Source organism: Pantherophis guttatus, chromosome 5 (assembly GCF_059756535.1).
Source record: "Pantherophis guttatus breed Tessera chromosome 5, ASM5975653v1, whole genome shotgun sequence".
NCBI lineage: Eukaryota > Metazoa > Chordata > Lepidosauria > Squamata > Colubridae > Pantherophis > Pantherophis guttatus.
The window spans coordinates 1,386,518-1,528,803 of record NC_142067.1 but is presented as its reverse complement, the minus strand read 5'-3'; the positions used below and the strand labels follow the sequence as shown (position 1 = coordinate 1,528,803).

The 142,286-nt window shown below is 47.9% G+C and overlaps 1 protein-coding gene across 13 annotated transcripts; it reads right to left on the bottom strand.

Annotated features, from left to right (window-relative positions):
- Window positions 1-38,397: 38,397 nt before the first annotated feature.
- On the bottom strand, window positions 38,398-141,775 carry ARAP1 (ArfGAP with RhoGAP domain, ankyrin repeat and PH domain 1). 13 transcript variants are annotated; one of them, XM_087895683.1, is made up of 34 exons: window positions 141,718-141,775; window positions 107,451-108,222; window positions 84,411-84,553; window positions 83,281-83,351; window positions 79,620-79,717; window positions 76,662-76,832; window positions 76,417-76,486; window positions 75,050-75,170; window positions 73,067-73,272; window positions 71,982-72,088; window positions 71,111-71,310; window positions 69,056-69,141; window positions 67,684-67,866; window positions 65,458-65,632; window positions 62,734-62,868; window positions 61,594-61,729; window positions 59,843-59,945; window positions 58,215-58,410; window positions 56,909-56,948; window positions 55,863-56,026; window positions 54,089-54,316; window positions 52,501-52,606; window positions 51,345-51,492; window positions 50,587-50,673; window positions 48,335-48,403; window positions 47,320-47,437; window positions 46,301-46,414; window positions 45,566-45,708; window positions 44,793-44,875; window positions 43,425-43,475; window positions 41,517-41,580; window positions 40,827-40,982; window positions 40,126-40,163; window positions 38,398-39,359 (listed from the first exon to the last, which is right to left on the bottom strand). In XM_087895683.1, the coding sequence occupies exons 2-33, from the start codon at window positions 108,122-108,124 to the stop codon at window positions 40,146-40,148; spliced, it is 4,464 nt and encodes a 1,487-aa protein (XP_087751809.1). In that variant the 5' UTR covers window positions 108,125-108,222; window positions 141,718-141,775; the 3' UTR covers window positions 38,398-39,359; window positions 40,126-40,145. The 13 variants fall into 13 exon arrangements, with proteins under 13 accessions (XP_087751809.1, XP_087751812.1, XP_087751813.1 ...); XM_087895686.1 differs by having other exon boundaries at window positions 54,104-54,316; XM_087895687.1 differs by lacking the exon at window positions 141,718-141,775 and adding an exon at window positions 136,516-137,258 and having other exon boundaries at window positions 54,104-54,316.
- Window positions 141,776-142,286: the final 511 nt, after the last annotated feature.

Sequence of the window (142,286 nt, the reverse complement as noted above, 5' to 3'; positions counted from 1 at the left end):
CCACCTTCTGAGCAGCAAAATCCATGGGGGGAAACCAGATTCCCATGAACAACCGCACGATTCATTTAACAAGATAAGATTGTAAAATAGGGCAAGCTCCCTTAACCACTGTCTCGCTTAACAACAGAAATTTTGGGCTCAGTTGTGTTCGCAAATCGAGGACTACCTGTAACACCAACCTGGGAGATCACCTACGGTTCAAACAGTTGCCAGCCCCCGAAACAAAAGATGCAAGGCAAATTTTAATTGCAATTCTTCATTGTTGTGCATTTGACCGGGTTGTATATTACTTTTTAGTTCCCATGATCTATTTATTAATCTAATTATTTTTAGTAAGGTTGTTATTCTTAACCCTAACTCTCTCTGCCCATAAAGGAGTCAACCGTGATTAATACATGGTAGCCTATTGTTCTTTTGCAGGGGAAGAACATACTCTAAAAGGCAGGCTATAAATATTTTAAAGAAATCAATATATTTTCCTTTCTTTGTCATAAGTCTTTACTTGAAAATAGTTTCAGCTGAGCTCGCACCATCACCGTAAATCCTACGGGCACCATAGCAACATATTTCCACATGCAGGACGTATGCCAGCTTCAACCTGGGCATTTTATCGCCAGCAGCAGACTCTAAAATGCAGCAAGGAAAAGGGGAATTTTCTTGCAAGTGAGTTTGGCCTGTGGATTACTTTCCCTTTTCCCTGCCAGTTCCTGAGCAATTCCTTTCTTTCTTTCTTCCCTCTCTCCTTTTCATAGGCGAAACCGTGAGGATTATGCATTTCACGCTCGCAAAACTGCAGTGCAATTATCTTTTGAAATACCTCGGAAAGACGCCTAATATCAAATTGCTCACCTTTAAGTGTGCGGCACCTAAAAAGGTGCACCGTGTTCCTGTACTGCCGTGGCTCTTAAAAAAAAAAAGTGATTAAATTCATTTCCCTGCCTTGAGTGAGAATAATATCAGCATGTTTTTGGAAAGCCACATTCTGACATCCTACGTCTGCAATTTTCAACTTTAATGGCTCCGTTTGAATGACTTGGGACTTGATTTAAATATGTTCTTTTAAAAAATCAGGCTTTTAACTCCATCTCTTCCCGAAACGAACATGGTTTTCAAATTCTGCTTCTCTTAGTTTGCAGAGGGATTGTCCCCTTCGCCTTCAGCAATAAAAATAATAGCACCTCGTAAACAACAGAAACGCGATCCAATTATGGACGTGATACACAGCAGCCGGATGTTGTAATAAATTAACGAGCTGTCTAAAACATCTTTCCAATTACTAGATACAGAGGTGAGGGCCATCTTGGGGCTCGGAAGCAGCTCCCTATGCTTCAGATACGCGACAAATTTGTGCGTTCGCTTTTGTGAAATTTCCCATCAGTCCAGCAGCAGCCGTGGGCATATAAGGCCATAAGAAGAAATGCAGTCGGTCAAACAAGAGACCGAAATGGGCAGAATGGGGCAGGGTTCCTGAAAGACAGAAGTTACCTTGTTCCGTTTTACCAACAGAAAAGAATATTTGCAGCTCAAGAGGTTGAACTGTGGGGTGCTTGGTGTTCTCTGAGCTTGGTTGTTTTCTTGCAGAGATGAGTATGGTTTTTGTTAGTTCCTTTGATTGTTTGACTGGGGTTAATCCCTGCTTATCTGGGTGCTAGATTGTTGGAGAAGAAATATTCTGGTCCAGTCTCATCAAGCAACTGCCAAGAAGTAAGCAGCATTTTCCTACTCACACCCTACCCAAGGAATATAAATATAGATATATATAAAGAGAGTGCAAACCCCTCTCCCTTCTGGTGCTGATGATATTCCCTAGTTGGGTCATGAAATGTTTGCAAGAAAACCGCCAACCTGAGAGAGCTCCAAGCACCCCACAGTCATCTTCATCGTCCTCCTCTTCCTCCCCCTTTCTCTTTCTACATAAACCCCACTCCCTTCTAGCACTGATGATGTTACTTACTTGGGTCATGAAATGTCTGCAACCAAGCAAAAAGCGTACCAAGGACCCCCACAGTCTTCCTCCTCCTCCTCCTCCTCCTCTTCCTCCTCCCTGCAAACCCCACTGCCTTCTAACTCTGATGACATTATCTAGAATAGAATAGAATAACAGAGTTGGAAGGGACATTGGAGGTCTTCTAGTCCAACCCCCTGCTTAGCCAAGTTGTCTAATCTCTTCTTAAAAACTTCCAGTGTTGGAGCAGTTACAGCTTCTGGAGGCAAGTTGTTCCACCGATTAATTGTTCTCACTGCCAGGGAATTTCTCCTTAGTTTTAAGTTGCTTCTCTCCTTGATTAGTTCCCACATCTAGTTGGGTCATGAAATATCTGCAAGAAAACTACTCAGAGCTCAGAGGCCACCAAGGACCCCCCACTGTTCTATCTTGATAACAGTATCAGAGGCTAAACAGTCACGAGAGCTATTAATGACCTCCAGTTATCAGAAAAAGCACCCAGAGCCACTACCAATTCCTGGGATGTGTGAAGAGCATAATTTTCCTGAGGTGTGTCCAGTTTCTGAATTTCCCAGAACGTAAGAACATCTGTGCTGGTTCAGCCCTTTGTCCACCTTCTAGAGCAGTGTTTCTCAACCTTGGAAGCTTGAAGATGGGTGGACTTCAACTCCCAGAATTCCCTAGCCCAGTGTTTCTCAACCTTGGAAGCTTGAAGATGGGTGGACTTCAACTCCCAGAATCCCCCAGCCCAGTGTTTCTCAACCTTGGAAGCTTGAAGATGGGTGGACTTCAACTCCCAGAATTCCCTAGCCCAGTGTTTCTCAACCTTGGAAGCTTGAAGATGGGTGGACTTCAACTCCCAGAATTCCTTAGCCCAGTGTTTCTCAACCTTGGAAGCTTGAAGATGGGTGGACTTCAACTCCCAGAATTCCCTAGCCCAGTGTTTCTCAACCTCGGAAGCTTGAAGATGGGTGGACTTCCACTCCCAGAATTCCCTAGCCCACTGTTTCTCAAACTTGGAAGCTTGAAGATGGGTGGACTTCAACTCCCAGAATTCCCTAGCCCAGTGTTTCTCAACCTTGGAAGCTTGAAGATGGGTGGACTTCAACTCCCAGAATTCCCTAGCCCAGTGTTTCTCAACCTTGGAAGCTTGAAGATGGGTGGACTTCAACTCCCAGAATTCCCTAGCCCAGTGTTTCTCAACCTTGGAAGCTTGAAGATGGGTGGACTTCAACTCCCAGAATTCCCTAGCCCAGTGTTTCTCAACCTCGGAAGCTTGAAGATGGGTGGACTTCCACTCCCAGAATTCCCTAGCCCACTGTTTCTCAACCTTGGAAGCTTGAAGATGGGTGGACTTCAACTCCCAGAATTCCCTAGCCCAGTGTTTCTCAACCTCGGAAGCTTGAAGATGGGTGGACTTCCACTCCCAGAATTCCCCAGCCCACTGTTTCTCAACCTTGGAAGCTTGAAGATGGGTGGACTTCAACTCCCAGAATCCCCCAGCCCACTGTTTCTCAACCTTGGAAGCTTGAAGATGGGTGGACTTCAACTCCCAGAATTCCCCAGCCCACTGTTTCTCAACCTTGGAAGCTTGAAGATGGGTGGACTTCAACTCCCAGAATTCCCTAGCCCAGTGTTTCTCAACCTTGGAAGCTTGAAGATGGGTGGACTTCAACTCCCAGAATTCCTTAGCCCAGTGTTTCTCAACCTTGGTGGCTTGAAGATGGGTGGACTTCCACTCCCAGAATTCCCTAGCCCAGTGTTTCTCAACCTTGGAAGCTTGAAGATGGGTGGACTTCAACTCCCAGAATTCCCTAGCCCACTGTTTCTCAACCTTGGAAGCTTGAAGATGGGTGGACTTCCACTCCCAGAATTCCCTAGCCCAGTGTTTCTCAACCTTGGAAGCTTGAAGATGGGTGGACTTCAACTCCCAGAATCCCCCAGCCCACTGTTTCTCAACCTTGGAAGCTTGAAGATGGGTGGACTTCAACTCCCAGAATTCCCCAGCCCACTGTTTCTCAACCTTGGAAGCTTGAAGATGGGTGGACTTCAACTCCCAGAATTCCCCAGCCCACTGTTTCTCAACCTTGGAAGCTTGAAGATGGGTGGACTTCAACTCCCAGAATTCCCTAGCCCAGTGTTTCTCAACCTTGGAAGCTTGAAGATGGGTGGACTTCAACTCCCAGAATCCCCCAGCCCACTGTTTCTCAACCTTGGAAGCTTGAAGATGGGTGGACTTCAACTCCCAGAATCCCCCAGCCCACTGTTTCTCAACCTTGGAAGCTTGAAGATGGGTGGACTTCAACTCCCAGAATTCCCCAGCCCACTGTTTCTCAACCTTGGAAGCTTGAAGATGGGTGGACTTCAACTCCCAGAATTCCCTAGCCCAGTGTTTCTCAACCTTGGAAGCTTGAAGATGGGTGGACTTCAACTCCCAGAATTCCTTAGCCCAGTGTTTCTCAACCTTGGTGGCTTGAAGATGGGTGGACTTCCACTCCCAGAATTCCCTAGCCCACTGTTTCTCAACCTTGGAGGCTTGAAGATGGGTGGACTTCAACTCCCAGAATCCCCTAGCCCAGTGTTTCTCAACCTTGGAAGCTTGAAGATGGGTAGACTTCCACTCCCAGAATCCCCCAGCCCACTGTTTCTCAACCTTGGAAGCTTGAAGATGGGTGGACTTCCACTCCCAGAATTCCCTAGCCCAGTGTTTCTCAACCTTGGAAGCTTGAAGATGGGTGGACTTCAACTCCCAGAATCCCCCAGCCCACTGTTTCTCAACCTTGGAAGCTTGAAGATGGGTGGACTTCAACTCCCAGAATTCCCTAGCCCAGTGTTTCTCAACCTTGGAAGCTTGAAGATGGGTGGACTTCAACTCCCAGAATTCCCTAGCCCAGTGTTTCTCAACCTTGGAAGCTTGAAGATGGGTGGACTTCAACTCCCAGAATTCCCTAGCCCAGTGTTCCTCAACCTTGGAAGCTTGAAGATGGGTGGACTTCAACTCCCAGAATTCCTTAGCCCAGTGTTTCTCAACGTCGGAAGCTTGAAGATGGGTGGACTTCCACTCCCAGAATTCCCTAGCCCACTGTTTCTCAACCTTGGAAGCTTGAAGTTGGGTGGACTTCCACTCCCAGAATTCCCTAGCCCAGTGTTTCTCAACCTTGGAAGCTTGAAGATGGGTGGACTTCAACTCCCAGAATCCCCCAGCCCACTGTTTCTCAACCTTGGAAGCTTGAAGATGGGTGGACTTCAACTCCCAGAATTCCCCAGCCCACTGTTTCTCAACCTTGGAAGCTTGAAGATGGGTGGACTTCAACTCCCAGAATTCCCTAGCCCAGTGTTTCTCAACCTTGGAAGCTTGAAGATGGGTGGACTTCAACTCCCAGAATTCCTTAGCCCAGTGTTTCTCAACCTTGGTGGCTTGAAGATGGGTGGACTTCCACTCCCAGAATTCCCTAGCCCACTGTTTCTCAACCTTGGAAGCTTGAAGATGGGTGGACTTCAACTCCCAGAATCCCCTAGCCCAGTGTTTCTCAACCTTGGAAGCTTGAAGATGGGTGGACTTCAACTCCCAGAATTCCCTAGCCCAGTGTTTCTCAACCTTGGAAGCTTGAAGATGGGTGGACTTCAACTCCCAGAATTCCCTAGCCCAGTGTTTCTCAACCTTGGAAGCTTGAAGATGGGTGGACTTCAACTCCCAGAATCCCCCAGCCCAGTGTTTCTCAACCTTGGAAGCTTGAAGATGGGTGGACTTCAACTCCCAGAATTCCTTAGCCCAGTGTTTCTCAACCTTGGTGGCTTGAAGATGGGTGGACTTCAACTCCCAGAATTCCCTAGCCCAGTGTTTCTCAACCTTGGAAGCTTGAAGATGGGTGGACTTCAACTCCCAGAATTCCCTAGCCCAGTGTTCCTCAACCTTGGAAGCTTGAAGATGGGTGGACTTCAACTCCCAGAATTCCTTAGCCCAGTGTTTCTCAACCTCGGAAGCTTGAAGATGGGTGGACTTCCACTCCCAGAATTCCCTAGCCCACTGTTTCTCAACCTTGGAAGCTTGAAGATGGGTGGACTTCCACTCCCAGAATTCCCTAGCCCAGTGTTTCTCAACCTTGGAAGCTTGAAGATGGGTGGACTTCAACTCCCAGAATCCCCCAGCCCACTGTTTCTCAACCTTGGAAGCTTGAAGATGGGTGGACTTCAACTCCCAGAATTCCCTAGCCCAGTGTTTCTCAACCTTGGAAGCTTGAAGATGGGTGGACTTCAACTCCCAGAATTCCTTAGCCCAGTGTTTCTCAACCTTGGTGGCTTGAAGATGGGTGGACTTCCACTCCCAGAATTCCCTAGCCCACTGTTTCTCAACCTTGGAAGCTTGAAGATGGGTGGACTTCAACTCCCAGAATCCCCTAGCCCAGTGTTTCTCAACCTTGGAAGCTTGAAGATGGGTGGACTTCAACTCCCAGAATTCCCTAGCCCAGTGTTCCTCAACCTTGGAAGCTTGAAGATGGGTGGACTTCAACTCCCAGAATTCCTTAGCCCAGTGTTTCTCAACCTCGGAAGCTTGAAGATGGGTGGACTTCCACTCCCAGAATTCCCTAGCCCACTGTTTCTCAACCTTGGAAGCTTGAAGATGGGTGGACTTCCACTCCCAGAATTCCCTAGCCCAGTGTTTCTCAACCTTGGAAGCTTGAAGATGGGTGGACTTCAACTCCCAGAATTCCTTAGCCCAGTGTTTCTCAACCTTGGAAGCTTGAAGATGGGTGGACTTCAACTCCCAGAATTCCCTAGCCCACTGTTTCTCAACCTTGGAAGCTTGAAGATGGGTGGACTTCCACTCCCAGAATTCCCTAGCCCACTGTTTCTCAACCTTGGAAGCTTGAAGATGGGTGGACTTCAACTCCCAGAATTCCCTAGCCCACTGTTTCTCAACCTCGGAAGCTTGAAGATGGGTGGACTTCCACTCCCAGAATTCCCTAGCCCAGTGTTTCTCAACCTTGGAAGCTTGAAGATGGGTGGACTTCAACTCCCAGAATTCCTTAGCCCAGTGTTTCTCAACCTTGGAAGCTTGAAGATGGGTGGACTTCAACTCCCAGAATTCCTTAGCCCAGTGTTTCTCAACCTCGGAAGCTTGAAGATGGGTGGACTTCCACTCCCAGAATTCCCTAGCCCACTGTTTCTCAACCTTGGAAGCTTGAAGATGGGTGGACTTCCACTCCCAGAATTCCCTAGCCCAGTGTTTCTCAACCTTGGAAGCTTGAAGATGGGTGGACTTCAACTCCCAGAATTCCTTAGCCCAGTGTTCCTCAACCTTGGAAGCTTGAAGATGGGTGGACTTCCACTCCCAGAATTCCTTAGCCCAGTGTTTCTCAACCTTGGAAGCTTGAAGATGGGTGGACTTCAACTCCCAGAATTCCCTAGCCCACTGTTTCTCAACCTTGGAAGCTTGAAGATGGGTGGACTTCCACTCCCAGAATTCCCTAGCCCAGTGTTTCTCAACCTTGGAAGCTTGAAGATGGGTGGACTTCCACTCCCAGAATTCCCTAGCCCAGTGTTTCTCAACCTTGGAAGCTTGAAGATGGGTGGACTTCAACTCCCAGAATTCCCTAGCCCAGTGTTTCTCAACCTTGGAAGCTTGAAGATGGGTGGACTTCAACTCCCAGAATTCCCTAGCCCAGTGTTCCTCAACCTTGGAAGCTTGAAGATGGGTGGACTTCAACTCCCAGAATTCCTTAGCCCAGTGTTTCTCAACCTCGGAAGCTTGAAGATGGGTGGACTTCCACTCCCAGAATTCCCTAGCCCACTGTTTCTCAACCTTGGAAGCTTGAAGATGGGTGGACTTCCACTCCCAGAATTCCCTAGCCCAGTGTTTCTCAACCTTGGAAGCTTGAAGATGGGTGGACTTCAACTCCCAGAATCCCCCAGCCCACTGTTTCTCAACCTTGGAAGCTTGAAGATGGGTGGACTTCAACTCCCAGAATTCCCCAGCCCACTGTTTCTCAACCTTGGAAGCTTGAAGATGGGTGGACTTCAACTCCCAGAATTCCCTAGCCCAGTGTTTCTCAACCTTGGAAGCTTGAAGATGGGTGGACTTCAACTCCCAGAATTCCTTAGCCCAGTGTTTCTCAACCTTGGTGGCTTGAAGATGGGTGGACTTCCACTCCCAGAATTCCCTAGCCCAGTGTTTCTCAACCTTGGAAGCTTGAAGATGGGTGGACTTCAACTCCCAGAATTCCCTAGCCCAGTGTTTCTCAACCTTGGAAGCTTGAAGATGGGTGGACTTCAACTCCCAGAATCCCCCAGCCAGTCCACCCATCTTCAAGCTTCCAAGATTGAGAAACACTGTTCTAGAGGCTGGAGGCTTTGAGGGAGTCCACCGATCTGTTAATCCACTCCCACATGCTGGCTGGGGGATTCTGGGAGTTGAAGTCCATGCATTTTAAAGTTGCTGAGATTGCAAAAAGGCCGCAAACATTTCGACTCCTTTCCTTCTCCGCTCTTAAAAGCTGAGAGGCACAAGACTTTTACCTTTGCAGAAGCCTGATTCTCGATTCCTTCCCCACCAGGCTCATCCTTAGACCTGTTTGCTTATTCTCCCTTTAATCATATTTCAAATTTTTCCCCTAGAACAGGGGTTAAGGTAACAATTTGAGCTCCTGTGTAGCTCTTTCCCGATGCTGCAAAACGGACGCACGTATTAAAGAAAAGGTTTGATGCTTTTGTGGAAAAAAAACAAAGTATTTCATACTGAAGTTCCGTAAGACCTTTTAGCTGGTTAGCCTCCTCCTGACCCATGGATTTGTCTGTTGTTGTTTTTTATTTGGTGATCTCGGTTTAACATTTTATCCATTTTTGCCTCTGTTGGCGTCAATTTGTCCGACACGTCTTCCCACAACAAGCCAGCTCAAACACAGGGTCTGCCTTAACATCTTAGCAGTGAATTCCTCTTAGACACTCAGAAGCACAAACGTGGCATCAGAGGTGTTTGTTGCTAAAACAGGGGGCAAATCCTCCCGAGCGCATGAAACCGAGCGGCATCAATGCGCAAAACAGAAAGAAGTACAACGATTTGAACATGTGGGGACCTTGGTTCTCTCTGAGTTTGGTTGTTTTCTTGCAGACATTTCATTATCCAAATAGGTAACATCATCAGTGCTAGAGATGAGGAGGAGGAGGAAGAGGGAGGGGGAGGGGGGAGGGGGAGGAAGACTGTGGGGTTTTTGGTGCTCTCTGAGCTGACTGGTTTTCTTGCAGATGTTTCATGACCCAACTGGGTAACATCATCAGTACTAGAAGGGAACGGAGTTCATTCTTTTTTTTTTATTATTTATTTATATGCCGCCCTTCTCCGGAGACTCAGGGCGGCTTATAATGTGCTCAGCAATAGCCTTCATCCTTTTTGTATATTTATACAAAGTCAGTTTATTGCCCCCACAATCTGGGTCCTGTTGTGAGGGCAATAATAATAATATATATTCTGTTTACATATAAATCTGTTGCCCTGAAGTGTTGGTGGAAGTGTAGTAGTTTTGTCCTTGCTTGCTCCTTGATTGGGTGCTGTTTTCTGCTAAATTGTTTGTCTGGTGTCAATCCCTGCTTATCTGGGTGTTTCACACTGGTACTGATGATGTTACCCTAGCTGGGTCATGGGTCATGAAATGCCTAAATCTGTCCTCCCTATAACATTTCAGACAAGTGACTGTCCAATCTCTATTCCAACCCCCTGCCCAAGCAGGAGAGCCTATACCATTTCAGACAAGTGGCTGTCCAGTCTCTTCTTAAAAATCTCCAATGATGGAGCTCCCTCAACTTCTGGTGGCAAGTTGTTCCACTGGTTAATTGTCCTCACTGTTAGGAAGTTTCTCCTCAATTCTTCTTGATTAGTTTCCATCCATTGCTACTTCTCCTGACCTCAGGTGCTTTGGAGAATAGACTGAAACCCCCCCCTTCTTTGTGGCAGCCCCTCAAATACTGGATTGACTGCTATCATGTCCGTCCCCCGTTCCCCCCTGGGTCCTTCTTTTCATTAAAGTGGACATACTCAATTTGTCCTTCGTATGTTCTAGTCTCCAGGCCTTTGATCTATGGCAGTGGTAGGTTTCAAAAATTATTACTACCGGTTCTGTGGGCGTGGCTTGCTGGGCGTGGCATGGCATGGCTTGGTGGGCGTGGCAGGGGAAGGATACTGCAAAATCCCCATTTCCTCCCAATCAGCTGGGACTCGGGAGGCAGAGAATAGATGGGGGGACGGGGCCAGTCAGAATTTTTACTACCGGTTCTCCAAACTATTCAACTATTGCCCCCTTTTGACAAGCGAAGTCCATAGGGAAGCTGGATTCACTTAACAACCGTGTGACTAATTTAACAACTGCAATGGTTCACTTAACAGCTGTGCGAAAGAAAAGTCTTAAAATGGGGCAAAACTCACTTAACAAACGTTTCACTTAGCAACATCAAATTCTATTGTTTCAGAGGCTGGCAACTAAACTTTCTTGATTTCTTCTTCTTTTTTTTTCCCCCCCCCTTTGGAAAACGTTTCGCTTCTCCTCCAAAAAAAGCTTCTTCGTTTCTAACTGACCCGGTGGGGGAAACGGAAGCATTTTTATTCCTTGCAGTTTTTCCTCTTCCTTTTCTTCGAAGAATTTGGTCAGGGGGGGGGGGGGGGGAGAAGGCCTGCCTTGGATGATCCTTTTTTTTTAAAAAAAAAATCATCTTTCTTTCCAACAAATCTGTTCATTTGACGAGATCACCATGCAATGCTGGGATCGGGGGGGACAAACGGCTCTCCGGTTAAGCAGATCAAAACTCACATGGACCATAATCCAAAAGGCTAAACAACTCTTTGTCACATAAGGGCCAGCCTCCGTGAACCTCCGAAAACAAATAAATAAATAAGCAGACAAACAGACAAACAGACAAACGAATAAATAGCCCAACCAAATACATGCAATTATTTTGCATCTGGTGGAAGGGATTTTGGGGAAAGTAAATGCGTTATCTGGAGGGAGGCTGCATCTGGAGGGAGTCACCCGTTAAGGCTATTAAAAGAGTCTTAAATCGCCATTTCAATTCCAGGCTGCCTCTGAGAGGGTGCCAGCAAGCTGTGTTCAAACCAGCAAGTTGTAAAGCGTTCATTGCCGCCTCCAGAGTTGTGAGTGTTGCGGCCATTCAAACCTGCGAGGAAAAGGAAGATTTGGGGAACCCGTCAAAATAGAAACGGGAGAATTTCTGCAGCCTCAGCCTCTGAAAAGTCTCATTTCTGGAACCAAGGGCCCTTCCGTTATTGTTCCTAGGAGGTGAAAGAAAAAGAAAAATATAAAATACGATGGGTTTTTTTGGGGGAAGGAAACCTGCAACATCTGCCACGTACAACCGAAACATCTTTTCTCGCTGCTCCTGTCGAGAGGGAAGCTGTGATATTTTTCCACCCCTTGGCAAATGAGGAAATTGGCACTGGGACATTTTTACATGTTTCCACCCTCCCTGGCACGGGGCAAACAAATCTCCTGCCAGATGGTTGGCATTTAAATAGCCACATTTTTCAGGGTGATCTTTGAGATCTAAACTGCAGCCGTCGCACACGGCAGCCTGGATGTTTATTTTATTTTTTACTGGTGTTTTTATTTTTATTTATTTTATTTTATTTTATTGAATATTTATACTGCCCTTCTCCTGCTGGACTCAGGACGGTGAACAGCCAAGAATAAAAAAAACATCCGATACAAAATTTAAAATTATTAAAAGAATTAAACAAATTTTGGCCCAGATTTAAAACATCCCAACTAAAATCCATTACAATTAAAATATCTAAGTGGGGGGGAGGGTTACACCAGCCCAGCTTGGTGAAATAGAAAAGTTTTGAGGGCATGGTGAAAAGCACGGAGATCCGGTATCCTACGTATCTCCGTTTTAATTTTGCTGAATTGTTAGATGGAAGTCCCGTCTTTTATTCAGAAGGGCTACGTATGGGTGGTCCTCGGTTTACGACCAGGATTTCTGTGGCTATGATGTTAAGTGGATCAGGCCCGATTTTATCATTAACTTAACAAGCCACGCTTGTTAAGCGAATCACTTGCCGTTGTTAAGTGAACCAACGGTTGTTAAGCAAATCCAGCTTCCCCCGTTGACTTTGCTTGTCGGAAATTGCGATCACATGACCCCGGGATACTACAATTGTTGTAAATGCAGGTAGTCCTTGACTTATGGAAGTTCATTTAGTGACCATTCAAAGTTACTGTAAAAAGGCACTGTAAAAAGTGTCATGATCGTTTTTCACACTTACGACCGTCGCGGCGTCCCCATGGTCCCGTGATCAAAATTAGGATGTTTGGCAACTGACTTGTATTTAGGACAGTCACAATGTTCTGGGGTCACGTGATCCCCTCTTGCCCCCTTCTGACGAGCGAAGTCCATAGGGAAGCTGGATTCACTTAACAACCGTGTGACTAATTTAACAACTGCAATGGTTCACTTAACAACAGTGCCGAGAAAGGTCTTAAAATGGGGCAAAACTCACTTAACAAACGTTTCACTTAGCAACATCAATTCTGAGCTCAGTTGAGAAATAGCCCTGCAGCCTATACGCAGATAAGCAGGGATTAACACCAGACAAACAACAAAGCAGAAAACCAATGAAGGAACGACCAAAGAGAAAACCACAACCCAACCAACAATAACAGCAGAAGTCACTGCATATAAACAGGGGCAAACCTCATACTCATTACCATAGCACTGATGATATTCCCTAGTTGGGTCATGAAATGTCTGCAAGAAAACAACCAAGCTCAGAGAGCACCAGGGACCCCAGAGTCGTCGTCGTCCTCTTCCTCCTCCTCCTCCTCCTCCTCCTCCTCCTCCTCCTCCTCCTCCTCTTCCTCTTCCTCCTCCATCTACAAACCCCACTTCCTTCTAGCACTGATGACGTTCCCCAGTTGGGTCACGAAACGTCTGCAAGAACCATCACCACCACTCTCGGGGGGCACCCATCAATGCAAGAAATCCAGGCTACAAAACGTCACTATTTTTCAATGCCATTGTCATTTAGGACGGTCGCTAAACGAACTGTTGCAACTCAAGGGAGAGTGGGACGTGGGTTTTGTTGCTGTAGGCTGCAGCCTTTCAGATGTTTGCCAGCCAGTGTTTCCCTTCCCTTTTTCCCTTTTGTGGTTAATTAACACTTTGGGGACTTTTCTGGGAGATGAGAAGGCTTGTCGGTTTGCTACCCTCTTGGGGAGACGCTAACGATGCAACGATCCGTTGGGCATTTTGAGAAGAAGCCAGAATAGAATGGTAACCTGGGATGGTGGGTGGGGGATTCTGGGAGTTGAAATCCACGCAACTTCCAGTTCCCAAGGTGGAGAAACATTGGTTTAGGCTGCGAATGGAGCTGGACATGAGTTGGCCATTGTTCCCAGAAGCTAAGGAATCAGAAGAAGAGGACCACTGAGAAGCTCAAGCTGGTGGAGATGATGGTGGCCATGCCAGGAGTCGGATGTGAATTTTTTTTCTTGTTCTTCCTGTTTTCCCCTTCTTCCATCTTCGGCTTCTCCATGGCCCCAGATGTCTTCCATGGGATGGGACAAATAACCTTGGGCTAAGGTTGGTTCCAGCCTTTCTGAGCTACACCATCTCAAGATCTTGGGATTGGGGTTGGTGGCCATGCCAGAGAGGTGTGATGTGAATTTATTTCTGCTGTTTTTCCCTTCTTTCTTCCTCAACTGCTCCATGGCGCAAGATGTGATCCATAAAATGGGTCAAATAATCCTTGGGGAAGGTTGGATCCAGCCCTTCGGTGATCCACCATCTCAAGATCTGCAGGGATAAAGCACAAAGACCTCACGGCAACAGAAACATCCTCCTCATGGTCCCCTCCGCCTCTCTCTTTTCTGTGTCATAAAGTTTAAGCGCCGAATTTTCTCAGCAACTGTTCCGAGGTGTTTTTTCACAGTCGCTTTTTCCGTGTGGGAGGAGAGGCAGGTTTGAATAGCTTGTGTGGAATTACCTTGGAGACAGATTGGAAGTAGGAACCTTTGTCCTCTCCGTGCACAATCAGCCATTATTCGGCATTCTGAAAGGCGGTTTGAACCCCAACTCCTACGAGTAGCAGATTTACTCAGGCTACAATCTGCCCGTTTTTGCGATGCCCGTTGGAAGAGCAAAATTCACCGTTAGGACAGTGGTGGCCATTCCAGCTTTTTCTCCCCATTAGAGGCAACCCTTGATTTACGATCTCAACAGAGAATTTCTGTGGCTAAGCGAGACGGTTGTTAAGTGAGGCGTCCGTGCCAAATTTTGCCACAGTTGTTAAACGCATCCACTGCAGTCGAATCACGTGGTTGTGAAATGAATCACCTGGTTATTAAGTGAATCAGGCTTTCCCCATTCACTTTGTTTGTCGGAAGCCGGCTGGGAAGATCACATGATCCCGAGATCCTACAACCGCCGTAAATACAAACCTCGAAGTGGCCTCAATGACTCCCTAAAAGGATGCCAATGACCAGCTTCTGCAAGGAGTATAAATCCTTCCATTCTCCACCATTCAGTCAGAGCTGAAGAAGCTTCTTGGGAGGAGAAGTGAAACATCTTCACAGAAAAAAACAAGAAAATCCAGGTGCCTCTTGAAAAAAAGCATCTTTCGGATAACCATGGATGAGGGAGAATCTCTACAGAGGCGTGCCGCAATGCAGATTCGAGGTTTAGGCAACCCACAAACACACAACCCGCAAACAAGCCACGATCCAGGAAAGGTGCAAGGGGTTTGTTTGGTGGACGGAACGATGTTTGTTCTTGCAATCCTGGGTGAATGAGTCAGCTGCAGCTGGCCACAAAATCAGGAATCAAAGCAGTATCCAAAGGAAGTGATTAAAACACCAAGGAAGATAAAAACAGAGCCATTTTGCATCGGGAGCACAACTCCAATCTCCATCCAAGATGGGCTCCTGGGAATAGGCTACAGTTGTGATGGCGAACCGATGGCACGCTTGGCAGAGGTGGCATGCAAAGGCTTCTCCATGGGCACATGTGCCATCGCCAGCTGATCTTCTGGTTTCCGGCGTGCACATGCGCCCCGGCCAGCTGATCTTCATGAGTGCCAGAGCACCATGACTTCTGACAAGCAAAGTCAATGGACTCACTTAACGACCGGGATGCTAACTCATCAACTGCAGTGACTCACTTAACAACCATGGCCAGAAAGGCCGTACATTGGAGCAAAACTCACTGAACCAACGTCTCAAAGAGAAATTTTGGGCTCCGTTGTGGTCGTAAGCCGAGGACTACCTGTACGCAGAGTCAGTTACACGTGTTTGTGGATGCGTGCAGGAAGACACGTAAGCCCTCGCGTGCTCAGAAGTCTACGGGAAAGCAAATCTACTTTGGGGCGTTTCAGGATTTGAATCCAGGCCAGGATGGAGCTGGAAATGGTTTGGATTTCTCTCTAATGCAGTGTTTCTCAAGCTTGGAAGCTTGAAGATGGGTGGACTTCAACTCCCAGAATCCCCCAGCCAGCGCTGCTGGCTGGGGGATTCTGGGGGTTGAAGTCCACCCATCTTCAAGCTACCAAGGTTGAGAAACACTGCTTAATGGAATCCAGAAGTCGATGGAGGAGCTGCTGTTTGGTAGGAGTGAGTGACCTCGACGATGGCACCTCCTGCACCCACCTCCAGACAGGGGATCGTTGAAGGGCGTCACCCCGGACCACAAAAATTCTCCGACATTCTCAGCAGATAAGTGGACGTTCCAATTTTCCTCCTCCTTAATTTCAGAGAAAGTGCAGCTTTATTCTTTTACACCTTAGGTCGCAGCAGGATCTGAAATCAAACAGCAGGAAAGTACAGGCAGTCCTTTCGACTTACAACAATTCATTGAGTGACCATTTAGTGAAGTGAGGAGGAGGAAGAGAAGGAGGAGGAGGAGTGGAGGGTTGGACTAGATTGCCTACAAGGTCCCTTCCAACTCTGTTAATTTGTTGAATCTGTTGAATAAATAGATCTGTTGAATAAACAGAGCCTTGGTAGTACAGTGGTCTAAAGCACCCTGTTATTAAGACCAGCTGCCTGCAATTACTGCAGGTTCGAATCTTGCCAGGCTCAAGGTTGACTCAGCCTTCCATCCTTTCTAAGGTAGGTAAAATGAGGACCCAGTTTGTGGGGGCAATAAGCTGACTTTGTATAAATATACAAAAGAATGAAGGCTATTGCTTAACGCATTGTAAGCCGCCCTGAGTCGCCGGAGAAGGGCGGCATATAAATCAAATTAAAAAAAAAAATAACAACCCTGAGCTTCAAATATTCTCCTTTATTGGAATCTGACAGCAGAACAGAGAGGTGCTCCCCTCCCCACTTTTGCTGGAAAAGGGAGGGTGAGGAGCTACCCATCAGTCAAGCTTTGATTGATTGGACACCCTACCCCAGCAACGGGTTGAGCTGGATGACCTCAAGCAGCCATTCTCACTCCAGAGCTCCCACATTATGCTGATTGCTTTCATGCCCTTTCAGCATTTCATGCATGTGTGTGTGTGTCTGTTTTCTCCTTTCAAGTTGTGAACAGTGTGGGTGGCAAGCTTGTCAATGGTTACACAATTGTGCGTGAATTGGTGGGGGGGAGGCAAGGTGGAGACAGGAAGGGATGAGGGAGACAGCATCCTTGAAAAGACGTTCTCAGGAAGAAAAGTGAGATTTATTCCAGAAAATGGGATCCTAAATTGAAGCTGCAGGGAGGCTGTTTCCAACGGAATGAGAAATGAATGGAAAAGCTCCCCAACAGACGAGTGTGTCGTGTGTCGTTATTGAGGGAGGGAGGGAGGGAGGGGTCTCAGCCCTGTAAGGGAGTGGGGACCAGAAAGGGAAAGCCAGGCCTACTGTTATTGTAATGCTGAAGTCAGAGAATCTGGAAAGTCCAAAGTGCGCATTTTCCCCTCCTTCTCTTTACCTTTCGGGGAATTAGGGAAGAGACGCTGAAATGTTTTATTCAGATTACTTTCTCAGCCAGGGCTCATATGCCTTCCCTCTTCTGTTTTCCCTATAACAACAACCCTGCAAAGTGGGCTGGACTCATAGAGAGTGATTGGCCCAAAGTCACCAGACTAACTTTCATGCCTAAGGCAGGACTAGAACTCACCGCCTCCTGGTGATTGGCCCAAACTCACTCAGCTGGCTTTCATCCTTAAGGTGGGCCTAGAACTCACCGTCTCCTGGTGATTGGTGCAAAGTCACCCAGCTAATTTCAGGCCTAAGGCAGGACTAGAATTCCCCATCTCCTGGTGACTGGCCCACAGTCACCCACCAAGCTTTCATGAGTAAGGCAGGACTAGAATTCCCTTTCTCCTGGTGATTGGTGCAAAGTCACCCAGCTATCTTCAGGCCTAAGCCAGGACTAGAATTCCCCATCTCCTGGTAATTGGCCCAAAGTCACCCAGTTGACTTTCATGCCTAAGGCAGGACTAGAACTCACCGTCTCCTGGTTTCTAGACCGGCACCTTAACCAATACACCGAACTATCTCTCCAGTTTGTTAGCAAATACCCATCATCCTCTCCCTCCCTCCCACCCAGGTCTCCAGCCACCAATTGTGCTGGTGATTGCAGGCAGGGGAAAGCTTCCTGCCCCAAACCTTCCATTTTATTATTTATTTAACCGTAATTTTTATTATTTACTGCGCGCTGCATCGGGTGGGACTATCGATTCTCCCGGAAGACGGATAGTCCTGTCAGAAAATAATCAATATATATAGCCGAGCAGAGCAACGTCTTGTGCCAAACATCAGCCTGAGTGACTGGAAGTTTGTTTGTCTGTTTGTTTGTTTGTTTGCTGGTTTGTTTGTTTGTTTGTTTGTTTGTGACTTTCAGGTAACACCGATTTTCAACCCAGCCAGATGACTGACTTCTTTAGGGGTCTTGTAGAATAATCCAGACATAAAATATACCATAAAACTATGTTTTCCCTTCCTAAGTTCAGCATCCTTCAAGTATTAAAAGCTGATCTGGTAATACAAGCTGACAAAAAGTGATAAAAGAACCCATTTGATTCTTGTCTTAAAAATAAGGGGGGAAAACTTCCTGACAGTGAGGGCGATTAACTGGTGGAACAGCTTGCCACTAGAAGTTGTGGGTGCTTCATCACTGGAGGTTTTCAAGAAGAGACTGGACAGCCATTTTTTTTTTTTTAATTTGATTTGTATGCCGCCCTTCTCCGGAGACTCAGGGCTTACAGTGCGTTAAGCAATAGCCTTCATCCTTTTGTATATTTATACAAAGTCAGCTTATTGCCCCCACAAACTGGGTCCTCAGTTTACCTACCTTAGAAAGGATGGAAGGCTGAGTCAACCTTGAGCCTGGTGAGATTCGAACTTACTTTAATTGCAGACAGCTGGTGTTAAATTACAGTGCTTTAGTCTGCAGAGCTATCCAGGCTCTATTTGCCTGAAATGGGATAGATTCTCCTGCTTGAGCAGGGGGTTGGGCTAGATGACCTCCGAGATCCCTTCCAACTCTGCTATTCTGTTCACGGGGTGTGTGTGAACTGGGGCTGTTAGTGAGATTTGTATTTCCGGAGGTTTACTTCTGTAAGCTGCCTTGAGTCACTGCGAGTTCGGCAGCCGTACAAATGCTCTTAGTAAGTAAAATTTCTCTAATCCCCGTTGAAAGCCATGTGAGATATCAGCTGTCTCCACCGCCACATCATGAGAAGGTAAGAGCCAGATATCCCCTTTGCCATGATAAAGGCTTGTGTTGGGATTTAGAGATGAGTCATCCAGCCTTCCCTATTCTGGTGCTAATTTAGGGTTCCAACGTTGAAATCCAGGACATCTGGAGGGTATCAAGAAGAATATCTTGGATCTGTCCATTTTCATGAAAAGAAGGACTGGGGGGTGACATGATAGCAGTCTTCCAATATTTGAGGGGCTGCCACAAAGAAGAGGAGGGGGTCCATCTATTCTCCAAAGCACCGGAAGGCAGGACAAGAAGCAACGGATGGAAACTCATCAAGGAGAGAAGCAACCTGGAACGAAGGAGGAATTTCCTGACAGTGAGGACAATTAACCAGTGGAACAGCTGGCCACCAGACATTGTGAGTGCTCCATCACTGGAGGTTTTTAAGAAGACACTGGACAGCCATCTGTCCAGAATGGTATAGAGTTTCTCCTGCTTGAGCAGTGAGCTGGACTAGAAGACCTCCAAGGTCCCTTCCATCCCTCTTATGCTGTTTCCTAAGACCTCCATACATGTTGATTTTTTTTTTTTTTTTTTTTTTTGCTTTAATTTATATGCCACCCTTCTCCGGAGACTCAGGGCAGCTTACAGTGCGTTAAGCAATAGCCTTCATACTTTTATATATTTATACAAAGTCAGCTTATTGCCCCCACAATCTGGGTCCTCATTTCACCTACTTTAGAAAGGATGGAAGGCTGAGTCAGCCTTGAGCCTGGCGAGATTCGAACTTACAGTAATTGCAAGCAGCATATGTTAATAACAGTACTTTAGTCCACTGTGCTACCAAGGCTCTTTTAATTTCTCAACCAGGAAGGAAGCCATGACCGAGCCACCCTTCTTGGTTACCTGGCCCATGTCTTAAGACTGAACCCCCAAATAAAGCCCTGGGAAGAGACCCACACCCCCAAGGCCATCCTATTAAAGCCTTCTGTTTATCATGGCTTCCATCGGGTCCTTTAACCCTCACCAGCTGCCCATCAGGAAGGAATCCCTCTCCTTCCCTTCATTTCTTCATTTCAGCAGCTCGGTGGTCTTTAATTTTCTCAAATTTTTTATTGCCTTTGATCTCCTTTCATGCCCCAATTTCTTTGGAAAGTTCCAGCCGAGATGGCTGCACCCCCAACCACCACCCGGCCAAACGCAAGGCTGTGATTTATTTATTTATTTTCTTTCTATCCAAGGGGAAATCTTCCGAGCAATTAGTGTTGAAAGTTACACTGGGGCGAATTGATTGGTCTGAGGATCAATGAAGCCAGAGCCGGGCGCAGGGCAAGGCACTTATTTAATTTGGCAATTAGAGGCAGGAGAAAACGAGAGGGGCGGCATTCGCATTAGGGCCTTTCTCTGGAGAATCTGAGCTCATCTCGGCAGTCTGAGCAGGACTCGGGAAAATGTACTTAACCACGTTACGGAATTAACCTCCTTTTGGGAGTGGGCACAATGCACAGAGTCATCAACTCATCAAAGCCACCGGCGGCCTCTGTCCCACCCAACTCACAATCACAAAGCACGTTTTTATTTATTTTATTTATTACATTTTAATTTTATCTCCCCTACAAGGTGACTCTTACGGGTTTTAATCTGTAATACGTTGGGGGCGGGGGAAAACAAACAGTCATTTGATGATTAACCAACTGGAAGTCTCATATAGTGACTATTAGATGACTGATTTAGCAAACGTTCAAAGTTACAATGGCAGTGACGCTTAATAGCAATAGCCCTTAGACTTGTATACCGCTTCACAGTGCTTTCCAGCCCTCTCTAAGCGGTTTACAGAGTCAGAATATTGCCCCCAACAATCTGGGTCCTCATTTTACCCATCTTGGAAGGATGGAAGTCTGAGTCAACCTTGAGCCTTTAGTGAGATTCGAACTGTCAAACTGCAGACAGCAGAAGTAGCCTGCAGTACTGCACTCTAACCACTGCGCCACCAAGGCTTAATAATGACATAAAAAGGATTTTCACATTTGATTACCACCTTCTTAGAAACAAAAATCCCGCTCCCAATTGGGATTGTCAATGGAGGAGCCTCTACAGAGCTGTTGTATTAAGAGATGGCTGATGGGGATTGGAGCTAATAATGCAGTCCAGATGTTTTGTATTTTTCCAGGTTTGGGAAGGGAAAATCTTTTTTCGTCCTGTGCTTGTTGCCATTCTGTAGGTTGAGTTTTGCACATGTTTGGAAGGATAGATAAATTAGGGCTGAGATAATAAAAGTTCGTTTACTTTTGCAATGAAATGCAAACGTATCTACTTGCAAATCAATAAAAATGTTCTGATTCAAAATTCGTAATTCTCCAGGATTTTGTCATGCAATTTGCTGATTATGGATAAATCTGCAAAAATGTCCCATATGTCCATATGATAAATGAACAACAAATTCCCTTAGGGAAATTACTTTGCAAAAACCGTGTTGGGTTCGATTGTCTTCCAAGGGGTGCAGCCATGGGAACTTTAAGGGGTGTGGACTTCAACTCCCAGAATTCCCCAGTCAGCCATATTGACTGGCTGGAGAATTCTGGGAGTTGAAGTCCACACCTCTTAAAGTTCCCACGGTTGAGAAATATTGCGTTAGACAAAATAGTACTGCAAGATTCCCATGCTTGGAGTCGGTTGCATCGGCACGCATGAAAACATTACTCCTGCTTTACGAACTGTTCTCTGGTTCTACGAATTGGACAGATTCCCGAAAAACCAAGGAATGGAAAAGGCAGGGACTTGGTAACCGTCGCCATCTCTAATGCGTGCTGGAAAGTCCTCTGCCAAATGGGGTCTCCGGCCCACCAGTTAATTGTATCTGCCCAGGCATAAATCTCTTGGACGGTCCACTTGCCAAGAAGCTGACATGGCCATCCATCCTGGAGAGATCCCAGCGACAAATTCTGGGATGAATTCAAAGGTTCTTTGTCCTACATCTCATGTCCCAGTAACCCTGCATAAATATGCTTAACCTCTTCTCTTTCTTTCTTTCTTTCTTTCTCTTTCTCTCTCTTTTTTTCTCTTCTTTCTTTTTCTCCCCTTCTCTTTGTCACTCACTCCACTCTTATTTCCCTATCTCTCTCTTTCACTCTCACTGTCTCTTTCTCTGTCTTTCTTTTTCTCTTCCTCTCTTTCTTTCTCTCCCTTTCTTTCTTTTTCTCACTCACTCCCATCTTTATTTCCGTCTCACTCACTCTCACTCTCTTTCTCTTTCTTTTTCTCTTCCTCTCTTTCTTTCTCCCCTTATTTCTCTTTCTCACTCTCCTCTTTCTGTTTCCGTTTCTCTCTCTCTCTTTCTCTTCCTTTCTTTCTTTCTTTCTTTCTTTCTTTCTCTCCCTTTCTTTCTCTTTCTCACTCTCTCCCGTCTTTATTTCTATCTCTTTCACTCACTCACTCACTCTTTCTCTCTCTCCGTCTTTCTTTTTCTCTTCCTCGCTCTTTCTCTTTCTCCCCATTTCTCTTTCTCACTCTCCTCTTTCTGTTTCTGTTTCTCTCTCTCTTTTCCTTTCTTTCTCTCCCTTTCCTTCTCTTTCTCACTCTCTCCCGTCTTTATTTCTATCTCTTTCACTCACTCACTCACTCTTTCTCTCTCTCCGTCTTTCTTTTTCTCTTCCTCTCTCTTTCTCTTTCTCCCCATTTCTCTTTCTCACTCACTCCCCTTTCTATTTCCCCGTTTTTCTCTTTCGTTCTGTTGATCTCTCTTTTTTCTCTCTTCCTCTCTTTCTTTCTCTCCCTTTCTTTCTCACTCACTCCCATCTTTATTTCCCTGTCTCTCTCTTTCATTCTCTCTCTCTCTCTTTCTTTTTCTCTTCTTCTCTCTTGGGTCATGAAAGGTCTGCAAGAAAACAGCCAACCTCAGAGAGCACCAAGGAGCCCTGAGCTCCAGAGACTCCCTTCTACTGGAGGAGAAGAACCTCTGGGCCTCTTTCTCTGTTTGCTTCTCACCTGCAGTACGTCATCCCATCCAGGCTTAAGGGTGGGAGATGGTTTGGACCACGAATCTTTTCTTTCTCACCTCCTTCTGCTCGTGGGCTGGAAGATCTAAGTCAGGGGTCTCCAAATGTGACCACTTTAAGATTAGTGGACTTCCGCTCCCAGAATTCCCCAGCTACGGGCAATTCTGAGAGTTGAGGTGGCTGACTGGGGAATTCTGGGAGTTGAAGTCCACTAATCTTAAAGTGGTCACATTTGGAGACCCCTGACTTAGATCTTCCAGCCCACGAGCAGAAGGAGGTGAGAAAGAAAAGATTCGTGGTCCAAACCATCTCCCACCCTTAAGCGCTGCTGGCTGGGGGATTCTGGGAGTTGAAGTCCACCCATCTTCAAGCTTCCAAGGTTGAGAAACACTGGACTAGATTCAACCCAGCTGGGGGGCTATCAGGACAGAACAAGAAGCCCCCCAAATGGCTCGGCCACTGCTAGCCGATCTAAGAATATCATCACAACGTGATTTGAGATTTTTTTGCTTGCTGTCTGTTGGGGAAGCGAGGATAATTAGATAGCTGGGTGGGCACATGCTTTGCCAGTCAATTAGCAGGAAGGCACTTTGTGGCTCCGCATTGCAAGCGACCTCTGGAAGCCTTTTGTACTTGTGGCCTAATTACGTGGCAGCCAGAGGATGAATCAGCCACGCGGCCAAGCTCCGTCTCCCTCTTTCCGAGAAGCCGATGATCCCACCACTCCTACAGAGAGACGCAGGCCAGACTGGCACAGGGATTCAGGCAAAATTCACACGATGGTGACACAGCCCCACCCCAGTGGCACAAAACATAGCATTGAGGGGAAGACGGGTTCTGCTGCAGGCCCAAAAGTCCTCCGGGAAGGATTTGGATCATTCCTCAGCCTTGCGGGCCCAAAGTGTTTGCCTAAACAGGCTGGGGAATTTTGGGAGATGTCGTCTATCCTCTTAAATTGGCCACGATTCAAAAACATTAGAGAGTATTTTCCCTCAGTCTACAACAACTCCCAGAATTCCCCAGCCAGTATTGTTTTGGGGGACTTCAGCTCCCAGAAACCCCTAGCCAGCATTGTTGTTAGAGACTACAGCTCCCAGAATTCCCCAGACAGCATCATTTTGGAAACTACAACTCCCAGAAACCCCTAGCCAGCATTGTTGTTAGGGACTACAGCTCCCAGAATTCCCCAGACAGCATCATTTTGGAAACTACAACTCCCAGAAACCCCTAGCCAGCATTGTTGTTAGGGTCTACAGCTCCCAGAATTCCCCAGACAGCATCATTTTGGAAACTACAACTCCCAGAACTACAACCCCTAGCCAGCATTGTTGTTAGGGACTACAGCTCCCAGAATTCCCCAGACAGCATTGTTTTTGGGGACTACAACTCAGAATTCCCCAGACAGCATTATTTTGGGGACTTCAGCTCCCAGAATTCCCCAGGTGGCATGATCCAACCTCATTGCTGTATTGGCTTAAGCTCTTCCTTCTTGGAAGCTATGCAGATAACAGAATAACAGAGTTGGAAGGGACCTTGGAGGTCTTCTAGTCCAACCTCCTGCTCAAGCAGGAGACCCTGTACCCAGACCAATGGCTGTCCAATCTCTTTTTTTAAACCTCCATTGATGGAGCACCCACATCACTGGTGGCAAGTCGTTCCACTGGTTAATAGTTCTCACTGTCAGGAAATTCCTCCTCAGTTCCAGGTTGCTTCTCTCCTTGATGAGTTTCCATCTGTTGCTTCTTGTCCTGCCCTCAGGGGCTTTGGAGAACAGGTGGAGCCCCCCCTTGTCTTTGGGGCAGCCCCTCAAACACAGGCAGTTGGGTTGCCTTCAGCAGGGACCTCCTTTGTCAGTGGCACGGCCTTCAGCCTGCTTCCCTTAGGATCCCAGTGATAAGCCCCACTTCACCCCACCCAATTGGAGGGCTGGAGCTGAGAGGCAGAGGCCCAACGTCATTTGTCCAGCTTGGCATAAGGTCTCCTGCCTTGAGGAGGGGGTTGGACTAGAAGACCTCCAAGGTCCCTTCCAAGCCTAGGATTCTATGGTTGAGACAGACGGCTTCAGACACAAGCCCAGATCCTTAGATGACAACTAGGCTGAGGCCAATTGCCTTCTTCCCACGGCCACATTTCCCGGGTCTTCTTGCAATACGAGGGTTGTGTGAAAAGGTGTTGGGTTTGAAGAGCTGCTGAACAGAGAGGCTCAGCCAGTCTTTGTAAATGTTGAAGGTGTAAATGCTTCAGAAGTTGTGAATGCTCCAACACTGGAAGTTTTTAAGAAGAGATTGGATAACCATTTGTCTGAAATGGTGTAGGGTTTCCTGCCTAAGAAGGGGGTTGGACTAGAAGACCTCCAAAGTCCCTTCCAACTCTCTATTCTAATTCTAATTCTAATTCTAATTCTAATTCTATTCTCTTCTCTTCTCTTCTCTTCCCTTCCGTTCCATTCTATTCTATTCTATTCTATTCCATATTTCTATTCTATTCTATTCTATTCCATATTTCTATTCTATTCTATTCTATTCTATTCTATTCTATTCTATTCTATTCCATATTTCTATTCTATTCTATTCCATTCCATATTTTCTTTATTCTATTCTATTCTATTCCATATTTCTATTCTATTCTATTCCATTCCATATTTTCTTTATTCTATTCTATTCTATTCTATTCTATTCTATTCTATTCTATTCTATTCCATATTTCTATTCTATTCTATTCCATTCCATATTTTCTTTATTCTATTCTATTCTATTCCATATTTCTATTCTATTCTATTCCATTCCATATTTTCTTTATTCTATTCTATTCTATTCTATTCTATTCTATTCTATTCTATTCTATTCTATTCTATTCCATATTTCTATTCTATTCTGTTGTCTCCTCCATCATCTTTTCTCCTCCATCCCTGAGAGAATGAAGGTTCCCCAACCTTGGTTAAAAGGTGGGGCTCCTTTTGGGACCTGATTCCTTGAAACAGATTGTTTTGCCCATTTAGTGGGTCATAAACCAAGCCATGAAGAGACATTCTGTGTGCTGAGAGAGGAAAAAGATCAGCTCTTTAACACAAACATTATTGCTGGGTTTTTTTAAAAAAAAAGAAAAGGAAAAAAAAACTTCATTTAGCACCATTCGGGGCCCAGAGCACATTTTTTCTTACATATTTGTAAGGCCTGCTGTAAGTAAAAGAGTTAATTAAAAACTTCTTTTTAAAAAAGCTGTGTGAATTAGAAACAGGCGCGGGCGCCCTCTAGAGGTGGTCTGTGCAACTGCAGTTCAGAAGGTGGCTGAGATGCCAATCACTGGGATGATTGAAAGATCATTGTTTTCTGCGCAAAATTTCCCAGAAATCATGACTTTCAGCTTTCCCCCTCTCACCTATTGACATAGGTTGGACTACTGCTCCCATTATCCCCAGCCAGCTTAGGCCACTGCTCTTCCACCATGATTGAACTGTGGACCAACATATGAAGGAAACTGCATTTAGTTCTCTACTTATGACCATAACTGGGACACGAATTTCCATTGCTAAGCAGGGTGGTTGTTAAGTGAGTCACACCCAATTTTATGACCTCTTCTGCCACCTCTTCCCTTTTGTTAAGCGAAACACTGCAGTTATTAAGTGAATCATCAGGTCGTTAAACGAATCTTCTGGTCTTCTGTTCCTCTTTGGGGAGAGGGGAACCTCTTAAGGTCATTTTGGTAATTCTGGGAGAAAACCATAGAATGCCCTTCCATTGCCACCAAGAAAGAAATCAAGGACCTTGGGCTCCTCTCTAAATTTAATTTATTTCTAATTCGTCTGGCACAGAAAAGCCACATTGGCAGAAGGGCCTCCAAAATACTCAGGATAGTAAAATGCCAACTAGAGAACAAAAACTCAGGAGACTCCCAAAAGTGGTTCCTACCCAGGCAGCAAAACAAGAGGTGACATTTTTTAAAAAAGGAAAAAGAGCAAAGCTATTTCTTTTGTGCAAATTTTAGGAGCATCACTGGACACCCCTTTATCTAATTCACTTGTAAGTGGAGATTAGCAGGTTTTAATTCCCAAATTTGCATGCAGAAGCCATCACTGATTGCAGCTGGAACTAAACATAATAAGACAGCTGACCTGCGGCTTCCAGCCTGCCAGGAGAATTTTAACACCATCAAACATCCACATCTGCATCTCCCAGGTCCTTGGGAAGGACCGGAAGGGTGGATAAAAATGTCAAATACAGTCTAAACATCTGACTGATGTGTGGGACCAACCATAATAATGTAGAAAGTCAGCACCCACCCACCCTCCTAGAGAATGAAATATTTTAGGGGATATTAAAAAGGCGGGATAGACTATTTCCCCTAAAGGAGAAATGGGGGAAATATCTTAAGGGAGGCAGAAACCAGCCCCAGTCTCCCTGCCCCAAGCAGAAACTGAGGAGGCCAGCTTTTAGAAATGCAAATTTGACAATCCATTCAGAAAGACTGGGCCAAACAGAGACGCCAGAAAAGCAACACAATTAGGCAAGCCAAAGGTTGACAAGATTAGCTCAAACAAACACCTAGGATTTGCATTTCCCCTTTTGCCTATAGCACCGGCCATGACCCCTACATGACCCCATAGGGATCAAGAAAGGTATAAAAACCCACCCTACTCTTAACTCCATTTTGTTAGCTGTCCCAGAACTGCACACTTTGGTTCAGTTCATCGGTAAAGTTTCTTTCCAGTCAGCCTCCATTTTGCTTCCAGCACCTTTCACCTGGCTTGGATGTGGACCTGGATTTTTCTTCCAACAATAACATCTATTTGCTTAATTTATCTACCACCTTTCCCTGCAAATAAAAGCAGTATGAGATTTTCCATAACACTGAGCTAAAGAGATCAAAACAGAGCTATCCTAAGTTGGAACATAAAGCACAGGATCTATTGAACAGACTGGATGCAATCAAGGAGAATCTTTGTAGCTCAGGGTTGAAATCTTTGGGGCTCTCTGAACTGGGTGGGGGTTTTTGCAGACGTTTCATGACCCAACTAGGGAACAACATCAGTGCTGGAAAGGAGGGGAGTTTGTGGAGAGGAGGAGGAGAATTGTGGAGTCCTTGATGCTCTCTGAGCTTGGTGGTTTTCTTGCAGACGTTTCAAGACCCAACTAGGGAACATCATCAGTGCTACAGGACTAACAGTGATGATGTTACCAGGTTGGGTCATGAAACATCTGCAAAAAAAAAACCCCACCCAACTCAGAGAGCACCAAGGACCCCACAGTTCAACCCTAAGCTATAAATATCCTCCCTTTGTTGGTCCAAACACCCTCATCATCCTGCCGGAGGAACAATAATAATAAGTGTTGATGATCAGGGGGATAATAATTGGCAAAGTCAACAGGAAGGAGGGAAGTGAGAAAGGGCTGTGAAGAAAGGAGAGGAACAGGTTGCACTGCTACCTGGGGAGGCCGCTTGGGCCACAGGTGGCCCTCCTGGGATCTGAGAGACGAGCCACCAAGCTTCTCTTCCTTCCTGCAAAGCTTCCTCTCCGAAGGCAACGAAAGGCCTCTTAGTGCGAAGGTGCTGGGCGGCTATTATTATCTGAGTTATGAAACATGTGCTCAGCGCACATGGAGGCCCAGTGCCTCCCCCTCCCCATAGGCGCCCGGTTGCCAAGGTCTCCCAGGTAGCTATGGAAACCTCCCAACAGGATACGGCGTGGATGCCAGCCCCGTGCAAAGTGAGGCTGCCTGAGTGTGACTTTTCCCCCTCTCCGATTCTGCCTTGAGGAGGAGGAGGAGGAGAAGCAGAAGGAAAATAGGATAGAGCTGGAAGGGACCTTGGAGGTCTACTAGTCCAGCCCCCTGCTCTAGCAGGAGACTCTAGTCTATACCACTTCAGACAAGTGGCTGTCCAGTCTCTTGGTGCTCTCTGAGCCTGGTTTTCTTGAAAATGTTTCATGACATGTGGTGGCAGCCGAAAAAGCCAATGCAATCCTAAATTGCATTAACAGGGAGATACAATCAAGATCAAGGGAGGTACTAATACCACTCTACAAAGCCTTAGTAAGACCACACCTAGAGTGCTGCATCCAGTTTTAGTCACCAGACCTTAGAAAAGAGGTTGAGACTCTAGAAAAAAGTGCAGAGAAGATGATTAGGAGACCAGAGGCTAAAACAGACAATGAACGGTTGCAGGAGCTGGGCATGGCTAGTCTAGGAAAGAAAGAGAAGGACCAGTGGAGACATGATAGCATCTTCCAATATTTGAGGGGCTGCCACAGAGAAGAGGAAGGGGGTCAAGCTATTTTCCAAGGCACCCGAAGGCAGGACAAGAAACAATGAATGGAAATTAATCAAGGAGAGATTCAACCTGGAAATAAGGAGGAATTTTCTGACAGTGAGAACCATCAACCGATGGAAGAGAAGTTGCCTTCAGAAGTTGTGGGAGCTTCATCCCTGGAGGCTTCCAAGAAGAGACTGGACTGCCATCGGTCAGAAATGGTGTAGGGTCTCCTGCTTGGGCGGGGAGTTGGACTAGATGACCTCCAAGGTCCCTTCCAACTCTATTAAATCTGTTAAAGTATTTTAGTACTTTGTTGAGCTAAATCCATAGTACAACAGCACAGCACTCATGATGTTACCTGGCTGGATAATGGAAAACCTGCAAAGAGCACCAACAGGAATCAACACAAATTCCTTACTTGAAGAGAACTTTATTCTGCCTAGGGACAGCGTGGGAAATTCCTGTCCTTTCCCCCATTTTGCAAAACTTTGGGCTCTTCCGAGTTGCTTTGATTTCTCTTTCGAGATAACAGAACTTTTCTCTTTACAAATAGCCCCTTGCCAATATCTATCGGTAGAAGCAGAGGTGGGGGGGGGCTGTGATTACGCAAATGCCTGTAGAAACGAGACCCACGTGCTGGAAAAAAAGGGGGGAGCCACGTTTCCTCTGGCATCCTGAGTGATTCTGCCATTGTTCGAAATTTCAGGTTTCTTCTCTGGAATGTATTCTTCATCTTTAACTTAAGCCTCATTGGGTCGTCCTCGTCACACACCCACCCCCGTAGCCCCCTTTCAGGTTGTGGGGGGAGTGGAAACAGGCTGTAATTAAGGGCTGGCTCTCCTCTGCAGGCTACAATTTTCTCTGCAAGATTTATGACGGAAGGGAAGAAGGAAGGCTGGGGATTTGTAACTGCAACGGTGGGAATAAACTCTACCTGTTCTCACATGGCTTCAGCCCTGGTTTCCTCGCCTGGCAGCCAGGTGAGCCTGCCCCATCAAAGCAGAACAAGGTTTTTAAGATTCTTAAGGTTCAACCTTCCTTCCTTCCTTCCTTCCCTTCCTCCCTCCCTGCCTGTCTGCCTGCCTCTTTTTCTTTCTTTCTTTCTCTTTCTTTCTCTTTCTTTTTTTCTTTCTTTTTCTTTCTTTCTTTCTCTTTCTTTCTTTCTTTTTCTTTCTTTCTTTCTTTCTCTTTTTTTCTTTCTTTCTTTTTCTTTCTTTCTTTCTTTCTTTCTTTTTATCTTTCTTTCTTTTTCTTTCTTTCTTTCTATCTTTCTTTCTTTCTTTCTTTCTCTTTCTTTCTTTCTTTCTTTCTTTTTTTCTTTCTTTCTTTCTTCTGAAGGCTGCCTAGATGTTTCTACTCACACTTGGCCAATTATATGGGCCTATCCATGTTAATTTTAATGTACAGTGTATACAGCTCCCTTTCCAATTTCTATCTATCTATCTATCTATCTATCTATCTATCTATCTATGAATAGGTCTTTGGTTATTTGGGTCTTCTCCCACGTAAAATTGGAAGTGTCTTGGCGACGTTTTGACGAAGTCTCATTCGTCATCTTCAGGCTGCTGTTCTCGGCTTCATGCTTCCAGGAGCAATGTGAGATCGCGAAGCCGAGAACACCAGCCTGAAGATGACGAATGAGACTTCGTCGAAACGTCGCCAAGACACTTCCAATTTTACGTGGGAGAAGACCCGAATAACCAAAGACCTACATACAAACACCCGTGAAAACCTGAGAAAATATATATATATTCATTCAATATATATATAGTCTTTCATTCTGGTCACCACGATAGAAAAAGAGACGTTGAGACTCTAGAAAGAGTGCAGAGAAGAGCAACCAAGATGATTAGGGGACTGGAGGCTAAAACATACGAAGAACGGTTGAGGAAACTAGCTATCAAAGAGAAGGATTAGGGTGGACATAACTGTCTTCCAGTACATGAAGGGCCATCACAAAGTAGAGAGGATTGACTTATTCTCCAAAAAACCAGAAGGGTGGACAAGAAGCAAAGGGGGGAAACTCATCAAGGAGAGAAGCAACCTGGAACTAAGGAGAAATTTCCTGACACTGAGAACAATTAACCGGTAGAACAGAAGTTGCCTTCAGAAGTTGTGAATGCTCCAACACTGGAAGATTTAAAGAAGAGACTGAACCATTTGTCTGGAATGGTATAAGGTCTCCTGCTTGGGCAGGGGGTTGGACTAGAAGACCTCCAAGGCCCCTTCCAACTTTGTTATTCTGTATTCTACCCCTATGTTCTAAACTTCTAATCAAGGACGGAAGCCACCTAGAACTCAGGAGAACTTTCCTAATAGTGAGAACAATCAAACAGTGGAAGAGAAGTTGCCTCCGGAAGTTGTGGGTGCCTCCATCCCTGGAGGTTTTTAAGAAGAGACGGGACAGCCACTTTGTCTGGAATGGTAGAGAAGGTCTCTTGCTTGGACAGGGGGATGGACTAGAAGACCTCCGAGGAGCTCATTTCAATTCTGTTATTATGCTATTACACGGACTTCCTGCAAGCTGCCAATGGACCTCCTACCTTGTTGCTCTTCCCCCTTCATAGTGATGGAAGTGCCACTGTCTGCTGATCAGCCACAGCAGAGGTCTTCAAACTTGGCCTCTTTAAGGCTTGGGGACTTCAACTCCCAGAATTCTCCAGCCAGAATGGGTGGACTTCAACTCCCAGAATTCAACTCCCAGAACGTCAACTCCCAGAATTCCCCAGCCAGCCAGACCATTCTTGCAGAGGTCTTCAAACTTGGCAGCTTTAAGACTTGTGGACTTCAACTCCCAGAATTCTCCAGCCAGAATGGGTGGACTTCAACTCCCAGAATTCAACCCATTCTGGCTGGAGAATTCTGGGAGTTGAAGTCCACAAGTCTTAAAGCGTCCATGTTTGGGGACCCCTGATCCACAGGAAAGTGGGGGATCTTTCAGTGGTGGGGGAACCCACTTCTCTCCCCCCCCCCTTGGAGACTGTGCTCTCGACCTCCACAGGCCCTCTGAGCCACAGGGGGAAGATGCTCCGGTCCTTCCCCACTCCAAGGCGGCCACGGCCACCATCTCCACTTCTAACAAGCTCACCAGGGCTTTTTCTCAGCTCAGAGACGCAGCTCTGCCCTCCGTGTCTCCTCTCCGTCCGAGGCCACGTTCTCCACGCTTTCCCCATCTCCCCCGGCCTCCAACGGCTCCCTTTGAAGGTTGGCAGTTGTGGCAGGAGATGCCAAGTTGGATCAATGCCTCTCGTGGATGGTCCTCCAAACTTTGGCCCCAGGATTGGAATCTCGCATTCGTGTCCTCTATTCTTCGCCCTGATCTCCCCACCCCCACCCACTGGCGCCCAGAGTTGAGCTGGTGCAGCTGGTGCGCCATGCCCATTTTTTTTGAGGGGGGGGGAGAGACAGGCTGCCACCATGAGTTTCATGCTCCAGCTGTTCTGGACTGCCTGGCTGGTGCAAAAAGGGCAGGCCTTCAAACTGTGAAATATGATCAGCCATGGATGAAAACTAATGAAGGAGAGAAGCAACCTGGAACTAAGGAGGAATTTCCCAACAGTCAGAACAATAAACCAGTGGAACAGCTGGCCACCAGAAGTTGTGGGTGCTCCAACACTGGGGGTTTTCAAGAAGAGACTGGGCAGCCATTTGTCTTGGGTGGGTAATAACAGATTTACAGAGTTGAGAGAGACCTTGTAGGTCATCTAGTCCAACCCCCCGCTGCCCAAGCAGGAGACCCTACACCAGTGATGGCTACCCTTTTGGCCATCGCATGCCAAAAGTGGGGGGAGCGTGAGGGGTCACGCATGCACGTGCCCACACCCATAATTCTATGCGCCCCGCCCCCCGCACAAGCGTGTGCGACCCCCCCACGCTCCCCCCAGTTTTGGCACATGGCAGCCCAGTGGGCCCAGTAGGCCTGTTTTTTGCTCCCCCCCCAGGCTCCAGAGCCTCTCTAGGAGCTTGGGGAGGGCGAAAATGGCCTTCCCCACCTCCCGGAGGCTCTCTGGAGGCTAGAAACAGCCCGTTTGCCAACTTCCGGTGGAACCGGAAGGCCTGCTTTTTGCTCTCTCCAGCCTCCAGAGCCTCTCTAGGAGCCTGGGGAGGGCAAAAACGGCCTTCCCCACCATCACCTCAGGCCTTCCATAGGCAGGAAACAGCCTGTTTCCCTACTTCTGGGTGGCCCAGAAGGCCCAAAAATTAGCTGGTCAGCACCCATATGCACGCCGGAGTTGAGCTTGCGTGCCCACCGATATGGCTCCACGTGCCACCTGTGACACGCGTGCCATAAATTCGCCATCATTTCCAACAAATGGCAGTCCAATCTCTTCTTGAAAGCCTCCAGTGATGAAGCTCCCACAACTCCCGAAGGCAACTTCTGTTCCATGGGTTGATTGTTCTCCCTGTCAGAAAATATGATATATGATATCCTGCTTGAGCAAAGGGTTGGACTAGAAGACCTCCAAGGCCCCTTCCAACTCTGGTATTCTGTTATTCTGATTCAAAATGGCTGAAGCTGCAGGAAGTCCTACACCTCCTTAGACCAGGAATGCCCTCTGGCCAGAGGCCAGGAAGGATGATGACCAACAATGCTGCCCCCAGTGCCATCTTCTCACTGGGCATTGAGAGGCTCCTTTATCCATTCGGAGGCAAAAGGGAGCCAGTTGATATAGTGGTTAAGGCACCAGGCTGAGAACCAGGCGATGGCGAGTTCTAGTTCCGCCTTAGGCATCAAAGTCAGCTGGCTGACTTTGGGCCAGTCCCTCTCTCTCAGCCCAACCTACCTCACAGGATTGTTGTTGTTGTGGTGGGGAAATTAGGAGGTGGAAGGAGTTATTAGGCAGGTTTCCCATCTTGAGTTATTTATAAAAATAAGGAAGGGCACATAACAGAAAATAAAGTGAAATCAAATTATATAAAATAATAATAAAATTTCTTTCTCTGGTCCTTGCCCCACCCACTCTCTGTTTGTGTGTATGTGTGTTCTTCTCCATTCCCTGGAGAGCCCCTCATATATTTTTGTCTTGTACACAGAAGTTGAAATACGCCAAAGTCCCAAGAAAGGAACCCAATAACTCCAACTTCCAGCCCAACATGGAAAGTTTTCGTTCAGTTCCTCCCGTCTCCCCGAGCTGCCCCTGTTGCAATGCAGAGCCTTCCTTCACAACTCAGAGCCAGCCAAGGATTTTTCCCCTTTGTGTCTTTTTGAAGGATTTCTGCACACAATCAGCTCTGACAATGCACACCTGCCCACAGGCTGCATCCTTGCATTGATCTCCACCTGTCCATCTCCATTGGATCTATTCATGGCCTGGTCCCCCCCCCCCGCCCCACAGGCCCCTGACCAAGGCCCTTTCCAGAATAGAGACCCCCTCCGGCTTCTTCTTGTGGTTTTGTGTCTACACAAACACACAGTCAGCTGGGCACATCTCCTTCCCCGAGAACCTGAGAAGCAGCTGGCCGGGTAAATATCAAGCTGGCTAGCATTAAAGCCGAGGAATTGAGGATTCTCAAATGTCAAGGCTTTACGGGCAGAATTTGGGAATTAGGGGGTAGAAAAACAAGAGAGATAAACCCTTCGGGAGAATCGGGCAGGGAGGAGGGGGAGAGAAAGGAAAAAGGGGTTGGGGTGAAGGCAACAGCAAAGAAAGCAAAATCCTTGCTGCGTTTCCCACAGCTGGAGGAAGGAACTGTGCACAATGATCAGTACACAGTAAATCAGAAGAACAGAGCCGGAAGGGGCCTTGGAGGTCTTCTAGTCTGACCCTCTGCCCAGGCAGGAGGCCCTACTCCATTTCAGACAAATGGCTGCCCAGTCTCTTCTTGTGGGTTGGAGCTCCCACAATTTCCGGAGGGAAGCCGTTCCTGTGATTGCAGGGAGTCCTCCACATACAACAGTTCATTTAGTGACCGTTTGAAATGACGACAGCACTGAAAAAAAGTGATTTATGACCATTTATCATACTTACGACCATTGCAGCATCCCTCATGATTCAAAATTTGGACATTCGGCTCATATTTATGACGGTCCCAGTTTACCCAGGTCACGCGATCTCCTTTTGTGATCTTCTCAAGGGAGAAGCCAGATTCAGAATCAGAATCATCAGAATAGAGCTGGAAGGGACCTTGGAGATCATCTAGTCCAACCCCCAGCTCAAGCAGGAGGCCCTAGACCATTTCAGATAGGGGGCTGTCCAGTCTCTTCTTAAAAACCTCCAGTGATGTTGGGGCACCCACACCTTCTGGTGGCAAGCAGTTCCACTGGTTAATTGTCCTCATTCTTAGGAAGTTTCTCCTTAATTCCAGGTTGCTTCTCTCCTTGCTGAGTTTCCATCCGTCGCTTCCTGTCCGTGTTACTCACTTTAACAAGTGCAGCGATTCACTCAACAACGGTGGCGAGGAAGGTTGTAAAATGGGGCAAAGCTCGCTTAAGAACTGTCTCGCTTAACAATGGAAATGTTGGGCTCAACTGTGGTCGTAAGTCGAGGACTACCTGTAATTGTTCTCACTGTTAGGAAACCTCTCCTTAGTTCCAGATTGGCTCTCTCTTGGCGTTGCTTTCTCGGTTTTTTGAAATGCTTCCCCTCCCTCTGCTGGGTTGCCTGTCTTAATCGGAGCCCTAAATTCCCCCCCCCATCCTTTGCCCTCCTGCTAAGTGGGGAGGGGGCTACTTACCAAGGGACCCACCTACCCAGAGGACAGAGGGCCTCCCTTCCATTAGCTTCTCTGGCCTTTTTCCAAGCCGCCTTGAGATAAAAGCATCTGGGAGAAAGCGACTTCCCCACAAAGCCAAATCAGGAGCCTAGGAGACCCTTGGGGGAGGGGGCTGTGAGAGGAAGGGGCACCTCTGGACACCCCCCCTTCCAGATTTGCTTCTGGGGGGGTCAATTTGTTTTCCAAAGCCCCTGAAGGCAGGACAAGAAGCAACGGATGGAAACTGATCAAGGAAAGAAGCAACCCGGAATTAAGGAGAAACTTCCTGACAGTGAGGACGATTAACCAGAGGAACAGCTTGCCACCAGAAGTTGTGAATGCTCCAAACACTGGAGGTTTTTAAGAAGAGAATGGACAGCCACTTGTCTGAAATAGGAAAGGGGCTTCTGCTTGAAGAGGGCTGGACGAGAAGACCTCCAAGATCCCTTCCAACTTAGTTACTCTGTTATGCTGTTATCCATCCTTCCTTCCTTCCTTCTTCTCTTCTCCTTTCTTCTTTCCTTCTTCCCTCTCTCCCTCCTCTCCTTCTATCCTTCCTCTTCTTCTTCTTTCCTTTTCTTTCTTCTTTCCTTCTTCCCTCCCTCCTCTCCTTCTATCCTTCCTTCCTCTTCTCTTTCCTTTCCTTTCTTTCCTTCTTCCCTCCCTCCCTCCTCTCCTTCTATCCTTCCTTCCTCTTCCTTCTTTCTTCTTCCCTCCCTCCTCCTTCTATCCTTCCTTCCTCTTCTCCTTCTTTCCTTTTCTTTCTTCTTTCCTTCTTCCCTCCTCTCCTTCTATCCTTCCTTCCTCTTCTCCTTTTCTTTCTTTCTTTCTTCTCTCCCTCCCTCTCCTTCTATCCTTCCTTCCTCTTCTCCTTCCTTTTCTTTCTTCTTCCCTCCCTCCCTCCACTACTTCTATCCTTCCTTCCTCTTCTCCTTCCTTTTCTTTCTTTTTCTTTCTTTCTTTCTTTCTTCCCTCCCTCCCTCCTCTCCTTCTATCCTTCCTTCCTTCTCCATGACTGGAAGTTTTCAAGAAAAGACTAAGTCTGGAATGGCACATAAGGTCTCTCTTGCCTGAGCAGGGGGTTGGACTAGAAGACCTCTGAGGTCCTTTCAGCCCTAGGATTTACATTCAACCGAAGGGAGCCCACCGCTTCTCTTCACTGTTGGCTGCCTGGACAAATTGCTTTTTTTTTTTTTAATTTGATTTATATGCCGCCCTTCTCCGGAGACTCAGGGCTTACAGTGCGCTAAGCAATAGCCTTCATCCTTTTGTATATTTTATACAAAGTCAGCTTATTGCCCCCACAAACTGGGTCCTCATTTCACCCACCTTAGAAAGGATGGAAGGCTGAGTCAACCTTGAGCCTTGGAGAGATTCGAACCCTGCAGTCATTGCAGGCAGCTGGTCTTAATAACAGGGTGCTTTAGACCACTGTACTACCAAGGCTCTCTCCCTATTCCCTGGCATTGGCCTCTGGCTACCCGGAGAGCCTCATTCCGTGTCCTGCACTGCAGGAGGATCCCCAAATATCCGTTTGTCGTCTGATTGCTACCCCTGCAACTACGCGGTTTGGGAGAGAAAGGAAAAAAGTTTGCTTTGCTTCTTCTATTCTTTACGGGGAATATTTGCTGGGAGGCCCAAGTGGAGAAACAGATCAAGGATGAAACAACCTTCCAAGCAATAAAAAGATGATTTCAGCCCCAGCAGCAAGTGGGGGAAAAAACAGGCCAGGATGAAGATTGCGAACATAACCGCGAAAGAGGGCTCTTGAAACAAACAATTGTTCCCATGAGAACCGAGGATCAAAGCGGAACACGGCAGGAAGCAGCGGGAAAATATCTGGCTGGCCCCGGGCCAAGCGGGCGGTAAATCACGTGGATGGGAACTGTAGTACAGGGAGTCCTCGGCTTACGACCATTCGCTTAGTGACCGTTCAAAGTTACAACAGCCCTGAAAAGAGCGACTTATGGCCGTTTCTCACACTTACGACAGGGTCCCCACGGTCACGCGATCAAAACTCAAGGCGCTTGGCAACTGACTCATATTATGACGGTCCTGGGGTCACGGGGTCCCCTTTTGTGACCTCACAAGCAAAGTCAACGGGGAAGCCACTTAACAACCGTGATCCTAACTTAACCACAGCAGGCTGAAGAAATCTTGAAATTGTAGATCACTCTAGCTGGCTGGGGAATCCTGGGAATTGGGAGTCCTCCCTTGCTAACTGGGGAATCCTGGGAATCGTAGTCCTCCCTTGCTAACTCGGGAATTCTGGGAATTGTAGTCCTCCCTTGCTAGCTGGGGAATCCTGGGAATTGTAGTCCTCCCTTGCCAACTCGGGAATCCTGGGAATTGGAGTCCTCCCTTGCTAGCTGGGGAATCCTGGGAATCGGAGTCCTCCCTTGCTAGCTGGGGAATCCTGGGAATTGTAGTCCTCCCTTGCCAACTCGGGAATTCTGGGAATTGGAGTCCTCCCTTGCTAGCTGGGGAATCCTGGGAATCGTAGTCCTCCCTTGCTAACTGGGGAATCCTGGGAATCGTAGTCCTCCCTTGCTAACTGGGGAATCCTGGGAATCGTAGTCCTCCCTTGCTAACTGGGGAATCCTGGGAATCGTAGTCCTCCCTTGCTAACTGGGGAATCCTGGGAATCGGAGTCCTCCCTTGCTAACTGGGGAATCCTGGGAATCGGAGTCCTCCCTTGCTAACTCGGGAATCCTGGGAATTGTAGTCCTCCCTTGCTAGCTGGGGAATCCTGGGAGTTCCATACACCTTAAAAGTTGCCAACTTTGAAAAACTGGGGTCTAAAGCAACAGAGGAGCCCATCACCACCAGTAATGGGTAGAAGCCCTCCACCAACCTTCGCAAGCCCCCCACCAACTCCAATTCCTTCTGACAATTTTATTCTGATTACAAAAAGGAGACCAATAAAAATACATCGGCTGAAAACGATGGGCCCCGTCCCTTTTCCACAGCACCCGTGCAAAGCTGGGCTTTCTGTCCCTGGCCATCAGGAGGAGGAGGCGGCAGAGAGAAGCCCCCCCCCACCCTGCCAGCCGCAGTCTTGGTACCCTCTGCGGTGCTTGTACCGAGACGCCGCTGTCCGTGTTTCCTTCTTCCAGGTGGGCAGTTGCTGGCCAGAGAGCCCCGAGTCTGTAGAAGAGACGGGGGTGCAGAATTGGGGACCCCAAAAAGGAGGGACGAGCAGCCGGTCTTAGCCGCCGGCCACCCTGATGGATGCAGCTTCCCTCTTCTGCGCTCGGCGCCCCCTGATTTCAGGGGTTCAGAAAAAGGGACGGGAGCTGAAATGTTTGGGGTGGACAGCAGGTCCCTTCCGAGGGACCCCAAACCCCCCGCTGAGCAAAGGCTCCTCCGTGACCTTCCTCTCCTCCCAGCTCGGTCTGCTGGGGGAGCACGGGGGGGGAGGGGTCTCTTTGCACCCCAAAAATTCTTGTTTCCAAAAAACGTTCCAGCGCCTGGTAAAACCCAGGCTACACAACGTCCGTCAGAGATGGCGAAAGGGCAGGGGTGGTCTTGGCAACGATCCCCAGGAAGTCCAGGCTGCAGGCAAGGAAGCTGCCAAACTGTGGCGGGTGAGGGGGGGCAACCTCTGGTTCCTGGCACAGAAATGACCCTTTGGTGACCAGCTTCCAAGTCCAGGCTGTCTGCAAACCCCTCCCCCCACCCCCTTTTCTGGTTGGAGGCCTCGTTCTTGCTGCTTTCGGGTCTTCCGTGGACTCCCAAGAGTCTGTCCTGGATACTGGGCACCCCTCCCTCCCCCCCACCCTGCTGGAGCAGCCTCCAGTGGATGGACCGGCCTCGGCTGTGCTTGTCCTCCGTTGTCCAACCTACAAGAGAAAGAAAGAAAGAAAGAAAGAAAGAAAGAAAGAAAGAAAGAAAGAAAGAAAGAAAGAAAGGAAGGAAGGAAGGAAGGAAGGAAGGAAGGAAGGAAGGAAGGAAGGAAGGAAGGAAGGAAGGAAGGAAGGAAGGGAGGGGGAGGGAGGGAAGGAAGGGAAGGAAGGGAGAGAAAGAAAGAAAGAAGGAAGGGAGGAAGGGAGGGAAGGAAGGAAGGAAGAAAGCAGGAGGGAGGGAAGGAAGGAAGGAAGGAAAGGAAGGAAGGGAGAGAAAGGAAGGAAGAAAGCAGGAGGGAGGGAGGGAAGGAAGGAAGGAAAGTGAGGGAGAGAGAAAGAAGGAAAGAGAGAGAGAGAGGGAGGGAAGGAAGGGAAGGAAGGAAGGGAGAAAAAGAAAGAAAGAGGGAGGGAAGGAAAGAAGGAAAGTGAGGGAGAGAGAGAAAGAAAGAGAAAGAAAGAGAGAGAGAGAGAGAAAGAAAGAAAGAAAGAAAGAAAGAAAGAAAGAAAGAAAGAAAGAAAGAAAGAAAGAAAGAAAGAAAGAAAGAAGAAAAGAAAGAAAGAAAGAAAGAAAGAGTTGGGGAAGAATCTGGGTTGGGGGCAGTGTCCACAGGATTTGTCGAGATCTGGGCTATGGGAGCAGGGGAGCAGCTGGCCCCTTTAAAAGGCCAGTCCAGGATCTCCGCAAAGTCCAGGCATCCTCCCCCTCCCCCCCCAGGCAGAGGGCCAACTTCCCTGACCGCTGCAGGATGGCCGGTCAACTTACCTGGTGTGCCTCTGCCAGATTCACACATCCCGAAGGAGCTGCAGAGAGAAGGAGGCAAGGTCAGAAGAGACCCCGGGATTCCTGCCCAGGGTGGGTGGGGGGGTCCTCAGGCTGGACCCCTCTGGGCGCATGGAAGAGAGCCAGCTCCCACCAGGACCTCAGGGACCCCCAACCACCCAGGTCCAGGGGAAGACAAAGGGAGGAAGAAGAGCAGGGGAGGGGGAAAGAGGGAGGGGGGAGGGAGGACCTGGATTGTAGATGAATGAAAGATGAGAAAGAGAAAGCAAAGAGAAAAAGAAAGGAGGGAGGGAGGAAGGAAGGAGGAAGAAAGAACAAGAGAGAGAGAAAGGAAGAAAGAAAGAAAGAAAGAAAGAAAGAAAGAAAGAAAGAAAGAAAGAAAGAAAGAAAGATAGATAGATAGATAGATAGATAGATAGATAGATAGATAGATAGATCATCAGGGACCCCCAACCACCCAATGGGAGGGGAAGGGGAGGAGGGAGAGGAGGGGGCAGGGGGGAGGGAAGAAATGGATTATAGATGAGAGAAAGATAAGAAAGAGAAAACAGAAAAAGAAGAGAAGGAAGGAAGAGCAAGAGACAATAGAAAAAGAGCGAGAAAGAGAGTCAGGGAAGGGAAGAGAAGGGAAAGAGAGGGAGGAAGGAAGGAAGGGGAGGGGAGGGGGGAGGGCTCAGGCTCACCGTCAAGGGGTCAGCCACGAAAGCAGCCACGCTGTTCCGCATCTCATTCTCGCTGCCTCGCAGGGGGATCAGGGAGACGTTGCCCAGCCGGGAGTCTGGTGGCGCCTGGGGAAGCCGGACCTTGGACGACTCCGAAGGCCAGATGTTGCCTCCGTGCTGGGGGAGGGAGGGGTCGGGGTAAATGGGGGGGGGAGAGAAAGAGAGAGATTAAGGGCCTTGCATCCTTCTCCTTCGGGAAGCTCAATCCATCCAGAGCACAAACAGGGACCCCCCCCTGCCCCTTATCAGGGTCAGGGTCCCACCCCGGACCCTTCAGCAAGGCAGACAACCTCAGCCAGGAGCCTGCTCTGCGTGGCCAAAACGGAACAAGTTCCTAGTCCTCATGGCCAAAATCTCAGGAACTGCACTTGGGGGGAAGGGGGGGGCAGCGGGGAAGCTTCCTGCGTCAAATGGCAAGTGTGCAAACACAGCTGGCGGCACGAGGGACTGTGCCAATAGCACTTCCATCACCTAAGCAGGCCCCACCTTGCTTGCTCAGAGCAGGACCAACCCCAAGAGGGGTCCCAGGCTTGGGGCACGGGAAGGGCCTCAGTCCCGGGATGCAGGCATGGAAGACCAAGGAAGGAGACCCTCCCTGGAAAGCCTTCCCCACCCCCACCCCCGGCCCAGGTGGAGGCTGCCCTGCCTTACCTGCATGGAGAGGAAGTTGGCAAACCACGTTCGCATTTCCATCTGGGTGTCACAACAGAGGTACCTGCGGAGGAGAGGAGGGGAGGGGAGGGGGCAGGAGAGTGAGAAGGGGACGCCCATCCTGCCCCCCAGAAGAAGGGCTGCTGGCGCAGGGCCTTTTCTGCAGCGGCCCCTATTTTCGGGGACATCCTCTCCTTGGATATGAGAAGGGTTAGAGCAGTGTTTCTCAACCTTGGAAGCTTGAAGATGGGTGGACTTCAACTCCCAGAATTCCCTAGCCCAGTGTTTCTCAACCTTGGAAGCTTGAAGATGGGTGGACTTCAACTCCCAGAATTCCCTAGCCCAGTGTTTCTCAACCTTGGAAGCTTGAAGATGGGTGGACTTCAACTCCCAGAATCCCCCAGCCAGCGCTGCTGGCTGGGGGATTCTGGGAGTTGAAGTCCACCCATCTTCAAGCTTCCAAGGTTGAGAAACACTGCGTTAGAGGGTTAGGCCTTTGGCAAGGTTTTAAAACCCCTGGCTGAGCACCTGAGCCTGGGGCACTGAATGCGTCAAGAGCCCCCCGTTGCTTTGCTGCACAGGTAGTCCTCAACTTACGACCCCGAGGGAGCCCAAAATTTCCATGGCCGAGCAAGACCGTCGCTAAGAGAACGTCGCCCCATTTGGCAAGTTATTGCAGTTATTAAAAGAATCACAGCAGTCATTAAGTTAGCAACACGGTTGTTAAGCGAATCCAACTTCCCCATTGACTGGGCTTGTCAGTCAGTCGCAAAAGGGGATCACGTGACAGCCTGCCTCCCCCGGGACGCTGCGACCGTCATAAATATGAGTCCGTGGCCAAGCATCCAAATTTCGATCACGTGACCACAGGGATGCTGCAAAGGTCATAAGTGTAAAAAATGGTCATACTCTTAAGTCACTTTTTTCAGTGCCGCTGTAATTTCAAACGGTCACTAAACTAATTGTTGTAAGTTGAGGACTATCTGTATTGGTAACTGACTAAGTATCTCGGCTGCCGTGTATATTTATTTTATATGTTTTCAATGGTTTTTAAAATGCTTCTTATTGATTGCATTGTTTCATTGTTTTTACACTTTGGGAATTGTAAGCCACCCGGCGTCACTGATTGAGACAGTTTTAGACTCACCTGAGGCAGGAAAGCCGACTGGGTGACTCTGGGCCAATTGCTAGGAGACAGGGAGTTCCAGTTGCAATTTAAGCATGAAAACCGGCTAGGCGACTTTGAGCCCATCACAGGAGACAGGGAATTCTAGTCCTGCCTTAGGAATGAAAGCCGGCTGGGAGACTTTGGGCCAATCACCAGGAGACGGGGAGTTCTAGTCCCGCCTTAGGCAGGAAAACCAGCTGGGAGACACTATGAGCCAATCACCAGGAGACGGGGAGTTCTAGTCCCGCCTTAGGCAGGAAAACCAGCTGGGAGACACTATGAGCCAATCACCAGGAGACGGGGAGTTCTAGTCCTGCCTTAGGCAGGAAAACCAGCTGGGAGACACTATGAGCCAATCACCAGGAGACGGGGAGTTCTAGTCCCGCCTTAGGCAGGAAAACCAGCTGGGAGACACTATGAGCCCATCACAGGAGACAGGGAATTCTAGTCCCGCCTTAGGCACAAAAGCTGGCTGGGTGACCTTGAGCCCATCACTCCTTCTCAGCCCTAGGATGGAAGCAATGGCCAACCGCTTCTGAAAAACCTTGCCAAGAAGCTGCACGTCCAGAAAGTCTCTAAGCACTGGACACGATTGGACGGAAGAAATAAAATATTGGAACGGACTAAGGAGGGACGCCCTGGTGGGATCGAACCCCTGCCCTTTTAGCTATAGGACAGGATAAGCATCAAACCAAGGACCCCCCCCCACTCCCTCCAGCTGCCGGCCCCGGGCCCCTTACCACTGCTGCTTCTCCATCTTTTCGTTCTCAAAGAAGACAGTGAAGCCCCAGCTGGAAAAGAGAAACAAGGAGACCCTGTTGTGAGGTTGTGTGGATGTGTGCACAAATTCCCACCCTGCCTCCTGGGGCCCACCCAGCTTCACGCTTCCCTGGTCGGCAGCCTGCAGGGGGCGCCAGAGAGTATTCAAACCAGGCCATTGGAGAATGGGGTAGAGCCCAAAGTGCTTTTTCAAAAGGCACTTTTGTTTTTTCCTTGGTTTTTGTTTCCCTTTCCTTCCCCAGAACTGATGAAGCTTCTTGGATGAGAAGCGAAATGTCTTCATTGCAAAGAAGAAGAAAAAAGTCCAGTTGCCTTTTGAAAAAGCACCTTTGGGGACAAACTTGACCTGGATAACTGAGAATCTCCGTAGACATTGGAAGGGGGTCTTTCACGCAACAGGTTGAAGAGGCTGGAGGGGTTGGATAGGGGAGGAGGGGGCTTCCGGGCAGTCTCCCAACTGCAGCAGGAAGCCAGAACAGATGCCCAGACTATGAAAACTATGTAGAAATTGGAGCGAGTTTAAGATTTGAATTTTGCACCGACCAGCCGGTCTTCCAGTGACTCTGTGGGGTGATGGAGGGGTTGGGAGGCCGGTTCCTTGGATTAAGGCTCTGGGGTTTGACGCAAGGCAGCCTATCCTGTGCACTTTGGGGGCTGGCCCCACATCTCAACCCCACACACCCTACAAGGAGGGAGGAGATTTTCTTTTCCCCTGCAGCTCAAATTCTCTTTGGCCATCTGCAGCCAAAGGAACACCTTCCCCCCTTCCTTTGCCCACCTTGGGCACATCTAGAAGGTCATTTTACACCTTTAGAGATCACACCCCCTTGGCTGGTGGGTCAGGAGCTGGACAAGGCTTGTGTCCATGGAGCAAGGCTGCTCCCTGCTGGCCCAAAACAGGAATGGCTGCCTTATTATTATTATTATTTTTATTTGATATATATGCCGCCCTTCTCCAGAGACTCAGGGCGGCTTACAATGTGTTAAGCAATAGCCTTCATACTTTTGTATATTTATACAAAGTCAGCTTATTGCCCCCACAACTGGGTCCTCAATTTACCTATCTCAGAAAGGATGGAAGGCTGAGTCGACCTTGAGCCTGGTGAGAATTGAACTCGCAGTAATTGCAGGCAGCTGATGTTAATAACAGTGCTTTAGTCTGCTGCGCCACCAGAGCTCTTATCTCACTGACCATCCAGGGTCTTTTGAGGATCTTGCTCTACAAACACACCTTGTAGGGCAGGTTTAGCCCACCTGCACTGGGGTGGCTCCCCTTTGCAGGGACAACCATCAGGTGGGACTCACAGATGGGCATCTGCTCCACTTACCAAGTTGGTGGACGGACCTTCTTCTTAATTCCCAGGTAGATCTTCAGGTTCTTCACCAGCCATTCTTTCTCCGGTTTATGGCTCTGTGCGAGAGAAGGAGGGCCGGATGAATGTCAAAAAAAAGGGGGCTGCGTCCCCACAGCCCACAAAGAAGGGCCAGCTCAGGTCCCCACTAGGGGTGCCACATCCCACCTCCAAAAGCAGAGTGGCTGCCTTCAAAATCCACCACTAAAGGTGGGCATTAAAGGTGGACGTAAGGAGCCAGTTTGGTCTCCTTCACCATGAAAACCAGCTGGGTGACTTTGGGCCAATCACCAGGAGACAGTGAGTTCTAGTCCCACTGTAGGCATAAAAATTGGCTGAAGGCCTTTGGGCCAATCACCAGGAGATGGGGAGTTCTAGTCCCACCTTAGGTGTGAAAGTTGGCTGAGTGACTTTGGGCCAATCACCAGGAGACGGTGAGTTCTAGTCCCGCCTTAGCCATGAAAGCCAGCTGGGTGACTGGGCCATGGGGGGCTTTGTAGGTGACAACCAAGACCTTGAATTGGACCCAGAAGCAAATCGGCAGCCAATGCAGCCCCCGCAAGAGAAGCGTCTCGCGTGCAAACCGAGATTTGCAGGCTGCCACATTTTGACCCAATGGAAGTTTCTGGATACTCTTCAAGGACAGCCCCACGTTGGGCGCCTTGCAACAGTCAAGCCGAGAGGCGAGTCGGGCGTGGGTGGACCATGAGGATGGATTGCTGGTGCAAAGTCGGAGGAAGGGGACCTACCCGGACCTCCTTGTAAAGGCGGAGGGAGTGGTTGTTGAGGATGAAGTATCGGTCGTGGAATCCGGTGCTGAGCCCCACCCCAAGCACGTTCTTCTCCTCACGGAACTTCATCAAGCCGTGTTTGCTGTCGCCCACCTTGCTCGCTGTGGGGGGGGGAGGAAGAGGGGCTTGGAGGAAGCCATTTGGGGCAGGGACAGAGGGCCCCAGTTCTGAACGGTCTTTGGGGAAAACCAGGGGAGGAGAACTCGGGGGGGTTCCCAGGAGACCCCTCCTCCCTGTTGTCCCCACTCCATCCTGGGTGTCTTCTTGGCAGCAGTCAAGGGCCACAGGCAGGAGGGCAGGAAGGGGAGCAGCCCCACGGCCTCCCAATGATAGTTAGCATCCTTCGCTGCTTAAAGGGACACGGCTCCTCTACCCAGGGGGGCCCACCGGGCATGGCTCCCTCAACCCATCTTGTCCCCCCCAGCTGCTCTTGGGGCAATGCAAGTCACTGCCGAGGGGGGAAGAGGGGAGACTTCCCTTCCTCTCCTCTCTCCTCCCTTCTTTTCCCTCCTTCCTTCCTTCCCACTTTGTTCTCCTCCCTCCCTCCCCTCCCTTCCTTTCTTCCACCCTCCCTCCTTTCCTTCCTCAACCCTGCTCCTTTCTCCAGGCGACAGGGTGGACGGGGGCTGACCCCCCAGGAAGGGTCCCCCTCCCTCCCAGTCCCTGCCTGCCCCCTGCTGCTGCTCCACTTACCCAGGTAAAGCAGCATGTTCTCCATGGAGAGCTGCTTCTTCACCACCAGGTAGCTGTCCTTTCCCAGGCTGTGGACGATGGGGAGCACCTTCTCGCTGTAGTGCAGGGGGCGCTCTTCACCGGGAGGAGGAGGAGGAGAGAGAAGGCACAGAAAGGGAGGCCTAAATGGTGTGAAAGGGCCAAAGCCCCTGGAGGGTCTCCCCTCGGTTGCCAGAGGTTGTCAGAGCAGGTCAAGGGTCAGATGGTCTGAGCTCCCTTGCCACGCTCACTTCCTGCCCAGGAGGCCACCTGGACTCTCCAAGGCCACCTCTGGGGCTCTCTACACTTTGGGGTCCTCTTCAGCCCTCCAAGAGAGTCCAGGATGCCTTAACCTGGTTTGGAGAAAGTCTGACCACCCCCTTCCACATCAGGGTTTCAAACCCCACTTCCCTTCACCTCACCTCACCTCCCCCTCCTTCTCCCTCCTTCTTTCTTTCTTTCTTTCTTTCTTTCTTTTTCTTTCTCTCTTCCTTCCTTTCCTCTCTGTCATTCTTTCTTTTCTTTCTTTCTTTCATCTTCCTTCCCTTCTTCCCTTTCTCCTGACTACCTTTCCCTCCCTCCCTCTTTTTTTCTTTCTTTTTTCTTTCTTTTCCTTCCTTCCTTCCCTTCCTTCCTTCCTTTTCTTTCAGTTTCCTTTTCTTCTCTATTTCCTTCCTTCCTTTTTCTTGCCTTCTCTCTTTCTTTTTCTTTCTTTCAACTTCCTTCCCTTCCCTTTCTCCTACCTTTCTTTCCCTCCCTCTCTCCCCCTTTTTCTTTCCTTCCTTCCTTCTTTCCTCCTTCCTTTCTTTTTCCTTCCTTTCCTTTCATTCTCTTTCTTTTCCTTCTTCTTTATTTCCTTTCTTTCTTCCTTCCTTTTTCCTTCCTTCCTTTTCTTTCCTTTCCTTTCCATTCTTTCCTTTCCTTCTTCTTTCTTTCTTCCTTTCTTTTTCCTTCCTTCTTTCTTTTCCTTCCTCCCTTTTTTCAAAAGCTCCCCCACTGACCTGCCTCTTCTCGCTCATTGACTTCAAAGCAGCTCCAGAAGTCCTTCTCCTTGGTGGGGATTTTCCTCCGGTCCAAGATCGTGAAGGTCAGCTCTTCTGCCGTCATGGTGGCCGGGATCTGAGGGGAGAAGACACCCAGCTGAGCGGGAGGATCCCCCAGACTTTAGGCTAATTGCCAGGAGACAGTGAATTCTAGTTGTGCCTTATACATGAAAGCTGGCTGGGTGGTTTTGGGCCAATCACTAGGAAGCTGTGAGTTCTAGTCCCGCCTTAGGTACAAAAGCCAGCTGGTGATTTCTGGGAAGTGTAGTCCCAATGACTGCTTCAACACCTTCTGTGTTGGCTACAGTGGCTGGGATTTCTGGGAAGTGTAGTCTCAATCCACTGGGGGTTGCAAGGAGCTGGGGAAGACCAGGTAGCCTTCAAGGGCTGGTCCAAAATGCCAGTGTCAGATTTCAGTGTCGTCTTCAAATAAATTGCATTTCCAAACAAATAGTCTTTGATGAAATCTTTCATTTATTAAGCACGACAATCTGTCCCCGATTATGTCGTAGCCAACACTGACTTCCTGACCCCAAACCTTCCCTTTCCGTTCCCCAATTCTCTGTGTCTCATCTTCCAAATCACTCTCCCCATATCTACTACTTCAGCTCCCAGGAATGTCCGCCCTCCCATCTCATCTCCTAAGGGATATTATCTTCAGGGAAAATAAGTAGGTGAAAAGTCAAGCGTCCTCTTGCCAGCTGCCCCCTCTTCTCCTCCTTATGTCAGCACTGGAACGAATGTAGTTTGGAGTGCTGACAGCCAGCAGCTCACTTCTCCTTCCAGCACCATGGATCGTTCAGAAGCAGCCAGAGCCCCTTCCCTTGGCCTGGTTTCTCTCCCCCAGCCCAGCCCCACTTGGCCCCACCACAATTATCTTCCCCTAATCATGTGGCTTTCCTTGCCAGCTTCAGATCACCCCAACCCCATCCGCCACCGCCCCCACTGCTCCTTCTGACCTGGGCTGCCTCACCTTCACGTGCTGCTCGGCCTCCAGCTTCTTCTCCTCCAGATACACCGTGCAGATAAAGTCCCCAGCATGCTGAGAAGGGGGAAAGAAATAAAAGAAATAAAACAAGTTTAAAAATTAGCTCTCTCTTTGGGGCGGAGAAGCTCCGAGGGACATTTGCAGGCTGGGTGTCCAACTGTCCTGGAGGCCATCTTTTACTTTGGGTCTTCAGGGATGCCACCCTTGGTGGATGAGCTGTGGGAAACATGTGCAGCCACAACAACATTCTTTTCCCTGGGAGTCAAGGACGTTCAGCCTGCACCTGGAGAGGCCCGACTGGGAAGCAACACCAGTTGGGACGGGGACCTGATTGGACCATGCAATGGACATGTGGGTGCAGGGGAAGGGGCTTTGAGTTTGGTTTGGGTGAGGAAAACCCGGGGGCCTTTCAGATTCGGGTTTTTCCCAGATGTGCCAATAGGACATCTCTAATAAAATGGAACTTGGAGGGAGGCGCCCGCCTTGGAGTTTTACTTCTGCTGCGGGTGTTCCTTGGATCCCTGACATTGGGGGGCAGGGATCAGCCAGAGCTGGGGGTGCTATTAGAACCATTCCCACATCTGCCTATCATCCATCTGTCTGTCCATCCTTCTGTCTGTCTGTCATCTGTCTATCCATCCTCCCACCCTTCCTTCTTTTCTCTTTTTTTCTCTTCCTTCCTTCCTTTCTGTCTGTGTACATCTCTCTGTCTGTCAGTCCGTCCGTCTGTCTGTCATCTGTCTATCCATCCTCCCACTCTCTTTTTTCTTTCTTTCTTTCTTTTATCTATCTGTCTGTCATCTGTCTATCTATCCTCCCACTCTTCCTTCCTTCCTTTCTATTATCTATCTGTCTGTGTACATCTGTCTGTCTGTCTGTCATCTGTTTATCCATCTTCCCACTCTCCCTCCCTCTTTTTTCTTTCTTTCTTTCTTTCTTTCTTTCCTTCATCCATCCATCCATCCATCCATCCATCCATCCATCCATCCATCCATCTATCTATCTATCTATCTATCTATCTCTACATACCCACCTATTATCTATCATATATCTATCATCTATCAATCATCTATTATCTATCATCCATCCATTATCTATCTATTGATCTATCTATCTATCATGTCTATCTCCTATTTCTTTATTCTGTCTGTCTATTATCAGTCTGTCTATCTCTTATCTATCATCTGTCATCCATCCATTATATATCAGCCATCCACCCACCCACCCATCTATCTATCTATCTATCTATCTATCTATCTATCTATCTATCATCCATCCATCATCTATCTATCTATCTATCTATCTATCTATCTATCTATCTATCTATCTATCATGTCTATGTCCTATTTCTTTATTCTGTCTGTCTATTATCTGTCTGTTTGTCTATCTCTTATCTATCATCTGTCATCCATCCATCTATTATATATCATCCATCCACCTATCTATCTATCTATCTATCTATCTATCCATCCATCCATCCATCCATCCATCCCTATCTATCTGTCTATCTGTCTATCTTCTATCTATCTATCTATCTATCTATCTATCTATCCATCCATCCATCCATCCATCCATCCATCCATCCCTATCTATCTATCTATCTATCTATCTATCTATCTATCTATCCATCCATCCATCCATCCATCCATCCATCCCTATCTATCTGTCTATCTGTCTATCTTCTATCTATCCGTACTCTGTAAAGCACTGTGAAGTGGTCTGTAAATCCAAGTGCTTCTGGGGCTCCCCTCCAGCTTCCTGGACCCCTGGATTATGTTGGGCCTTGACTCCCTTGCTATAAAACTGCTGCTCCGGTCACAAGCTCCGCCTCCACCTCCAGACCCCCCCCCCAGCCTGCAGCCGAAGGGGTCTCTCGGCCAAACTCTCTGGCAAAAGGTGCATTCACATAGAACGTGATTCCCCCGGTTAATGAATGACTGGCCCATTTTCTCTGTGGGGAAACATCCAAGCCAACTTTTAACGGCCCAAACAAGCTCAGTGCTCTCAAATCCACCTGCTGGATGGCTACCTGTGTTGGTTAAGAGGGTTGTTTGAATTGCAGCCGCAGAGGCACCACGAGAGGCCAGGCACAGCACAGCCACACGGACCTCAGAGGACGCAAGCAACCCAACGCAAGCAAATAGGACAACTGCTTGTCTGAAATGGCCCAGGGTCTCCTGCCTGAGGAAGGGGTTGGACTAGAGGACCTCCAAGGTCCCTTGTGTGACTCAACTCACCTGCGTCCCGCTGGAGGTTCCCGCGATGCGCATCTTCAAGATGGCCTGGATTTCTTCCTGCTGCTTCCTCATCTCCTCCTCGTCCACCTGCCAGGCGGAAGAAGGGAGAGAGAGAGAGAGAGAGAGAGAGAGAGAGAGAGAGATGGGGCCCAAGGGGCGAAGGCAGCTGACCCCTTGACAGACTCCCCACCACCCTGAGCCTCCCCCCCCCATCTCCTGTTCCAGGGTCCGGGAGGAACCCAATCCTGCAGCCTCAGAGAACACGGGGATGATCCCCTGTGGGGAGCGCCTGTGCAGACAGTCCTCGACTTATGACTTAGGGTCACTTAGCAATCGTTTGAAGTTACAATGGGCCTACCAGAGTTGGGCATCCCTCCTCTGTGGTCACGTGACTACATTTGACCACTTTTGGGATGAAAACCGGCACTGATTTCCGGTTTTCAGCAAAACTGTGCCCTTAACGAACCCTACCGGTTTGTTTAATGACCATGTCAGTAGCTCAATGACGGCAGATTCGCTTAACGACTGCTGCAAGAAAGGTCGTAAGAACAGATCAGTCATGGGACAGAACTATTTTACACTGTCATGACTAATAACCATGAGAGGCAGGGTCCGTTACGGTCATAAGTCAAGGACCTCCTGTACAAGGATCCATTCCCTCTGGTTCTGATCGAGCTCCGATTCTGCAGGAGTGGGACATCAAAGCCCACCCGATACGGCCCTGCCCATTGGCCCACACCGTTCTTGGCCAAACCTACACTGAAGATCTCCATGTAGCATCTGATGAGGTCTTCCACCACTTGTCCAGCCTTGAAGTCCTTGCCGTCCGTCTGGAAGAGCGTTGGCCCAAAGACGATGGCCAGGTTGTGGGTAGTCATCTGGTTCTCGTCAGAAAAACATTGGATTCTGTGAAGGAGCCAATACAGAGCTGTGGAACATGGACCCCCATCCTTATGTGTCTGTCTAAGGAAGGGTCTACAGGAGGGGTGTCCAACCTTGGTCACTTGAAGACTTGTGGACCTCAGCTCCCCAAGTTCAACTCCACTTTAAGACTTGTGGGTTTAACTCAACAAATTCAACTCCACTTGTGGACTTCAACTCAAGAAGTTCAACTCCACTTTAAGACTTGTGGACTTCACAAGTTCAACTTCACTTTAAGATTTGTGGGCTTAACTCAACAAATTCAACTCCACTTGTGGACTTCAACTCAAGAAGTTCAACTTCACTTAAGACTTGTGGACTCCAACTCAAGAAGTCCAACTCCACTTTAAGACTTGTGGACTTCACAAGTTCAACTTCACTTTAAGATTTGTGGACTTCAACTCCCAGAATTCTTCAACCAGCATGGGCTGGCTGGGGAATTCTGGGAGTTGAAGTCCATAGGTCTTCAAGTGGTCAAGGTTGGACAACCCAGGTCTACAGGGAAGGTGGGGCCAGGAGAATACCCTTCCTTCCATCCCAGTCACAGAACCAACACAAAGGATGGTTCAAAGAGCTGAGTCTGTCTAGCCTAAGAAGAGAAGGCTGAAGGTGTCACATAGCAGTCTTCCGATTCTTGAAGGACCATCCCAGAGAAGAAGATATGGATTTATTCTCCATAATGCCCAAGGGTGGGACAAGAACCAACAGATGGAAGCTTTAAAAAAAGAGGTCCAAACTCAAAATAAGGAGGAATCTCCTAGAGCTACGAAGCAGTGGGACAACCTCCCTACTGAAGTTGCGGTGGCCCATCAAGAACTGGACAGGATGGTCTGAGGGTTCCTTCACCGGACAGGGGTTGGATGAGAAGACCTCTGAGGCCGTCCAGCCCTGGGAGTCTAACTTTCTGAGTCCAGAAGTAGGAGCCAAAAATCAAGGATTGTCCCACCCAAGAGAAACAGACTCTCCAGTTGCCCATCCCATGTCACCACTAACCGGTAGAGATGGTTGATTAGCACCTTCAGGGTGGCTTTGTTGACAACCGGAAGGCTGTTGAGAAGCCTACGATAACGGCTGATCCTTTCGGTGGGGTCTTCCAGAGCTGTCAAGAGGAGCACAAGGCGGAGTCACGAAAATCATCATCATCTTCTTTTAATGAACCCATAATCCCTTAGATCAGTGTTTCTCAACCTTGGAAGCTTGAAGATGGGTGGACTTCAACTCCCAGAATTCCCTAGCCCAGTGTTCCTCAACCTTGGAAGCTTGAAGATGGGTGGACTTCAACTCCCAGAATTCCCTAGCCCAGTGTTCCTCAACCTTGGAAGCTTGAAGATGGGTGGACTTCAACTCCCAGAATCCCCCAGCCAGCGCTGCTGGCTGGGGGTTTCTGGAAGTTGAAGTCCACCCATCTTCAAGCTACCAAGGTTGAGGAACACTGCCTTAGATTATAATGGAGCTGAGTGTTTACTGGCCGGATGCCTTTCCTGTTGCCAATGTGGAGTTTTGTTCAGCAGATCTATTCTCATTCTGCCCTAACTAGGATCGAACTCACAGCCTCCTGATTGTGAGGCGAGAGCTCCACCTCTAAGCCACCGCACCATTCAAGGGGAGGGTGTCATGAAAATGGCCCCATAAACTTCCTCCCACACCAGAGATACATTATGGGAGCCCACCTCACCGAAGTCCACATGGTCAGGAGAACCCAGCAGTTCCAGGCAAGGGAACAGCGCTTCCCTGCCAAAGGCCAAGAGAGCAAGGTGGACTGATATAGGTGCACTGATGGATGGGGCCTGGGTGCCCCACCATTACAGGTGGTCCTTATCTTACGACCAAAACGAAGTCTAACCTTTCCGTTGCTAAGCGAGACAGTTCCATGAATTTTACCCCCTTTTTACGACCTTTCTTGCCACAGCTGTTAAGGGAATCACTGCAGTTGTTAAGTGAGTAACACGGTTGTTAAGTGAATCTGACTTGACCGCAAAAGGGGAATCACATGACTGCAGGACACTGCAACCGTCATAAGTACACGCCAGTTGCTAAGAGTCTAAATTTCGGTCACGTGACCGTGGAGACGCTGCGACCGTCATAAGGGTGAAAGACGGGGGTAAGTCACTTTTTTCAGTGACGTTGCAACTTTGAACGGTCACTAAATGAACTGTCATAAATCAAGGGCTTCTTGTGTCTTATTTTTTTTCTTGAACAGCATTTTTCAGCTGTATGACACTGAACCAGCAGGGGGCGCAAGAGGGACATTTCAGGTATAGTCCTCAACTTACAACTACCAATGACTTCTGTCGCTAAGGAAGGCAGTCACTAAGCGAGTCGTGCCAGATTTTGCATCGCCGTTGTTAAGCGAATCACCGCAAGCGAATAAGTGAATCACCCAGTCGTTAAGCAAATCTCCACTGTTGTTGGAAGCCGCCTGGGAAGGCCGCAAACGGCGACCACGTAACCCGAGGACACGGCACAAGACCCTGGGGATGCTGCAACGGTCATAAGGGCGAGGACTGGTCGCAAGTCCAGGTTCCGCAGTGCCATTGTAACTTCAAGCGTTGGCTAAAGAAATAGTCGTAAGTCTACACACCCGCTCCCCCTTTACCGGGTACTTTGAGCCAGGCCTGGGCCGAGTCCTTGGTGAAGACCCCCTCCTGCAGGTCCCGGAAGAAGCGTTTGAGGGTGCTGGCCACGTCGTCCACCTGGTGGTCCTCTTCCTTCAGCCGGACCTTGCGGGCGTCTCTGCGGAGGGTCTCCAGCAGGCTGGTGGTCTTGGAGTTCTGCCCGCTCTTCCGGTAGATGCCCTCCGAGGTCAGTCCTGGGGGGAGGAGGAGGAGGAGGAGGAGGAGATGAAGATCCCGCAAAGGGTTTACCACCAACCAACTACAGGTTGCAACTCAAGGGCATTGAATTCTTCTGATTTGAAATTATTCCTAGATTTCTGGTTGTTTCGACTTTTTATTGCAAGGTAAGTTGGTAAATTGAATTTCTTTGGATAGCAAGGAAAGAAAGAAAGAAAGAAAGAAAGAAAGAAAGAAAGAAAGAAAGAAAGAAAGAAAGAAAGAAAGAAAGAAAGAAAGAAAGAAAGAAAGAAAGAAAGAAAGAAAGAAAAAGGAAGGAAGGAAGGAAGGAAGGAAGGAAGGAAGGAAGGAAGGAAGGAAGGAAGGAAGGAAATAAGAGGGTAAGAGACAAAGAGAGAGAAAGAGGGAGAGGAAAAGAGAGAAAGGGAAGGAAGGAAAGAAAAGACAAGGATGGAGGGAGGGAGGCGATGTGAGGGAGAAGGAAGGAAAATAAAAGGAAGGAAAGAAGGAAGGAAGGAAGGAAGGAAGGAAGGAAGAAAATGGAAGAAGGAAGGCAGGAAATAAGAGCGTAAGAAACAAAGAGAGAGAAAGAGGGAGAGGAAAAGAGAGAGGGAAGGAAGGAAAGAAAAGACAAGGATGGAGGGAGGGAGGAGATGTGAGGGAGAAGGAAGGAAGAAGGAAGGAAGGAAGGAAGGAAGGAAGGAAATGGAAGAAGGAAGGCAGGAAATAAGAGGGTAAGAGACAAAGAGAGAGAAAGAGGGAGAGGAAAAGAGAGAGGGAAGGAAGGAAAGAAAAGACAAGGATGGAGGGAGGGAGGGAGGAGATGTGAGGGAGAAGGAAGGAAAAAGAAAGGAAGGAAGGAAGGAAGGAAGGAAGAAAGAAAGAAAATGGAAGAGGGTAAGAGACAAAGAGAGAGAAAGAGGGAGAGGAAAAGAGAGAAAGGGAAGGAAGGAAGGAAAGAAAAGACAAGGATGGAGGGAGGGAGGGAGGAGATGTGAGGGAGAAGGAAGGAAAATAAAAGAAAGGAAGGAAGGAAAGAAAGAAAAAACAAGGAGGGAGGGAGGGAGATGTAAGGGAGAAGGAAGGAAGGAAAATAAAGAAAGGAAGGAAGGACTGAGAGGAAGGAAGGAAGAAAAGAGAGAAGGAAGGACGGAAGGAAAATAATTGGGGGCTCATATCCATATACTCATTTAATTAATCATCCATTTAAACTTTTAGCTCTCTCTCATATCTCTCGATATGAGTCATACTATCGGTAGTAGGAAATAAAAGGGAGTAAAGATGTAATTTTATGTAAATAAAATGTAATACTATATATTAAGGATTATAAAAGTAAGAAATCCTACGGGTAGTATCTTTAAACTAAGACAATGAACTAATACTATGTAAAGAACAATGTAAATATTATGAAGGTATATCTGTATATGTATATTGACGCCATGAAACCGGAAATGGTGGAATTGTAATATAATTCTTAAACAATAAAAATTCAAACAAAAAAAAAGAAAAGAATTGGGGGCATCCCTTCCTCCCTTCCCCCCAAGGCGACCCCCCCCTACTTACCGCACTGTGTGATATAATCGATGCACCTGTCCACAAGGATGGGCACATCCATTTCGGTGAGTTGTTGTTCCGACAAGGTGTCCCCGGAGCTGCCAGCTGCTCTCTGGATGGCCCCCACCCAGCCCAAGAAGGTCAGCCGTCTCTCGCCCTGGATGTACAGCGTTCTGGGAGGAGGAGGAGGAGGAGGAGGAGGAGGAGGAGGAGGAGGCAGGTCATGCCAAGGTGGGTTGGGTGGGATGTGGGAAACCCTTATTGGCAAGGCTGGAGAAATCACTTTTCCCTGCCACGCCAATCCTGGCAGCCCTCATCTGGTCCTTCCTTCCTTCCTTCCTTCCTTCCTTCCTTCCTTCCTTCCTTCCTTCCATCCCTCCCTCCCTCCCTCCTCCTTCCTTCATTTTCTGTCCCCATCATCTCCCTTCCTCCTTCCTTCCCTCCCTCTCTCCCTCATTCTTCCTTCCTTCCTTTTCTTCTTTCCTTCTTTTCTTCCTTCCTCCCTTCCTTCCATTATTTTCTGACCCCATCATCTCCCTCCCTCCCTCCCCCTCCCTCCTTCTTCCTTCCTTCCTTCTGAATAACATTGACTTAAAAAAAAGTGAAAAGGTAAAATAAAACCCTGACTATTTTAATTTTAATTTCCTTGAAAGGATAGCCATCTTTACAAGTAGTCCTCGACCAACCACCCCAATTAGGACTGGAACTTTGGTTGCTAAGCGAGGCAGTCATTAAGTGAGCCACATCCAAGTTTACAGCCTTTTTGCCCTGCTGGGTGACTCACTGCAGTGCATGGTCGTTAAGTGAATCCAGCTGACTTTGCTTGTCAGAAGCCAGGGGACCACTTGAACCCAGGACTCTGCCACCGTCATAAAGAGAGGTCAGCTGCCCAGGGCCCAAAGTTTTATCACGTGACCGCAGGGATGCGGCAACGGTCGCAAATGCGAGGACCGGTTGTAGGTCAATTTTTTTCAGCAGCATTGCAACTTTGAACCGTCGCTAAATGGACGGTTATAAGTTGAGGACTGCCTGTATTGTCCCTGAAAACTTCTTACCTTCTTCTTTCGACCAGCACAAGGACGTCATTTTCGAGGGCTGCAAAGCAAATATAAGAATTAATGGAGGGCGAGATCATTTGGCATGCCAGATCCCACAGATCTACTAGGATCCCACTGAGCTTAAAGAGGATCCATTCTCAGCTCTGTTTACAGCAGCCTCCCCCCTGTCAATTATGTGGGTCCCAAATCCCCCCTATGACAACTCTGAAATCTGCTTTATGGCTGTGATTGCAGGTCAGGATCCCCCAAAGTGGGCAGCTTTAAGGCTGGGGGACTTCAATTCCCAGGATGCCTCATTCTCTCCCCTCCTTCGCTCCCTCCCTCCTTTTCCTTCTTTTGAAGTTTTATCAATGTGGTCATTAACAATCAGGGGTGAAATGTAAAATTTGTTACTACCGGTTCTGTGGGCGTGGCTTGATGGGGGGGGGTAATGTGACTGGGTAGGCGTGACCAACTTTTTTTATTATTATTATTTTAACTTTTCAAAGCATTTTTTCTGCAAATGCAAAAAAATGCTTTGAAAAGCCTCTGCCGATCAGGCAACTCAGCTGGGATCGCCAAAGCTTTTAAAGGCATTTTTTTTTCTACAGCCTCTTCGGCTGAAGGGGTTGCAGAAAAAAATGCTTTGAAAAGCCTCTGACGATCCCAGCTGAGCCGCGCGATCATCAGAGGCTTTTTTTTTTTACTTTTAAAAGTATTTTTTCGTTGGAAGAGGTTGTAGAAAAAATGCTTTTAAAAGTTTTTTAAAAAAAGCCTCTGATGATCACGCGGCTCAGCTGGGCATGGTGGGGGGGGAGAGGGATTTTTGCCATCGGTTCTCCGAACCACCTGCCGCCATTGCGGATCGGGCAATCCGGTCCGAACCGGGAGCATTTCACCCCTGCTAACAATCAACAATAACTACTTCCCTTCCCTCCCTCCCTCTCTCCTTCCCTCCTGTATCCTTCCTTCCTTCCTTCCTTCTCTCCCTCTGGACACGGCAGGGTGAAATGTGCCGGGTGAGTTGAAATTCTGGTCTCAGAATGAGGGATTTTTGTCTGTCGTCCAACCTGGATCGAGGGTGGGGGGGGGGCTCCTCTGAGACCACCCGCCCGCCCGCCTTGGGCAGAAAGCGAGGCAGTCCTCCAGTTACGACCATCATGGAGGCTGCCCATTCCTCACGGTCGTGACTCATGCTGGATGTCAAAGGGCTCGGTCACGTGGCCGACCCGATTTTGCACCCTTTTCCCGGCGGTCGTTAAGTGAGCCGCCATGGCCGTTAAGTGAGCCAAGGCTTCCGAGCCGATTCAGCGGGTGGACTCACAGAGCTCCTGCAGCTTCCGCAGCTGGATGGCCTCCTCCTTGTCGCTGCCGTCCAGGAAGGCGTAGAGGGTGGAGCCCACCAGGGCGAACCAGCCCTCCTTGGCCTGCTCCAGGCTCAGGCCCCCCTTGTAGCGCAGACGCCCCAGGCGCTCAAAGTCCCCGGCCAGGAGCCCTTCGGCCGCCGGAGGGAGGAAGGCCTGCAGGGAGGGAGGGAGGGCTCAGGATGGGCAGCGCAGCCTCCCCACCAGGAGACCCCAGACCCTCCTTCCCATGGCCCCCTCTTTCGCCCTGGGTGGTAAAGGGAGACACCCCTTGCCCTTCCCTCTTCTGGAGCTCTACTGATGTGGTCACTAAGGGTCAGCTCCTTCCCTTCCCTCCATCCCTCCATCCCACCCTTCCTTCCTTCCTTCCTTCCCTCCCCTCTCCTTCCGTTCCTCCATTCTTTTCTTCCTCCCTCCTTCCCCTCCCTTCCCTTCCTCAATCTTTCTTCCTTTCTTCCCTCTCCCTTCCTCCTTCCCTCTCTCCCTCCTTCACTCCCCACTCCCTTCCCTTCCTCAATCTTTCTTTCCTCCCTTCCTTCCCTCCCTCCTTCCCACTCCCTCCCTTCCTTCCCTCCTCCCCTTCCTCAATCTTTCTTCCTTTCTTCCCTCTCCCTTCCTCCTTCCCTCTCTCCCTCCTTCATTCCCCACTCCCTTCCCTTCCTAATATTTCTTTCCTCCCTCCTCCCTTCCTTCCTTCCTCTCCTTTCCTTCCTTCTCTCCTCTCCTCTCCTTCCTTTTCTTTTCTCTTCCTTCCCATTCTCTCTCCTTCCTTCCTCCTCTCTTTTCCTTCCCTTCTTCCTCTCCTTTCCTTCCTTCTCTTTTCTCTCTTCCTTCCCATTCTCTCTCTTCTTCCTTCCTTCCCTCCCTCCTCCCTCCCTCCTTCCCTCTCTCCCTCCCTCCTCCCTCCCTCCTTCCTTCCTTCCTTCCTCCCTCCCTCCTTCCCTCTCCCTCCTTCACTCCCCACTCCCTTCCCTTCCTCAATCTTTCTTTCCTCCCTCCCTCCTTCCTTCCTTCCCTCCTCCCTCCTTCCTTCCTTCCCTCTTCCTTTCTTCTCTCCCTCCTTCCCTCTCTCCCTCCTTCACTCCCCACTCCCTTCCCTTCCTCAATCTTTCTTTCCTCCCTCCTTCCTTCCTTCCCTCCCTCCCCTCCTTCCCCTCCCTTCCCTTCCTCAATCTTTCTTCCTTTCTTCCCTCTCCCTTCCTCCTTCCCTCTTTCACTCCTTCACTCCCCATTCCCTTCCCTTCCTAATCTTTCTTTCCTCCCTCCTTCCTTCCTTCCCTCCTCCCTCCCTCCTTCCTTCCTTCCCTCTTCCCTCCTTCCCACTCCCTCCCTTCCTTTTCTTTTCTCTTCCTTCCCATTCTCTCTCCTTCCTTCCTTCCTTCCTCCTCTCCTTTCCTTCCTTCTCTTTTCTCTCTTCTTCCCATTCTCTCTCTCCCTCCTTCCCTCCCCACTCCCTTCCCTTCCTAATCTTTCTTTCCTCCCTCCTTCCCACTCACTCTGTCCTTCCCTCTCTCCCTCTTCCCTCCCTCCCTCCCTCGTCTCTCCCCATCTCTTTCGAACTGCAGGGGTCCCCAAGGCCGGCGCTGACCTTGGCCAGGCACTTGACCCACTCGCGGATGGCCTTGGCGTTGTCCAGGCCAAAGAGGTAGAGCCGCTCCGTCTCCGTGTACATCTCAAAAGTGTTGGCGTAGCTGGAAGGAGAGACCGGGAGAGTCAAGGCGGAAGGGGCCAAAGCAAGGAGGAGATCTGGGTCTGGGGTCTCCCTGAGCTTGCAGACGTTTCATGACCCAGCTAGGTAACACCATCAGTGCTAATGGGTGTGGTCTCATGAACCAGTTACCAACTGTTCCAAGATACTAAGGAAACTAAGGACGCTTCCTCTCCAGCAGCCAATACCCAGAGAAGCAGGGATTAACACCAGACAAACAACCGAGCCGAATCAAGGCCGCAGCTCCACTAACACAGGAAGGCAGAGGCCACAGTATGTAAACAGAGAGCGAACCTCACACTCCCTCGTGCTGAGGATGTTATCTAACTGGGTCATGAAACGTCTGCCAGAAAGCAATTGAGTTCAGAGAGCCCCAAGGTCCCCACGGCCCTCCTATCCCCCCCACCCACCCACTTCGAGCACTGATGATGTTCCCTAGTTGGATCCTGAAACGTCAGAAAACACTAAGGACCCCTCATGTCAACCCTGAGCTCTAGAGGTGGGGGTACCCCTATGCTCAGGTCAAGAGGCAGCCCTCCATCTCAAACCCCCCCAAAGGTCAGATCAAAAGTTCCCCGGCAAGAGAAGCCCCCTCCCCAGCTGCTTGACTCCAGCCCTGACCCCAACCCCTTAGCCCCCCCCTGTCTCTCCTCCAGAGCCAGCCACCCCCAGGGTGAAGGAGAGGAGAGCAGGGACCCTGCACCCCACTGGGCCACCCCCTCTTCTCCTGGCCTGTAGGACCCCTTTAGGGAAGAGCTGACTGGGGCCCCATTTCCCCATGGGGGGGCTTTTCAGGGGCCAAACTTCCAACTTGTCCCCCTAACAAACCATCAGCAAGACCTTCCAAGCCCCTCCCCCAGTAACAGCCCCCACCCCGAGAACTTTGGCCCTGCCCACCCCCTTCCTTCCCTTCCGTTCCATACGTCCTTTCCTTTTACCTATAAGTCAGTGTTTCTCAACCTTGGAAGCTTGAAGATGGGTGGACTTCAACTCCCAGAATCCCCCAGCCAGCGCTGCTGGCTGGGGGATTCTGGGAGTTGAAGTCCACCCATCTTCAAGCTTCCAAGGTTGAGAAACACTGACCTATAGGTAGTCCTCAACTTACAACAGTTCGTTTAGTGACCGTTTGAAGTTACAAAGGCACCAGAAAAAGTGACTTGTGACCATTTTTCACACTTATGACCGTCGCAGCATCTCCAGGGTCACGTGATCAAAATTCAGACACATGGCCGCTGACTCAAACTTATGACAGTCGCAGCGTCCCGGGGTCACGAGATCCCCTTTGGCGACCTTCTTGCCAAAAAAAGTCAACGGGGAAGCCAGATTCGCTTAACAACCGTGTGACTCACTGAACGGCGGCCGTGGTTCCCTTAACAACGGTGGCAAGAAAGGTCGTAAAACGGGGCAAAACTCCTTTAATAGGATAGAATAACAGAGTTGGAAGGGACCTCGGAGGTCTTCTAGTCCAACCCCCAACTTAACAACTGTCTCGCTTAGCCACGGGAATTTTGGGCTGGATCGCGGTCATAAGACGAGGACCACCTGTATTATGCAACACACGGCCCCTTTTTCTAGGCCAAAGACATCAGACTCCCTTCCCAGGGATGGAGGGGAGCAGCCGCCAGTCTCACCCGTGGGTGTCCGGAGGGTGAGTGGCCAGGCAGACGATTTCCTGCATCCGGATCTCTCCGTTGGGGACGGTGTGGGTGTTGGTCTCGTAGTAGTTGAAGACCCCCTCGTGCAGCTGGCACCAGCGGCGGCTGAACTCTGCACGGGGAGGGGAGGGGAGTCAGTGAAGGAGGAGGGGGCTTGTGGCTCTGACCCCGGGGGGAGGGGGGACGCTTGGGGACCCCGAAGGAAGGACGGAGCCCTTTCAGGTGAAGCCAAAATAAAGTTTCTGGACTGGGGAAAAGAGTTTCCCCCTGGCAGATGTTCTCGGGGCGGGGGGGGGGCAGGAAGGAATCAGCCCCGAAAGAAAATCTCTTCCCCTTCCAGGGTCCCTGCCGATGGGGGACCAAGCCCCCCCCTCACTCCGAACAGGCTTTGCAACAGGACAGAGTCAACTTTGCATGCACTACGAATGGGGAAATTAGAACAACAGAGGGGGGGAGGGGAGATAAAAGAAAAGAGAGAGAGAATGGGAAGGAAGAGAGAAAAGAGAAGGAAAGGAGAGGAGGGAGGGAGGGAGGAAGGAAGGAAGGAAGGAGAGAGAATGGGAAGGAAGAGAGAAAAGAGAAGGAAGGGAAGGAGAGAAGGAAGGAAAGGAGAGGAAGAAAGAAGGAAGCAAGAGAGAAAAGAGAAGGAAGGAAAGGAGAGAAGGAAGAAAAGGAGAGAATGGGAAGGAAGGAAGGGAAGGAGAGGAGAGGAGGAAGGAAGGAAGGAAGGAAGGAAGGAAGGAAGGAAGGAAGGAAGGAAGGAAGGAAAGAAGGAGAGAGAATGGGAAGGAAGAGAGAAAAGAGAAGGAAGGAAAAGAGAGAAGGAAGGAAAGAAGGAAAGAAAGGAGAGGAGGAAAGAAGGAAGGAAGCAAGAAAAGAGAAGGAAGGAAAGGAGAGAATGGGAAGGAAGGAAGGAAAGCAGAGGAGGAAAGAAGGAAGGAAGAGAGAAAAGAGAAGGAAGGAAAGGAGAGAATGGGAAGGAAGGAAGGAAAGGAGAGGAGAGGAGGAAGGAAGGGACTCTTCCCTTTCTTTTCCTGGGCTTTATTTTGTGCAAACACCCGGAGGGAAGCCCCACTGCTCCAGCCCCCTTCCCCCTCCCCGAGTGCTTCGCCTGACCTTCTCGGGACTTGCGTTCGAGAGCCAGCTTGGCCATGGAGGGCGTCTTGTAGAGGAAGCCATTGTGAGCCACGGAGAGCAAAATGACTGAGTAGCACCTGTCGGAGTTGGTGCCAGCGTCCAGCTGGGGGGTCTCTGAGGAGACAAGACACAGCAAAAGAGGGGCCAATGGATATTGGGCAGGGGGCCGAGGCTGCAGGAGGAAACTCAGCCACTTGTGGACTTCAACTCCCAGAATTCCCCAGCCAGCCATGAATGATAGAGTTGGAAGAAACCAGAAGGGTCCTCTAAGTCCTGTATTTCTCAACCTTGGGGACTTTCAGATGTGTGGACTTCAACTCCCAGAAATCCCCAGCCAGCTGGCTGGAGAATTCTGGGAATTGAAGTCCACAAGTTTCAAGTGGCCAAATTCGGAGACCCCTGCCTCAAATCATCAGATCCAGCTGTCAGATTGCTTCCCAGTCCACTAACTGGGCTGTTCCTGCTTTTATATCTTGCTAAGGCCGGGCAGCCAAATTCAACATCCCAAGCGGCTGGAAGGAGGGAGGGAAGGAGGGGAGAACAATGAAAACCAGATGTTCCACTAACAAAACAGCCCTCCAGGTTTCCCTCCTCCCCGAAAGCCCGTCTGGTTTTTCAGTCTGTCTCTTCTCCCATCAACAGTTGCCGCCCTTCTTCGGTTTGGAAGAGACCCCTTTAACCCTCCCAATCGCTCTGAAAATAAAAGGGGCGGGGGGGCTTCCCAACAGGCCAAGGGATGGGCCGATCTCCTGCAATGAACTGATGTTTTAATGCTTTTTATGGTTTTAAAGCCTTTTAACTGCTTTTATTATTGTCTTGAAGACTTTCATGGTAATGTGTGCTTGGAATGGTAAGCTGCCCAGAGTCGCAGGGGGTTGGACTAGATGACCTCCAAGGTCCCTTCCAACTCTGTTACTGTTCGCTGAGATGAGCAGACATAGAAATCAAATCAAACCCAGTCAATCAATCAATCAATCAATAAACAAATTATGGCCAGCTAGGAAGGATCAGTCCAGGAGTTTGACAGCTTCTCCAGGGATCCGAATTCCTGCTTTTGACCCAAAAGGGAGCAGAGGAGCCCAGAGGTCAGGGGGGGCGCTGGCTGCTTATTTGGGGATGGGGTCTTCTGCTCGAAAAGGAGGCCAACCCCCTTCCTTGCAAACATCCCTGCACAATTTTTTTAACTTCCTGATGAACCCCATGCCTTGCCAGGAAGCTGAAGGAACAGGGTAGTTGCATTTGAGTGACTCACAAAACACCCCACCACAACAGAGCTTTTTTTTCGCTGCTGGAAATTTCTCCCCGAAGGCCAGGAAAGGCCTACACACCCTGCATTCTTTCCTTTCCACGTTTCTGCGGTCGGAGATCCGTGCGGGAAAGGAGAGAAAGTGTCAGTTCTCAGAAAGAAGAGATAAGGATGGTCTCCAGTCCAGCTGGGAAGAGATTTTCCTCTGAACTTTTTTTCTGAGCTGGTTTTTCAAATTCGCAGGCAGGTCTATAGCCCTAGGATCTTCTGGTGGTCTCCCATCCATCAATTAACCAGGGTCAAGTCAATGAATCAATAAATCAGAATAGAGCTGGAAGGGACCTTGGAGGTCTTCTAGTCCAACCCCATGCTCAAGCAGGAGACCCTAGTCCATTTCAGACAAGTGACTCTTGTTTCTTCTTGAAAGCCTCCAGTGATGGAGCACCCACAATTTCTGGTGGCCAGCTGTCCCACTGGTTAATTGTCCTCACTGTTAGGAAGTTTCTCCTTAATTCCAGGTTGCTTCTCTCTTTGGTTAGTTTCCATCCGTTGTTTCTTGTCCTGCCCTTCAGGAGTTTTGGAGAATAGGTGGAACCCCCCCCCTCTTCTTTGGGGCAGCCCCTCTAATCCTGGAATTCTCCTCTCATGTCCCCCCTAATCCTTCTTTTCTCTAGACTGGTCAAATCGAAATCCTGCAAGGGCTCTTCCTATGTTTTTGTTTCCAGGCCTTTAATCCTCCTAGTTGCTCTTCTCTGCACTTTTTCCAAAGTCTCAACCTCTTTTTTTGTAATTTGTGGTGACCAAAACTGGATGCAGGATTTCCAGGTGTGGCCTTGTTAAGGCTTTATAAATTTATAAATCACGTGAAGTCTTTATAAATAAAGACTTTGATTCAATGCCTCTGTTTACACAACCAAGGATTGTATGACTTCGAAAATCACTCAATTGCAAAAGGCAGCTTTGCTTGGAACAGCTGACATCCTCTGAGGATATTTCACACCACCCAACCATCACATCTGCCCCTCCAAGGTCCTCGGGAAGGACTTGATAGGAGATGGATAAAAATGCCCCATCCAGCCTGAACATCTGGTTGACCAACCATAATAACGTGCCAAAGGCTCAGGATTTGCTTCGTTCTTCTCCATTCGCCTGAGAAGTCTCGAAAGGACCACCCAAAAGGCAGCAAATCACTCCTTGAGCCCCGAAAAGCCCACCATTGACCTCCCCCCACCTTCCAACTCCCTTCTGGGACCTGGCAGCCCATCCAGAGGCCAGGAAGACCCCATATTCCATCGGCTGCAACCTCTGGGCTTCAGGATGCCACGAGGTGAAGTCTTGGCCTGCCCTGAAGCCCCTCAAGGAGGGGTATTCACCCCCTCTTCCCTCCAGCCCCACTTCTTTTCCAATTTGCATCCCCCCCCCACACACACAGCCCTTACCACCCCCCACCCCCTTACCTGAGGTCTTGTTCTGCAGCAGGAACTCCATCTGCAACCTCTGGGCAGCCTGCTCCGCCAAGGCCAGGGGGGTGGGATAATCAGGGTCTCCGGAGTAGCAATTCACTTCAGCCCCGCAGAAGAGCAGAGAGAGGGTCTCGGCCAGGTCACTGGTGGTCACTGCCGTGCACAGGGCCTGCGGAGGGAGGGGGAGAAGAGCTCACGTTCAGACCGAGAACCTCAGATCTGGGATCCACTAGTGAAGCCGGGCAGCGCCAGGGGAGAGAATACAGAGTCGGAAGGGACCTTGGAGGTCTTCTAGTCCACCCCCGCTACCCGAGCAGGAGACCAGGACGGTGGTGAAGACGAAGGAGGAGACACAGAGAAGGAAGCAGGATGACTGGCTCCTGGATGAAAGTCCAGCGTCTCTGCACCGGCCAGCGGAGCAGAGGGTGGAGAGAGGCCGAAGGGCGAGGATCCGGCCAAGCCGGTCCCAGTTCTTTGGCTCTGCTGGAGCGCAGATGCTGACAACATCTGGAGGAGGCAGCCAAGAACCGCTCCCACCCCCAGATTGGCCGGCAGTCGGAAAACCCGGAGCCCAAGAGCCAAATTTTCTGGGCTGCAGCCGCCCTCGCCCCGGGGGACCTGAGGATGCCGTTGGAGAGAGAATTCTTCCGCCCAACCGGAGGTCAGCTGCCCTTCTGGATTGGGCCCTCCAGGGACCCCTGAGGGAGGGGAACACACCCACCATAAATAAGCCCCTTCCGGGGCTCTTCAGCACCAGCCTTCCCCCTCCCCCAGATGGGGCAGATGTCGTGAGTCAAAAACTTCCTCTCTCTTTCCGGATCCAGCTTCCTGTTGTTTTGCTAAGGCCCTGCCCGCCTTCAAGGTTCTAGTCCTCAGTTTCACAGCTGCTTTCTTAGCCACTGCAGCCTCCTGCCTCACCTATGGGTCGCTATTGACCCTAAGCACACCTTCCTTGCCTCTCTCTCCATCTGCCCCTTCTTGGGGGGGGTCCTGTCCCAGGGGAGCATTTTGCCACTCAGGGGGGTTCTGAGTTCGAGTTCTTCACCTGCTGCTTTCACCAAATCTGCCTTTCCGGCCCCTTCCAGGAAGGGCTAGAAGGGAATGGCAGGAGTTGAATCCCCTGCCGAAGGAGGAACCAGGTTATGGGGGAGGGGGAGGGCAGAGGGCCGATGGGTGGGGAGGCAGGTGTGGGGGGGGGTTTGGCTAGAGGGGGTTAATTTTCAGGCAGGCAATTCCTGCTCAGAGTTGCTGTTCTTGGCACCCTGAACAAAGGCTCTGCCCACAATCACAAAAATGGCTTTTTTCTTCCAATTTCCTGCAAAACCGGTTAGGTCAACAGAAAAAGGAGGAGAAGGAATTTGAGAAAAGGATGTTTTCTCTCCTCAAGAGCCTGAGGGGGGAGGGGGGTTTTTTTTCCACCCACCCCCTTCAGAAACCGGCCTCCTTTTTTCCTCTTTTGCAGGATCAGGTCTCCAACGTTGATGGAAATCAAGGAATAATAGAATCCTTCCTTCCTTCCTTCCTTTTCTCTTTCTCTCTCTTTCTTTCTTTCTCTCTTTTTCTCTCTCCTTTTTCTTCCTTCCTTCCTCTCCCTCCCCTCTCTCCTCCTCTTCTATCCATCCATCCTTTCTCTTTCTCTCTCCTTTTCTTCCTTCCTTCTTTCCTCCTTACTCTCCCTACCCCTCCCTCCCTTCCTTCCTCCCTCCCTCCTTTCTTTCCTTCCTTCCTTTTCTTTCTCTTTCTCTCTTTTTTCTTCCTTCCTCTCCCTCCCCTCCCCTTCCCCTTCCTCCCTCCTTCCTTTTCTCTTTCTCTCTCTTTCTTTCTCTCTCTCCTTTTCTTCCTTCCTTCTTTCCTCCTTACTCTCCCTATCCCTCCCTCCTCCTCCTTCCTTCCTTCCTTCCTCCCTTTCCTTCCTTTCCTTTTCTCTTTCTTTCTTTCTCTCTTTTTATTCCTTCCTCTCCCTCCACCTCCCCTTCCTTCCTTCCATCCATCCATCCATTCTTTCTCTTTCTCTCTCCTTTTCTTCATTCTTTCCTCCTTTCTCTCCCTACCCCTCCCTCCTCTTCTGTCCTTCCTTCCTTCTTTCTTTCCTTCCTTCTTTCCTTCCTTCCTTCCTTCCTTCCTTCCTTCCTTCCTTCCTTCCTTGCCCCAGATGTTGCAACCATCCTAAGTACATTCCAGTTTCCAATCGCCACGAATTCTGATCCTCCGGCCACCAACCTTGTTGAGTTCCTCCTGGTTGCCGAAAAGAGGGTGATACCGCCGGTATTTTCCCTCCCGGTATTTGGCGATGAGGAAATGCCTCCTTTCCTGGCTGTGGCTCTCGGGGGCGATGGTTTCGCTGGGGGGCACGTTGGCGGCCCAGAACTGGTTGGCAACCACGTTGCCAATCTGGAGGAAGAGCTGGGAAGGGGAGAAAGAGGAGGAGAGATTAAGGCCGTCAGGAGTCCAGGATCTCCATTCTTTGTGATTCTAACAGATGAACAGAGTTGGAAGGGATCTTGTAGGTCATCTAGTCCAACCCCCCACCCACGCAGGAAACCGTACACCATTTCTGGCAGACGGCAGTCCAGTCTCTTCTTGAAAGCTTCCAGCGATGAAGATTCCCACCCAGAGCCCCAACCTCGTCCTCTCCTTTTAGTACTTTACAACTTACAACAATTTGTTTAGTGACCATTCAAAGTTACAGCGGCACTGAAAAAAAGAGACTTATGACCTTAGGTTTTTTTTTCTCATTTAACGACCGTTGCAGCATCCCCCTGGTCAGGTGATAAAAATTTGGGCGCTAAGCAACTGGCATGTATTTAACAGAATAACAGAGTCGAAAGGGACCCTGGAGGTCTTCTAGTCCAACCCCCTGCTCAAGCAGGAGACCCTATACAGGGTAGTCATCAACGTACCGCCACAACTGAGTCCCAAATTTATGTTGTTAAGTGAGAAATTTGTTAAGTGAGTTTTGCTCCATTTTACGACCTTTCTTGCCACCGTTGTTAAGTGAAACACTGCAGTTGTTAAGTGAGTCACACGGTTGTTAAGTGAATCTGGCTTTGCTTGTCAGAAGGTCACCAAAAGGGATCACGTGACCCCGGGATGCTGTGACCGACCGTCATAAATGCAGTTTCCATCCATCCTGCTGTTTACACGGCAGTGTTTTGGGGAAAATGCTGCCCCCCTGTGGCTGCTTCTGTCCATTGCAAGGATGAAAAGCAGCCCCTTTTCTCAAAGAAGTAGAAACTTCAGTTTGCAGAGACAAATCTCCCTCCTCCAGTTTGCTCCATAATAACAACCCTGTGGGTAGAGAGAGAGGGACTGGCCCAAAGTTTCCCAGCCAGCTTTCATGCCTACGGCAGGACTAGAACTCACCGTCTCCCACTTTTTAGCCTGGTGTCTCTAACCACTAGCCCAAACTGCCTCCCTTGCCTCAGTTTACCACCCTTCTTGCCCCCGAAGCCTTCAGGATAGGCAGAGCCCAGGTCTTGACACAGGCCCCCGTTGACCTGGCCTCCCCCAGACGCTCCCTTGCCCCCAAGGGAGGACATCTGCCCAGGCCACCGGAGAGGAGGTCCTTGTGTATCCCCCTCCTGACCGATACCTCAATCAGCTCCTCCGTCCAGACCTTCTTGTCCATCTTCAGACTCCGCACCTTGGTCACGCTGGGTCCCAGCCCCCGATGTTCTCCTGGGTGGGAGGAAGGGGGGAAGCCATCTGGTCATAAGCTTAGAAGAGGGGAAGGGGTTGGGCAGACTAGCTTCCCCTTAACAAACTCGGAAGCAGGGGGGTTCCTCTTTTCACACCGGGTAGATTCTCCCAGGGAGCTTAGCCCTACCTTGACTGGGCATGCCCCACTGCGAGGGACAAGGTGGCATGTGAGGGGAGACATATAATAAAGAACTGCAATACTTAATTGTGAATTTTTTGACAGCGGCCGGAATTGTATTTGCTAAAAACTGGAAAGGAGAAAAGTTACCTAATGATGAAGAAATTGTTAAGAAAATGATGGAATGTGCTGAAATGAGTAGACTGACATTTGAAATACGAGAGCAGGAAGATGGACAATATTATTTGATATGGGATTTATTTTATCAATGGATGGAGAATAAAAATTGGAGATAATTATGATATAAATGGATGCTGAAACTTTTGGAAATAAACTAGCATGCTTAGTGATAAATTGAAGAGATGAAGTGCACAAAAAATGTTACCGACTGATACACTGTCTTTAATTGTTTGAAATGATAATGTTTTTATATTTTTATATCTACCCGTCCCACCAAAGTGGGGGAGGCAGGAGATGTTAGGGGTCCCCTCCCTTAAGGAGGTCCATCTTGTGGGACGTAGAAGAAGGGCCTTCTCCGTGGTGGCTCCCTCCCTGTTGCTTGAAGGACCATTTTTTCCCAGTCATATCTACCTGTCCCACCAAAGTGGGGGAGGCAGGAGATGTTAGGGGTCCTGTCCCTTAAGGAAGCCCATTTTGTGGGACCTAGAAGAAGGGCCTTCTCCGTGGTGGCTCCCTTCCTGTTGCTTGAAGGACCGTTTTTTTCTCAGTTACATCCACCTGATCCACCGGAACGGAGAGGCAGATGTTATGAGATCCCCCTCTTTAAGGAGGTCCATCTGGTGGGATCAAGAAGAAGGGCCTTCTCCGTGGTGGCTCCCTCCCTGTTATTTGAAGGACCAGCTTTTCCCAGTTAGCTGGGCCTCCTTCTCCTCCTCTTTTTCTTCCTCTCAGAAAACCCTCCTCCCTTCTAGCACTGATGAGGTTCCCTAGTTGGGCAATGCAACATCTCACAACAACCACAAAGCTCAGGGAACACCAAGGACCCCACAGTTCAACCCCGAGCTACAAATATTCTCTTCCGTTGGTACATTTTCAATAGTTCCTGTAGTCCTGGAGGAGAAAGACCTTACCTTAAGAGGTGGACTACAGGGGTTGAAGGAGGAGACCAGGTGTATTCAGCACCATAAAATGATCCTTCTACCTAGCCCAATGTTTCTCAACTTCAGCAGTTTTAAGATGGGTTAGACCACAGGTCTTCAAACTTGGCAGCTTTAAGACTTGTGGACTTCAACTCCCAGAATTCCCCAGCCAGAATGGGTGGACTTCAACTCCCAGAATTCAACTCCCAGAACTTCAACTCCCAGAATTCCACAGCCAGAATGGGTAGACTTCAACTCCCAGAATTCAACTCCCAGAACTTCAACTCCCAGAATTCAACTCCCAGAATTCAACTCCCAGAACTTCAACTCCCAGAATTCCACAGCCAGCCAGACCATTCTTGCAGAGGTCTTCAAACTTGGCAGCTTTAAGACTTGGGGACTTCAACTCCCAGAATTCTCCAGCTGGCTGGAGAATTCTGGGAGTTGAAGTCCACAAGTCTTAAAGCTGCCAAGTTTGAAGACCTCTGGATTAGACCTCCACGCCCAGAATTCTGGGAATTGAAGTCCACCCATCTTACAAGGGTTGAGGTTGAGGAACACAATTCTACCCGATTCATTAATGTGGATTAAGATTAAGGGAACCTTGGACAAGGCTGAACCACAGTTAAGTCCAGGCAGATGATGGGAAATTCAACCCCTTCATCTCTCCTGATCGTCGTACAAGGTGGCATCTCCCAACCTTCCATCCAGCCGGTGGTGGTGATCCTACCTGCACATTGCTTGCAGATGACCACACAGAGGTTGATGGAGGCCCAGTCGGGCTTGGGAGCCCCACAGTCGGCGCAGAAGCAGTTGTCCTTTGAGGCCCAGATCTTCTCGGCCACCTCAAAGTTGGAGAGAGCCTCAGCCACCGACTGCTGCATGGCCTCCACCCACAACTCCTTCTCCTGGTCGGACTCAGCCATGAAGCTGGGAGGGAGGAAGAGAAGGTGAAGGGTTAGTCAACCGCTTTGTAAGGCCGTGGTAAGACCACACCTGGAATACAGGTTAGTCCTCGACTTACGACCACAACTCAGCCCAGGATTTATGTTGCTAAGCGAGACAGTTGTCAAGGGAGTTTCGCCCCCATTTTACAACCTTTCTTGCCACGGTTGTTAAGTGAATCACTGCAGTCGTTAAGTGGATCACATGGTTGTTAAACGAATCCGGTTTTCCCCTTGACTTGGCTTGTCAGATGATCGCAAAAGGGGATCGTGTGACACACACACACCCCCAGGACACTGCGACCGTCATAAATATGAGTCAGTTTGCCAAGCCTCTGAATTTTAACCACGTGACCGTGGGGATGCTACAGTGGTCGTAAGTGTGAAAAACGGTCCTAAGTCACTTTTTTCAGCGCCGTCGTAACTCCGAACGGTCACTAAACGAACTGCTGTAAGGCGAGGATTACCTGCCCCTAACCCCGCCCCACAGAAAGGAGGGTGAGGGATCCCAAGGGCAAGGAGGGAGAGGGAAAGGGCCACTGCCCTCTGCGTGGGGGTCTCCCACGTAGGAACCCAGGAGACTTGGCAGATCCTTCAGGATCAAGTCCCTGCCGTTAACCAGAACTAAATCCTCTTGGATCTGTCCAAGATCCCTACCTGAAGATCCGGTAAGGTGTGGTCAGATCAAAGCACCTTCGGTCCACGTCTTTCACGTTTCCCACGTTCATCTCGATGTAGGTGATGCCAATCCCCAGCCGGAATTCCTGCCCCAAGACACACACACACCAGGGTTACCCACATGGGAAGGAGAGGGGCTCAAGAGAGAGAGAGGAAAACTAAAGACAGGGGTGCAAAGCAGAACAATAACAGAATGACAGAATTGGAAGGGACCTTGTAGGTCATCTAGTCCAACCCCACACCCAAGCACCCCCAAACTGCCTCTCAAGCACCCCATTTTACACCTGGGTAGAAAGCAGCTTCCTAGACTCTGAAGCCAATTCTCCAAGGCTCTGGGGTTTTTTTTGTGTTTTGTTTTTCAAGAAGCGTTTGGAGTTCAAAAGCCCATTTCAACCTCAAAACACCCTGATCAAAAATCAGCCAATTTCGAACTCGGAACCCCACGCTTGGAAGGCAAATGGCCTCCGTCTGAGATATGACTGGGGTTTGCATTGGGGTTTTATTTGGTAACAGGTCACCGTGAATGAGTTGGGCGGCCCACGTAAATATTCTTAATAAATAATAATAAAAAATGCATTCTGCCTGCCCCCAGAAGGGGCCCTGAAGGGCATCTAGTCCAACAGCATTTTGCAAATGGTCTGAATTATTGAGTTTTTAAATTTTATTATTTATTTATTTCTTACTGAAGTTTTATTTTTGTAATCCATCAGGAGTCACCGTATGTGAGTTGGGCAGATAATTTTTTAAAATAAATAATAAGAAATGCATTCTGCGTGACCCTAGAAGGATCCTGTAGGTCAGGGGTCTCCGAGACTTGTGGACTTCAACTCCCAGCATTCCTCATGGCTGGCTGAGGAATTCTGGAAGTTGAAGTCCACAAGTCTTAAAGTTCCCAAGCTTGGAGACCCCCCTGCTGTAGGTCATCCAATCCAACAGCATTTTCCACCTGGACTGAATCGGAAATATTTGCTTGTCCCCTGAAGGGGTCCGTTAGGTCATCCAGCCCAACCCCAACCTGGTTGCACAAGATTTCTTCCTTTCTACCGCTAGGACCATCCACAAACCTCGGCATTCTTGTAGAGGAAGACCTTCTCCCCAGCCACGGCCACGTAGAGCTTGCTTTTAAAGCCCCTCAACTCCAGGGGTCCACTCTTGTCCACGGAGTCAAGGCTGCTGCCGGCCGGCTGCAAACGGGGCATTCTGTGAAGGCATCTGGACTTCTTTTCGTCCACCATCTTCTGCACAGCCTTGATCCATTCATTGCGTTCAGCTGCAAGGGGGAAGGAGGGCAGGTAGGGTTACAGAATCACAGAGTCGGGAGGGACCTTGGAGGTCTTCTAGTCCATCCCCCTGCTCAAACAGGAAACCCCTGGACCATTTCAGACAAAGGGCTGTCCAATCTCTCCTTAAAAACCTCCAATGAGTTTCTAGATCCAAGTTGTTCCACTGGTTAATTGTTAATTGTCAGGAAATTTCTCCTTAGGTTAGGAGGCCTCCAGGAAGATTATTTGGGGCAAGACCCCAAAACAAAGACTGAGATGGTTTTTGGAGTCTAGGACCCCAAAAGTGTAATTCAGAGAATAGGAATTCTGGTCACTGTTAGGATATGGTTTGAGCCTAACTAGTTGTTCAGGCAATATATGTGTACTGTAACTTTAATCTGAAAATGTATTATGTGACTTTAAAGTTTTACTGCTGATTCATTGTAATGCTGAGTCATGCTGTAATTAGTTAAAAACGTATTTAAGAAAGAAACTGTAACGTATTCAGTTGATGATAAGCTACCATTGTGTGAGGAATTGCTTCCATTGTGCTATCATTGGTTGGATGGATCTGCTACCATCGTGGTTTGTGAACCAGAGTGAGTTTGTTATTCTAACCAACTACTGTTTGTGTGGTAAGAAGAGTTCTTGTATTGCTGGACTGATTTAACTGGCAAAGACTTGGAATTTGATTTAAAGACTATGAGATTGTTTTTTCACTATAAAGTAAACTTTTGATAAACCAGTTTGCACATCTCTTATTCATTGCTCTCAGCAATGTTTCTCTATGCTCTACACTCTGCTGGTTGGTAACACAACAATATCCTTAACAGTCACCATGATACAAAAAAGCAAATTAAATACCCAGACAATACAATATTAAGCACTAAGGATGGAAACTCATCAAGGGGAGAAGCAACCTGGAATTAAGGAGAAACTTCCTGACACAACAATTGAGCCTGGATAGCTCAACAGACAGAGCTCTGTAATTTAACTCCAGCTGCCTGCAATTACTGCAAGTTCGAATCTCACCAGGCTCAAGGTTGACTCAGCCTTCCATCCTTTCTAAGGTAGGTAAAATGAGGACCCGGATTGTGGGGGCAATAAGCTGACTTTGTATAAAATATACAAAAGTATGAAGGCTATTGCTTAACGCATTGTAAGCCGCCCTGAGTCTCTGGAGAAGGGCGGCATATAAATCAAATTAAAAAAAAAAAAACAATTAACCAGTGGAACAGAAGTTGCCTCCAGAAGTTGTGATTGTTCCATCACTAGAGGATTTCAAGAAGAGATTGGACAACATTTGTCCAGAACCCAAAGATGCTTTTTCAAGAGGCAACTGGACTTTCCTTGTTTTTTCTTTGAAGACGTTTCACTGCTCATCCAAGAAGCTTCTTCAACTCTGAGTGGATGGTGGGGAAGAAGAAATCAGAGCTGAAGAAGCTTCTTGGATGAGAAGTGAAACGTCTTCGAAGAAAAAATAAGGAAAGTCCAGTTGCCTCTTGAAAAAGCACCTTTGGGACAACCAGGACCTGGGTGACGGAGAATCTCCATAGACATTTATCCAGAATGGTGTAAGATCTCCTGCTTGGACAGGGGGTTGGACTAGAAGACCTCCGAAGTCCCTTCCAGCTCTAAGATTCAATGCTCTATGATGTTTGGAAGTGAACATTGGCATTGGAGCGTTTATTCCACCCAATGCCAGAGCCACAAGGAGAACATCAACGCATCTTCTGGTTCTCCCACCAGAGAAATGACCCACAATCGGCAAACCTCCATATTTACCATCGCTCTCTGCCCGGAAAGCAAACGTCCGATTGTGGGTGATAACTTCAAACTTCTGGTCCCCGATGCTGGAGACTTGGCAGATGGAGGCCACCAGGATGAAGCGCTTGGAGTAAACATCCTGCAGAGGAGAGAGAGGGGAAGGATGGGGGAACCCAGAGGAGCTCAGTCTGTGCCCCCTTTCTCTAAGACAGACAGGAAGAGGAGACAACGCTAAATTCCCAGAGCGTCCCGTCTTCTGTCCATAATAGAACACCCTATGCCAGTGGTTCTCTCAATCTTTTCTTCGCCACGGACCCCCTTTAAATGCCCTTAGTGGGCACGAACCCCTAAGACTTAAATCAGAACAGTTTTTCAAGCCTTCACAGACTCCCTGTGATGATATTGCCCCCCCACAGGGAGGAAGGGAGAAAAAGAAGGGGAGGGGAGGGAAGGGGACGGTGGGGTGGGAAGAGGAAGGGGAGCAGGAGGGGGAGGGAAGGGAGGAGAAGAGGAAGAGGAGGAGGAAGAGGAGGAGGAAGGAAGAGAAAGAAAGAAAGAAAGAAAGAAAGAAAGAAAGAAAGAAAGAAAGAGGGAGAGAGAGAGAGAGAGAGAAAGGAAGGAAGGAAGGAAGGAAAAAAGAAAGAAAGAAAGAAAGAACGAAAGAAAGAAAGAAAGAAAGAAAATGGAGGGAGAGGGAAGGAAGGAAGAAAAGGAAGGAAGGAGGGAGGGAAGGGAAGGGAGAGGAGAAGGAGGAGGAGGAAGGAAGAGAAAGAAGGAAAAGAAAGAGAGAGAGAGAAAGAAAGAAAGAAAAAAACAAAATGGAGGAGGAGGGAGGGAGGGAAGGAAGGAAAGAAAGAAAGAGAAAGAAAGAAAAAGAAAGAAAGAAAAGAAAAGAAAAGAAAGAAAGAAAATGGAGGGAGGGGGAAGGAAGGAAGGAAGGACAGAAGGAAGGAAGGAAGGAAGGAAGGAAGGAAGAAAGAAAGAAAGAAAATGGAGGGAGAGGGAAGGAAGGAAGAAAAGGAAGGATGCAGGGAGGGAAGGGAAGGGAAGAAGAGGAGGAGGTGGAAGAAGAGGAGGAAGGAAGGAAGAGAAAGAAGGAAAAGAAAGAAAGAGAGAAAGAAGGAAAAGAAAGAAAGAGAGAGAGAGATAAAGAAAGAAAGAAACAAACAAAATGGAGGGGGAGGGAGGGAGGGAAGGAAAGAAAGAGAAAGAGAAAGAAAGAAAAAAGAAAAAGAAAGAAAGAAAGAAAGAAAGGAAGAAAGAAAGAAAGAGAAAGAAAATGGAGGGAGGAGGAAGGAAGGAAGAAAAGAAAGGAAGGAAGGAAGGAAGGAAGGAAGGAGAGTCATATACAGCCCTCCCCATCCGCCGCTTCCTTCCCCGCTTACCTTTTCAGTATCAAAGTAGCGGAGGTAGTCACCGTCCAACTTCACCCAACGCTTCTGGTAGATGTAGGACCTGCAGCCAGAGAACGCCGTCAGCTGCCAAGCCCAGAGACCCAGTGGGGCCGGGGGGTTCTCCCTGCTCGCCAGACCCGTTCAGGTTCCTCCCCGTGACCCACAGGGCAGAGGGCCCCGCTGGAGAAAGGACCAGGGGACGTTTGAGTTGGAGGGGCCGAAGACGACCTGCTCACCCTTGTGGGGGGTTCTTGTCCAGCCAGCCGGCTTTGACCACCGCGGGCGAGAGCGGAGAGGAGGGCCCTGCGCTCTGCATGCCACCGCCGTCACCATGGATGCCCGACAACACGCCGAAGGGCAGAGCGCTGGTGGCAGGGGAGGGGCTCAGCCTGGCATCCCAGTGGCTGCTGCGGTGGGAGGGGAAGGGAAGGGAAGGGAAGGGAGGGGAGGGGAGAAACCAGAACAGCTGCTATTAGCCAACCACTTTGAACCCCGCGCACCCCAGCCCTGCGGAAGGGGGCAAGCCGGGGGTCTTTGCAAGCAGCCCAAAGTCTTCCTCCTCAGAGCTGAATCGAGAGGAACTCAACACAGGAAGAGAAAGAGTCTGAACAACTGTTTGTCTCAAATGGCACACGGGGTCTCCTGCTTGAGCAGGGGGTTGGACTAGAAGACCTCCAGGGTCCCTTCTGTTCTTCTGTTCTTCTGAAATCTTGTTTTCTGGCAGAGCTTAAACCCCAGGACTCCTAGCTGGACTGGCCACTCTTGTCTCTCTCTCTCTCCATATTTTTTTTTTAAAGTAGATCAGTGTTTTTCAAACTTGATCACTGTAAGAGGGGTGGACTTCAACTCCCAGAAATCCCCAGCCAGCCATGTGGGTTTGTTCCTTGTTTATATATACACGTGGCTTGTTCTGTCAATGTTGGTGGGTATATAACGCGGAGTATATAAGCGGAGAGCAAACCCCCCCCCGCCCTACTAGCACTGATGATGTTCCCTAGTTGGGTCATGAAAGGTCTACAACCCAGCTCCAAGGACCCATCAGTTTTCTCATTTTCTACTACTACTACTACTACTACTACTACTACTATTACTACTACTAACCTTCTCAGAAACCCCACTCCTTTCTAGCACTGATGATGTTACCTACTTTGGTAATCAAACCTTCCAGAAAACCACCAAGCTCAGAAAGCACAAGGTCCCCAATCTTTTTTCCTCCTCCTCCTCCCTGCAAACCCCACTCCCTTCGAGCACTGATGATGTTCCCTAGTTGGGTCATGAAACGTCTGCAAGAAAACCACCAGGCTCAGAGACCACCAAGGACACACACACACACACCCAGTTCAACCCTGAGCTACAACTACCCTCTTCTTCTAATGGTTCCTCTACTATAAATACAAGGTCATCGGCAAAAGCCTGAACCTTGTATTCTTCTCTCCTTATTTTTAACCCTATAATTTCTTGATCTTCCCTGACCTTTTTTTAACAAGATCTATTTAACAAGAAGTAGCACCAAAACTGTTTAAGAAAACAGAGGAATTTGGAGAAGTGGCAGGACTAAAAATAAATAAATAAAAATAAATCGAAACTAATAACAAAAAAAATCTCACGAAGAACCAAGAAAAAGAATTGGAGAACAGTATACAAATTCAAACAACGAAGAAAATAAAATACTTAGGGATCTGGTTGTCAGCAAGAAGTTCGTCAATAAAAGAAAACAACCACGATAAATTAATAATACAGATAAAGAAAGATTTGGATAATTGGAGAAACCTACAGATTTCACTAATAGGAAGAATCTCCACCATTAAAATGAATATCCCACAACTATCCTCTTCTATTTGTCCCCAGGCGTTCGTCCAGATCTGGAGACCCACTTCACTCCCGCATCGCAATTCTGCTCAGCCCTTTTCCAAACTTTTTATTATTACTTTTTTTCACTCCCGGCCATCCTGAGGTCGTTGGGATCAAACCTGCCCGTGAGCCCCTCAGCTTCCATTCCAAAACTTGCTGTCTTGGAGGCCCCTTTAAGGAAGAGGAGCTTTGGGGAAGCTTTGGAGGCTGCGGTTTACCAAAAGCAAAGGAGCATTAAATCCAGCACATTCCTAAAAGTCAACAGAGCTGCAAAGGTGGTTTATTTGCACAACTGGATCGGAAATCCTGGATCTGAGCTAAGGGAGGGGCTGAGCTACACCGGCTGGGGGATTCTGGGAGTGGAAGTCCAACCATCTTAAAGTTTGAGCAGAACTAATGTGGTTTAGGGACGTAGTGGCTCAGTGGTTAAGGCGCTCAGCTTGTCGATCAAAAGGTCGGGAGCTCAGCGGTTCGAATCCCTAGTGCCGTGTTAACGGGGTGAGCTCCCGTTGCTTGTCCCAGCTTCTGCCAACCTAGCAGTTCGAAAGCAGGTAAAAAATGCAAGTAGAAAAAATAGGGACCACCTTTGGTGGGAAGGTAACAGCGTTTTCCGTGCGCCTTTGGCGTTGAGTCATGCCGGCCACATGACCACGGAGACGTCTTCGGACAGCACTGGCTCTTCGGCTTTGAAACGGAGATGAGCACCGCCCCCTAGAGTCGGGAACGACTAGCACATACGTGCAAGGGGAACCTTTACCTTTTAATGTGGTTTACCCCTGAATTCATGACTCAAACTGGGCTCAGAATTACAGGCAGTCCTCGACTTACGCCCACAATTCAGCCCAGGATTTCCCTTGCTAAGCAAGACAGTTGTTAAGTGAATTGTGCCCCTTTTTACGACCTTCCTTGCCACAGCTGTTAAGTAAATCACTGCAGTTGTAAAGCGAGTCACAGGGTCGTTAAGTGGATCTGGCTTTTCCTATAGACTTTGCTTGTCGGAAAGTCACAAAAAGGGGAATCACCGTACCCCGTGACATTACGACCGTCATAAATACGAGTCGGTTGCCGAGTGTTTTGATTCCGTGGGGAGGCTGCAATGCTTGTAAGTGTGAAAACCGGTCCTAGGTCACTTTTTTCAGTGTCGTCGTAACTTGAAATGGTCACTAAATGAGGACTACCTGCCATGCTTTTGATTTCCCTGCTGAGAAGCAAGAGCTGTTAATTTATCAGCAGCTGCCAACAGACCCCAAGAAGCGAAGCGGCCCTACCCAAAAACAACCCAGCAGGAAGCTCCCCACCCCACCCCCGACCCCCAAACAGGCAACGGAGGGCAGGGTTCTCACTTAGTGGCCGGTTCCTCTTTGAAATAATCTTCAATCAGTTCGTCTTCGCTGAACAGGCTGTTGACGCGTGGCGAACGCCGCTTCTCCACAGTGGCCTTCTGCAAACGGAAGAACAGTGAGAACAGTTAATCAGTGGAACTCCATGCCACCAGAAGTTGCGAGTGCTCCATCCCTGGAGGTTTTCAAGAAGAGATTGGACAGTCATTTGTCTGAAATGGTCTAGCTAGGGTCTCCTGCTTGAACAGTGGGCTGGACTAGATGACCTCCAAGGTCCTTTCCAACTCTGTGATTATGTTATAATTAAAAAGAGAAGATTTTCAACGCCATAGACCCTCGTCCTACCCGGAAGGAGGATCCGGCACTGCCCAAGTTCTTGCAGTTTTGCTAAAGTCTCACAAAAGTGGACAAGTACAGGCAGTCCTCAATTTAACAACTGTTCGTTGAGTGACCATTCTAAGTTAACGACTGTGAAAAGGAACCGGAAGCCCATCCTACAAGACCCTTGGCCATGATAGATTGTGCCCAACACATCAGACAGACAGACAGACAGAGAGATATGGTAGACAGATAAGATAGAAGATAACAGAATAACAAAGTTGGAAGGGACCTTGGAGGTCATCTAGTCCAACCCCCACCCACCGAAACAGGAGACCCTACACCATTCCTGACCGATGGCAGCCCAGTCTCTTCTTGAAAGCCTCCAGGGATGAAGCTCCCACAACTTCCGAAGGCAACTTCTCTTCCATGGGTTGATGGTTCTCACTGTCAGAAAATTCCTCCTTATTTCCAGGTTGAATCTCTCCTTGGTCAGTTTCCATCCATTATTCCTTGTCTGGCCTTCGGGTGCTTTGGAAAATAGCTTGACCCCCTTCCTCCTCTCTATGGCAGCCCCTTCCTCAAATATTGGACCACTTCTATCCTGCCTCCCCTGAGAGTGCAACAGAGATAGATAGATGATAGATAAATAGATAGATGATAGGCTGATAGATGATAGAGAAGAGAGAAGAGAGAAGAGAGAAAGATAGGCAGAGAAAGACAGAGGTAGACAAATAAAATGGAAGATGATAGAGAGAGTGTAACAGAGATAGAGATAGATAGATAGATAGATAGATAGATAGATAGATAGATAGATAGATAGATAGATAGACAGACAGACAGACAGACAGACAGACAGATAGATAAATAGATAGATAGATAGAGATAGATAAAAGATAGATAGATAGAGATGATTGATAGATAGATACATAAATAGATAAATGATAGATAGATAGATAGATAGATAGATAGATAGATAGATAGATAGATAGAGATAGACAGAGATAGATAGATGGACAGACAGACAGACATGATAGAGAAAAGAGAGAGAGAGAAAGAGTGATGAGAGAAAGAGGAGAAAGGGAGAAAGAGGAGGTCTGGAGAGCTCTGGTGAATATCCACGTTGCTTCTGTCTTTTGCTCTCTATCTATGATAACTTGCTTTACTCTGTGCCAATTAATCAAAATTATTCCCTTGGGGGGAATCTTTGATGGGCCGTCATTTGCATTTCAATCAATGACGCTAATTAAAGCTGCATCAAACGGCCTGAAAGTAAAACCCAAGTTCTGAAGGAAATGCAAATTTTTACATGATTCTTTTAAACATTTTACAAAAAAAAAAAACCCAAAAACCAGGACCATCTGAGAACATGTCGAGAGAGTACGTGTGTGTGTGAACACTCAATGAAGAACATCTATTTCTATGCAGAGACACCCACCTTTATGTTCTTAAAAGCTGACCCCTTAATTAGATTTTTGAAACGAATCCCAAGATTGCCTCTCTTCAAATTAATTACAGGTAGTCCTCAACTTACAACCGTTCATTTAGTGACCGTTGGAAGTTTTTCAACGGTCACCGCTGCAGCCTCCCCACCATCACGTGATCAGAATTCTTGGCAACTGATGTGTACCCCGTATTTATGACGGTCGCAGTGTCTCTGGGGTCACGTGATCCCCTTTTGCGACCTTCTGATGAACAAAGTCAATGGAGGAGCCAGATTCCCTCAAGGACCGTGTTACTTAACAAGGTCAGTGGTTCACTTAGCAACTGTGGCAAGGAAGGTCGTAAAATGGATCAAAACACACATTTAACAACTGCCTTATTCAGCAACAGAAAATTTGGGCCCAGTTGTGGTCGTAAGTCAAGGACTATATGTATCTGCCTCAATTGCCCTGTAGAGCAAACCAGCAAAAAAGAGAGGAAATTTTTCCTTCCTTCTTTCCTTCCTTCTCCTTCCTTCCTCCCTTCCTTCACTCCTTCCTTCCTTCCTCCTGCCTTCCCTCACTTCTTCCTTCCTTCCTCCCTCCCTTCTCTCTCCTTCCTTCCTCCCTCTCTCCTTCCTTCCCTCCTTCTCGCTCCTTCCTTCCTCCCTCCTGCCTTCCCTCACTTCTTTCCTTCCTTCCTCCCTTCCTTCGCTCCTTCCTCCCTCTCTCCTTCCTTCCTTCCTTCTCGCTCCTTCCTTCCTCCCTCTCTCCTTCTTCCTTCTTTCCTTCCTCTCTCCCTTCTCTCCTTCCTTCCTTCCTTCCTCCTGCCTTCCCTCCCTTCTCTTCCTTCCTTCCTCCCTCCCTTCTCTCTCCTTCCTTCCTCCCTCTCTCCTTCCTTCCTTCTTTCCTTCCTCCCTTCTCTTCCTTCTCTCTTCCATCCCTCTCTCCCTTCCTTGGCAGTGGCAGGGCCTGGCAAATCCCTCCATCTCTTGCTGCATCTCTTGGTGCAGAGATGCCCAGAGAAGAGCCGGCCAACGTCCTCTCCCTGCTTGGACCCCGGGAGGCTTCTGAGTCTCCGCGCAAACAGGAAGTTGTGCAGGCCGGACCCCCTCTATTTATAGCCGAAGGAAGCACCGCTGTGGGGTTTCTCAGAAGCCGCCCAGAAATCTCCCCTCCGGCCACAGGAGCAGCGAGAGAGAGAGAGAGAGAGAGAGAGAGAGAGAGAGAGAGAGAAACCTGTGTGCTCCGCACTGCAGGGGTCACAGCACCGAGGAGGGAAGACCTAGGCAGCCCTCGACTTACAACAGTTCGTTTAGTGGCCGTTCGAAGTTACCAAAGCCCTGGAAAAAAATGACTTAGGGCTCTTTTTTTCACACTTAACAACCGTTGCAGCAGCCCCTGGTCACGTGATCAAACCTCGGACGCTTTGGAAACAGACTCGTATTTATGACGGTTGCAGCAACCCAGGGTCACGTGATCCCCTTCAGCGGCCTTCTCACAAGCAACGTCGGTGGGGAAGCCACTTAACAACCATGTCACTAACTGAATTAACTGAATATTATCCTAAACCAGCATTATCCTAAACCACCATTATTCTGAACCAGCATTATCCTAAACCAATGTGATCCTGGACCAGTGTTATCCTAAACCTGCTCCTTGGAAGAAAGTCCCACCAGCTCTGGACCACTGGCTGGTCATGGTGGATCTCCAGGGGAGCTCAAGGGGTTCTGGAGAAGGTCCTGGTCAGGGGTCTCTGGACAGCCAAAGCTGGAAGCCTTCCCCACGGACGGACCCTGAGATCTGGCCATCCATCGCCCGCTCTTCTCCATCTCCACGTCAGGGACAGGTGGAGAGAAATGGACCTCTGTCTTCTTCTCCTCCAAACAACGAACCAACATCTCGCCAGAGACTTACAGACACACCTTGTCAGTCATCTCTTCCGTAAAAGTTTCCCTCTCCTCCTCAAATGGTGGGTCCTCATAATCTGAATCATCTGCAAGGCAAGAAGGCAAGATCTCCATCATCATCCTCTTTTAACGACCCCACAATCCCTTGCCGGGTGGAGTCTTGGGCAACTGAACGGAGCTGAGTGTTTTAATGGCCGGATGCCTTTCCTGTCCCCAATGCGGAGTTTTGTTCAGCAGATATTTTCTCATTGTGCCCAGAGAGAGAGCGATATCTGCCTCTACCTAGGATCGAACTCACAGCCTCCGGATTGTGAGGCGAAAGGTAAGACCTCCGTGAACGATGGCAATGGAGTCCCATCAGCTCAGACCTTCTCCAGCTCGCCAACCCACCCCGACTCTATTTCCAAAGTTCCTACCAAGAGGAGACTTTGCATCGTGGCATTCAGTGTCCCTCACTTAAGGACAGGAACTTGGCAACTGCTCCACATTTGTGACTGCTGGCTGAGTCCGAAGATTATACGATTTGCAGAACCACCCATCAGATAGGCTAGATTCGCTTAATGACCATGTGGCTCCCTTAACAACTTACTTTACAACCATCGTAAAAATCATTTTAAAAGCAACTCAGGTTATGTAGTGGCTGTTTAATGACCACAGAGACTTACAATCAAAATTCTGGCTCAATTGTAGTCATAGGCTGAGGACTGCCTGGAGAGATAGTCCCCGTTTAGTGACTCCAACTGGGACCAGCAATTCAGTTGTTAAGGGAATCGGTCACTGAGTGAAACCATAACTGCGTTTATGATGTAATTTCAGCTTTCTTTTGCTTTAAAAAACCTACAAAGGGCGTAAATTTAAGGACTGGGTGTAAAGTTACATTTTCATCACTGTTGTAACTGCAAATCATCAGTTGCTAAAAAAGGACATATATATTACTAGAACAAATATTTATTTTACATGCAGACTTTCCAGATTGAAATGCTCCTCTCCCTCACCCCAAATTCTTGCATATGAAGGAATTTTATGCAGACTTTCACATTCCAGATCTGTAAAACTGGGAACATTTTAAGAAACGTTTGGGAATTTTCATCTCAAGTCTAACTTGGACCTTAAAGCCTTTAGTGTTGCAGGAGGTGGAGACTTACCAAACTCTGGGTGCAAAAAGAGGGGGGGCTTTGGAGGGATCTCGGGGCCACTGTTCTGCTCTGGGAACTTGACACGCAGGAAGAGGGTGGGGGGTACGGGGTGCAGGTCCTCAGATCCCGGAGGTTTCTCTTTTGCAGAAGAACTGGAAGGAGAAAGCAGAGCTGTCATCTAGGACCATAAGGGAGGCGGGGAAGAGGGAGGAGGAGGAGGAGGAGGAGGAGGAGGAGGAGGAGGAGGAGGAAGAGAAAGAGGGGGAGAAAGAGGAGGAGGAGGAAGAAGGAGAAGGAAGAGTAGGAAGAAGGAGGAGAAGGAAGAGGAGGAAGGAGAAAGGAGAAAGGAAGGAAGGAGACGAGAAAGAGGAGGAGGAGAAAGAAGGAGGAGGACAAGGAGAAAGAGAAGAAGAAGAAGTAATAATAACAAAAGCCTAAAAATAAATAAATTAAATTAATATAGCTAACTGGTTTTAGAAGCCCCATAAAGGCTGTCGTTATGAAATGCCAGAAATGCATCAAAATACGCAAAGGATGTAGATAGCCAGAAGGAATGGGGGGAAAATCCATCAAGAGAGGTAAAGTCACAGGATGACAAGTGCAGCTTCTGAAAGACAGGCTGCTCCCTAGATCAAATACACACACAGAGAGTTATCCTCATGCTTTCAACAGGTCCTACCCTGGCAAAGAACCTCCCTACCTGCATGGTCCTTGACTTACAACCAAAACTGGGATCCAAATTTACATCACCAAGCAAGGCGGCTGTTAAGTGAATCGTGCCTGATTTTGCGTCCTTTTTGCCATGGTTGTTAAACGAATCACTGCCATCGTTAAGTAAATCACATGCTTGTTAAAGCAAATCCAGCTTCCCCCATTAACTTTGCCAGCTGGGAAAGTCACAAACCGGGATCAAATAACCCCGGAATGATACGCCATAAAGACAGGCAGTCCTCAATTTACAACCATTGGAAATGATGATGGACCCACTCCCCAAAAGGTACTTACAATCGGTTCCAAACAGCTTCCCACCCTCTCACATTCCCAACAAGCTCCCCTGTGGTCGTAAGTCGAGGACTACCCTATAGTCCTGCAATCCTACAAGACAGACACAGACTTCAGAGGATAATTAGAACTGCAGAAAGAACAATGGCTACCAACCTGCCTTCCATGGAGGACCTGCATACTGCACGAGTCAAAAAGAGGGCTGGGAAAATATCTACAGACCCCTCGCATCCTGGACATAAATTGTTACTACTCATACCCTCAAAACGAGGCTATAGAGCACTGCACACCAGAACAACTAGACACAAGGACAGTTTTTTCCCCCAAACGCCATCACTCTGCTAAACAAATAATTCCCTCAACACTGTCAAACTATTCACTAAGTCTGCACTACTATTAATCTTCTCATCCTTCCTATCACCCATCTCCTCCCAACAAGGAACCTTGTTCCTTGCATCTTTACGATTTATATTGATATTGTTTCCTGATTGTTTATTTGTTCCCTACGACTATCATTAAGTGTTGTACCTTATGATTCTTGATGAACGTATCTTTTCTTTTATGTACACTGAGAGCCTATGCACCAAAGACAAATTCCTTGTGTGTCCAATCACACTTGGCCAATAAAGAATTTTATCTATCTATCTATCTATCTATCTATCTATCTATCTATCTATCATCTATCTATCTATCTATGACTATCATTAAGCGTTGTACCTTATGATTCTTGATGAACGTATCTTTTCTTTTATGTACACTGAGAGCCTATGCACCAAAGACAAATTCCTTGTGTGTCCAATCACACTTGGCCAATAAAGAATTTTATCTATCTATCTATCTATCTATCTATCTATCTATCTATCTATCTATCATCTATCTATCTATCTATGACTATCATTAAGTGTTGTACCTTATGATTCTTGACGAACGTATCTTTTCTTTTATGTACACTGAGAGCCTATGCACCAAAGACAAATTCCTTGTGTGTCCAATCACACTTGGCCAATAAAGAATTTTATCTATCTATCTATCTATCTATCTATCTATCTATCTATCTATCTATGACTATCATTAAGTGTTGTACCTTATGATTCTTGACAAATGTATCTTTTCTTTTATGTACACCGAGAGCATATGCACCAAAGACAAATTCCTTGTGTGTCCAATCACACTTGGCCAATAAAGAATTCTATTCTATTCTATTCACGCCAGTTGCAAAGCACCCAAATTTTAATCACATGACCGGACGCTGCCACAGTCATAAGCACGAGGACCAAATCATAAATCACTTTTCCCACTGCTTTTGTTAACTTTAAGCAGTCATTAAATGAATAAGTTGAAACTGGGGGCTATCTGTATTCTTTCTTCCTCATCTCTCAATTTATGCCCAGCCAGAAAATCAGAAAAAAAAATGGCTATTTTTGTTTCCCTAACCAGCCATTTCTTCACTTTCATTTCCTCCGATTTTAGGCAATTTGCTAATTTTCCAAATTTCCCTGCAGTATCTGGGGCAACAGAGGAAGCAAAGGGGGTTTCCCCCTCATTTACTATAAAATTGCCCATCAGAAAATGTGGTGTCAAAAGGCCAAGAAAACGAGAGAAGAAAGAAAGGGAGAAAGAACCTCATCCTGAACTGACCCCCCATTTCCCTCTGCAACCCACCTCCCCATTTTGATTGACAGATGGCCAAAACGGGGTGAGATTCGAATCTTTGCACACATTTAGAGGAGGTTTCGCTACTGCTAAAAATGTGCCACTGGGCATGCTTCAAATGTAATGGATGAGGAAGCGAGCGAGTGAATTCGTATTTAAAATTTAGGGTTTACCGGATGTGACAACAGAGAGTTGGAAACTGTGTGACTTCATTTTGGACACCACAAAATAAATACCCTCAGCTGAATTTCAGAGCCCTTTTCCCCTTCAGCTGTTTCCTGCAGCCAAATCGACTTTTTTCCTGATGGGAACTTTAACCCCAAAACTGCTCAAGCAGAGATTTATATGCAAAGTTGGGTTATTGCGGCAGCTCTTTCACGAGGGTTCCAGGAAGGTCTGTTATTTCTTTTTTTTCTTTTTAAAGGAACTTTAGTAAGTTTGAAGAAAAGTAAAAATACAAAGGGCAGAGGGGATCAAATGGCAGAAGAGTTAAAAGGTGATAGAAGAGGGGAGGGAGGGAAGAAGGAAGGAAGGAAGGAAGGAAGGAAGGAAGGAAGGAAGGAAGGAAGGAAGGAAGGAAGGAAAAGCAAGAATAAAAAGAGAAAAGAGGGAAGGAGATAGAGATAGAGAGAGAGAGAGAGAGAGAGAGAGATAGAAGGAAGGAAGGAAGGAAGGAAGGAAGGAAGGAAGGAAAAGCAAGAATAAAAAGAGAAAAGAGGGAGGGAGATAGAGAGAGAGAGAGAAGGAAGGAAGGAAGGGGGAGAGAGAGAGAGAGAGAGAAAGAAAGAAAGAAAGAAAGAAAGAAAGAAAGAAAGAGAGAGAGAGAGAAAGAAAGAAAGAAAGAAAGAAAGAAAGAAAGAAAGAAAGAAAGAAAGAAAGAAAGAAAGAAAGAAAGAAAGAAAGAAAGACTTTATTCAGCATAGGCCCAAATATATAATAATAACCTCTTATTCTACAATATACAAACTAAGCAAGCCAAAAAAACCTTTAAAACTATATAACAAAATAAGCACTTATTCTAAATTTAAGAACAAACCTTAAGAATATACAAATCTCTATTCTCGCCTACGGCGTGGATGGAAACCAAACCAAAGTTTTAAAAGAGCAAAGGACCATCCAACTTGGAAAGTGATTGTACCCCAGACAGTACAGGCAGTCCTCGATTTACGACCACCATTGGGATCAGAAGGTCGGTTGCTAAGCCAGACTCTGTTAAGTGAGTTGCCGCTGATTTTATGAACTTTTTTTTGTTAAGCAGTCATTAAGTGAATCAGGCAGATGTTAAGGAAAACTAGCTTCCTCCATTAACTCTGCTTATCGGAAACCAGTTTAAAAAGCCACAAATGATCATATGACACACACACACATACACACCAGGAATTAAATAATGTACATACCATGTGCCAAGTGCCCAAATTTTGATTACTCCCTGATTATGGGAAAGCTGTGACCGTCATAACTGCGAGGACTCCCTTTTTCCAGTGCTGTTATAACATTGAACAGTCACTAAACGAATGGTTGCAAGTCAAGGACTACCTATACCTCCTTCTAAACCACTGAACAGCTCCCTACAGATGCTTGGCCTTCTAACTCCCATCATCCACAGCCACCAAAGAAGGATATAATTGGAAACGTATTAGAAAAATTTTGCAAAGCCATTCCAGACCCCCAATTCCTGAGACAGGCAGGGACTTCAGACACAGATCCCTCCTTATGGGGAAGGGGGTCAACCTACTCTCCAAAACACCTGAAGGCAGGAGAGGAATGGATGGAAACTGATCAAGGAGAGATCCAACCTAGAACTATTAACCAGTGGAACAGCTGGCCACCAGAAGTTGTGGTTGCTCCATCACTGGAGGTTTTTAAGAAGAGACTGGACAGCCACTTGTCTGAAATGATATAGGATCGCTTATCTGAGCAGGGGGCTGGACTAGAAGACCTCCAAGGCCCCTTCCAACTCTGGCGTTCCGTATTCTGATTAAAGGACTGGAGGCTCAAACATACGAAGAACATCTTCAAAAGAAAAAACAAGAAAGTCCAGTTGCCTCCTAAAAAGCACCCTTTGGGATACGAAGAACGGTTGCAGGAATTGGGTACGCCTAGTTTAATGAAAGGAAGGACTAGGAGTGACATGATAGCAGTCTTCCAATATTTGAGGGGCTGCCCCAAAGAAGAAGGGGCTCAAATTATTCTCCAAAGCACCAGCAGGCAGGAGAAGAAACAACGGATGGAAACTCATCAAGGAGAGAAGCAACCTGGAATTAAGGAGAAACATCCTAACAGGGAGGACAATTAACCAGAGGAACTGCCTGCCACCAGAAATCGTGGGTGCTCCATCACTGGAGGCTTTCAAGAAGAAACAACAATGACTTGTCTGAAATGGGATAGGGTCTCCTGCTTAAGCAAGGGGCTGGACTAGAAGACCTCCAAGGTCCCTTCCAACTCGGTCATTCCGTCATCTGGGCCCCGTGAACCCCTCCCTCCGCAGGGGAAGAGAGGAGGGGGCTCCTGACCCAGAGCCAAACCTGGGCTGCCTTCCAAACTGCAAGCTTTGTTTTGCCATCAGGGGGTGGGGAAGGGTCTCTTTGCACTGGGCCCTTCCTGACAATCCTTCCGGTCATCTGGAGGTGCGTGGGAACCACCGGCGGGCAGAGGGGGGTGAGCCCACGTGGTCAGAGCCCGGATTCACTCTGGGTCAGGATGACCGAAGAGCAGGACTTCGGCCACACCTCTACACAAACCGGCTCTATTTTATTGTGTGTTTTTTTTAATCTAGGTGAAATGTTAATACAGTTAGTCCTCGATTTACAACAATTCATTTAGTGACCGTTTGAAGTTACACCGGCACAGAAAAAAGTGACTTATGACTGTTTTTCACACGATCGTAATCCAAATTCAGACCCTTGGCAATCGACCCATATTTATGACGGTTTGCAGTGTCCTGGGCTCCCCTTTTGCGTCCTTCTGACAAGATTCACTTAGCAACCTTATTACTAACTTAACCATGGCAGGGACTCGCTTAACAACGGAGGTGAGAAAGGTCGTAAAATGAAGCAAAACTCACTTAACCAATGTTTCGCTTTGCCACAGAAATTTTGGGCTCAGTGGAGGTCGTAAGTCGAGGAATACCTGGATTGCAACTCCGTGTACGATGTGCTGTTTGCTAAATACGTTAATTCAATTTCCAGCTTTCCCTTCCAGGCCACAGAGCCCAGAATCCTGGCAGAGTTTGGGGTGGGGTGCCCCAGATCTGACCCATGCACCAAGACCCCGGCATGCTCTTTGTGACGCCGGCTGGAGACGTTGTCAAGCCAACCCGGTTGTTAAATTACTTTAATCCCACCACTGGTCAGAACTGAAGAAGCTTCTCGGATGAGAAGTGAAACGTCTTCAAGGGAAAAAAAACCCCAGAAAATCCCCTTGCTTTTTGGAGGAAAAAAAGCCCCTTTGGGATAAAGGACCCCACACAGTTCCCAGAAAAACCTGCCAGGTGTGAAATATGGACGCTGCTGTATCTCTGGATGTTGCAAAAAATCTGCTGGAAGCCCGAAGGGGGCAGCCCGTTTTCAGTGCCAACGGCTGAAGGACAAAGAGCCCCTTGTTCTGCCCAGCAGGAAACGGGTTTTTCCCAGCTGCTCCTGACTGCTGGCTGGGGGCTCCTCCCCCCCCCTGCAAAGTTTGAGCTCCCCCAGACTCCTTAATTAGGGGCCAGAGGCTGAACCCTTCTCACTGACCCTCTTGCACTGAGATTGCCAAGAAGGTTGCAAGCTGGGGGATCTTTGGAGTTTGGCATTTATGGGGCAGGACATTTTTTAAAATTTATTTGATTTATATGCCGCCCTTCTCCGGAGACTCAGGGCGGCTTACAGTGCGTTAAGCAATCACCTTCATACTTTTGTATATTTATACAAAGTCAGCTTATTGCCCCCCACAAACTGGGTCCTCATTTCACCTACCTTAGAAAGGATGGAAGGCTGAGTCGACCTTGAGCCTTGGCGAGATTTGAACCTGCAGTAATTGCAGGCAGCTGATGTTAATAACAGTGCTTTAGTCTGCTGCGCTACCAGGGCTCCTTTTGAACTTTTGAAGTTTGGATGGTCAATTCCTCCCTTCACCCACCCACCCCGAAGTCACATGATCACATTTTGGAGACTTGGAACAGTTATGGCTGTTTGCAGCATCCTAAGATCACGTGACGGTGATATACGGAATTTTTTGTAAGAAACTGGTATTTGCTTCTGGTTTCCAGCAAAAAAAAAAAAAAAACCCACCCCACCCCACAGCTAAAGTGGGTTCGATTAATAACTTCTGCATTTGCTTAATGACCACAGCGTTCACTGAATCCTTGGTGAGAGCCTTGGTGGCGCAGCAGACTAAAGCACTGTTAAGTAGCACCAGCTGCCTGCAATTACTGCGAGTTCGAATCTCCCCAGGCTCAAGGTTGACTCAGTCTTCCATCCTTTCGAGGTAGGTAAAATGAGGACCCGGATTGTGGGGGCAATAAGCTGACTTTGTATAAAAAAGAACAACGCTGGGGGGGGGGCAAAAGCCCTACTAAGCAGGTATATACAAAAGTATGAAGGCTGTTGCTTAACGCATTGTAAGCCACCCTGAGTCTCTGGAGAAGGGCGGCATATAAATCGAATCAATCAATCAATCAATCAATCAATCAATCAATAAACAAACAACTGCTTCAAAACAGTTAGTAAAATTTGGGCAAAGTTAATGTTTAACAACTGACACAACTTGTGTCATTCCAGGCTCAGTTCTGGTCATAAATTTTCACCTGCGTATAGTGAAAAGAAGGACTAAGGGAGACATGATCGCAATCTTCTAATATTTGAGGGGCTGCCCCAAAGAAAAGGGGGTCAAATTATTCTACAAAGCACCTGAAGGCAGGAGAAGAAACAATGGACGGAAACTGTTCAAGAAGAGAACCTGTAACTAAGGAGAAATTTCCTGGCAGTGAGAATGATTAACCAGTGGAACAGCTTGCCACCAGAAGTTGTGGGTGCTCCAACACTGGAGGTTTTTAGGAAGAGGTTGGACAATTATTTGTCTGGAATGATAGAGGGTTTCCTGCTTGAGCAGGGGGCTGGACTAGAAGACCTCCAAGGTCCCTTCCAACTTTATCTGGAAACCAGCTGAAAAAAATCGCGAAAGACGATTGTGTGACATGTAACCATCATAAATAGACACTGTTTGCTAAGTGCCCGAATTTTGATCAGTGCCCTAAGGATGCTGGGATCGCCCGTAAGTGCAAGGACCGGCCATAAATCACCTTTTTCACTACCATTGTAACTTTGATCCGTCACTAAATGAATTCTCGTAAATCGAGGACTACCTCTATATAGGAACTGGGATTGGGAAACCTTCAGAATGTTGAATCAGAGAACAGAGGAAAACCTAGTTAGAAGACGTGGAATCTGTTTCCCTTTTATTTATTTACTTAAAACCTTTATATAGCTGCTTATCTTGCTCTGGGCGGCTCCCAATTTAATGTTTATATAAAACCACCGTGAAACTATAAAACTAAACACATTAAACTGTTAAAAATAACAAAGGCTTAGTCCCAAATCAAACTTCTAAGCTGCAATTAGAGTTACCGCCTGGCGAGATTGGAGGGAGTCAATAAATTTTACAAATAAATAAAAATAAATAATATCACCCGATTTTCTCCCAAACTTTTGGGGAAAACCCAAAGTTTTTTAAGGTCTGGCTGAAGGCTAAAAGGGGAGGGGTCCCCAGAATGGTCCATGGGGAAGGGGTTGCCAAGGAAAAGACAGCCTTCCTAGCACCCATCAGGTGGCAATATTTAGGGGAAGGGTGTAGGAATGGGCCCACCCTTGAGGAAACGATAGAACCGTTCATTTAGTGACTGACGGCACTGAAAAAAGTGACTTATGACCGTTTTTCACACTTTATGACCATTGCAGCATTCTCGTGATCAAAATTCAGACGCTTGGCAACTGATTCATATTTATGACCATCACATGAAACCCACATTCACTTAACAACTGTGCTACTCACTGAACCGTCATAGATCATGGGTCATTTTTTTCAGTGCCGTTGCAACTTCAAACAGTCACTAAGCGAAATGTTGTAAATCAAGGACTACCCGGAATGAAAACGCACTGTGGAACATTATAAGAATAAGTAAAGGTCTGAAAATTTACAGTCGTGGCCAAAACTGTGGAAACCTTTTGGGAAAAGTGTATTTTCTAAAACTAGCTAAAAACATCACTTTTTTTTTTTACAGTAGTACCATAAAATTATATATCAATGGAAAGATAATTGAATCAAGGATGTAATGCAATAACTTTTATGGAGGATTTGCTATTAGAATAGCAGTTACAGTATGAAGAAGAAAAGGGAAGCACGTAGAAAAAACGAGATATATAAAAATAATTCCCAGGTCAGTTAATACTTCGTTGGGTACCCTTTATTTTATTTATTTATTTATTTTATCATATTTGTATACTGCCCTACTCCCGGAGGACTCAGGGCGGTGAACAGCCAAGATAAAAATACAAAGAACATACAAAAGTTAAAAACTATTAAAAATAGATTAAATAATTTGGGCTCAAAAAACTAATTTAAGACATCCAATTTATCTAAAACATTTAAAAACCCAATTTAAAAGGATTTTAAACATGAGTTTAAACTTTAGCACGAGTTACGGCCTTACAACGTCTTCCCATGGAGGGAACCAAGTCTTTGAGTTCTGCAGCTGTTCTAATGTGAAACCAAGTTTGAATGATGGCTTCTATTAACTGGGTTTGATTGCTGGGTCTCTTCTGACTAATCAGTTTCTTTAGTCGGCTCCATAGATTTTCAATTGGGTGAAGGTCTGGGCTTATAGGATAGGATTGAGATAGGATTATCTCAAAACTCCCAGAAAAAAAAGTGGTGTTATGAGCCATCAAACCACAAAAATATACTTTTCCCAAAAGGTTCCCACAATTTTGGCCACGACTGTAAACTCCAGTCGAAATAGATCTGCCAGGGAGGGGAGGCCAGAGGGGTTTTCTCCCCTCTCTCAGCCCCCTCCAGAAGGATCCTTGTCTCCTCCCAGAAAAAGACTCATCTGCCCACTCGGTGCCACTGGGCAGAGCCTGGCCGGAAGGAGGCTGGACGCAAGTGACCTCTTGCAGACGCCAGCCTGGTGCCCACTGATAATGGCCGGCCATGAAAACAGAGATTGTCATTTCCTGGCCTGCCCTTTTTAATTGCCCATTCATGAAATCCTTGGTTGTTTGCAACCGGGGTTTTTAGCAAAACGAAAGCGCTTGTGGTGTTTCCGGGTTTTGGGGTGCAAAGGCAGCGGCATCATCACAGCCGGGGCGGGATCTGAATCATCCGCCTCCTTTTTTCCAACTCTCTCTTTTTGCAACGCAAAAGGTCACAAAAGGGGATCACATGACCCCAAAACGTTTTTTTTAAAAAAAGTCAGAACTTCATGAAAAAGGCTGGACTTTCAACCTTTGCCGAGTTAATTTTTTTTAAAAAAACTTTCTGTTTAAAATACAAAGAGTCCTTGACTTACAAGCATTCGTTTAGTGACCATTTGAAGTTACAACAGCACATTCAAACTCTTCAAGACGTACAAGCTGAAATGTGATACAGGGAGTCCTTGACTTACAACCACAATTGAGCCCAGAATTAATGTTGCTAAGTGAGACATTTGTTAAATGAGTTTTGCCCCAATTTACAGCTTTTCTGGTCACAGTTCTTAAGTGAATCACCGGAGTAACATGGTCAGTAAGTGAACCTGGTTTCCCCATGGACTTGGCTTGTGAGAAGGTCGCAAAAGGGGATCACGTGACCCTGGGATGCTGTGACCGTCATAACTGTGAGTCGGTTGCCAAGCGTCTGAATGTAAATCACGTGACGGTGGGGATGCAGCAGTGGTCATAAGTGTGAAAAATGGGGATGTCAGTTTTTTCAGTGGTGTTGTAACTTCGGTCACTAAATGAACCATTGTAAGTCGAGGACTACCTCTACAGGTTAACCTCAACTTATAACAGCTCGTTTAGTGACCGTTTAAAGTTACCACGGCACTGAAAAACTGACTTATAACCATTTTTCACACCACTGCAGTATCGCCACGTGATCTAAATTCGGACGCTTGGCCACTGACTCATACTTATGACGGTTGCCGTGTCCTGGGATGATGGGATCCCCTTTTGCATCCTTCTGACGAACAAAGTCAATGGGGAAGGCAGATTCACTTAGCAACTGTAGCAAGAAAGGACATAAAATGGGGCAAAATTCACTTAACAAATTTCTCACTTAGCAGTGGTCGTAAATCAAGGACCTCCAGGAGCAGGAGCAGATTATGCTTCTTTTTCGCAGCAGCTCCAGGATTTCTTCCCCACCGATCTAAACTTTATCCTCATGATTTAATTATTTTAAAGCATCCTTCAAGCCCTGCAAAATTTGCCCCCTCCGGTCCTGACCGGACCCCCCCCCAACTGACCCCTGACCCCCTCCGGACAAACCCTCCAACCAAGACAGCCGAGGGAGGGAAGGACAGGCAGCCTCCTTCCGAAGCAAATGTGGACCCTGCAGCACAAAAGGGGCCATGTCAGCTTCCTCCGAGGGGGCAGCCCCACTGAGGGAAGCCAGGAAGGAGGGAGACCCAGTTAGAGGGAGCCAGTTGATCAAGAGACCCCCACCCACCCACCCCGGCCCCTGGAATCTGCAGAACATTTCCTTTTCTTTTCCTCTCCTCCACCTTCCCTCCTTTCTTCTCCTTTCCTTTCCTTTCCTAGCCTTTCTCCTTCTTTTATCTTCTGTTCCTTTTCTCTTCCCCACCCCCCTTTTTTTTCTTCCTTCCCTTCCCTTCTTTTACCTCCTTTCCTTCTTCCTCCCTCCCTCCCTCCATCCTTCCCTCCCTCTCCTTCCTTCCTTCCTTCTTTCTTTCCTTCCTCCCTACCCTTCCTTCCCTTCTCTTGGCTTCTTCATTTACCTCTTTTCCTTTCTCCTCCCTCCCTCCCGCCCTCCCTCCCTCCCTCTCCTTCCTTCCTTACTTCTTTCTTTCCTTCCTCCTTCCCTTTCCTTCTCTTCATTCATCTTGTTTTCTTCTTCCTTTCCTTTCCCCTTCTTTTATTTTCCTTTCCTTTCCTTTTCTTCCCTTCCCTTCTTTTACCTCCTTTCCTTCTTCCTCCCTCCCTCCCTCCCTTCCTTCCTTCGTTCATTCATTCCTTCCTCCCTATCCTTCCTTCCCTTCTCTTGGCTTCCTCATTTACCTCTTTTCCTTTCTCCTCCCTCCCTCTCTCCCTCTCTTTCCTTCCTTCTTTCTTTCCTTACTCCTTCCCTTTCCTTCTCTTCATTCATCTTGTTTCCTTCTTCCTTTCCTTTCCCCTTCTTTCATTTCCCTCTCCTCTCCTCTCTTCTTTCTTCTCTCTCTCCTCTCCTCTCCCCATCCTTCTCTCCCCTCCCTCCTTGCAGCCAAGTCCATTCCGGGAGGTGCCCGGAAAGATCTCCAAACCTTTTCCAGTCCAGGGAGAGAAGACAAAAGACACAAAACCAGAGCCAGCAAAGTTAGAAAAAGACGGCAATCACTCAGTTCCAAGAAAAAGCACCCACCGCCTTCCATCTCTCCATCCCTCCATCCCTCCATCCCTCCATCCCCTGCGGCAGCAAAGAAACTTTCTCCATCCACCTTTCTCCAGCAGCTTCTCCCGCAAACCCAGCCAGATCTCGGACTGGGGCTCTTCTTTCTTCAGTTACCTCCAGGAAATGTTGGCCAAACCCAGCAGCCCCCTTTCGCCTGGCAGGCTGGCAATGCCAGGGCCAAGAGAAGCCCCCCTCGGAGCCGGCTCTGCTTGGCGTCCTGCAGGCAAGGAGCAGAAAGGCAAGAACTTCTGGGGAGGGGGCCGGGAGGGGTCCAGCTTCTGCAGGCTCACCAGGGCCGGGGGAGGAAGGAGCATGCGCAGCTGTGGCTCTGGCGGGGTTGGGGGGGGCATTTCCTGGTGACAGAGGCTTCCTGCAAAGGCTGAACTTTGAAAAGGGGCAGAAAGAGGAAGGGGGGGCGGAGGGGAGCTCAATGAAGCAGCTTCACTTCCCCCACCCTGCCCGCTCTAGAAGCTTGGCTTGGATTTTTGGGGGAGGGAGGGGGGGTCTTGCAGAGACCCCCCCAAAGGGAGGAAGCAACAGGCAGGCGCAGCAGGGAGAAGTCTGGGAGAATCGCAGCCATTCAACGCTGAACGGAGGGAGGGATTGATGGGGTTGGCACAATCGAGGGTTTGAAGGCTGAATTCCTCCGGCTGGACTCGGAAAGACAAAGCGCATCTTGAGAAGGGAGAGGGGGGGAAACTCAATACAGGTCGTCCTGGATTTACAACGGTTCATTTAGCGACCGTTTGAGGTTACAACAGCACAGTCAAACTCTGCAAAGCACAAGGATTTGAAACGTGATTCGGATCGTCCTTGACTTACAGCAGTTCCTAGAGCAGTGTTTCTCAACCTTGGAAGCTTGAAGATGGGTGGACTTCAACTCCCAGAATTCCCTAGCCCACTGGATTCTGGGAGTTGAAGTCCACCCATCTTCAAGCTTCCAAGGTTGAGAAACACTGTCCTAGAGAGACCGTTGGAAGTTACAACGGCACTGAAAAGAAGGACTTACGACCGTTTTTCACACTTACGACCGTTGCAGCATCCCCGTGATCAAATTCGGCTGCTTGGCAATTGGCTCACATTTATGACAGTTGCACTATCCCGGGATCACATAATCTCCTTTTGCGACCTTCCGACAAGCAGAGTCAACGGGGAAGCCAGACTCACTTAACGACCAGGTTACTAACTTAACAGCTGCCGTGATTCACTTAACAACGGTGGCGAGGAAAGTCGTAAAATGAGACAAAACTCACTTCACCAATGTTTCATTTAGCAACAGGAATTTTAGACTCAATTGTGGTCATAACTCGAGGACTATCTTTTTCAGGGGTCCTTGAAGTACAACCATTCGTTTAGTGTCCGTTCGAAGTTACAACAGCACTGAAAAAAGTGATGTAAGATCGGTCCTCACACTTATGACCGTCACAGAATCCGCATCATTACAGGATCAAAATTCGGACACTTGGCAACTGACTCATATTTATGACGGTCGCAGTGTCCCGGGGTCACGTGATCCCCTTTTGCGAACTTATGACAAGCAAAATAAATGGGGAAGCCAGATTCACTTAACAATCGTGTTACTCGCTTAACGACTACAGCGATTCACTTAACAATGGTGGGAAAGAAAGGCGGTAAAATCAGGTGTAGTTTGTCCTCGAGTTGCACCATTCATTTAGTGACCATTCGAAATTACAATGGCAGTCCTCACACTTACAACCATGACAACAGCCATCAAATTTTGAGCCCTTGGCAGCTGACATATATTTATGATGATTGCAGCCTCCCAGGGCCATCCACCATCTCTGACCTTCCCAGTCGACTTCCCACAAGCAAAATCAATGGGGTTCAGCCAGATTCACTTAACAACCATGTGATTTGCTTAACAACTGCAGTGGTTCGCTTAACAACTCTCTCAAAAAGGTTCAACTCCTTTAACAACCGCCTTGCTTAGCAGTGGGAATCCACAGGCCCAGATCATGAGGGGAGACATGATAGCAGACTTCCAATATTTGTGGGGCTGCCCCAAAGAAGAGGGGGTCAAGCTATTCTCCAAAGCCCCTGAAGGCAGGACAAGAAGCAACAGGTGGAAATTAATCCAGGAGAGAAGCAACCTGGAACTGAGAAGGAATTTCCTGACAGGGAGAACAATTCATCAGTGGAACAGCTTGCCACAAGAAAGTTATGGATGCTCTATCACTGGAGGTTTTCAAGAAGAGACTAGACAGCCATTTGTCTGGAATGGTAGAGGGTCTCCTGCCTGAGCAGGGGGTTGGACTAGAAGACCTCCAAGGTCCCTTCCAGATCTGTTATTCTGTCATTCATGGAGTGGTATGATTTGTTGATTTGGAAGGGACCACAAAGAGCCTTGGTAGTACAGTGGTTTAGTGCACCCTGTTATTAACACAGCTGCCTGCAATTTCTGCTGGTTCGAATCTCTCCAAGGCTCAAGGTTGACTCAGCCTTCCATCCTTTCTAAGGTAGGTTAAATGAGGACCCGGATTGTGGGGGCAATAAGCTGACTTTGTATAAAATATACAAAAGGATGAAGGCTATTGCTGAGCACATTGTAAGCTGCCCTGAGTCTCCGGAGAAGGGCGGCATATAAATCAAAATTAAAATAAAAAAAATAAAAAAAATGATCTTTGGAGGCCATCTAGACCATGGAAAAGGAGGAGAGAATAAGCGAGAGGCCAAGAATCCCGTGTGTGTGTGTGTGTGTGTGTGTGTTATGTTGTGTTGCTGGGTGCAATTCTCCTCCCCCTCCCTTCTCCCTGCCAGAGGCGCCTCCACCAGCTCAGCATTTCTGAAGACACAACATGGTTGTTTCACACCAGTGTTTATCTTTGTGGTTTCTCTCCCACTTTCTAAGTTTACCATTCCTGGGTCTGAAAAAAAAAGAATAAAAAGGGAAATAAAAGATAGTAAAAGTAAAGTAAAATAAAAAAAGTAGGGCACAGAATACAGTGTCGGAAGGGACCTTGGAGGTCTTCTAGTCCAACCCCCTGCTCAACCAGGAGACCCTGTTTGAGTGAAGTAAAATAAGAAGTAAAAAGTAAAATAAAATACAGGTAGACAGACAGACAGGTAGTCCTTGACTTTGAGCCCAACATTTCTGTTGCTAAACGAAACTTTTGTCAAGTGAACTGTGCCCCATTTTATGACCTGTCTTTCTACAGTTGTTAAGTGAATAAGGATAAGGATAAGGATAATTTTATTTCTATACCGCCCTTCTCCCGAAGGACTCGGGGCGGTGTACAGCCAGGTAAAAGCACAATACAAATATCACAATTTAAATTTAAAAAATTATTAACTAAAAAATTAACTAAATTTACTAATTAACTAAATTAAACTAAAAAACCCAAAAATTTAAGAATTCCAAATTTAAAACTCAATTTTTGAAGCTAGCTAGAATCACTGCAGTCGTTAAGAAAGTTACACGAATCTGGCTTCTCCATTGATTTTGCTTGTCAGGTGGTCACAGAAGGGGATCGCATGACCCCGGAGCTCTGCAACCGTCATAAATATGAGTCAGTTGTCAAGTATCTGAATTTTGATCATGTGTAACCACGGGGAATGCTCATAGGTGTGAAAAACAGTCATATGTCACTTATTTCAGAATCAGAATAGAGCTGGAAGGGACCTCAGAGGTCATGCAGTCCAACCCCCTACTCAAGCAGGAAACCCTATAGGGCCTATACCGTTTCAGACAAGTGGGTATCCAGTCACTTCTTAAAAGCCTCCAGGGATGGAGCCCCCACAACTTCTGGTGGCAAGCTGTTCCACCGGTTAATTGTCCTCACTGTCAGGAAGTTTCTTTGCACTTTTTCCAAAGTCTCAACATCTGTACTAGGTTGATAGGGGGGGCAAACATATTTTAATTCCACAACAGACCAATAACATTCGGAAGCGGCTTAAAAAGACCCTGCCCTAATTCTCAGAAGAATCATAAGAAAAAGGAGATTTAGAACAATCTGGCTTCTGAAATTCTATGATGAAAGCCAATTTGAATTGAATTGAATAAAATTCTGAATAAAACGTGAATAAAACTGCCTTCCCGTGCAGACTCACCCTGATTCACTGTCACACGTCAGCGGAGACCCATCATCCCCAGCCTGATATCCTCTCGGCTTGCTGAATTCCCCTTCCACGCTCTCTACACCAGCTAGAAAGCTACTTCCTTTGTTTTTCCTCTTACATTTGCATGATAATCTTAATAGATTCGCCGCAAAGCATGCGTGGAAAACCTGAGTTCCTTTTTCATTTCATTTTTGAACCGACTCTTAAATACAGCCTGGTTTTTGGTGTCATGTTAAGATGGGCCAGCAGGTGGCAGCACCTGCCTGATTCTACCTGAAGCTAAGCAGGGACAGTGGCGGTGAACACCTGGATGGGAGACCCCAAAAATACCAAATTACCGGTGGACCTCGATTCACAATCACTCATTGCTGACGGCTCAAAGTTACAACAGCACTAAGAAAAGTGATCCTCAAACTTACAACCGGTGTAGCATTCCTCATAGTCACATGATCAAAATTTGGGTACTTGGCTAACTGGCATGTATTTACAACGGTTGCAGCATCTGGGGGGCACCTGATCACCATTTGAGACCTTCCCAACAAGCAAAGTCAATGGGAGGGGGGGTGCCGGATTCGTTTCATGACTGTATAATTCACTTAACAACTGCAGTCATTCACTTAACAACCAAGAGAAAAAAGGTCGTAAAATTAGAGGCGTCTCACTGAATAACTATCTTGCTTCTGGTTCCTACTGTGGTCATAAGTTGAGAACTGTGCAAGTGGAGCTGGGAAAATATCACAGAATAATCCCACATACCATAAAACAAACTCTTCTGCATTTATCCTACTGTGAGACTCAGTTCTGTGATATCTCTAGAACATAGACTACTAGAGTTGGAAAGGAACTCAGAGGTCTTCTAGTCCACCCCCCTGCTCGAGCAGGAGACCCTAGACCCAGATTGGATCCTGCAACATTATCCTGGGACAGTATATTCACCTTCATTTGTGAGACATTATCCCATTTTGAGACAAATGGCTGTCCGGTCTCTTCTTCAAAACCTCCAGTGATGAAGCACCTACAACTTCTGGTGGCAAGCTGTTCCACTGGTTAATTGTCTTCACTGTTAGGAAGTTTCTCCTTTAATTCCAGGTTGCTTCTCTCCTTGATGAGTTTCCATCCATTGTTCCTGATCTTACCTTTTGGTGCTTTCCAAAATAATTGGAATCTATTTCCCTACCTGACCCTATTAGATAATATAAATGATCTATTCTTGATGTTTTTAAAAAAATGTTTCTTTGAGGATGTTCTCCTTGATGGGTTCCCATCCATCGCTTCTTGTCCTGACTTCAGGTGCTTTGGAGAATAGGTGGACCCAGGGGTGAAATCCAGCAGGTTCTAACAGGTTCTGGAGAACTGGTAACGGAAATTTTGAGTAGTTCGGAGAACCTAAATTATTTAATCCGGTTTTAATTATGTTTCTAACTTTTGTATCTATGTATTTTATTTTGTGCCTGTTCACCGCCCTGAGTCCTTCAGGAGTAGGGCAGTATATAAATTTAATAAAATAAAAAATAATAAATAAAAAATAACCGGCAAATACCACCTCTGGCTGGCCTCTGAGTGGGGTGGGAATGGAGATTTTGCAATATCCTTCCCCTGCCACGCCCACCAAGCCACGCCCACAGCAACCAGTATGGAAAAAATTTGGATTTCACCCCTGGGTGGACCCCCCCCCTTATTCCTTGGGGCAACCCCTCAAGTATTGGAAGAAGGCCATCATGTCACCCGTAGTCCTTCTCTTCCTTAGACTAGACATACACAGTTCTCTTAACCGTGGTTTGTATGTTTTAGTCTCCAGTCCCCTAATCCTCTTTGTTGCTCTTCTCTGCACTCTTTCAACCTAGAATGGGTGCTCCATCACTGGAGGTCTTCAAGAAGACATTGGAGAGCCATTTGTCTGAAATGGTTCCATGATGGCAAACCTGTGGCACGTGGAGCCATATCTGTGGGCACATGAGCATTGCCCTAGCTCAGCTCCAGCGTGCATGCGTGTGCCAGCCAGCTGATTTTCGGGTCTTCTGGGCCCACCAGAAGTCGGGAAATGGGCCTTTTTTGCAGATGAGACTTGAGTCAGGGGTTTCCGATTCCCTCCCTGGCCTGAGTGGTTTGTACAGATCTTCCCTTTCTTTGCACTTTTGAATCTTTCTTTGAATCTTGCTATTTCGAGGGCTTCCAGAGAAGGCCGGCCAGGAAACCACGTCTTCTCCTTTGCAACGTTTCTAAGGGGGCCACGTGGAGCCTGCCCTCTGCTTGTGCTCTGCAGCACCTTTTCTAGGGAAAAAGGAACAGGCTGCGTCTATTTTTCTGACCTTGAATGACGTGAACGACCACAAGGGAGCCCAACAATTATGTTCATTTAAATCGGAGGTCTTCAAACTTGGCACCTTTAAGACTTGTGGACTTCAACTCCCAGAATTCTCCAGCCAGCTGTGTTTGGCAGCTTTAAGACTTGTGGACTTCAGCACAGCTGGCTGGAGAATTCTGGGAGTTGAAGTCCACAAGTCTTAAAGGTGCCAAGTTTGAAGACCTCTGATTTAAACGGTCACAGAGGAAGAATGAAATGAGAATGAAATTATCTTCATTTTTTTTTTTCAGCTGCCAGAGGGAAAATCATCCCTTGGTCACGCAAAGCCTTTTTTTTTTTTTTCTGGTGTAAGTCCTCATCTTACGACCGCAATCAAGCCCAGAATTTCCATTGCTAAGTGAGTCATTTGTTAAGTGAGTTTTGCCCCATTTTAAGACCTTTCTTGTCACGGTTGTTAAGTGAATCTTGGCTTCCCCGTTGCTTGTCAGAAGGTCGCAAAAGGGGATCAAGTGACACACACCCCCGGGACGTCATAAATAGGAGTCAGGTGCCAAGCGTCTGGATGTAAATCATGTCACCACGGGGATACTGCAACTGTCGTAAGGGCGAAACATGTCATAAGTCACTTTTTTCAGTGCCGTTGTAACTTTGGACGGTCACTAAACGGACTGTTTTAAGTCAAGGACTACCAGAATACAATCAAGACTTCTTCATTTATTAATTTCCTGAGAAAATATATATATGACTGCCCAACTTAACAGAATAACAGAATTGGAACGGATCTGCTATGAAGTCCAAAAAGAGCATTTTTTCTCAAGTTTTGAAGACCACAGTAAACTCCTACAAGAAGGACAGAGAAATTCGCCTCTGTGCTTGGCGTCGGCTGCTAAGCGGAGACCACAAACCCCATCGTCCCCCATCCCATACGGCTCTCCACCGGCAGCGAAAAGGACTCAGCGACAGCGAGCAAACCCCTCTTCCGTCAATGCTCCCACACACAGATACACCCTGGACACTTCTGGAAAGGAACCACGTTGGTGTAGTGGTGGTTAAGGCACCAGGCTAGAAACCAGGAGATGGTGAGTTCTAGTCCCACCTTAGGCACAAAAGTCAGCTGGGAGATTTTGGGCCAATCACCAGGAGATGGTGAGTTCTAGTCCCGCCTTAGGCACGAAAGCTGGCTGGGAGACTTTGGGCCAATCACCAGGAGACGGTGAGTTCTAGTACTGCCTTAGCATGAAAGTCGGCTGGGAGACTTTGGGCCAATCAGGAGGAGCCGGTGAGTTCTAGTCCCGCCTTAGGCACGAAAGTCGGCTGGGAGACTTTGGGCCAATCACCAGGAGACGGTGAGTTCTAGTCCCACTTTAGGCACGAAAGTCGGCTGGGAGACTTTGGGCCAGTCTCTCTGTCTTAGCCCAGCCCACCTCAGAAGGTTGTTGTGGGGAAAACAGCCGGAGGGAGGAGTATTAAGTATATTCACCACCTGGAATTATTTATAAAAAGATTAAAGGTGGAATATAAGTGAAAGGACTTCTGTGCCTGGCCCTTTTTCCTTGCAACGGTTGGCCAACCACCTCTGGTTCAGGGCGTGATTACAACATGAGGCAGCACTTTCGTTCCAGAGAAGAAGAAATTTCCTTTTGCAAACGTTTCTGGTTGAGAAAAAACAGGGTTGGTTGGCAAAGCTGGTTGTTATGATAGTTAGGGGTGGATCTCAGGTCAGGCCAAGGAGGATTAAGGAGGCAGAATAACTGGTTAACAGGCCCAGAAGGCAAGGAACTGCCTCTTTCATTGGAAGAAGCCCAAGAAAAGGTCACAAAAGGCTTCTTGGGGAAAGAGTTGCAGAGAAGTTGACTGGAGATCTCAGAATAACAGAGTTGGAAGGGACCTTGGAGGTCTTCTAGTCCAACCCTCTGCTTAGGCAGGAAACCCTACACAATTTCAGACAAATGGGTGTCCAACATCTTCTTAAAAACCTCCAGTGATGGAGCATTCGCAACTTCTGGTGGCAAGCTGTTCCGCTGATTAATTGCTCTCGTGGTCAGGAAATTTCTCTTTAGTTCTAAGTTGGATCTCTCCTTGATGAGTTTCCACCCATTGCTTCTTCTCCTGCCTTCAGGGGCTTTGGAGAAGAGCTTGCCTCCCTCTTCTTTGGGGCAGCCCCTCAAATATTGGAAGACTGCCATCATGTCACCCCAGGTCCTTCTTTTCATTAAGCTAGACATCCCCAATTCCAATAACTGTTCTTTATATCTTTTCGCTTCCACCCCACTAATCCTCTTTATTGCTCTTCTCTGCACTCTTTCCAGAGTCTCAACATTTTTTTGTATATTATGGTGACCAAAACTAGATGCAGAATTCCAAGTGTGGCCTTACCAAGGCATTATCTGACGAGATCTGACGAGATCCGGCCATGAATGGTGTGAATGGGTTTTAATGTCTTTTAATGTTTTTAATTTCTAAATGTTTTAAAGTGATTTTTTGAGTGTATTGGGAGCCGCCCTGGGTCTTCGGAGAGGGGCGGCATATAAATTGAATAAATAAATAAATAAATAAATCATAAAGTGGCATTAGCACCAGAGGTGGGTTTCAGCAGGTTCTGACCAGTTCTGGAGAACCGGTAGCAGAAATTTTGAGTAGTTCGGAGAACCAGGAGTAAAAATTTTGACTGGCCCTGACACCATCTATTCTCTGCCTCCCGAGTCCCAGCTGATCGGGAGAAAATGGGGATTTTGCAGTAACCTTCCCCTGCCACACCCACCAAGCCACACCCACAGAATGGGTAGTAAAATATTTTTAAACCCACCACTGATTAGCATTTCACGTGATCTTGATTCTATCCCTCTGTTTATGCAGCCCAGAACTCTGTTGGCTTAGTTTAGCCCCAGGACCTGGAAGGCTTTGATGCTGACCACTAACACCTTGAGCTGGACCCAAAAGCAAATTAAAGCTAGATGCCAGGTTTGCCATCTTTGGCTTGATGCCTTGCTGGCATCCTGCCATCCAATGTTAGGGGGCAGGTGGGAGAGCTGGATCATATACAAGTGATTGTCCACTTAGGCTCCAAGATTCCTCTCACAGTTACTACTGTTGAATGAGGTATCACCTGTACTACACCTGGGCATTCGTTTCTCTTGCCTAAGTGTAGAACCTGACTTTTCTCACCACTCAATCTCTCCTAGGTTATTGCCGTGCAGGTGATCCTCGACTTATGACCACGATTTGAGCCTGACATTTCCGTTGCTAAGCAAGGCAGTTAGGTGTTGAGTGAGTCACGCCCCATTTTGCAAACTTTTTTTGCAAATAAGCAAATCATTGCAATACTTCAGTTAGTCACACGGTTGTTAAGTGAATCCGGCTTCCCCCATTGACTTTGCCTGCCAGAAGGTCCCAAAAAGAGGATCACGTGACCCACCCCCCACCCCGGACACTGGAACTGTCATAAGTACTATGAAGTACAGCGAGTTCTCGATTCGAGGAGGCACAGAGGGCGCCTCCAGTACTTAATTAAGTGGAAGGGCTACCCCTTGTCAGAAGCTTCCTGGGTGAAGAGCACAAACATCCAAGCTGACCGCCTCATAGCTAAATTCCATGCAGATCACCCGGGAGGGGGTGGGGTACCCCCTCAGAGGGGGTGAGGTACTAAACTTGTTGTTTATCTCACGCAGGCCCCGCTGGGAGAGTGAAGGGAGAGGGGCCGGATGTCAGCGCTTCGACGCTGGCATAAAGAGAGAGAGAGAGAGAGAGATAAGCTCTGAACTTTTGCCTGCTAAATCCCTTTGAAGTCGGGTTGTCATGGAAATGAAGGGGGGGGAGACATTCCTGGGAAATGACGAGACAAGAAGTCTGAAGAATGACTTGGAAGATAGCCAATGAGAAGCAGAGATTTGGGGATCGGAAAGGGAGGGATTGGGGGGCAAAAGGTCAATCTTGTCCGCATCAAGTCATGATCCGGTGGCTGTGCTCAATTAAAGAAAAGATTTCCTTAAAGATTGGCAGTTTGGAAATTCATTTATTTTGATATAGCATCGAAATCTGACATACATGCCAGTTGCCGAGTGTCTGAATTTTGAAAACGTGACCCTAGGGATGCTGCTCATTTAATGACTGCAGTGATTCGTTTAATAACTTAATGGGGCAAAACTCACTGAACAACAGAAATTCTGGGCTCAATTTTGGTCGTAAATCAAGGACTACCTGCATTGTGCCTACACCGTACCAAAATAATCCAAGTGTTACTTTCCTTTTTCTCACCTTCCGACTGAAAGCAAAGCCTATTTTAAGGGAACTCTTGTTGCTTGGAGACGCGTGGAAGTGTTTCTCGTCGCACACATACTAACACACGCTTACACACTCCCCTCCCTGTGTTGCACACACGTGTGTGAGCTTACCTTGGCTTGGCTTTCTGGGCCACCACCCTGGGGGGCAGCGTGGGGGGGCGCACGGGGACGGGCGGCTTGCTTTCCAGCTGGTGGCGTTTGGCGGGCAGAGGGGGTAGAGGGGGCTTGGCCCCCTCCTCCAGAAAGAGGGGGCTGAGCCTCTCGCCACCTATCTGCGGAGGAGGGTCCAATCCTGGGTCCAAGGAAGCATCCGCAAGGAGATCCGGGAACGAAGCGGAGAACTTGACCGGAGGGTGGCAAGTGGTCCTCGGAGGGATAGGGGGAGGAGTAAGGGGGAGGCCGGCGGGGGCTTCTGAACCCCGTTCTAGGGGCGACCCCTTGCTACTTGGTCCTGCCAAGTCCCGTTTGGCCTCTTGCTCTGGCAAGGAGGCAGCCGCACTCGAGCAAGTCCGGAAGATGTGGCGTTTCATGGGGATGGGTCTCCTCGGGGGCAGCTGGGGACCTCCGGAGACAGACGGCGACTCGGCGAAAACCTTCGTCAACCCGGAGAGGATGCGCTTGCGATGGCCGGGCAGCAGGACGCCGAAGCGGAGGAGAGCCTCATCGGTCAGGTGCTGGCAGTCCTGGAGGCATCTCAGCTGGTTCTGCTCGAAGGCCTCGGTGTACTGGTCCAGGCGGAGAGTTCGCAGCCACTCGGCCAGGGCAAGCGAAGGCCCCTCCGCCATGGCTCTGGGGGCGCTCAGCGGCTTCCTGGCCAGCAGCTCAGATCATGCCTCTCTCTCTCTCGTCGGCGGGTTCTCAGGATCCCCGAGGACAGCGAGCACTGCGGGAGGAAGGAGAGCAGCCCCATCAGCGGCCAAGCCTCGCACCACCAACCCTGAAGGGCACGATCACCAGAAAGATCTGCACATCTGCAAAAACATGTGGCATTTCATGGGGATTGGTCTTCTCTTTCTTTCTTTCCTTCCTTCCTTCCTTCCCTTCCACCCTCCCTTGTAGCTTCCTTCCTTCCTTCCTTCCCTCCTCCCACCCTTCCTTCTAGTTTTCTTCCTTCCTTCCTCTTCCTTCCCTTCCAGCTTCCTTTCTTCCCTCTCTCCCTCCTAGATTGCTTGCTTCCTTCCTTCCTTTGCTCCCTCCTAGCTTGCCCTGCTTGATTTGTTCTTCCTTCCTTCCTTCCTTCCTTCTTTCCTTCCTTCTTTCCTTCCTTCCTTCCCTCTCTCCCTCCTAGATTGCTTGCTTGCTTGCTTCTTTCCTTCCTTCCTTCCTTCCTTCCTTCCTTCCTTCCTTCCTTCCCTCTCTCCCTCCTAGATTGCTTGCTTGCTTGCTTCTTTCCTTCCTTCCTTCCTTCCCTCTCTCCCTCCTAGATTGCTTGCTTGCTTCTTTCCTTCTTTCCTACCTTCCTTCCTTCCTTCCTTCCTTCCTTCCTTCCCTCTCTCCCTCCTAGATTGCTTGCTTGCTTGCTTCTTTCCTTCCTTCCTTCCGTCCTCCCTCCCTCCCTCGTCTCTTCCTAAAAGACTTTCAAATCTAACTCTTTTTTGGAACCGAGTCCCCAGAATGCCAAAAATGTTGAAATACAAGAAGCCGAGCCGGTCTCTCTACCAGGGGAAGGAAAGGGCTGTGCTGAGTCGTTTGGGCAGATGAAGGGCACTGCAGTGGCTTCTGGGAGTTGTAGTCCAGCAGGATTAAAGTTGCCAAGTTTTAGAGACCACTAAACATTATAAACCCGCATATACCAAATTTAAAGTTTTAAGAGTGAAAGTTTTGAGTAAGGATTCCAGGCTGTTTTCCCTGCTTGACCCCTCAAGCCCATCCACCCCCCGTCTCTCTCTGACCCTTGACCTCGCTCGAGACCCCTTGTGATACAAACACCCACATTATCCCATGTTTCTTCCTTCAGTCCCCTTTCTTCCCTGACTGCCCCTTGCCTCATTTCTGCTTTTGCAAGAGACCCTCGGCAGATTTTGCTGAGAGCGAGATCTTCTCCAAAAGTCATTTCCTGTGGCTATAAATAAGAAGCCCAAATTCCCCCACCACCATTCTCCTTCTCCCATCCAGTCACACTTCTCTGACTCACCGACACTTCTTTGCACGTTTACACACATCCGAGCACAATCCCGACACCGGATCACCGACCCTGAACACTGCAATGGCCGCCCTTTGGCGTGCTAGTAGTCCTCACCTTACGGCCAGATTTGAGCCCCAAAGTTTGGTTGCTAAGTGAGACATTTGTTAAGTCAGTTTCGCCTCACTTTTTTGCCGCAGTCATTAAAGTGAATCGCTGCCTTTGTTAAGTTAGTAATACGGTTGTTAAGTGAATCTGACTCCCTCCATTGACTTTGCTTGTCAGAAGGTTGCCAAAGGTCATAAATATGAGTCAGTGGCGAAGCGTCTGAATTTTGATCACGTGACCCTGGGGATGCTGCGACGGTCATAAGTGTGAAAAACGGCCTTAAGTCACTTTTTTCACTGCTGTGTAACTTCAATCAATCATTAAATGAACTGGGTTTTTTTTTCCCCAAATAATATTTAGTTTATTCAAGAAAAGTTAAAATACAAAACACTAAATGAACTTTTAAGTCAAGGGCCTCCTTTAAAAGCCCCAGGGAGTCTTCTGAATGCAACGCTCTCTTAAGCGGAGGGGAGAGGAGATCTGGTGCCTTCCCCCCTTTGCAGGGATGCCAATACCCATCATCCCCAGCACCCAAGGTTGACGTCCAAGCCATCCAAAGAGACAATATCAGGGGAAGTTAAGGTTTTTTGGGGAGGGAAGGTGGGGGGTTTTGGGGGGTCTTGCCAACCTGACCTTTGGATCGGAAAGCCTGGATTATTCGCCAGGCAACTTTCTTATTTTTAATGTTGTTTGTTTACAAAGAGGAACCCACGGGAAATATCACAAAAATGGGAACAAGGGTTGAGAAGGAAGTCAGCGCGTTTCACACAGAAACGTAGAAAACCGGCAGCCGACCGAAGGCGCCATCGAGTTTGCCCCCCCCCTCCCCAAGTTCTATTTTGGTTGGTTCCCTTTCTTTGCTTTTCTTTTTCATTCATTCATTCGTTATTTTTAATGATCTGTATATTTGACTGCTTTTTTTTTTTACTTGATTCTGTAGCTTATATTTTTAGGTCGTCCTTGGCTTACAGCCCAAAATGAATATTGCTCACTGAGAGGTGGTTGAGAGAGTTTTGCCCCGTTTTACGACCTTTCCTGCCGCCGTTGTTAAGTGAATCAATGCAGTGGTTAAGTTAGTGACACAGTCGTTAAGTGAATCCAGCTTTCCCTTTTGATTTTGCTGGTCAGAAGGTTGCCAAAGGGACAATCACATGAGCCCGAGAAGACTGCAACCGTCGTTAAGTACATGCCAGTTTCCAAGCATCTGAATTTTGGTCACGTGTCCACGGGGATGCTGCCACGGTCGTAAGTGTGAAAAAAGGGTCCTAACTCACTTTTTCAGTGCCATCGTAACTTCGGTCACTAAATGAACTGTTGTAAGTCGAGGACTAGCTGTATCTCGTATTATTTTACAGGCAGTCCTCGACTTACGAACATAGTGGAGCCTTTCTGTTGCTAAGCAAGACAGTTGCTAAGTGAGAACCTTGCCCTGTTTTACAACCTTTCTGACTGCTTTCAGAAGGAAGGACCCCGTCTGAAAAGGCTGCCTTTTCCCCTAGATATTTTTGCTGAATGCAGGATAAAAATACCCTGGCTGAGCTTATTTTAGTTTCCGGGAACGTTCGCAAGGCGAGATGTCATCCCAGCACGTGGCCCCCAGCTCTTTCCCAACCCCAAAGCCTCCTCCGGTGACCCCCCTCACCCGTCCCCCCCCCTCACCCGTCCCCCTGCTGCTTCCTCCGCTGGCTGGGCGGTTGGAGCATTGACTGCTACCTTTTGACGCTTTCGGTTCCTCTATTCCGTAAACTGAACTCAAATAAGCCCCTTTTTCTCAGCCGTTCTGTCGTGCAGAGGGTCCTCGACTTACGGCCACGACGGAAGCCAGCATTTCGGTGGCTTAAGCTGTGAAATTGGCCCCACTTTACGGCCTTCCTCCCCACCGTTGTTAAGTGAATCCCTGCAATGGTGAAGTTAGTCACACGGTTGTTAAGTGAATCTGGCTTCCCTGCGGACTCTGATGGTCAGGAGGTCGCAAAAGGGGATCACGTGACCCTGGGGGCACGCGGCAGCCGTCATAAATACGAGTCGGCTGGCAAGTGTCCGAATTTGGATCAGGTGACCATGGGGGATGCTGTAACAGTCGGAAGTGTGAAAAACAGTCCCAAGTCCCCTTTTTTCAGGGCCGTCGTAACTTCGAACAGTCACTAAATGAACTGTTGTAAGTCAAGGACTGCCTGTTTTCTGTTACTCTGCTTGGATTTTCTATTTTCGGAAAAGCTTTGCGAAGAATAATGGCAAAAATGGGACCTGGATTAACTTCTCTATTTCCTTTTTTTTCTGTTTTAGAATTGACCCACAAATCCATTCACACCAATCTGCTGGTTTTGCAGCCCCCACCCAGCCCCCTCCCCACCAACCTCGGCAGGAAGGAAGCCCCGGTCAGGCAGGAGTCCCTACCCACCCCAGCCCATGGCTGGATGGTGGCCTTCGCCCTCGCCACTGTCTCCCCTGACCCCGTGGCCCCTCCGTGTGACTCACGCCAACAAGAGGACATCGTTCGATGCTCCTCAGGAAACTACCACAATTTGCCAAAGCCACAACCGCCTTGCTAAGGTTGTGGGAAGTTTCACGTTTGCAAAAGCTCTGGTCAAGTGGCAAGGGGTTCCCCAGACGCCTTTACACAGTCAGAGAAGTGACTGTCACGCGGACATCCGGTTTCAAACGCCAGCAGAGCGCAGAGGGTCTGGATGCGACTCACCCACAAAGCACAATCCCGAGGGAGGAGGGCAAAAGAGTCAAGATGGTGGCTTTGAATGATACTCACAGACACACACACAAAAATGTCCCTTGCAGGTCTACTCTGAAGTAGATCCCTGCAGTTCAATGGGATGAGGACAAATGCCATTTTAGCCATCGGATCATCCTCGCAAATCAGCTGCTATCACTTTTTTTTAACCTTTGAAGATTAAAAATACAGTTGTAACATATATGGATATATCCATAATTTTGTATATATTAGGGGTGGAAACCCTTTGAGAGCTGCATGCAACGAAATTTCCTTTTTAATGTATGCCTATTAGTGTACATTCAAAATTCAAAGTGACAATAAAGCTATTATTCTATTCTATTCTCTACTGTATTCTATTCTATTCTACCCTATCCTATTCTATTCTTTTCTTATTTATTCATTTATTCTGTCATGTTTATGTTATATATATTAGTGGAGACCCTTTGAGAGCTACGGGCAATAAAATTTCCTTTTTAATGTATGTCAATCAGTGCACATTCAAAGTGACGAAGTTATTATTCTATTATTTATTTATTTATTTTATTGGTTCGATTTATATGCCACCCTTCTCCGGAGACTCAGGGCGGCTTACAATGTTTTAAGCAATAGCCTTCATACTTTTGTATATACCTGCTTAATAGGGCTTTCGGGGGCCCCCTAAGTGGTGTTCTTTTTTTTTTTTTTTTTTTTTTAATTTGATTTATATGCCGCCCTTCTCCGAAGACTCAGGGCGGCTTACAATGTGCTCAGCAATTTTTTATACAAAGTCAGCTTATTGCCCCCACAATCCGGGTCCTCATTTTACCTACCTCGAAAGGATGGAAGGCTGAGTCAACCTTGAGCCTGGTGAGATTCGAACTTGCAGTAATTGCAGGCAGCTGGTGCTAATTAACAGCACTTTAGTCTGCTGCGCCACCAAGGCTCTGTTATGATGTTATTCTATTGTTCTATTCTACAATGGAGCCCAAAATTTCTGTTGTGATGTGAAACATTTGTTAAGTGAATTTTGCCCTGAATTCAGACTTACAACCATATGATTTGCTTAACAACCACACAATGGTGTGGTTGCTATGAGAGCCTAATGACTTTTGTAAAAACGGTCATAAAATCAAGTCATGTGACGATTCGACTTACGACCTCAATGAGTTACCACCACAATTCTGGGGGCTCAATTGTCGCCGTAAGTGGAGGACTATGCCGCCTGGTGAATTCTAGGAGTTGAAGTCCACCCTTCTTAAAGTGGCTGAGATTGGGAAACGCTAATTTAGGAAACGGAAAGTGATGCAATTAACTGCCAACCAACCTCGGATGCAAGAATGGAATGAAATATCATCAGTGTTGTATAAAATATATATTATATTGCTGCAATGCACATGATTATGACTTTTTAGCCCTCCAAAAGGTTTCAGCAAGGAGTAAAGCTCAGGAATACTTTAAAAAAAAAACTAAGACGCTTAAAAATTCTGCAAAAAAAGGGATTTTTTTTGCCAGAGAAAATACCAAACCCCCTCTCCCCCCCGTGCGGTGCAGCTGCCATAAGCACTAAAGGGGGCTTGTTCTCCAGACCGCTTGCCTGCCAAGGGCCGGGGGGTCAGGGAGAATTTCGGACTTCCTTCCCTCGGCCTTGAATGGGGAGCTGTGTTGAGGCCCCTCCTCTCGTCTCCTCTGCCCCCAATCTTGCAAAACTCAACCCTGCCCAAGATGGCTAAAAAACGTTTGAAAGCCACTGAAGGACAGAAGCAGCCAAGAGGTCCAAGGAAGGAGGAGCCCAAAGGCAAGAGAGAAGAACGGGCAGAAAATCCACAGGTCGGGTCACAAAGAGGAACCGGGATTGTGGAATCCTAGGGCTGGAAGGGACCTTGGAGGTCATCTAGTCCGTCTCCCTGCCCAAGACAGGAGAACTTTATACCAACCTGGACCAATGGTTATCCAGTCTGTTTTTGAGAAGCTCCAAAGATGGAGCACTCACAACAAGCTGTTCCATCGATCTATGGAGAGGAGGGTGTGGGTGTGAGAGAGACAGACAGACAGACAGACAGACAGACAGATTAGATAGATGAGGGAGGCAGGGAGGAAAGGAGGGAGATCAGGGGGTTGAACAAATACCTCCAAGGACCTTCCAAATTCCAACCCTGTTATTCCATCCATCCATCCATCCATCCATCCATCCATCCATCCATCCATCTATCTATCTATCTATCTATCTATCTATCTATCTATCTATCTATCTATCCTTTTATCCATCTATCTATCTATCTATCTATCTATTCATCCATCCATCCATCCATCCATCCATCTCTATCTATCTATCTATTCATCTATCTATCTATCTATCTATCTATCTATCTATCTATCTATTCATCCATTCATCCATCCATCTCTATCTATCTATCTATTCATCCATCTATCTATCTATCTATCTATCTATTCATCCATCCATCCATCCATCCATCTCTATCTATCTATCTATTCATCTATCTATCTATCTATCTATCTATTCATCCATCCATCCATCCATCTCTATCTATCTATCTATTCATCTATTCATCTATCTATCTATCTATCTATCCATCCATCCATTCATCCATCCCTATCTATCCATCCATCTCTATCTATCTATTCATCCATCCATCCATCTTTATCTATCGATTTATCTATCTATCTATTCATCCATCTATCTATCTATCTATCTATCTATCTATCTATCTATCTGTCTGTCTATCTATTCATCCATCCATCCATCCATCCATCTTTATCTATCTTTTTTTATCCATCTTTATCTATCTATTCATCCATCCATTCATCCATCCATCTCTATCTATCCATCATCCATATATATCTATTCATCCATCCATCCATCTCTATCTATCTATCCATCCATTCATATCCATCTATCTATCTATCTATCTATCTATCTATCTATCTATCTACCTATCTATCGTTTTATCGTTCTATCGTTCTATCAATCAATCATTCTCTATCCTATGCATCTATCCCACATAGGATCATAAGGCTGGAAGGGACCAAAGCAGATGTCCAAAGCAGGAGACCTGATGCCATCCTGGACAAATGTCCAAGGAGACATTTTCTGACAACGAGAACAATTCATCAACGGAACAGCTTGCCACTTGGACTTGTGGGTGCAACAGACTGGACAACCATTTGACTGGGATGGTATATAAGGTCTCCTGCCCCTGAGCAGAGGGTTGGACTAGAAGACCTCCGAGGTCCCTTCCAGCCCTAGGATTCTACGTGGCAATTGTCCACCGCGCTGGGGATTAAAACACAAAGCGTCCCAGTGAAATCAGATTAGACCCAGAGCTGGAGGAAGTGTGTTGCGTCTATCATGGCTGGCTTTTGTGTTTATTTCTTCCTCTCTTAATTAGTGCAAACCTCTTAATGAGATTTCATGTGGTGCTGGCGTGCAAGGGAGCCTGTTCCAGGGAGCTGATTAAGCTTAACGTGTTTATGTCTAATAGATCAGCCATGCTCGGCTCGGCTCTGCTTGCTATAATTTCATTTGCCAGATGCCCGTCCCGGGTTAGCCAACTTACTTCCCTTCCCAGGGACAGTCTTCATGCCCCCTTCCAGGTGTGCAAGCGGTCCCCTCCCAAGCAGAACGACTGCAGAGAACACCAGGAGTGAAAGTACCTGGAGTTCATTTAGCGGCCACACAATTCACTTAACAACTATGCCAAAAAAGATTGTAAAATCAGGCATGACACAATGAGCTGCCACCTGGCTTGGAAAGAACGGTCCCAATTTGTGGTCGTAAATCCAGGACTGCCTGTAGCAAAGTTGGCAGCTTTAAGCTCTGTGGACTTCAATTCCCAGAATTCCCCAGCACCACCGAGATGGAAAAACGCTATCCTTATAACAATAAAATACAATTTACAACACTTCATTTAGTGACCGTTCGAAGTTACAAGGGCACTGAAAAAAGGAACTGATGGCCTCTTTTCATACTTACGACCGTTTGCATGGTGGAGCAAATGCAACTCCGACCCGTGGTGTCACATGATCCAAATTCAGAGGCTTGGCAACTGGCATGTACTTATGACGGTTGTGGTGTCCCGAGGTCACGTGATCCTCTTTTGCGACCTTCCCACAAGCAAAGTCATTGGGAAAGCCAGATTCGCTTAACAACCGTATTCCTCACTTAACAACTGGAGTGATTCACTTAGCAGCCGAGGCAAGAAAGGCTGTAAAATGGGGCAATGCAGTGGAAATGTTGGGCTTGCTTGTGGTTGTAAGTTGAGGATTACCTGTAGGCTTCCGGTCCGCTTCCCGAGCTGGCCTACCTCAAAGGGCTGCCAAAATTAAACCTAGCTGGGTCTAGTGATGCACCATGCTCCACTGTTTCCCACCTCTGGGGAAGATGCCACTTGTAGGGCAGGGTTCTCCAAACGTGGCCCCTTTAAGACTGGTGGGCTGACTGGGGAATTCTGGGAGTTGAAGTCCACAAGTCTTAAAGGGGCCACATTTGGAGTCTAGGGGTTTGCTCCACAATGCAAACCAGGGAGGGGTGGGCTTCGTTCCCCCCGCCCAAGAAACAAAGGCCAGTCCTTAATAGGTCCTTGCCCACCGTCCTGAGGGAAGGCAAGCCCCCTCCCCAAAGGAAACAGGACCACTTTCCTGTTCATAGGACTTGTGCCTCCTATCAGCTGCCCCACAGGCAGACATTCAACAGGGTAGTCTCTCCTCTCTGGGGAATTTCAGTTGGTCAAGCGTGTCGCCCTATAGCGGAAGGAACCCTACAAAACGCCAGCAGCTGCTTTGCATACCTTCACTTCCTGCTGTATAAATACACATACACCCTCATTCAAAACCGTGCAGAACAGCAGAAAAATACATATTTATAAGTGGTGGTGGGTATTTTAAGACTAGCTTCCTGACCAGAGGGTATGGCTGTCATGGTCACCCAGGGTTCAAACAGCCTTTTCCAGCTTGGCACCAAAGTCTCAGGTTGCGTGCCATGAATTCAAGTGCCTTGGGTTTGATTTGCCCCACCGAATCAGCCTGATCGGTGGTGGTTTATTCAATAAACCATGATTAAACCATGGCTTTTGATGCAGATGTGAAATCAGAGGGTGGGATTAGGAATCCTAGTTTGGCCAGGGATTTCTCAGGGGAAATTTGCCTCTTAGCTTCCTCTTCCTCACCAAAGATCAATGAAGACCCCACCCCCAAGAAGAAGATCAATACAATATCAGTGTAATCAATACCCCAAACAATGGGCTTAAACTACCAGAGTAGGGGCAAAGATTGCTGGGCCAGCCTTGGAAACCAGGTTCCAGCATCCTTAGCCCCAGATGGTTGTTGGTTTGGGGTGGGGGGAGGAGAGAATACAGCTAACCCTTGCTTAGTGACCAGAACTGGGAACGACGACAACAGACATTAAGCAAAGTGGTCGCTAAGTGAAACTATGATTGTGCTTGCTATCTGGCAGCCTACAAATGTCGGCAATGCAAGGACATTTTTATCACCATTGTAGCTGCAAACGGTCGCTAAATGAGGCAGTTGCTTAATGGGGATTCCCTGTATTAAGCATATGGCCTCAAGTTCCTGGCAAGATAGAAATCTAACCCACATAGACTTCTGGGAGTTGAAGTCCACCCATCTTAAAGCATGCCGGCTGGGGAATTCTGGGAGTCGAAGTCCATCCACTTTAAACCTGCCACGGTTGAGAAGCACTGAATTAAAGGTTTCCCAATTTGATGACCACAATCCATCTTTCAAGACAAAACCGAAACATGACGAGGGAGTTCCATCAAAGGCCCATGACTTCCCAGGATGTGATTCATTCACACACCCGTTACAGGAGGCCCAACCGAGCGGCCCCGAAGCACCACCCAAAGAAGAGACCTCGGGCACAGAGGCCAAAAACGAGGGGGGGGGTTTTCCCAGCATGCTGTCACTTCTGCATCCTCTAAAAATGTGAGAAATCAGCAAAGCTGCAGAGCCCCGCCCTGGAATAGGCCCCCACAGGAGTTGCCCGCAAGAAGACTCCTGCAGGCAATTCCCTAGGCTGTAAATCTGCAGTGCAAAAACAACCCATTTTCAGAAAACTCCACCACTGCATTCCTTGTATCGTCCGTGCTCTTTTGTTTTCACCTTTTTATTTCTCTAATTGTTCATTTTAATGCTTTTCTAATTATGCTTTTATGCTATTGCAAGCCGGCCAGAATCACATTGAGGGGGGGGGGGGCTTTCAAAAACTGTAGTGAATTCCTGAAAGCCGGGCAATCAAGACCGATGGCCATCAACAAACACATAGAGATAAGTAACATCTACACATCATTCAAAAGAGACAAGCAAAGAGCTAAAAACAAGACCAAACTACCCCCATATCGGCAATCATCACTAAACAGAGATTAACACCAGGATTAACTCTAAACCAACAATGAAGGGATAAACCGACACTACCCCAATCAAGGAATTAGCAACTCAGACAAACAATCAAGCAGTAAACAATAGTCTAATCAAGGAACCACCAAGAATTGATGGGGAAGGGAGGTGTATAAGCAGAGAGCAAACCCACCCACCCCCATTCCAGCACATTCCCTTGTGGGCTCATGAAAAACCTGCAAGAAAACCACCAAGCTCACAGTTGTTGTCGTCCTCCTCCTCCTTCTCCTCCTCTTCATTCTCTCCATAAACCCCTCTCCCTTCCAACACTGATGATGCTACCTAGTTTGATCATGAAACGTCTGTGAGAAAGCCACCAAGCTCAGAGAGCATCAAGGACCCCATAAATAATAAATAGGTCCCTTTAAAAATTTTGCACCAGCCTGTCCCAAACTGGAAATGCCATTTCACTTCCAGAATTCATAGGCTAAGATTTGCTCTCTGTTTCTGCAACTAGCCAAAGGAGACTCTTTGAAGTCTGGGGGGGGGGGGAGAGTAAAAATATATATATATCATGATTTCTTTTCCTTTCCAAGAGGAGAAACTGAGGCTCACAAGGGGAGGGGTCCAGCCATCCCATCAAGGAGAAATCCACAAATAATCAAAGGTACCGAACAGAAGAGAATATCTGTAACTCAAAATTGAACTGTGGAGTCCTTGGAGCTCTGTCAGCTTTCTTGCAGACATCTCATTACCCAACTAGGGCATATCATCAGTGCTAGAGGGGAAGGGGTTTAAAGGGAGGAGGAGGAGACTGTGGGCTCCTTGAGCTTGGTGGTTTTCGTGCAGACATTCCCGTCAAAGGATCCTCCCAAATTCCTCGTGTCTTCTGGACACATCAACCTGCCTTCTCCTAGCCACCTAAGCCAGCATCTAATTCCTTTTTCCTATCAACAGCTTCTTTTCTCCCCATAAAGTTTCACTCTCAGATTGAAACATCACTAAGAAAAAGCCAGGAAATGGACCAGACAGGACTAGTAACATTTTTTCTTTCCCCTTTATTTCTTAGAAATGAAGAAATAAACCCAAAGCTTTCTGCTAAATGGTTTGCAGGTGCAAAAATTAGGCCCCCGGGTCATGGAAAAAGTATTTACAAACTGGCCAATTTTAGAGGTGTTAAAGACACAAGCGGCTTTTTTATTTTATTTTTATTTTTTTTGCACAAACCAGTTTTAGAGGTGGAAGGAAGTGAAAGGTGTTAACAGATGCCATGTGGCCAGACATGAAATCTGAAGCGAAACAAAAAACCTCTCTGTAATGGGACCCCAGGAGAAAAACTCATCCATCTCCAAACTTCAAAAGCATCCAAAATCACCAAGCGGAGGAGATTGTGAGCCAAACTAAAAAGCTACCTGCAGATTTTATTCACAGGTGAGATACAGTAGGACTATCCCATAGAACAGGGGTCTCCAACCTTGGCAACTTTAAGCCTGGAGGACTTCAACTCCCAGAATTCCCCACCCAGCTTTGCTGGGTGGGGAATTCTGGGAGTTGAAGTCCTCCAGGCTTAAAGTTGCCAAGGTTGGAGACCCCTGCCATAGAAGAGAATATCTGTAGCTCAGGGTTGAGTTGTGGGTCCCCCTTGGTGCTCTCTGAGCTGAGTGGTTTTCTTGCAGACATTTCATGACCCAACTAGGGAACATCATCAGTGCTAGAAGGGAGTGAGGGAAACATAGAGCAAACCCCACTCCCTTCTGATGACGTAACCTAGTCAGATAATGAAACATCTGCATGAAAACAACCAAGCACCAAGTACTTCACAGCTGCCTCCTCCCCTCCTCCTCCTTCCCCCTTCTAGCACTGATGATGTTACCTAGTTTGGTCATGAAACATCTGCAAGAAAACAACCAGACTCAGAGAGCAGCAATGATCCATAATCTTGCCCCTGCTGCTACTCTTCCTCCTCCTCCTCTTCTTCTTCTCCTTCACTGTGCAACCCCCCTCCCCTTCTAGCACTGATTATGTTCCCTAGTTGGGTCACGAAATGTCTGCCAGAAAATAGAGAGCACAAAGGACCCCACAGTCCTCCTCCTCCTCCTCCTGCTCTCCCTGCAAACCCTCCTCCCTTCTAGCACTGATGATGTTCCCTAGTTGGGCCACGAAAAGTCTGCAAGAAAACCACCCAGCTTAAAGACCACCAAGGACCCCACATAGCAGAACTATCCACCATGAAACCCAGAAGCTAATTCAGACCTCCCTGCTCAGCTGAAATCTCCCAAAATCCTACCACGATCGGGCTTCTCCAAAGCGAAAGCGTGGAAAAACCTCCATTAAATCCGATCAGAAGGTGTGAAGTCCCAAAAATGCTGCTTAGGACTTGGTTTGGGCCCCCCCCCCAAAAAAAACCCCTCTCACTTTTCATCCTTTCAGGGTCTTGTTTAAGGGTTAGTTGCATCTGAATTTCTAGATACCATTGAACAGAAAGGACTACATATCCTCTCCTTGAACCCAGGGAGTGGGGAAAAACCCAAATACACTACAGTGTTTATAAACTGTGGTCACTTTAAGACGGAGGGACTTCAACTCCCAGAATTCCCCAGCCAGCGTTGCTGGCTGGGGAATTCTGGGAGTTGAAGTCCCACCCGTCTTAAAGTGACCACGGTTAACAAACACTGCATTACTAAATCTATTTCAAACTAAAGGGGGGAAAAGGGAAAAATTCGAGCCACCAAACCTCTCCATTTTGCCTGCTCACGTTGCCGGTTCTCAAGATTTGCTTTCTCAAGACTTCTGAATAATCGTGCAAGGACGTTCGTCTTCGGAGACCTCCGATCGCGAAAAAAACCGCAGAGAAGGAACTGAGAAAGCCAGAAAACACCCAGAAGTCCTCTACAAAAAAAAAGAAAAAAATCTCGTGCGTCGTAGGGAGAAAGTCAAAGGTCTTGCAAGCGCCACTCCCAGCCCCTTAAATCACAGGAAGCCTCAGCCCATTGGCTCCGTCAGAATAAAAGGAATAAAAGGCTGGCTGAGAATTAAAGAGATTAATTCCTTTTTTTCCCCACCTTAGAACGTTATTAAAGTCGAGTGTTTCTTTCCTTCCTTGTATTTATTCATCCGATTTGAAAACCAGCCGTCTCCCTTTACAAGGGACCCTGAGTAGAAAATACAGGTAGTCCTCGTCTTACAACAGTTCATTTAGTGACCATTCCAAGCTACCAGGGCACTGAATAAAGTGATTTACGGTCATATTTACAGATTAACAGAGTTGGAAGGGACCTTGGAGGTCATCTAGTCCAACCCCCCCGCCCAAGCAGGAGACCCTACACCATTTCTGACAAATGGCAGTCCAGTCTCTTCTTTGAAATATTTCACAGTTACGACCGTCGCAGCATCCCCAGGGTCACATGATCGAAATTCGGACGCTTGTCGTATTTACAACACTTGCAGTCACCGTGGCAAGGAAAGTCGCAAAATGAGACAAAACTCACTTCATTTGCTAAATGTTTCATTTAGCAACAGGAATTTTAGGCTCAATTGTGGTCGTAATTCAAGGACTATCTGTACAAGGGTCCTTGAAGTACAGCCATTTGTTTAATGTCCGTTTGAAGTCACAACAGCACTGGAAAAAGTGATTTAAGACCTGTCCTCGCACTTACAGCCACTGCAGCATCCCCACACTCACAGGTTCAAAATTCAGACGCTTGGCCACTGACTCGTATTTATGACGGTTGCAGTAGTCCTGGGGTCACATGATCCCCTCTTTGCGACCTTCCGACAAGCAAAGTCAACGGGGAAAGCCAGATTCGCTTAATGACCGTGTGACTAACTTAACAACTTCAATGATTCACTTAACATCTGTGGCAAGAAATACAAAATGGGGCAAAACTCCCTAAACTGTCTTGCTTAGTAATAGAAATTTAGGGCGAAACTGCAGGCATAAGCCGAGGATTGCCTATCCAACGAAAATAAAGATTTTATTTAAAAAAGGAACTCGTGCAGGATGAGCAGAAGAGAGGGGAAAAAACAAGCATTGACTTCCGACACTTTCCAGTACGATAAAGTGACTAATTAAAGATTACAGTTAATTACATTTTGCATTGATGTGTATTGACTACAGGGCAGGGGTGAAATCCAGCAGGTTCTGACAGGATCTGGAGAACTGGTAGCGGAAATTTTGAGTAGTTTGGAGAACCGGCAGATGCCACCTCTGGCTGGCCCCAGGAGTGGGGTGGGAATGGGGATTTTGCAATATCCTTCCCCTGCCACGCCCACCAAGCCACGCCCACAGAACCAGTATTAAAAAAAGTTGGATTTCACCACTGCTACCAGGGTCCTCGACTTACAACCTTTGGTTTAGCCAGTGTTTGAAGTTACAATGGCACTTTAAAATGTGACTTATAACTGGTCCTCACACTTACAACCGTCACAGTATCACAGTCACGTGATCAAAACCGGGGGCCGTTACAACTGGCAAACATTTACAAAGATTGCAGCATTCTGGGTCAGATAACTCCCCATTTGCAACTTTCCAAATCAACTTCCATTAAGCAGACTCAATGGGGGGAGCCAGGTTCGCTTAACGACCGTGTGATTTGCTTAACAACTGCAGCAATTCTCTTAACGAGCATGGCAAAAAGTCATAAAGTTGGACTCACTTAACAACTGCCTCGCTTAGCATTGGGAATTCTGGTTCCCCCTTACGGTTGTAAATCAAGGACTTTCTGTACAAGCCGTTTCTATAACAATAAAGTTATCCCGTTTTTTAAAAACTTCATTTTTCTTCGAGCGTAAAATCCAGAAGCGATTTCCCAATGGAAACCAAACTGAATAGGATTGTTAAAACAGTTGCCTTAACCAACTCAACCACATTCATTTTTCCCATCAATTTCTCCACTGGGAGAAATAATAAATCTTTCTCTTTACACTTATTGGATTTTCTACATCCTCAAACGTCTATAATGACCAAGATCTACATTATCTCTCATACCCTTTGTCCAACAGCTCTAAAGGGAAAACTTCTTCAGTTTCAGTTTTATATTCGCTTCAAAAATATCCATGCCAAGGATGTGGCCTTAATCACGAAGGGATTCCCACTGAACCAGGTTAACGATCTCAGCTTGATCCAGGGGGACATTGTAGAATGGGAGGGAAGAAAGACCCTCGCCCAACTCCCCTTCACTTCAGTGGGGAAGGGGTGGTACCTTCCCAGCGGAATGTCCACCCTTAAGCAAATCCTATCTCCTTCTAGCACTGATGGTGTTACCTAGATGGGTGATGAAACGTCTACGAGAAAACAGCCAAGTTCAAAGACACCAAGAACTCTACCATCCTCCTCCACCTTTTTCTCCTTCTCTATCTTCTTCCCTTTCTCCATCTCTTTTTCCTTCTCCTCCTCCACTCTGCAATCCCCCTTTCCTTCTAGCACTGATGGTGTTACCCAGATGGGTGATGAAACGTCTACAAGAAAACAGCCAAGTTCAGAGGACACCAAGAAATCTACACTCCTCCTCCGCCTCTTTCTCCTTTTCTTTCTCTATCCCTTTCTCCATCTCTTTTTCCTTCTCCTCCTCCACTCTGCAATCCCCATTTTCCTCTAGCACTGATGATGTTACCTAGTTGGGTAATGAAAGGTTTGCAAGAAAACAACCCAGCTCAGAGAGCACCAAGGACCCCCCACAGTCAGCATTATCTTCCTCCTTCCCCTCCTCTTCCTCCTCTTCGCAAACCCCAACACCTCCTAGCACTGATGATGTTACCTGGTTGGGTCATGAAACGTCTGCAAGAAAACCAGCCATCTCAGAGAGCTCCGAGGACGCCACACTTCAGCTGCCTCTTCATTGAGGATGATGGCAAGGGGAATCTAAACATCTGGACAAGCACTTCAATGGGGAAGGATATTATGGGGCTTTCACAGCTGCCTGCCTGCCCGCCCTTGGGAAATAACACAATCACAAAACTACAGGAAACGGTGCTCAGCCCATGTGACGGTTCAGAGATTGCATGCAGCCGAATCTCACAGCCAAAATGTGTACAATCTCCTTTTTTTTCTCACATGGAGATTGCCAGGAAGCTGCAAAGATCCCGGGTAAAGCAGAACAATCCGGAAAAGGAATTGTAAAAAAAAATATATTTTCGATTCTTGAAAACACTTTTTGGAGTGTTACTTATGAGCCAAAGCAGATGCCCCTTCCCCTCTTGTGACCTCCAGCCAATCGTCCTCAACCTCCTGCTCTGAGGTATCTTTAGACTACAACCCCCATCATGCCCAGCCAATGCACCCATTTTCCTACCCAACTGATCAGGTTAAAAGCCACAACCAAATCCATCTGGCGGACTTCCGGTTAAGAAAGGCTGTACAGACAGTCCTCAATTTACAACCACAATCGAGCCCCAAATTTATGTCGCTAAGTGAGACGTTTAGGTGAGTTTTGCCCCATTTTACGACCTGTTGCTAAGTGAATCATTGCAGTTGTTAAAATTCGTAACGCGTTAAGTGTTCAGTGAATCCGGCTTCCCCCGTTGACTTGGCTTGTCAGGAGGTCACAAAAGGGGATCACACGTGACCCCAGGACACTGCAACCGTCATAAATATGAGTCAGTTGTCAGTTGAGTCACAGCTGAATTTGATCACTTGACCCTGGGGATGTCGCAACAGTCATAAGAATGTGAAAAATGGTCACAGGTCTCTTTTTTCAGTGCCGTCGTAACTTTAAACAGTCACTAAACAAATTGTTGAAGTCTTACAATTCATAAGTCAGAGGTAGTGGTGAAATCCTACCGGTTCTGTGGGCGTGGCTTGGTGAGTGTGGTGTGGCCTGGTAGGCGTGACTTGGTGGGCGTGGCAAGGGAAGGATACTGCAAAATCTCCATTCCCTCCCCACTTCAGGGCAAAGGATATTGCAAAATCTCCATTCCCACCCACTCTGGGGCCAGCCAAAGGTGGCATTTGCTGGTTCTCCGAACTACTCAAAATTTCGGCTACCGGTTCTCCAGAACCTGTCAGGACCTGCTGGATTTCACCTCTGGTCAGAGGACTCCCCGTACTGAAAAGCTGTTTTGCCTTTTGCAAACTTCCTCCAAGCCCCTTTTCCCAAATATAATTGCTAAAAAAAAAAAAATCTAAAATTTAAAGCAGCCCAGCTCCTAACCTTAATCTCAGCCTGTTTTAATGCCCTTCGAAGAAGGGAAATTGAAAAAAAAAAACAATGCACCAGATTAAGTGTCCCTGCAACGCCAAGGACATCATAACAAGAGTTGTGTTGGTTTTCACTATCGGATTAACACAAACATCCCTATTCTGTATCTCGGCTTTTAAGAGCTCATCCCATATATGCAGACTCAACTATTCTCTTTGCAGGTGGCAAAGTTTTCTTCCACTATTTGCAAATTGCACATTTGCACATTTCTTTAGCATTTGAAATGTGGATTTACAGGCGGCTGTTGGGTTGACAAAATCAGAAAGGAGGAGGGGATAAGCCACCTGGAAAAGCCAAGGGAAATGATCAAAGCCATTAAAAAGCAAAAGTTAGAATATTTCAGACATGCGACACCCGGAAAAATACGCCATATTTCACTTAATCCTCCAGGGAAAGATTGAAGGCAAAGGAGGTCCAGGCAGAAAAAGAAAGGACATCGTGGCTTCAAAATCTAAGGGTTTGGACAAAACTCAGCAGCCCTTTTTCATGCGTCTGTTGATCAAAATAGGATCGCCAACAGGATCGCAAATGTCCGATGACGGATATGACACAAGAAGAAGAAGAGATTGGCAAATTATTGCAAAGTTTGACAACCTCTCAAACTCACACAAAGGGAATGCTGCAATAGGTTGTAAGGGGAAAGGACCAGGTGTAAGTCGCCTTTCCCCACCCCCCAGTCCGGGTGTCACTTCAAACGGTCACAAAATGGACGGTTGTAAGTTGAGAACTCCCTGCCTTTATTTATATTCTTTGAGCATCAAACATGGTCAACCCCCGCAACCCCCCCCCACGAAAGTCTCTTCCCAGGTGCAGAGGGGCCAGCCCACCTGTTTGTCGGTTGTTATTGTACTTCTGCAAATTGCTATGTCGCACACAACCTCCCCCATGGGAGCAGGCGAGGCAGCTGTGACGGCCTCAGAGCTGTGGCTGGAAGACTGAATTGTGTATTTGCCACAAATGCTCCTTCTGGGTGGCTCTCCTGATGTTCTCCCCCAGGGTCCTCTTTTGAGGGAGTTGTCTCCTTCTCCTTCTCCTTCTCCTCCTCCTTCTCCTTCTCCCCCCTCTCCTTCTCTCCTCCTCCTCCTCCTTCTTCCTTCTCCTCCTCCTTCTTCTCCCCCTTCCCTTTCCCCCTCCTCCTCTTCCTCCTTCTGCTCCTCCTTCTCCTTCTTCCTCCTTCTGCTTCTCCTTCTCCTTCTCCTCCTTCTCCTCCTCCTTCTTCTCCCCCTTCCCTTTCCCCCTCCTCCTCTTCCTCCTTCTGCTCCTCCTCCTCCTTCTTCCTCCTCCTCCTCCTCCTCCTTCTTCCTTCTCCTCCTCCTTCTTCTCCCCCTTCCCTTTCCCCCTCCTCCTCTTCCTCCTTCTGCTCCTCCTCCTTCTCCTCCTTCTCCTCCTCCTTCTTCTCCCCCTTCCCTTTCCCCCTCCTCCTCTTCCTCCTTCTGCTCCTCCTCCTCCTTCTTCCTCCTCCTCCTCCTTCTCCTTCTTCCTCCTTCTGCTTCTCCTTCTCCTTCTCCTCCTCCTTCTTCTCCCCCTTCCCTTTCCCCCTCCTCCTCTTCCTCCTTCTGCTCCTCCTTCTCCTTCTTCCTCCTTCTGCTTCTCCTTCTCCTCCCTCCTCCTCCTTCTTCCTCCCCCTCCTCCTTTCCCCTTCTCCTTCTCCTCTCCTCCTCCTTCTCCTCCTTCTTCCTCCTCCTCCTTTCTCCTTCTCCTCCTTCTTCTTCTCCCCCTTCCCTTTCCCCCTCCTCCTCCTTCCTCCTCCTCCTCCTTCTCCCTCCTTCTGCTTCTCCTTCTCCTTCTCCTCCTTCTCCTCCTTCTTCCTCCTCCTCCTTCTCCTCCTCCTTCTCCTTTTTCCTCCTCCTCCTCCTCCTCCTCCTTCTTCCTCCTCCTCCTCTCCTTCCCCCTCAGGGGTGAGTTTCAAAACCCGTTGCTACCGGTTTGCTCATGGGTGTATGCATGCTCACGGACACTTCTGCACATGTGCAGAAGCATCCGGGCAGGTGGGTGGAGCCTCCCGCCACTGCCACTACCAGTTCGCCCACCGCTGTTTCTAATACTGATGATACTACCTAGTTAGGTCATGAAACGTCTGCAAGAAATGGTGGAAGACTGAATTGTGTATTTGCCACGGAGAGCCACGAACGCTCCTTCTGGGTGGCTCTCCTGATGTCCTCTTTTGAGGGAGCCCCCAAGGCAGAAACGTCCCCCCGAACTCAGCCAGACCGACCTCTCAATCAAAGGGGCAAAGCGCTTATTCATTTATACAGGCAGTCCTCGACTTACGACCATGTCTTTAGTGACCGTTCAAAGTTACAAAGGCACCGGAAAAAAGTGACTCACACTTACGACCGTCGCAGCATTCCTGCGGTCCCGTGATCCAAATTCAGATGCTTGCCAACTGACTTGTATTTACGACGGTCGCAGAGTACCTGGAGTCACGTGAGTTCCCCTTTGGCGACCTTCCGATGAGCAAAGGCGATGGAGGAAGCCGGATTCACTTAACAGCCGTGTCACTAACTGAAGGACTGCAGGGATTCCCTTAGCAACGGTGGCAAGAAAGGCTGGGCAAAGCCCTCTTAACCAATGTCTCGCTTAGCGACAGAAATTTCTGGTCCTAACCTATATTCACTTCCCCAAGGGTAAACAAGTGGGGGGGGTCTTTACTACAGATAACTGGTGGTTTTTAAGAAGCCCCTTGTCTGGAATGGTCTAGGGCAGGGGTCTCCAACCTTTTGTCACATTCTGCACAGCCATTTTCTTCTCCTGATTCCCACCCCTCAACCCAGTTCCAATTCCCGTTCTGCCCCCAACCCCCCAACCCCCTCCCCTTCTTTTTCCACCCCGTAAGAAACAGGCGGCATCGTGTCCGCTAAATAATTCCCCTTTTCCGTCTGCCCCATTTAATTCCTGGCATTCGGCCTCCCGGAGAATTCCCACAGTAAACGGCCACCGAAAAGACGGTCACCCTTTTTGCAGAGGGAGTTGCACGACCCAGAGCGGGACCCCAGACCCACCGGCTCACTCCTGCCTTCCTCCTTCCTGAGAAGCTGCTCTTCTAGCTGCGGGGAGAGGATCCTCAGAGCAACAGCTTTGCAAAAATGCCATCTTCTCTCCTTCCTAAGTGCTTGAGGCAAAGCGGTTCTGCAAACACGGCCAGTCCTTGATTTACAACCACAGTTGGGGCTAAGATTTCCGTTGCTAAGCAAGGCAGTTGTTAAGCGAGTTGCACCCAGTGACCTTTTTCGCCATGGTTATTAAGCGAATCTCTGCATTCAAGTGAATGGCAGGTGGTTGTTGAGTGAGGGGTGTCCAATTTTATGCCTTTTTTTTCCCCATGGTTGTTAAGCGAATCACCACACAGGTAGTCCTTGACTTACGACCTCGATGGAGCCTTGTTAAATGAGTTTTCTCCCCTTTTACCAAGTTTCTTGCCACAGTTGTTAAGTGAATGACTGCAGCTATTAAATTAGTATTATGGTGAATCTGCCTTAATATGGTAATTAACAGTAATAATGAATAAAAAACAAATGGTAATTAATAATAAAATTAATATGGTGAATCTGGTTAAGTGCACCTCTCTTCCCCATTGAACTTTGCTTGTCAGATGGTCATAAAAGGGGATCACATGCAACAGTCATAAATATGAATCAGTTGCCAAGCATCCAAATTTTGATCTCGTGAGCCTGGGGGGGAATGCTACAACGGCCGTAAGTGTGAGAAACGGTCATAAGTTGCTTTTTTCAGTGCCGTTAACTGCGAATGGTCACAAAGTGAACTGTTGTAAGTTGAGGACTACCCGTAGTTGTTAAGCAAATCACTATAGTTGTTAAGTGAATCATTAGGTTTTTAAGCGAATCTGGCTTCCCCGCATTGACTTTGCTTGTTGGGAGCCTGTTGCAAATAACAACAGTGGCAAGAAAAGTCATAAAATGGGGCAAAACTCACTTAACAAATGTCTCACATAGTAACATTTGCAGTCATAAGTCGAACACTACCTGTACTTAGTTAAATCCGCTGGTGAAGCAATAACTGTTGTGGCCCACCAGCTGCCAGTGGAGCTGTTGGCAGACCCGGACAATGAGGAGGTTGGGGAGGGACTGGGGCCGGTTCTGGAGTCTGGGGAAGGCTCTGATGGAAGCTCTGCGACGGACGCAGAGAGAGAGCCGGGGCCATCCGACATTTCCCAGCCACTGGAGAGGCAGCTGCCTTTGGAGGCTGAGATGAGTGAGGAGGAGGAACGGCTGGGGCCTGTTCTGAATGCACGTATGCACAGAGGAGGAGTTAGGAGAGGAGAGCAATGGAGGACAAGGAGTCAACTCGGGAAGCAAAGCAAACATGGACACAGATTGGCCCCTCCCTGGCTGGGGAATAAATAGAAGGAAAGGGGAGTGGTGGTCGTAGGAGACAACCGTTCGTATTTCTGGAGATTTTGCTCATGGCGTTTCGTGCCACAAAGACTGCTGGCCAGAACTTAAATTGCAGCCTTTTGACTGGGAGCTCAGTTATCGCAAGGAGCTGATAAGCCCTGTTACTGCAGTGAACTCCTTGCAGGACTCTTGCCTGGAATTTTCGGTGGGGTGAATGCCATTAATTCACGAGAGGTAAATGAAGAGGGGTTTTTCGTGACCAGGAGTCCGTTTCTTCCTTCGGCTAAGGCTGGGTCAGAACAGGAACCAGCACCTTTAAATTAATGGGACTTCCACCTGCCCTGTGAATGGAGACCTTGAGCCCAAGGGCTAAAAATATCCCTTGGGAGTTCTTGAGAACTTCCTGGCTGGCAGCCACTTCCCAGCGCTGCAGAGCCCCTTCCAGCTTCTCCTGAACAAGCCCTGACTGGCGGCTGGGCTGCTTCCTGCCTTTAAAAAACCCAGCCTCTGCTCTTGGCATCCATGGGCATTGGCAGAGGGAGAGAATCCAGATCACCCGGAGTGCTCATACCACTTTATAAAGGCCTGGGTAGGAAGGCCACATGTGGAATTCTGCACCCAGTTTTGGTTGCCATGATATTAAACAGATGTTGAGACTCTGGAAAGACTGCAGAGAAGAGCAACCAAGAGGATTAGAGGGCTGGAGGCTAAAACATATGACGAACGGTTGGAGAAATTGTCTAGTCTTGTGAAAAGAAGGATTAGGGGCGACATGAAAGCAGTGTTCCAGTATCTCAGGGGATGCCACAGAGAAGAGGGAGTCAAGCTATTCTCCAAAGCCCCTGAAGGCAGGACAAGAAGCAACGGGTGGAAACTAAGCAAGGAGAGAAGCAACCTGGAATTGAGGAGGAATTTCCTAAGAGTGAGGACAATTAACCAGTGGAACAGCTTGCCACCAGAAGTCGTAGATGCGCTAGAGGATTTTAAGAAGAGATGGTGGAATGGTGTAGGGTCTCCTGCTCGAGGAGGGGTTGGACTAGAGGACCTCCAGTTGTTCTGTTGTTCTTTTATTCTGTTCTGTTATTTGCAGCATTCACCGGCTGCATTCACACCACACACCAAACCCGGATAATGAACCGATCCTCATTCTAGGTTTCCACAAGGCAGTGACCCCATAAAGTAACGAGGCGTAGATTTGCACAAACCCAGACCCACAGACCCAAGCACAGACTTTAGCATGTTTGCTAATAGCAACGCCCCAATTTTCACTGGCCGGATCAAATGTTCGTAGGAGTCCAGCTGTGGGAAGCCGACCGATGCCCTGCTCATTCCTTTGGACAAGTCTTTCCTAATTATTTGACGGGATGGGGGGGGAAAAGAGAATGCAAAACCAGAGCAGCCCTCCCCATCCTCCCCAGCCAGCAGCCCCAGGATGGTAAGCAGTGGGAACTTGATGCAACCAATCAAAGCAGGCAAGATAAGGAACTGGCTGGCATTAACTGGCCACGTGCCCTGGGTTTACACCGGGGGTCAGTGGGGGGGAGGAATATCCAACTCAAATGCAGGATTTCATTTCAGGTATTCACATATAAATATCATGGTGGAACTACATAGTAAGAAGCCAGCTCAGACTTGAGACCAAGGAAATGAAAGAATCCTGGTCAGAAACAGACACTGGTTAGGGGTCTGCTCCCTATTTATATACCAGTAACTTGTCCTGCCAGTATTGCTGGGAATGAGGTCTTCTCCTTGGCAGCTCCTTGATTAGGCTGGGCCAGATCACATTCTCTCCAGCGTCCAAATCCCAGATAAGCAGGGATTAACCCCAGACAAACAATACAGCAGAAAGCAATATCAGTACTATGGGGTGGTAGAAGATGGGGCTGCCCAGGGAAGCAACGCAAGTGTGCCAACTCAGGATTTCTAAGGCAACCTTCACCCTGCTGGCCCACACTTGTCGAATGGGACTACTCCTTCCATCATCCTCAGCCTTGCCATCTCCCACACCAGCGGAAAAGTTACGGGAAGCGTAATCCAGAAGCCGACAGTTCCTGAACCGGCCTGCCCAACGATGCCACTTCGGCTATTCAACCGGGCAGGCTGGCATTCCTGCAGCGAGGGGAGGTCAGCCACGGAGCAACGCCGGAGGAGAAAGAGGCTCTATTCTCCAGCCCTCCTTTCCTGGCAGGCGGAACAGGCCTCCCATTCTTCCGGCTTCATAAAAGAAGACGCCAATAGCCCCCCCCCTTTAAGAGCAAAAGAAGAAAACCCCAAACTCAGCCAGAGGGGAAAGTGGTCTCCATGCCCTTCCGAAGGGGCCTCGGGTGCAAAAGCTGCTTCCACAATGAGACCCATCAGCCAAAGCCTTCCAGGGCCCAGAGGTGACCCCACACTCCCCCCAGGGACCCACAAGGGACATGGAGGGAGGGGGGAATCCCAGCCTGACCTCCCTTCCAGCTGTCTCACCTGGCCGGAAGAGAGGAGGAGGAGGGGAGGGGTCCTCCAAAGGAAATCTATGCGAGCCTCAGCATTCAGTGCAATGCCATTTCTTAACTTTGGCGACCACACAGGGGCCGGAGAGAGCTGGGCGGGCCATGCTTGACCACCAAGGGATTGGGGGGCCCATTCTCTTCTCCGGCACAAAGAGCCATTCTTCCCTTGGGGGCTGCAAGGGGGGGGAAGTAAGGGGGGCTGCCTCCTCCTCTCTCCAAAAGTTATTTCCCAACAAAAAAGCCAGAATTTTTGGCCGCTTTAGAGGCTGCACAGATCTGACCGGGGCATCTGGTCTTCCAAAGCCACAAACAACGTCCGAGTGGGTTTCCAAGGTGGGGAGACGGGACATGCCCCCCTCCAGTATTACAGACCCCCAACATATGGGACCCACCCAGCAAAAGGGCCTAGAGCCCCCTGCCCTCCCTGCTCAAGGCCAGCATCAAGCAGTCTTTTGCAAAGATTTCTCTTCCCGGCTTTGACTGCCTACCAGATACAGGTAGTCCTCGATTTATGACCACAATTGAGCCCAGAATTTATGTTGCTGAGGAACTCATTAACTTTTATTTCCTTTTACGACAGTGTTTCTCAACCTTGGAAGCTTGAAGATGGGTGGACTTCAACTCCCAGAATCCCCCAGCCAGCGCACCCATCTTCAAGCTTCCAAGGTTGAGAAACACTGGGCTGGGGGATTCTGGGAGTTGAAGTCCACCCATCTTCAAGCTTCCAAGGTTGAGAAACACTGTTTTACGACCTTTCTTGTCACAGTTCTTAAGTGAATCACTGCAGATGTTAAGTTGGTAACACGGTTGTTAAGTGAATCTGGCTTCGCCCATTCACTTCGCTTGTCAGGTCACAAAATGGGATCATGTGACCCCAGAGTACAGCGAGCGTCATAAATACGGGTCAGTTGCCAAATGTTCAAAGTTTGATCACCTGACCACAGGGCTGCTGCAACGGTCGTTAAGTGTGAAAAACGGTCATAAGTCACTTTCTCCGGTGTCGTTGTAACTTCAAACGGTCACTAAATGAACTGTTGTAAGTCGCGGACTTAGCTGTATTCAGAAGGCAAATGCAGAAGGGAGATTTGGCAAATGTATCCAGGGCTGATCTTTATCTCTCCAACTTACAGTGGAGGACTACCTGCAAATGACTTTTTCGCAGTGCCACTGTCTGTCTGAACGGTCGCTAAACAAATGGTTGTAAGTCGAGGACAACCCATAAAGATCAGCCTGGGATACATTTGCCAAATCTCCCTTCTGCATTTGCCTTCTGAGTACAGCTAAGTCCTCGACTTACAACAGTTCATTTAGTGACCGTTTGAAGTTACAATGAGTAACTTCACGTAAATGACACGAGTTGTAATCCTCAATTGTGGGTTCAGTGCCAGTCTATGACCCACTCTGCCAGGCTGCCACGAATAAATAAACAAACAGTAAAATAAAATAATAAAATAATAAAATAATAAAATAATAAAATAATAAAATAATAAAATAATAAAATAAAATAAAATGAAATGAAATAAAATAAAATGAAATGAAATAATGAAATGAAATAAAATAAAATAAAATAAATAAAATGAAATGAAATGAAATGAAATGAAATGAAATGAAATAAAATACAATACATGCCACAACACGGATCCCAAGATCAGCGGAAAGAGCTCAGCCGGTGTTCCAGGGTTCCTCTCCAGCACCCTGGGCAACCTTGGCACCTTGGCACCCCACCAGTGCCAAGATGTTGCTGAACACAGACCCACCCACGCACCCATACACACAGACACCCCGAGGACCAGGCCAGCCCCTACGTAGGGAGGGGCACACACCCCCAACCCCCTGCGTAATTCTGCTCTGGGTTCAGCCAACTGGCCTCCTTCGGAAACGCCCAAGAGAATCCATGAAACTTAAGAGGAAAATCTGGACTTTGGATGGTTCCCCGTCGGGGGGGTGGAGAGAAAGACGACAACCGAAGTGTGGCCTGTTGTGAGAATCATTGATTAGTCGTGTTTCTGCACCACCCAAGGCCAGAGAGACTCTGGGCAGCTTTTCAAAAGATTGGAAACACCGATCGAACCGTGAAGATTTGATTCTTCCCACCAAAGGGCAGAAGTGGGTCCTCCAGGTCTACAGGCCATTTCCGGTCCAGAAGGGGCACCCTGAGAGCCTCCATCTTGCTTCTCCCTTCCCCCTTTAAAAAAAAACCCAGCAAGAAGGGCACGTACAACAATTGCTAACCTTTCCCGTTGCAAAAATCTCTCCGAAGGGCAGGATTTGCACCAGGGACCCCCTGCACTCTAGAAACGCACAGAGGGATGAAGAATTGGGTACCAGGAAATTGTGGGCTGGGGACGGTACAGGAGGTGTAAAATTATCACCCACAGTTACCAAAGACCCTTGGTAGTACAGTGGTCTAAGGCACCCTGTTATTAAGCTGGTTATTAAGACCAACTGCCTGCAATTACTGCAGGTTCGAATCTCGCCAAGGTTCAAGGTTGACTCAGCCTTCCATCCTTTCTAAGGTGGGTAAAATGAGGACCCAGATTATGGGGGCATTAAACTGACTTTGTATAAATATACAAAAGGATGAAGGCTATTGCTTAATGCATTGTAAGCCGCCCTGAGTCTCTGGAGAAGGGCGGCAGATAAATCAATTTTAAAAAAAAATCTCTCCAAAGATGCTTCTGAGTATTGTCCCGACCAGCTCAGGGCACCAAACAGATTTTATTTTCCTAATAGGAGAGAATACAGGTAGTCCTCAACTTATAACCACAATTGAGCCCAAAATTATGCCGCTAAGTGAGACATTTGTTAAGTCAGCTTTGCTCCACTTTACAACCTTTCTTGCCACAGTTCTTAAGTGAAGCCCCGCCTTTCTTCAATGAATCTGGCTTCCCCCATTCATTTTACTTGTCAGAAGGTCGCAAAAAGGAATCAAAACAACCCCGGACACTGCAACGGTCATAAGTACATGCCAGTTGCCAAGCCTCTAAATTTTGATCCCTTGATTGCCGGGATGCTGCAATAGTTGTAAGGGTGGAAAAAGGTCATAATCCATTTTTTTTAGTGCAGTTGTAACTTTGAACAATAACTAAACGAACTGTTGTAAGTCAAGCCCTACCTCAGGATTAAACAAACCCCTCTCCCACGTAGCACTAATGATGTTGCCTAGTTGGGTCATGAAACGTCTGCAAGAAAGCAGCTCAGAGAGCACCAAGGACCCCATAGTTGTTCTCCTCCTCTTCCTCCTCCTCCACAAACCCCCCTCCCTTCTAGCACTGATAATGAAACCTAGTTAGTTAATAAAACCACCAACCTCCGGGAGAAGAAAACCGCAAGAAAACCACCAACCTCAGGGAGCCCCGAGGACCCCACACTCCTCCTCCTCCTCTCTGCCAACTCCCCTCCCTTCTAACCCAGATGATGTTACCTAGTTGGGTCCTGAAATGTCTGCAAGAAAACTACCAACCTCAGAGACCCCCACAGATATTTTCTTGCTCCGATCAGAATGGAGATCCAGCCGCTTTCTCAATCTTTCAAGGAATCCCCTCAGAGAGCACATCGCTCCAAAAAGATCAGGGGCACAACCTCCGCTCTGCTGCCCAGCCACGTTACACCTCCTGCGCCCACCCAGAGAAAGCCCACCTGCCCCCTTTCCAAGCCCTGCCCAGATTTCCTTCCAGAGCAGGCTGGACTACATTTCCCATCGCTGCGGACTACATTTCCCATGGCTGCCCTGGCTTGGGGAAGTTGCCGCCTGACCCTTGAGAGGGGAAGAGGTTTGAGGAAGCTCAGAGGCCCCTCTGAAGGCTTTGGAGGTGCCAAGGACCCACCTGTGCAGGTAGGAGGAGGAGCAGGAGGGGAGCCCTGGAAACCTCTTTGCCCAAGGACCCTGCTCTTCAGGCTGGAGGGCTGGCAGCGCAACCCCTTCCCCGGCCAAGGGCTTGGCGTGGGCAGCGTGGAAGGCCGGAGAAGCGGGCCGGGGGCTTCGTGCTCAGCCGCGCATCCTCGGACGGGTCCCGCGGTGCCTGGCGCTGCCTGTCCAGGTGAAAAGGGGGCTTCGGGGAGAGGTGGGGACCGCTCTGGTTGCACTCGGCGGCCGCCCACCGGCCACCTGGCGCCCTCAGAGGATGGGGGCTCGCTGGGAGATGGGGGCGCGCTGGAGGGGGCTGAAGCCTCCTCTTCCTCCTCCTCCTCCTCCTCTTCTTCTTTCTCCTCTTCCCTCCTTTTCTCTCCCCCCCCCCAGGAGAGCCTCTCCGCAGGCGGAGGCTCAACAGGTGAAGTTTCCCGGAGCCGGGAGAAGCGGAGAAGCCCTTCCCTGCCCAGCCACTTACTTCCCTGCGGGGGCTTCGGGGGTCCCAGCCCAGCGTCCCCCGGGGGCCTCGGCGCGTCTTCGGGCTGCGCTGCGCTGCGCTCGGGGCGGCTGCGGGCGGGCGGGCGGGCGGGCCGGGGGCGTCTCCTGGCCGGCCGGAGGGAGGAAGGGAGGGAGGAGCGGGTCGCGCCGCCCCCGCCGCCTTCCGCGGGCAGCCCCCGCCAGCCCGCCCGCCCCGAGGGGAGCGGCAGAGGCGCCGGGGACGGACCCCGCCGAGCTCCGCCTTCGCCCGCCGAGCCAAGGGAGGCTCCGCGGGGCCGCCGGCTCTTGGGAGCGCTGCCCGCCTGCCTTGCCCGCGGGGGAGGATGGGCTTTGGCATCCCGGCCCTTCCGCAGCTCTCTGGCCGGGCACAGAGGGCAGCGCTCAGGCCAGCGGGCGGGCGAGAACCCGCAGCCGCTTCCCACGGCCGGTGAACGATTCCGGTTGATCTGCGGGCCCCGGAATCAGGCCGCTAAATCAGGGTTTCTCAATGGCAGCAACTTGAGGATGGGTGGACTACAACTCCCAGAATTCCCCAGCCAGCATGCTTTGAGATAGGTGGGACTACAATTCCCAGAATTCCCCAGCCAGCATGCTTTGAGATGGGTGGGACTACAACTCCCAGAATTCCCCAGCCAGTATGCTTTAAAATGGGTGGACTACAACTCCCAGAATTCCCCAGCCAGTATGCTTTAAAATGGGTGGGACTACAACTCCCAGAATTCCCCAGCCAGCATGCTTTGAGATGGGTGGGACTACAACTCCCAGAATTCCCCAGCCAGTATGCTTTAAAATGGGTGGACTGGACTTCTCAAGTTCATGCAGATTTCTTTTTAACCCAGTAGAGCTCAAAGATCAAAGGAAGGGCAGACATAAGGCCCACAACTCACCTGCTTGATCTTTGCTCCTTCTGACTTACTAAATCGTGCAGTGGGAATTAATTCAACCTCTATTAAATGTAACCAACCGCAGGAAGAAGGTTGAGAAACGGGTGGCCTTACAATCCCAGGTACATGGGGGGGGGGACTGATTTCCTGGACGCCTTTTTAACTGGGATTTTGTCCACAAATTGTTTTTAATTAGGCCACCCATCCCACTTCCACGAATCTGGGCAATTAACAATAAATTAAATAAATTATTCTAGAAAGAGTGCAGAGAAGAGCAACAAACATAATTAGGTGGCTGGAGACTAAATCAAACAAAGAACCGGTTGCAGGAATGGGGTGTGTCTAGTCTTATGAAAAGGAGGACTAGGGGGGACATGATAGCAGTGCCCCAATATTTGAGGGGCTCCCCCAAAGAAGAGGGGTGTCAAATTATTCTCCAAAGCACCAGAAGGCAGGACAAGAAGCAACGGATGGAAACTAAGCAAGGAGAGAAGCAACCTAAAAATCAGGAGGAATTTCCTGACAATGAGAAGGATTAATCGGTGGAACAGCTTGCCACCAGACGTTGTGGGTGCTCCACCACTGGAGGCTTTTAAGAATAGACTGGACAACCATTCGTCTGAAATGGTAGGGTCTCCTGTTTGAGCAGGAGGTTGGACTAGAAGACCTCCAAGGTCCCTTTCAGCTCAGTTATTCTGAAATCTCCGGTCAACTTCTCTGCAACTATTTCCCCTTCCAACTCTGCTATTAAATTAAAACTGTAACAGTCAAACAATTAAAGAGAAATTGTGTTGCCATTTTTGGGATACCTGAGGGTTTATTTTTATATATCCTGTTTCCCCCAAAATAAGACATTCCCCCGATAATAAGCCTAATCGGGCTTTTGAGCGCATGGCAATAAGGCCAAGCGCTTATTTCAGGGTTCAAACAAATATAAGACAGGGTCTTATTTTTGGGGAAACACAGATATGACTACAGCAGCAAGTTCGTTTCTATGCCCAAAGATGGAAAGAATACGCATGTAATCCTCAACTTATCACCACAATTGAGCCCAAATTTTCCATTGCTTAAGTAAGACAGAAATTAATGGAAGCAGCTAGAAATGAGGAAATTGGTTGCATTGCTCAGAGACAATAATTTGATTAAATGTCAGGCAATCTGGTGGCCATTGATAGATTTCTTACAGGATAAAGAGAAGAAGCCACTTTTGACCTGGGATTTTGCTATCAGATGTAAATAATCTTATATTTAAAATATACAGTCTTTTAGATGACATGAAAAGTACATTTCATGAATACTGATTTTTAGTAAATTGACTGTTAGTATTTTAAAATATTGTACAGATTGGCGTTATTTCTTTAAAAGTAGCTATATTGGTATTGTTAATATGAACTAAAAGTCAGTCAGAAATACCTTTGTTATATTTGGTGTATTTTTTGTAATTTTTAATGTGTGTTGTGATTCCCTTTCCTTTTTCCATGTATGTTAGTTTGTATTTTAATGTATGATGTTGAAACCTAATTAAGATGTTATTTTTAAAAATCATATCGTTCATTTGTATTTATTTATTAGCTTTTTCCTGCATTTATTATTATTATAAATAACTCAAAAGTGATCAACAGACCTCATATTCCCTCCTCCTATTTTCCCCACAACAACAATCCTGTGAGGTAGGTGAGGGGGGGACTGCCCCAAGGTAACCCAGCTGGCTTTCATCATGCCTATGGGCAGGACTAGAACTCCCTGTCTCCTGGTGATTGGCCCAGTCACTCAGCCGGCTTTCATAGCTAAGGCGGAACTAGAACTCGGAATCTCCTGGTGATTGGCCCAGAGTCACCCAGCTGGCTTTCATGGCTAAGGTGGAACTAGAACTCCCCGTTTCCTGGTTTCTAGGCCAGCACCTTTAACCACTGGACCAAACCACCTCTTTCTAGAGTTTCAACATCTTTTTTATATTGTAGCAACCAAAACTGGATGTAATATTCCAGGTGCAGACTTCCCAGGGCATTATAAAGCAAGATAACTTTAACAATACGGTAACGTTTTGCATCACGGTGGAGTCAGGGCAACTGAATCCAGCGTTTACTGACCGGATGCCCTTCCTGACGCCTATACAGAGTTCACAGCAGACAATTACTCATTGAGCCCAGAGACAGAAATATCTGCCGCAACCTGGGATCGAATTTACAGCCTCCTGATTGTGAGGCCAGAGCTCCACCTCTTGGCCAATGTTCTCACATGATCTTGATTCCATCCCTCTGTTAATGCAGCCTAGGACTGCGCTGGCTTTTTTTGGCTGCTTCTGCACACAGCTGGCTCCTATTTAAGTGATTATCCACTCGGACTCCAAGGTCCCCCTCGCTGTTAGTGCTATTGAGCCAGGTTGCAGCTGTACTACAGGTAGTCCTTGACGTACGACGGCAATTGACCCCAACATTTCTGTTGCTAAGTGAGACATGGCAAGAAAGGTCATTAAAAAGGTCACAAATCTATTTCTTCACCCTCAAAGTTAAAAAACAGCCTTTGCCATTAGCACAAGCCTTGAGGTTTAGTCTCGGAGTTTATCCATCCTTCCCTTCCCTTCAGGCCTCGTGAAAACCTTGGCAGACACGTTTTTATTCAGGTTCTTATTATGCCTCATGATCCAGAATATCCGGTTCTTTGAAAGTCATCGGATCAATTTCAGGGAATTCAGTTGCAAACAAAATTCGCCAAGGGGGTGTGGGTATCTGTCTGACGTGGACAGTTGACAAACGATTGCACCTCTTTAGCCAGGAATTCTGGGTTTTTGCAAAAGGTGAGTGTCCCGTCCAGGAACTCCTTGCAAATTCTTGGGGATGGAAAGCAGAGATGACCAAGAGACTAAAGAGATATTGAAAGAAAGTGGGGAAACAATGACGCGGAGTCCTCGACGTACGACGATTCCTTTTAGGACCGTTCGAAGTTGCAACAGCATTGAAAAAAGTGACTTACATCCAGTCCTCGCACTTATGACCATCACAGCTTCCTCACGGTCACATACACATAAGTCGGGCACATGTAATTACAACACTGGCAGTGTCCTGGCATCACGTGATCCCCATTTGCAATCTTCCCAGCCAGCTTCCGACAACCAATGTCAATGGGGGAAGTTGGATTCACTCAATGACCATGTGATTCACTTAACAACCATGGTTTGCTTAACAACCACAGCAAAAAACGTAAAATTGGGTGTGACTCACTTAACAACCGCCTCACTTAGCGACAGACCACACCCTCACCAAAATGGCAGGGCAAGCCACTTGTTTTATAAAAAGGGAGCTCCCTATTAGCATTGATGATGTTAACTAGTCGGGTCATGAAACGATTGCAAGGAAACAGTCAAGCTCAGAGAGCACCAACCCTAAGCTACCCATATTCTCTTCCATTGGAAGACGGGAATGTTGTGGTTTTCTATCCTTTCAGCTTTCAGTCTTTTATTTTGGTTTTAATTCTTTGCAGAGTCCCCAGGGAGCAGAGTCTCTTGCAACATCTATCAGTGCGTGTTGCAAAAGCATTTCCATTCCAGCCCATCCCCACGGGGGGAGTCTTAACCAAGACAACAGGAGGATGACTCAGTCACAGCTGCCCCCAGAGCTATGAGTCAGTGGGAGGCATGCCTTCCCCCCCTCCTCTCTCTCTCTCTCTCTCTCTCTCTCCACATGGTCAGCAGCCGCTATACAAACCTGGATCTGGACACTGAGTCACTGTCCCTCTGCCGAGGCAGGAAGCCATTGGATGTGGGGGAAGGGAGGGGAAAGACAGGTTTACAAACTTACCTGTTATGATTCAGGGGAGGCATTGCTAGCACTTTCATTCGCTATCATTTTCTGGTGTGGGAGTTAAAACTGGGAGGCTGGTTTAGGAGATGGTGGGGAGGGTGGAATGTGTGTCTGTTGCATTTCCAGCTCTGCAGCTTTGCCCACCTGTTCAGAGGTGAGGGAGGGGCCTTCTGCAAACGGGACCCAGGGGGTCCCTCAGGTGGTGGAAGTTTGACCAATGGGATTCTCTCATCTCAAGAAACAGAGCAAACTGAGCTTTAAGTCTTCCACATACAGCAAGTCCTCAACTTACAACCACAATGGAGCCCAAAATTTTGCTAAATGAGTCTAGCCCCATCTTACGACCTTTCTTGCCCCTGTTGTTAAGTGAATCGCTGCAGTTGTTAAATTAGCAACACGGTTGTTGATGGATGGTGGCTTCCCCACTCACTTTGCTTGTCAGATGGTCGTAAAAAGGGATCGTCACGTGACCCTGGGACACTGCAACCGTCATAAATATGAGTTGAGTTGCCAAGGGTCTGAATTTTGATCAAAGGACCAGAGAGATGCTGCAAAAGTCGTGTGAA

What these genes read in the sequence shown, in the direction of transcription:
- ARAP1 (XM_087895683.1), bottom strand. Translation starts at nt 108,124, where the DNA reads ATGGCGGAGGGGCCTTCGCTTGCCCTGGCCGAGTGGCTGCGAACTCTC. An exon ending in GACAAGAACCCCCCACAAGG is followed by an intron (nt 76,487 to 76,661) that starts GTGAGCAGGTCG and finishes CTCTGGCTGCAG; the next exon opens with GTCCTACATCTACCAGAAGC. An exon ending in GCGGAAGCTGCAGGAGCTCT is followed by an intron (nt 56,949 to 58,214) that starts GTGAGTCCACCC and finishes TTTGCTTTGCAG; the next exon opens with CCCTCGAAAATGACGTCCTT.